Source organism: Vicugna pacos, unplaced genomic scaffold (genome assembly GCF_048564905.1).
Source record: "Vicugna pacos unplaced genomic scaffold, VicPac4 scaffold_20, whole genome shotgun sequence".
In the NCBI taxonomy this organism is placed as follows: domain Eukaryota; kingdom Metazoa; phylum Chordata; class Mammalia; order Artiodactyla; family Camelidae; genus Vicugna; species Vicugna pacos.
The window spans coordinates 27,537,242-27,681,420 of record NW_027328741.1 but is presented as its reverse complement, the minus strand read 5'-3'; the positions used below and the strand labels follow the sequence as shown (position 1 = coordinate 27,681,420).

The following is a 144,179-nucleotide window of genomic DNA, read 5'->3' as shown; positions in this document are numbered from 1 at the left end:
GTTTCCCTGCAACCCGTTCCCTTTGTGCTGGATGAACGAACGTCTCTCCACATGTTCAGTTCTGAGAGATAAGTGTGTGTGAAAGCCGTCCTTCACCTAGCTTGAAGGGAACACAAAGTTTCTTTTCAGTTGCCAACTCCACTCCATACATATATATGGGGAGGTACAAGCTCCAACTCGGTTTTACAGTGAAAACGGCAGGCACTTCAAACCGGCACTAGGAAACAGACTGAGAAACCAGAGTAAGGGTTTCTCCTGCAACCCGTTCCCTTTGTGCTGGATGAACGAACGTCTCTCCACATGCTCAGTTCTGAGAGATAAGTGTGTGTGAAAGCCGTCCTTCACCTAGCTTGAAGGGAACACAAAGTTTCTTTTCAGTTGTCAACTCAACTCCATACATATATATGGGGAGGTACAAGCTCCAACTCGGTTTTACAGTGAAAACGGCAGGCACTTCAAACCGGCACTAGGAAACAGACTGAGAAACCAGAGTAAGGGTTTCTCCTGCAACCCGTTCCCTTTGTGCTGGATGAACGAACGTCTCTCCACATGCTCAGTTCTGAGAGATAAGTGTGTGTGAAAGCCGTCCTTCACCTAGCTTGAAGGGAACACAAAGTTTCTTTTCAGTTGCCAACTCCACTCCATACATATATATGGGGAGGTACAAGCTCCAACTCGGTTTTACAGTGAAAACGGCAGGCACTTCAAACCGGCACTAGGAAACAGACTGAGAAACCAGAGTAAGGGTTTCTCCTGCAACCCGTTCCCTTTGTGCTGGATGAACGAACGTCTCTCCACATGCTCAGTTCTGAGAGATAAGTGTGTGTGAAAGCCGTCCTTCACCTAGCTTGAAGGGAACACAAAGTTTCTTTTCAGTTGCCAACTCCACTCCATACATATATATGGGGAGGTAAAAGCTCCAACTCGGTTTTACAGTGAAAACGGCAGGCACTTCAAACCGGCACTAGGAAACAGACTGAGAAACCAGAGTAAGTGTTTCACCTGCATCCATTTCCCTTTCTGCTGGATGAGCGAAAGTCTCTCCACATGCTCAGTTCTGAGAGATAAGTGTGTGTGAAAGCCGTCCTTCACCTAGCTTGAAGGGAACACAAAGTTTCTTTTCAGTTGCCAACTCCACTCCATACATATATATGGGGAGGTACAAGCTCCAACTCGGTTTTACAGTGAAAACGGCAGGCACTTCAAACCGGCACTAGGAAACAGACTGAGAAACCAGAGTAAGGGTTTCTCCTGCAACCCGTTCCCTTTGTGCTGGATGAACGAACGTCTCTCCACATGCTCAGTTCTGAGAGATAAGTGTGTGTGAAAGCCGTCCTTCACCTAGCTTGAAGGGAACACAAAGTTTCTTTTCAGTTGCCAATTCCACTCCATACATATAGATGGGGAGGTACAAGCTCCAACTCGATTTTACAGTGAAAACGGCAGGCACTTCAAACCGGCACTAGGAAACAGACTGAGAAACCAGAGTAAGGGTTTCTCCTGCAACCCGTTCCCTTTGTGGTGGATGAAAGAACGTCTCTCTACATGCTCAGTTCTGAGACATAAGTTTGTGTGAAAGCCGTCCTTCACCTAGCTTGAAGGGAACACAAAGTTTCTTTTCAGTTGCCAACTCCACTCCATACATATATATGGGGAGGTACAAGCTCCAACTCGGTTTTACAGTGAAAACGGCAGGCACTTCAAACCGGCGCTAGGAAACAGACTGAGAAACCAGAGTAAGGGTTTCTCCTGCAACCCGTTCCCTTTGTGCTGGATGAACGAACGTCTCTCCACATGCTCAGTTCTGAGAGATAAGTGTGTGTGAAAGCCGTCCTTCACCTAGCTTGAAGGGAACACAAAGTTTCTTTTCAGTTGCAAACTCCACTCCATACATATATATGGGTAGGTACAAGCTCCAATTCGGTTATAGAGTGAAAACGGCAGGCACTTCAAACCGGCACTAGGAAACAGACTGAGAAACCAGAGTAAGGGTTTCTCCTGCAACCCGTTCCCTTTGTGCTGGATGAACGAACGTCTCTCCACATGCTCAGTTCTGAGAGATAAGTGTGTGTGAAAGCCGTCCTTCACCTAGCTTGAAGGGAACACAAAGTTTCTTTTCAGTTGCAAACCCCACTCCATACATATATATGGGGAGGTACAAGCTCCAACTCGGTTTTACAGTGAAAACGGCAGGCACTTTAAACCGGCACTTGGAAACAGACTGAGAAAACAGAGTAAGGGTTTCCCCTGCAACCCGTTCCATTTGTGCTGGATGAACGAACATCTCCTCACATGCTCAGTTCTGAGAGATAAGTGTGTGTTATAGCCGTCATTCACTTAGCTTGAAGGGAACACAGAGTTCCTTTTTAGTTGCAATCTCCACTCCATACATATATATGGGGAGGTACAAGCTCCAAATCGGTTTTACAGTGAATACGGCAGGCACTTCAAACCGGCACTAGGAAACAGACTGAGAAACCAGAGTAAGGGTTTCTCCTGCAAACCGTTCCTTTGGGCTGGATGAACGAACGCCTCTCCACATGCTCAGTTCTGAGAGATAAGTGTGTGTGAAAGCCGTCCTTCACCTAGCTTGAAGGGAACACAAAGTTTCTTTTCAGTTGCCAACTCCAATCCATACATATAAATGGGGAGGTACAGGCTCCAACTCGGTTTTACAGTGAAAACGGCAGGCACTTCAAACCGGCACTAGGAAACAGACTGAGAAACCAGAGTAAGGGTTTCTCCTGCAAACCGTTCCCTTTGTGCTGGATGAACGAACGTCTCTCCACATGCTCAGTTCTGAGAGATAAGTGTGTGTGAAAGCCGTCCTTCACCTAGCTTGAAGGGAACACAAAGTTTCTTTTCAGTTGCCAACCCCACTCCATACATATATATGGGGAGGTACAAGCTCCAACTCGGTTTTACAGTGAAAACGGCAGGCACTTCAAACCGGCACTAGAAAACAGACTGAGAAACCAGAGTAAGGGTTTCTCCTGCAACCCGTTCCCTTTGTGCTGGATGAACGAACGTCTCTCCACATGCTCAGTTCTGAGAGATAAGTGTGTGTGAAAGCCGTCCTTCACCTAGCTTGAAGGGAACACAAAGTTTCTTTTCAGTTGCCAATTCCACTCCATACATATAGATGGGGAGGTACAAGCTCCAACTCGGTTTTACAGTGAAAACGGCAGGCACTTCAAACCGGCACTAGGAAACAGACTGAGAAACCAGAGTAAGGGTTTCTCCTGCAACCCGTTCCCTTTGTGGTGGATGAAAGAACGTCTCTCCACATGCTCAGTTCTGAGAAATAAGTTTGTGTGAAAGCCGTCCTTCACCTAGCTTGAAGGGAACACAAAGTTTCTTTTCAGTTGCCAACTCCACTCCATACATATATATGGGGAGGTACAAGCTCCAACTCGGTTTTACAGTGAAAACGGCAGGCACTTCAAACCGGCACTAGGAAACAGACTGAGAAACCAGAGTAAGGCTTTCTCCTGCAACCCGTTCCCTTTGTGCTGGATGAACGAACGTCTCTCCACATGCTCAGTTCTTAGAGATAAGTGTGTCTGAAAGCCGTCCTTCACCTAGCTTGAAGTGAACACAAACTTTCTTTTCAGTAGCCAACTTCTCTCCATACATATATATGGGGAGGTACAAGCTCCAACTCGGTTTTACAGTGAAAAAGGCAGGCACTTCAAACCGGCACTAGGAAACAGACTGAGAAACCAGAGTAAGGGATTCTCCTGCAACCCGTTCCCTTTGTGCTGGATGAACGAACGTCTCTCCACATGCTCAGTTCTGAGAGATAAGTGTGTGTGAAAGCCGTCCTTCACCTAGCTTGAAGGGAACACAAAGTTTCTTTTCAGTTGCCAACTCCACTCCATACATATATATGGGGAGGTACAAGCTCCAACTCGGTTTTACAGTGAAAACGGCAGGCACTTCAAACCGGCACTATTAAACAGACTGAGAAACCAGAGTAAGGGTTTCTCCTGCAACCCGTTCCCTTTGTGCTGGATGAACGAACGTCTCTCCACATGCTCAGTTCTGAGAGATAAGTGTGTGTGAAAGCCGTCCTTCACCTAGCTTGAAGGGAACACAAAGTTTCTTTTCAGTTGTCAACTCCACTCCATACATATATATGGGGAGGTACAAGCTCCAACTCGGTTTTACAGTGAAAACGGCAGGCACTTCAAACCGGCACTAGGAAACAGACTGAGAAACCAGAGTAAGGGTTTCTCCTGCAACCCGTTCCCTTTGTGCTGGATGAACGAACGTCTCTCCACATGCTCAGTTCTGAGAGATAAGTGTGTGTGAAAGCCGTCCTTCACCTAGCTTGAAGGGAACACAAAGTTTCTTTTCAGTTGCCAACTCCACTCCATACATATATATGGGGAGGTACAAGCTCCAACTCGGTTTTACAGTGAAAACGGCAGGCACTTCAAACCGGCACTAGGAAACAGACTGAGAAACCAGAGTAAGGGTTTCTCCTGCAACCCGTTCCCTTTGTGCTGGATGAATGAACGTCTCTCCACATGCTCAGTTCTGAGAGATAAGTGTGTGTGAAAGCCGTCCTTCACCTAGCTTGAAGGGAACACAAAGTTTCTTTTCAGTTGCCAACTCCACTCCATACATATATATGGGGAGGTAAAAGCTCCAACTCGGTTTTACAGTGAAAACGGCAGGCACTTCAAACCGGCACTAGGAAACAGACTGAGAAACCAGAGTAAGTGTTTCACCTGCATCCATTTCCCTTTCTGCTGGATGAGCGAAAGTCTCTCCACATGCTCAGTTCTGAGAGATAAGTGTGTGTGAAAGCCGTCCTTCACCTAGCTTGAAGGGAACACAAAGTTTCTTTTCAGTTGCCAACTCCACTCCATACATATATATGGGGAGGTACAAGCTCCAACTCGGTTTTACAGTGAAAACGGCAGGCACTTCAAACCGGCACTAGGAAACAGACTGAGAAACCAGAGTAAGGGTTTCTCCTGCAACCCGTTCCCTTTGTGCTGGATGAACGAACGTCTCTCCACATGCTCAGTTCTGAGAGATAAGTGTGTGTGAAAGCCGTCCTTCACCTAGCTTGAAGGGAACACAAAGTTTCTTTTCAGTTGCAAACTCCACTCCATACATATATATGGGTAGGTACAAGCTCCAATTCGGTTATAGAGTGAAAACGGCAGGCACTTCAAACCGGCACTAGGAAACAGACTGAGAAACCAGAGTAAGGGTTTCTCCTGCAACCCGTTCCCTTTGTGCTGGATGAACGAACGTCTCTCCACATGCTCAGTTCTGAGAGATAAGTGTGTGTGAAAGCCGTCCTTCACCTAGCTTGAAGGGAACACAAAGTTTCTTTTCAGTTGCAAACCCCACTCCATACATATATATGGGGAGGTACAAGCTCCAACTCGGTTTTACAGTGAAAACGGCAGGCACTTTAAACCGGCACTTGGAAACAGACTGAGAAAACAGAGTAAGGGTTTCCCCTGCAACCCGTTCCATTTGTGCTGGATGAACGAACATCTCCTCACATGCTCAGTTCTGAGAGATAAGTGTGTGTTAAAGCCGTCATTCACTTAGCTTGAAGGGAACACAGAGTTCCTTTTTAGTTGCAATCTCCACTCCATACATATATATGGGGAGGTACAAGCTCCAAATCGGTTTTACAGTGAATACGGCAGGCACTTCAAACCGGCACTAGGAAACAGACTGAGAAACCAGAGTAAGGGTTTCTCCTGCAAACCGTTCCTTTGGGCTGGATGAACGAACGCCTCTCCACATGCTCAGTTCTGAGAGATAAGTGTGTGTGAAAGCCGTCCTTCACCTAGCTTGAAGGGAACACAAAGTTTCTTTTCAGTTGCCAACTCCAATCCATACATATAAATGGGGAGGTACAGGCTCCAACTCGGTTTTACAGTGAAAACGGCAGGCACTTCAAACCGGCACTAGGAAACAGACTGAGAAACCAGAGTAAGGGTTTCTCCTGCAACCCGTTCCCTTTGTGCTGGATGAACGAACGTCTCTCCACATGCTCAGTTCTGAGAGATAAGTGTGTGTGAAAGCCGTCCTTCACCTAGCTTGAAGGGAACACAAAGTTTCTTTTCAGTTGCCAACTCCACTCCATACATATATATGGGGAGGTACAAGCTCCAACTCGGTTTTACAGTGAAAACGGCAGGCACTTCAAACCGGCACTAGGAAACGGACTGAGAATCCAGAGTAATGGTTTCCCCTGCAACCCGTTCCTTTTGTGCTGGATGAACGAACGTCTCCCCACATGCACAGTTCTGAGGGATAAGTGTGTGTGAAAGCCGTCCTTCACCTAGCTTGAAGGGAACACATAGTTTCTTTTCAGTTGCCAACTCCATACCATACATATATATGGGGAAGTACAAGCTCCAACTCGGTTTTACAGTGAAAACGGCAGGCACTTCAAACCGGCACTAGGAAACAGACTGAGAAACCAGAGTAAGGGTTTCTCCTGCAACCCGTTCCCTTGGTGCTGGATGAACGAACGTCTCTCCACATGCTCAGTTCTGAGAGATAACTGTGTGTGAAAGCCGTCCTTCACCTAGCTTGAAGGGAACACAAAGTTTCTTTTCAGTAGCAAACTCCACTCCATACATATATATGGGGAGGTACAAGCTCCAACTAGGTTTTAGAGTGAAAATGGCAGACACTTCAAACCGGCACTAAGAAACACACTGAGAAACCAGAGTAAGGGTTTCTCCTGCAACCCGTTCCCTTTGTGCTGGATGAACGAACGTCTCTCCACATGCTCAGTTCTGAGAGATAAGTGTGTGTGAAAGCCGTCCTTCATCAGGCTTGAAGGGAACACAAAGTTTCTTTTCAGTAGCAAACTCCACTCCATACATATATATGGGGAGGTACAAGCTCCAACTCGGTTTTACAGTGAAAACGGCAGGCACTTCAAACCGGCACTAGGAAACACACTGAGAAACCAGAGTAAGGGATTCTCCTGCAACCCGTTCCCTTTGTGCTGGATGAACGAACGTCTCTCCACATGCTCAGTTCTGAGAGATAAGTGTGTGTGAAAGCCGTCCTTCACCTAGCTTGAAGGGAACACAAAGTTTCTTTTCAGTTGCCAACTCCACTCCATACATATATATGGGGAGGTACAAGCTCCAACTCGGTTTTACAGTGAAAGCGGCAGGCACTTCAAACCGGCACTAGGAAACAGACTGAGAAACCAGAGTAAGGGTTTCTCCTGCAACCCGTTCCCTTTGTGCTGGATGAACGAACGTCTCTCCACATGCTCAGTTCTGAGAGATATGTGTGTGTGAAAGCCGTTCTTCACATAGCTTGAAGGGAACACAAAGTTTCTTTTCAGTTGCCAACTCCACTCCATACATATATATGGGGAGGTACAAGCTCCAACTCGGTTTTACAGTGAAAACGGCAGGCACTTCAAACCGGCACTAGGAAACAGACTGAGAAACCAGAGTAAGGGTTTCTCCTGCAACCCGTTCCCTTTGTGCTGGATGAACGAACGTCTCTCCACATGCTCAGTTCTTAGAGATAAGTGTGTCTGAAAGCCGTCCTTCACCTAGCTTGAAGTGAACACAAAGTTTCTTTTCAGTAGCCAACTTCTCTCCATACATATATATGGGGAGGTACAAGCTCCAACTCGGTTTTACAGTGAAAAAGGCAGGCACTTCAAACCGGCACTAGGAAACAGACTGAGAAACCAGAGTAAGGGATTCTCCTGCAACCCGTTCCCTTTGTGCTGGATGAACGAAAGTCTCTCCACATGCTCAGTTCTGAGAGATAAGTGTGTGTGAAAGCCGTCCTTCACCTAGCTTGAAGGGAACACAAAGTTTCTTTTCAGTTGCCAACTCCACTCCATACATATATATGGGGAGGTACAAGCTCCAACTCGGTTTTACAGTGAAAACGGCAGGCACTTCAAACCGGCACTAGGAAACAGACTGAGAAACCAGAGTAAGGGTTTCTCCTGCAAACCGTTCCCTTTGTGCTGGATGAACGAACGTCTCTCCACATGCTCAGTTCTGAGAGATAAGTGTGTGTGAAAGCCGTCCTTCACCTAGCTTGAAGGGAACACAAAGTTTCTTTTCAGTTGCCAACTCCACTCCATACATATATATGGGGAGGTACAAGCTCCAACTCGGTTTTACAGTGAAAACGGCAGGCACTTCAAACCGGCACTAGGAAACAGACTGAGAAACCAGAGTAAGGGTTTCTCCTGCAACCCGTTCCCTTTGTGCTGGATGAACGAACGTCTCTCCACATGCTCAGTTCTGAGAGATAAGTGTGTGTGAAAGCCGTCCTTCACCTAGCTTGAAGGGAACACAAAGTTTCTTTTCAGTTGCCAACTCCACTCCATACATATATATGGGGAGGTAAAAGCTCCAACTCGGTTTTACAGTGAAAACGGCAGGCACTTCTAACTGGCACTAGGAAACAGACTGAGAAACCAGAGTAAGTGTTTCACCTGCATCCATTTCCCTTTCTGCTGGATGAGCGAAAGTCTCTCCACATGCTCAGTTCTGAGAGATAAGTGTGTGTGAAAGCCGTCCTTCACCTAGCTTGAAGGGAACACAAAGTTTCTTTTCAGTTGCCAACTCCACTCCATACATATATATGGGGAGGTACAAGCTCCAACTCGGTTTTACAGTGAAAACGGCAGGCACTTCAAACCGGCACTAGGAAACAGACTGAGAAACCAGAGTAAGGGTTTCTCCTGCAACCCGTTCCCTTTGTGCTGGATGAACGAACGTCTCTCCACATGCTCAGTTCTGAGAGATAAGTGTGTGTGAAAGCCGTCCTTCACCTAGCTTGAAGGGAACACAAAGTTTCTTTTCAGTTGCCAACTCCACTCCATACATATATATGGGGAGGTACAAGCTCCAACTCGGTTTTACAGTGAAAACGGCAGGCACTTCAAACCGGCACTAGGAAACAGACTGAGAAACCAGAGTAAGGGTTTCTCCTGCAACCCGTTCCCTTTGTGCTGGATGAACGAACGTCTCTCCACATGCTCAGTTCTGAGAGATAAGTGTGTGTGAAAGCCGTCCTTCACCTATCTTGAAGGGAACACAAAGTTTCTTTTCAGTTGCCAACTCCACTCCATACATATATATGGGGAGGTAAAAGCTCCAACTCGGTTTTACAGTGAAAACGGCAGGCACTTCAAACCGGCACTAGGAAACAGACTGAGAAACCAGAGTAAGTGTTTCACCTGCATCCATTTCCCTTTCTGCTGGATGAGCGAAAGTCTCTCCACATGCTCAGTTCTGAGAGATAAGTGTGTGTGAAAGCCGTCCTTCACCTAGCTTGAAGGGAACACAAAGTTTCTTTTCAGTTGCCAACTCCACTCCATACATATATATGGGGAGGTACAAGCTCCAACTCGGTTTTACAGTGAAAACGGCAGGCACTTCAAACCGGCACTAGGAAACAGACTGAGAAACCAGAGTAAGGGTTTCTCCTGCAAACCGTTCCCTTTGTGCTGGATGAACGAACGTCTCTCCACATGCTCAGTTCTGAGAGATAAGTGTGTGTGAAAGCCGTCTTTAACCTAGCTTGAAGGGAACACAAAATTTCTTTTCAGTAGCCAACTCCACTCCATACATATATATGGGGAGGTACAAGCTCCAACTCGGTTTTACAGTGAAAACGGCAGGCACTTCAAACCGGCACTAGGAAACAGACTGAGAAACCAGAGTAAGGGTTTCTCCTGCAAACCGTTCCCTTTGTGCTGGATGAACGAACGTCTCTCCACATGCTCAGTTCTGAGAGATAAGTGTGTGTGAAAGCCGTCCTTCACCTAGCTTGAAGGGAACACAAAGTTTCTTTTCAGTTGCCAACTCCACTCCATACATATATATGGGGAGGTACAAGCTCCAACTCGGTTTTACAGTGAAAACGGCAGGCACTTCAAACCGGCACTAGGAAACAGACTTAGAACCCAGAGTGAGGGTTTCTCCTGCAACCCGTTCCCTTTGTGCTGAATGAAAGAACATCTCTCCACATGCTCAGTTCTGAGAGATAAGTGTGTGTGAAAGCCGTCCTTCACCTAGCTTGAAGGGAACACAAAGTTTCTTTTCAGTTGCCAACTCCACTCCATACATATATATGGGGAGGTACAAGCTCCAACTCGGGTTTACAGTGAAAACGGCAGGCACTTCAAACCGGCACAAGGAAACAGACTGAGAAACCAGAGTAAGGGTTTCTCCTGCAACCCGTTCCCTTTGTGCTGGATGAACGAACGTCTCTCCACATGCTCAGTTCTGAGAGATAAGTGTGTGTGAAAGCCGTCCTTCACCTAGCTTGAAGGGAACACAAAGTTTCTTTTCAGTTGCCAACTCCACTCCATACATATATATGGGGAGGTACAAGCTCCAACTCGGTTTTACAGTGAAAACGGCAGGCACTTCAAACCGGCACTAGGAAACAGACTGAGAAACCAGAGTAAGGGTTTCTCCTGCAACCATTTCCCTTTGTGCTGGATGAACGAAAGTCTCTCCACATGCTCAGTTCTGAGAGATAAGTGTGTGTGAAAGCCGTCCTTCACCTAGCTTGAAGGGAACACAAAGTTTCTTTTCAGTAGCCAACCCCAATCCATACATATATATGGGGAGGTACAAGCTCCAACTCGGTTTTACAGTGAAAACGGCAGGCACTTCAAACCGGCACTAGGAAACAGACTGAGAAACCAGAGTAAGGGTTTCTCCTGCAACACGTTCCCTTTGTGCTTGATGAACGAACGTCTCTCCACATGCTCAGTTCTGAGAGATAAGTGTGTGTGAAAGCCGTCCTTCACCTAGCTTGAAGGGAACACAAAGTTTCTTTTCAGTTGCCAACTCCAATCCATACATATATATGGGGAGGTACAAGCTCCAACTCGGTTTTACAGTGAAAACGGCAGGCACTTCAAACCGGCACTAGGAAACAGACTGATAAACCAGAGTAAGGGTTTCTCCTGCAACCCGTTCCCTTTGTGCTGGATGAAAGAACGTCTCTCCACATGCTCAGTTCTGAGAGATAAGTGTGTGTGAAAGCCGTCCTTCACCTAGCTTGAAGGGAACACAAAGTTTCTTTTCAGTTGCCAACTCCACTCCATACATATATATGGGGAGGTACAAGCTCCAACTCGGTTTTACAGTGAAAACGGCAGGCACTTCAAACCGGCACTAGGAAACAGCCTGAGAAACCAGAGTAAGGGTTTATCCAGCAACCCGTTCCCTTTGTGCTGGATGAACGAACGTCTATCCACATGCTCAGTTCTGAGAGATAAGTGTGTGTGAAAGCCGTTCTTCACATAGCTTGAAGGGAACACAAAGTTTCTTTTCAGTTGCCAACTCCACTCCATACATATATATGGGGAGGTACAAGCTCCAACTCGGTTTTACAGTGAAAACGGCAGGCACTTCAAACCGGCACTAGGAAACAGACTGAGAAACCAGAGTAAGGGTTTCTCCTGCAACCCGTTCCCTTTGTGCTGGATGAACGAACGTCTCTCCACATGCTCAGTTCTTAGAGATAAGTGTGTGTGAAAGCCGTCCTTCACCTAGCTTGAAGTGAACACAAAGTTTCTTTTCAGTAGCCAACTCCTCTCCATACATATATATGGGGAGTTACAAGCTCCAACTCGGTTTTACAGTGAAAACGGCAGGCACTTCAAACCGGCACTAGGAAACAGACTGAGAAACCAGAGAAAGGGATTCTCCTGCAACCCGTTCCCTTTGTGCTGGATGAACGAACGTCTCTCCACATGCTCAGTTCTGAGAGATAAGTGTGTGTGAAAGCCGTCCTTCACCTAGCTTGAAGGGAACACAAAGTTTCTTTTCAGTTGCCAACTCCACTCCTTACATATATATGGGGAGGTACAAGCTCCAACTCGGTTTTACAGTGAAAACGGCAGGCACTTCAAACCGGCACTAGGAAACAGACTGAGAAACCAGAGTAAGGGTTTCTCCTGCAACCCGTTCCCTTTGTGCTGGATGAACGAACGTCTCTCCACATGCTCAGTTCTGAGAGATAAGTGTGTGTGAAAGCCGTCCTTCACCTAGCTTGAAGGGAACACAAAGTTTCTTTTCAGTTGTCAACTCCACTCCATACATATATATGGGGAGGTACAAGCTCCAACTCGGTTTTACAGTGAAAACGGCAGGCACTTCAAACCGGCACTAGGAAACAGACTGAGAAACCAGAGTAAGGGTTTCTCCTGCAACCCGTTCCCTTTGTGCTGGATGAACGAACGTCTCTCCACATGCTCAGTTCTGAGAGATAAGTGTGTGTGAAAGCCGTCCTTCACCTAGCTTGAAGGGAACACAAAGTTTCTTTTCAGTTGCCAACTCCACTCCATACATATATATGGGGAGGTACAAGCTCCAACTCGGTTTTACAGTGAAAACGGCAGGCACTTCAAACCGGCACTAGGAAACAGACTGAGAAACCAGAGTAAGGGTTTCTCCTGCAACCCGTTCCCTTTGGGCTGGATGAACGAACGTCTCTCCACATGCTCAGTTCTGAGAGATAAGTGTGTGTGAAAGCCGTCCTTCACCTAGCTTGAAGGGAACACAAAGTTTCTTTTCAGTAGCCAACTCCACTCCATACATATATATGGGTAGGTACAATCTCCAACTCGGTTTTACAGTGAAAACGGCAGGCACTTCAAACCGGCACTAGGAAACAGACTGAGAAACCAGAGTAAGGGTTTCTCCTGCAAACCGTTCCCTTTGTGCTTGATGAACGAACGTCTCTCCACATGCTCAGTTCTGAGAGATTAGTGTGTGTGAAAGCCGTCCTTCACCTAGCTTGAAGGGAACACAAAGTTTCTTTTCAGTTGCCAACTCCAATCCATACATATATATGGGGAGGTACAAGCTCCAACTCGGTTTTACAGTGAAAACGGCAGGCACTTCAAACCGGCACTAGGAAACAGACTGAGAAACCAGAGTAAGGGTTTCTCCTGCAAACCGTTCCCTTTGTGCTGGATGAACAAACGTCTCTCCACATGCTCAGTTCTGAGAGATAAGTGTGTGTGAAAGCCGTCCTTCACCTAGCTTGAAGGGAACACAAAGTTTCTTTTCAGTTGCCAACTCCACTCCATACATATATATGGGGAGGTACAAGCTCCAACTCGGTTTTACAGTGAAAACGGCAGGCACTTCAAACCGGCACTAGGAAACAGACTGAGAAACCAGAGTAAGGGTTCCTCCTGCAACACGTTCCCTTTGTGCTGGATGAACGAACGTCTCTCCACATGCTCAGTTCTGAGAGATAAGTGTGTATGAAAGCCGAACTTCACCTAGCTTGAAGGGAACACAAAGTTTCTTTTTAGTTGCCAAATCCACTCCATACATATATATGGGGAGGTACAAGCTCCAACTCGGGTTTACAGTGAAAACGGCAGGCTCTTCCAACCGGCACTAGGAAACAGACTGAGAAACCAGAGTAAGGGTTTTCCTGCAACCCGTTCTCGTTGTGCTGGATGAACGAACGTCTCTCCACATGCTCAGTTCTGAGAGATAAGTGTGTGTGAAAGCCGTACTTCACCTAGCTTGAAGGGAACACAAAGTTTCTTTTCAGTTGCCAACTCCACTCCATACATATATATGGGGAGGTACAAGCTCCAACTCGGTTTTACAGTGAAAACGGCAGGCACTTCAAACCGGCACTAGGAAACAGACTGAGAACCCAGAGTGAGGGTTTCTCCTGCAACCCGTTCCCTTTGTGCTGAATGAAAGAACGTCTCTCCACATGCTCAGTTCTGAGAGATAAGTGTGTGTGAAAGCCGTCCTTCACCTAGCTTGAAGGGAACACAAAGTTTCTTTTCAGTTGCCAACTCCACTCCATACATATATATGGGGAGGTACAAGCTCCAACTCGGGTTTACAGTGAAAACGGCAGGCACTTCAAACCGGCACAAGGAAACAGACTGAGAAACCAGAGTAAGGGATTCTCCTGCAACCCGTTCCCTTTGTGCTGGATGAACGAACGTCTCTCCACATGCTCAGTTCTGAGAGATAAGTGTGTGTGAAAGCCGTCCTTCACCAAGCTTGAAGGGAACACAAAGTTTCTTTTCAGTTGCCAACTCCACTCCTTACATATATATGGGGAGGTACAAGCTCCAACTCGGTTTTACAGTGAAAACGGCAGGCACTTCAAACCGGCACTAGGAAACAGACTGAGAAACCAGAGTAAGGGTTTCTCCTGCAACCCGTTCCCTTTGTGCTGGATGAACGAACGTCTCTCCACATGCTCAGTTCTGAGAGATAAGTGTGTGTGAAAGCCGTCCTTCACCTAGCTTGAAGGGAACACAAAGTTTCTTTTCAGTTGCCAACTCCACTCCATACATATATATGGGGAGGTACAAGCTCCAACTCGGTTTTACAGTGAAAACGGCAGGCACTTCCAACCGGCACTAGGAAACAGACTGAGAAACCAGAGTAAGGGTTTCTCCTGCAAACCGTTCCCTTTGTGCTGGATGAACGAACGTCTCTCCACATGCTCAGTTCTGAGAGATAAGTGTGTGTGAAAGCCGTCCTTCACCTAGCTTGAAGGGAACACAAAGTTTCTTTTCAGTTGCCAACTCCACTCCATACATATATATGGGGAGGTACAAGCTCCAACTCGGTTTTACAGTGAAAACGGCAGGCACTTCAAACCGGCACTAGGAAACAGACTGAGAAACCAGAGTAAGGGTTTCTCCTGCAACCCGTTCCCTTTGTGCTGGATGAACGAACGTCTCTCCACATGCTCAGTTCTGAGAGATAAGTGTGTGTGAAAGCCGTCCTTCACCTAGCTTGAAGGGAACACAAAGTTTCTTTTCAGTAGCCAACTCCACTCCATACATATATATGGGTAGGTACAAGCTCCAACTCGGTTTTACAGTGAAAACGGCAGGCACTTCAAACCGGCACTAGGAAACAGACTGAGAAACCAGAGTAAGGGTTTCTCCTGCAAACCGTTCCCTTTGTGCTTGATGAACGAACGTCTCTCCACATGCTCAGTTCTGAGAGATAAGTGTGTGTGAAAGCCGTCCTTCACCTAGCTTGAAGGGAACACAAAGTTTCTTTTCAGTTGCCAACTCCACTCCATACATATATATGGGGAGGTACAAGCTCCAACTCGGTTTTACAGTGAAAACGGCAGGCACTTCAAACCGGCACTAGGAAACAGACTGAGAAACCAGAGTAAGGGTTTCTCCTGCAAACCGTTCCCTTTGTGCTGGATGAACAAACGTCTCTCCACATGCTCAGTTCTGAGAGATAAGTGTGTGTGAAAGCCGTCCTTCACCTAGCTTGAAGGGAACACAAAGTTTCTTTTCAGTTGCCAACTCCACTCCATACATATATATGGGGAGGTACAAGCTCCAACTCGGTTTTACAGTGAAAACGGCAGGCACTTCAAACCGGCACTAGGAAACAGACTGAGAAACCAGAGTAAGGGTTCCTCCTGCAACACGTTCCCTTTGTGCTGGATGAACGAACGTCTCTCCACATGCTCAGTTCTGAGAGATAAGTGTGTGTGAAAGCCGAACTTCACCTAGCTTGAAGGGAACACAAAGTTTCTTTTTAGTTGCCAAATCCACTCCATACATATATATGGGGAGGTACAAGCTCCAACTCGGGTTTACATTGAAAACGGCAGGCTCTTCCAACCGGCACTAGGAAACAGACTGAGAAACCAGAGTAAGGGTTTTCCTGCAACCCGTTCTCGTTGTGCTGGATGAACGAACGTCTCTCCACATGCTCAGTTCTGAGAGATAAGTGTGTGTGAAAGCCGTCCTTCACCTAGCTTGAAGGGAACACAAAGTTTCTTTTCAGTTGCCAACTCCACTCCATACATATATATGGGGAGGTACAAGCTCCAACTCGGGTTTACAGTGAAAACGGCAGGCACTTCAAACCGGCACAAGGAAACAGACTGAGAAACCAGAGTAAGGGTTTCTCCTGCAACCCGTTCCCTTTGTGCTGGATGAAAGAACGTCTCTCCACATGCTCAGTTCTGAGAGATAAGTGTGTGTGAAAGCCGTCCTTCACCTAGCTTGAAGGGAACACAAAGTTTCTTTTCAGTAGCCAACCCCACTCCATACATATATATGGGGAGGTACAAGCTCCAACTCGGTTTTACAGTGAAAACGGCAGGCACTTCAAACCGGCACTTGGAAACAGACTGAGAAACCAGAGTAAGGGTTTCTCCTGCAACACGTTCCCTTTGTGCTGGATGAACGAACGTCTCTCCACATGCTCAGTTCTGAGAGATAAGTGTGTGTGAAAGCCGTCCTTCACCTAGCTTGAAGGGAACACAAAGTTTATTTTCAGTTTCCAACTCCAATCCATACATATATATGGGGAGGTACAAGCTCCAACTCGGTTTTACAGTGAAAACGGCAGGCACTTCAAACCGGCACTAGGAAACAGACTGAGAAACCAGAGTAAAGGTTTCTCCTGCAACCCGTTCCCTTTGGGCTGGATGAACGAACGTCTCTACACATGCTCAGTTCTGACAGATAAGTGTGTGTGAAAGCCGTCCTTCACCTAGCTTGAAGGGAACACAAAGTTTCTTTTCAGTAGCCAACTCCACTCCATACATATATATGGGGAGGTACAAGCTCCAACTCGGTTTTACAGTGATAACGGCAGGCACTTCAAACCGGCACTAGGAAATAGACTGAGAAACCAGAGTAAGGGTTTCTCCTGCAACCCGTTCCCTTTGTGCTGGATGAACGAACGTCTCTCCACATGCTCAGTTCTGAGAGATAAGTGTGTGTGAAATCCGACCTTCACCTAGCTTGAAGGGAACACAAAGTTTCTTTTCAGTTGCCAACTCCACTCCATACATATATATGGGGAGGTACAAGCTCCAACTCGGTTTTATAGTGAAAACGGCAGGCACTTCAAACCGGCACTAGGAAACAGACTGAGAAACCAGAGTAAGGGTTTTTCCTGCAACCCGTTCCCTTTGTGCTGGATGAACGAACGTCTCTCCACATGCTCAGTTCTGAGAGATAAGTGTGTGTGAAAGCCGTCCTTCACCTAGCTTGAAGGGAACACAAAATTTCTTTTCAGTTGCCAACTCCACTCCATACAAATATATGGGGAGGTACAAGCTCCAAATCGGTTTTACAGTGAAAACGGCAGGCACTTCAAACCGACGCTATGAAACAGACTGAGAAACCAGAGTAAGGGTTTCCCTGCAACCCGTTCTCTTTGTGCTGGATGAACGAACGTTTCTCCACATGCTCAGTTCTGAGAGATAAGTGTGTGTGAAAGCCGTCCTTCACATAGCTTGAAGGGAACACAAAGTTTCTTTTCAGTTGCCAACTCCACTCCATACATATATATGGGGAGGTACAAGCTCCAACTCGGTTTTACAGTGAAAACGGCAGGCACTTCAAACCGGCACTAGGAAACAGACTGAGAAACCAGAGTAAGGGTTTCCCTGCAACCCGTTCCCTTTGTGCTGGATGAACGAACGTCTCTCCACATGCTCACTTCTTAGAGATAAGTGTGTGTGAAAGCCGTCCTTCACCTAGCTTGAAGGGAACACAGAGTTTCTTTTCAGTTGCAAACTCCACTCCATACATATATATGGGGAGGTACAAGCTCCAACTCGGTTTTACAGTGAAAACGGCAGGCACTTCAAACCGGCACTAGGAAACAGACTGAGAAACCAGAGTAAGGGTTTCCCTGCAACCCGTTCCCTTTGTGCTGAATGAACGAACGTCTCTCCACATGTTCAGTTCTGAGAGATAAGTGTGTGTGAAAGCCGTCCTTCACCTAGCTTGAAGGGAACACAAAGTTTCTTTTCAGTTGCCAACTCCACTCCATACATATATATGGGGATGTACAAGTTCCAAATCTGTTTTACAGTGAAAACGGCAGGCACTTCAAACCGGCACTAGGAAACAGACTGAGAAACCAGAGTAAGGGTTTCTCCTGCAAACCGTTCCCTTTGTGCTGGATGAACGAACGTCTCTCCACATGCTCAGTTCTGAGAGATAAGTGTGTGTGAAAGCCGCCCTTCACCTAGCTTGAAGGGAACACAAAGTTTCTTTTCAGTTGCCAAGTCCACTCCATACATATATATGGGGAGGTACAAGCTCCAACTCGGTTTTACAGTGAAAACGGCAGGCACTTCCAACCGGCACTAGAAAACAGACTGAGAAACCAGAGTAAGGGTTTCTCCTGCAACCCGTTCCCTTTGTGCTGGATGAACGAACGTCTCTCCACATGCTCAGTTCTGAGAGATAAGTGTGTGTGAAAGCCGTCCTTCACCTAGCTTGAAGGGAACACAAAGTTTCTTTTCAGTTGCCAACTCCACTCCATACATATAGATGGGGAGGTACAAGTTCCAACTCGATTTTACAGTGAAAACGGCAGGTACTTCAAACCGGCACTAGGAAACAGACTGAGAAACCAGAGTAAGGGTTTCTCCTGCAACCCGTTCCCTTTGTGGTGGATGAAAGAACGTCTCTCCACATGCTCACTTCTGAGAGATAAGTGTGTGTGAAAGCCGTCCTTCACCTAGCTTGAAGGGAACACAAAGTTTCTTTTCAGTTGCCAACTCCACTCCATACATATATATGGGGAGGTACAAGCTCCAACTCGGTTTTACAGTGAAAACGGCAGGCACTTCAAACCGGCGCTAGGAAACAGACTGAGAAACCAGAGTAAGGGTTTCTCCTGCAACCCGTTCCCTATGTGCTGGATGAACGAACGTCTCTCCACATGCTCAGTTCTGAGAGATAAGTGTGTGTGAAAGCCGTCCTTCACCTAGCTTGAAGGGAACACAAAGTTTCTTTTCAGTAGCAAACTCCACTCCATACATATATATGGGGAGGTGCAAGCTCCAACTAGGTTTTAGAGTGAAAAAGGCAGGCACTTCAAACCGGCACTGAGAAACAGACTGAGAAACCAGAGTAAGGGTTTCTCCTGCAACCCGTTCCCTTTGTGCTGGATGAACGAACGTCTCTCCACATGCTCAGTTCTGAGAGATAAGTGTGTGTGAAAGCCGTCCTTCACCTAGCTTGAAGGGAACACAAAGTTTCCTTTGAGTTGCAAACTCCACTCCATACATATATACGGGGAGGTATAAGCTCCAACTCGTTTTTAGAGTGAAAATGGCAGGCACTTCAAACCGGCACTAAGAAACACACTGAGAAACCAGAGTAAGGGTTTCTCCTGCAACCCGTTCCCTTTGTGCTGGATGAACGAACGTCTCTCCACATGCTCAATTCTGAGAGATAAGTGTGTGTGAAAGCCGTCCTTCATCAGGCTTGAAGGGAACACAAAGTTTCTTTTCAGTAGCAAACTCCATTCCATACATATATATGGGGAGGTACAAGCTCCAACTCGGTTTTACAGTGAAAACGGCAGGCACTTCAAACCGGCACTAGGAAACATACTGAGAAACCAGAGTAAGGGTTTCTCCTGCAACCCGTTCCCTTTGTGCTGGATGAACGAACGTTTCTCCACATGCTCAGTTCTGAGAGATAAGTGTGTGTGAAAGCCGTCCTTCACCTAGCTTGAAGGGAACACAAAGTTTCTTTTGAGTTGCAAACTCCACTCCATACATATATACGGGGAGGTATAAGCTCCAACTCGGTTTTACAGTGAAAACGGCAGGCACTTCAAACCAGCGCTAGGAAACAGACTGAGAAACCAGAGTAAGGGTTTCTCCTGCAAACCGTTCCCTTTGTGCTGGATGAACGAACGTCTCTCCACATGCTCAGTTCTGAGAGATAAGTGTGTGTGAAAGCCGCCCTTCACCTAGCTTGAAGGGAACACAAAGTTTCTTTTCAGTTGCCAAGTCCACTCCATACATATATATGGGGATGTACAAGCTCCAACTCGGTTTTACAGTGAAAACGGCAGGCACTTCAAACCGGCACTAGAAAACAGACTGAGAAACCAGAGTAAGGGTTTCTCCTGCAACCCGTTCCCTTTGTGCTGGATGAACGAACGTCTCTCCACATGCTCAGTTCTGAGAGATAAGTGTGTGTGAAAGCCGTCCTTCACCTAGCTTGAAGGGAACACAAAGTTTCTTTTCAGTTGCCAACTCCACTCCATACATATAGATGGGGAGGTACAAGCTCCAACTCGATTTTACAGTGAAAACGGCAGGCACTTCAAACCGGCACTAGGAAACAGACTGAGAAACCAGAGTAAGGGTTTCTCCTGCAAACCGTTCCCTTTGTGGTGGATGAAAGAACGTCTCTCCACATGCTCAGTTCTGAGAGATAAGTGTGTGTGAAAGCCGTACTTCACCTAGCTTGAAGGGAACACAAAGTTTCTTTTCAGTTGCCAACTCCACTCCATACATATATATGGGGAGGTACAAGCTCCAACTCGGTTTTACAGTGAAAACGGCAGGCACTTCAAACCAGCGCTAGGAAACAGACTGAGAAACCAGAGTAAGGGTTTCTCCTGCAACCCGTTCCCTTTGTGCTGGATGAACGAACGTCTCTCCACATGCTCAGTTCTGAGAGATAATTGTGTGTGAAAGCCGTCCTTCACCTAGCTTGAAGGGAACACAAAGTTTCTTTTCAGTTGCAAACTCCACTCCATACATATATATGGGTAGGTACAAGCTCCAATTAGGTTATACAGTGAAAACGGCAGGCACTTCAAACCGGCACTAGGAAACAGACTGAGAAACCAGAGTAAGGGTTTCTCCTGCAACCCGTTCCCTTTGTGCTGGATGAACGAACGTCTCTCCACATGCTCACTTCTGAGAGATAAGTGTGTGTGAAAGCCGTCCTTCACCTAGCTTGAAGGGAACACAAAGTTTCTTTTCAGTTGCAAACCCCACTCCATACATATATATGGGGAGGTACAAGCTCCAACTCGGTTTTACAGTGAAAACGGCAGGCACTTTAAACCGGCACTTGGAAACAGACTGAGAAAACAGAGTAAGGGTTTCCCCTGCAACCCGTTCTCTTTGTGCTGGATGAACGAACATCTCCCCACATGCTCAGTTCTGAGAGATAAGTGTGTGTTAAAGCCGTCATTCACTTAGCTTGAAGGGAACAAAGAGTTCCTTTTTAGTTGCAAACTCCACTCCATACATATATATGGGGAGGTACAAGCTCCAAATCGGTTTTACAGTGAAAACGGCAGGCACTTCAAACCGGCACTAGGAAACAGACTGAGAAACCAGAGTAAGGGTTTCTCCTGCAAACCGTTCCTTTGGGCTGGATGAACGAACGTTTCTCCACATGCTCAGTTCTGAGAGATAAGTGTGTGTGAATGCCGTCCTTCACCTTGCTTGAAGGGAACACAGAGTTTCTTTTCAGTTGCAAAGTCCACTACATACATATATATGGGGAGGTACAAGCTCCAACTCGGTTTTACAGTGAAAACGGCAGGCACTTCAAACCGGCACTAGGAAACAGACTGAGAGACCAGAGTAAGGGATTCTCCTGCAACGCGTTCCCTTTGTGCTGGATGAACGAACGTCTCTCCACATGATCAGTTCTGAGAGATAAGTGTGTGTGAAAGCCGTCCTTCACCTAGCTTGAAGGGAACACAAGTTTCTTTTCAGTTGTCAAGTCCACGCCATACATATATTTGGGGAGGTACAAGCTCCAACTCGGTTTTACAGTGAAAACGGCAGGCACTTCAAACCGGCACTAGGAAACAGACTGAGAAACCAGAGTAAGGGTTTCTCCTGCAACCCGTTCCTTTTGTGCTGGATGAACGAACGTCTCTCCACATGCTCAGTTCTGAGAGATAAGTGTGTGTGAAAGCCGTCCTTCACCTAGCTTGAAGGGAACACAGAGTTCCTTTTCAGTTGCAAACTCCACTCCATACATATATATGGGGAGGTACAAGCTCCAACTCGGTTTTACAGTGAAAATGGCAGGCACTTCAAACCGGCACTAGGAAACAGACTGAGAAACCAGAGTAAGGGTTTCTCCTGCAACCCATTCCCTTTGTGCTGGATGAACGAACGTCTCTACACATGCTCAGTTTTGAGAGATAAGTGTGTGTGAAAGCCGTCCTTCACCTAGCTTAAAGGGAACACAAAGTTTCTTTTCGGTTGCCAAATCCACTCCATACATATATATGGGGAGGTACAAGCTCCAACTCGGTTTTTCAGTGAAAACGGCAGGCACTTCTAACCGGCACTAGGAAAAAGACTGAGAAACCAGAGTAAGGGTTTCTCCTGCAATCCGTTCCCTTTGTGCTGGATGAACGAACGTCTCTCCACATGCTCAGTTCAGAGAGATAAGTGTGTGTGAAAGCCGTCCTTCACCTAGCTTGAAGGGAACACAAAGTTTCTTTTCAGTTGCCAACTCCACTCCATACATATATATGGGGAAGTACAAGCTCCAACTCGGTTTTACAGTGAAAACGGCAGGCACTTCAAACCGGCACAAGGAAACGGACTGAGAAACCAGAGTAAGGGTTTCTCCTGCAACCCGTTCCCTTGGTGCTGGATGAACGAACGTCTCTCCACATGCTCAGTTCTGAGAGATAAGTGTGTGTGAAAGCCGTCCTTCACCTAGCTTGAAGGGAACACAAAGTTTCTTTTCAGTAGCAAACTCCACTCCATACATATATATGGGGAGGTCCAAGCTCCAACTAGGTTTTAGAGTGAAAAAGGGAGGCACTTCAAACCGGCACTGAGAAACAGACTGAGAAACCAGAGTAAGGGTTTCTCCTGCAACCCGTTCCCTTTGTGCTGGATGAACGAACGTCTCTCCACATGCTCAGTTCTGAGAGATAAGTGTGTGTGAAAGCCGTCCTTCACCTAGCTTGAAGGGAACACAAAGTTTCCTTTGAGTTGCAAACTCCACTCCATACATATATACGGGGAGGTATAAGCTCCAACTTGGTTTTAGAGTGAAAACGGCAGGCAATTCAAACCGGCACTAAGAAACACACTGAGAAACCAGAGTAAGGGTTTCTCCTGCAACCCGTTCCCTTTGTGCTGGATGAACGAACGTCTCTCCACATGCTCAGTTCTGAGAGATAAGTGTGTGTGAAAGCCGTCCTTCATCAGGCTTGAAGGGAACACAAAGTTTCTTTTCAGTAGCAAACTCCACTCCATACATATATATGGGGAGGTACAAGCTCCAAATCGGTTTTACAGTGAAAACGGCAGGCACTTCAAACCGGCACTAGGAAACACACTGAGAAACCAGAGTAAGGCTTTCTCCTGCAACCCGTTCCCTTTGTGCTGGATGAACGAACGTTTCTCCACATGCTCAGTTCTGAGAGATAAGTGTGTGTGAAAGCCGTCCTTCACCTAGCTTGAAGGGAACACAGAGTTTCTTTTCAGTTGCAAACTCCACTCCATACATATATACGGGGAGGTATAAGCTCCAACTCGGTTTTAGAGTGAAAACGGCAGGCACTTCAAACCGGCACTAAGAAACACACTGAGAAACCAGAGTAAGGGTTTCTCCTGCAACCCGTTCCCTTTGTGCTGGATGAACGAACGTCTCTCCACATGCTCAGTTCTGAGAGATAAGTGTGTGTGAAAGCCGTCCTTCATCAGGCTTGAAGGGAACACAAAGTTTCTTTTCAGTAGCAAACTCCACTCCATACATATATATGGGGAGGTACAAGCTCCAACTCGGTTTTACAGTGAAAACGGCAGGCACTTCAAACCGACACTAGGAAACACACTGAGAAACCAGAGTAAGGCTTTCTCCTGCAACCCGTTCCCTTTGTGCTGGATGAACGAACGTCTCTCCACATGCTCAGTTTTGAGAGATAAGTGTGTGTGAAAGCCGTCCTTCACCTAGCTTGAAGGGAACACAAAGTTTCTTTTCAGTTGCCAAATCCACTCCATACATATATATGGGGAGGTACAAGCTCCAACTCGGTTTTTCAGTGAAAACGGCAGGCACTTCTAACCGGCACTAGGAAAAAGACTGAGAAACCAGAGTAAGGGTTTCTCCTGCAACCCGTTCCCTTTGTGCTGGATGAACGAACGTCTCTCCACATGCTCAGTTCAGAGAGATAAGTGTGTGTGAAAGCCGTCCTTCACCTAGCTTGAAGGGAACACAAAGTTTCTTTTCAGTTGCCAACTCCACTCCATACATATATATGGGGAGGTACAAGCTCCAACTCGGTTTTACAGTGAAAACGGCAGGCACTTCAAACCGGCGCTAGGAAACAGACTGAGAAACCAGAGTAAGGGTTTCTCCTGCAACCCGTTCCCTATGTGCTGGATGAACGAACGTCTCTCCACATGCTCAGTTCTGAGAGATAAGTGTGTGTGAAAGCCGTCCTTCACCTAGCTTGAAGGGAACACAAAGTTTCTTTTCAGTAGCAAACTCCACTCCATACATATATATGGGGAGGTACAAGCTCCAACTAGGTTTTAGAGTGAAAAAGGCAGGCACTTCAAACCGGCACTGAGAAACAGACTGAGAAACCAGAGTAAGGGTTTCTCCTGCAACCCGTTCCCTTTGTGCTGGATGAACGAACGTCTCTCCACATGCTCAGTTCTGAGAGATAAGTGTGTGTGAAAGCCGTCCTTCATCAGGCTTGAAGGGAACACAAAGTTTCTTTTCAGTAGCAAACTCCACTCCATACATATATATGGGGAGGTACAAGCTCCAACTCGGTTTTACAGTGAAAACGGCAGGCACTTCAAACCGACACTAGGAAACACACTGAGAAACCAGAGTAAGGCTTTCTCCTGCAACCCGTTCCCTTTGTGCTGGATGAACGAACGTCTCTCCACATGCTCAGTTTTGAGAGATAAGTGTGTGTGAAAGCCGTCCTTCACCTAGCTTGAAGGGAACACAAAGTTTCTTTTCAGTTGCCAAATCCACTCCATACATATATATGGGGAGGTACAAGCTCCAACTCGGTTTTTCAGTGAAAACGGCAGGCACTTCTAACCGGCACTAGGAAAAAGACTGAGAAACCAGAGTAAGGGTTTCTCCTGCAACCCGTTCCCTTTGTGCTGGATGAACGAACGTCTCTCCACATGCTCAGTTCAGAGAGATAAGTGTGTGTGAAAGCCGTCCTTCACCTAGCTTGAAGGGAACACAAAGTTTCTTTTCAGTTGCCAACTCCACTCCATACATATATATGGGGAGGTACAAGCTCCAACTCGGTTTTACAGTGAAAACGGCAGGCACTTCAAACCGGCGCTAGGAAACAGACTGAGAAACCAGAGTAAGGGTTTCTCCTGCAACCCGTTCCCTATGTGCTGGATGAACGAACGTCTCTCCACATGCTCAGTTCTGAGAGATAAGTGTGTGTGAAAGCCGTCCTTCACCTAGCTTGAAGGGAACACAAAGTTTCTTTTCAGTAGCAAACTCCACTCCATACATATATATGGGGAGGTACAAGCTCCAACTAGGTTTTAGAGTGAAAAAGGCAGGCACTTCAAACCGGCACTGAGAAACAGACTGAGAAACCAGAGTAAGGGTTTCTCCTGCAACCCGTTCCCTTTGTGCTGGATGAACGAACGTCTCTCCACATGCTCAGTTCTGAGAGATAAGTGTGTGTGAAAGCCGTCCTTCACCTAGCTTGAAGGGAACACAAAGTTTCTTTTCAGTTGCCAACTCCACTCCATACATATATATGGGGAGGTACAAGCTCCAACTCGGTTTTACAGTGAAAACGGCAGGCACTTCAAACCGGCGCTAGGAAACAGACTGAGAAACCAGAGTAAGGGTTTCTCCTGCAACCCGTTCCCTATGTGCTGGATGAACGAACGTCTCTCCACATGCTCAGTTCTGAGAGATAAGTGTGTGTGAAAGCCGTCCTTCACCTAGCTTGAAGGGAACACAAAGTTTCTTTTCAGTAGCAAACTCCACTCCATACATATATATGGGGAGGTACAAGCTCCAACTAGGTTTTAGAGTGAAAAAGGCAGGCACTTCAAACCGGCACTGAGAAACAGACTGAGAAACCAGAGTAAGGGTTTCTCCTGCAACCCGTTCCCTTTGTGCTGGATGAACGAACGTCTCTCCACATGCTCAGTTCTGAGAGATAAGTGTGTGTGAAAGCCGTCCTTCACCTAGCTTGAAGGGAACACAAAGTTTCCTTTGAGTTGCAAACTCCACTCCATACATATATACGGGGAGGTATAAGCTCCAACTCGTTTTTAGAGTGAAAATGGCAGGCACTTCAAACCGGCACTAAGAAACACACTGAGAAACCAGAGTAAGGGTTTCTCCTGCAACCCGTTCCCTTTGTGCTGGATGAACGAACGTCTCTCCACATGCTCAATTCTGAGAGATAAGTGTGTGTGAAAGCCGTCCTTCATCAGGCTTGAAGGGAACACAAAGTTTCTTTTCAGTAGCAAACTCCATTCCATACATATATATGGGGAGGTACAAGCTCCAACTCGGTTTTACAGTGAAAACGGCAGGCACTTCAAACCGGCACTAGGAAACATACTGAGAAACCAGAGTAAGGGTTTCTCCTGCAACCCGTTCCTTTTGTGCTGGATGAACGAACGTTTCTCCACATGCTCAGTTCTGAGAGATAAGTGTGTGTGAAAGCCGTCCTTCACCTAGCTTGAAGGGAACACAAAGTTTCTTTTGAGTTGCAAACTCCACTCCATACATATATACGGGGAGGTATAAGCTCCAACTCGGTTTTACAGTGAAAACGGCAGGCACTTCAAACCAGCGCTAGGAAACAGACTGAGAAACCAGAGTAAGGGTTTCTCCTGCAAACCGTTCCCTTTGTGCTGGATGAACGAACGTCTCTCCACATGCTCAGTTCTGAGAGATAAGTGTGTGTGAAAGCCGCCCTTCACCTAGCTTGAAGGGAACACAAAGTTTCTTTTCAGTTGCCAAGTCCACTCCATACATATATATGGGGATGTACAAGCTCCAACTCGGTTTTACAGTGAAAACGGCAGGCACTTCAAACCGGCACTAGAAAACAGACTGAGAAACCAGAGTAAGGGTTTCTCCTGCAACCCGTTCCCTTTGTGCTGGATGAACGAACGTCTCTCCACATGCTCAGTTCTGAGAGATAAGTGTGTGTGAAAGCCGTCCTTCACCTAGCTTGAAGGGAACACAAAGTTTCTTTTCAGTTGCCAACTCCACTCCATACATATAGATGGGGAGGTACAAGCTCCAACTCGATTTTACAGTGAAAACGGCAGGCACTTCAAACCGGCACTAGGAAACAGACTGAGAAACCAGAGTAAGGGTTTCTCCTGCAAACCGTTCCCTTTGTGGTGGATGAAAGAACGTCTCTCCACATGCTCAGTTCTGAGAGATAAGTGTGTGTGAAAGCCGTACTTCACCTAGCTTGAAGGGAACACAAAGTTTCTTTACAGTTGCCAACTCCACTCCATACATATATATGGGGAGGTACAAGCTCCAACTCGGTTTTACAGTGAAAACGGCAGGCACTTCAAACCAGCGCTAGGAAACAGACTGAGAAACCAGAGTAAGGGTTTCTCCTGCAACCCGTTCCCTTTGTGCTGGATGAACGAACGTCTCTCCACATGCTCAGTTCTGAGAGATAAGTGTGTGTGAAAGCCGTCCTTCACCTAGCTTGAAGGGAACACAAAGTTTCTTTTCAGTTGCAAACTCCACTCCATACATATATATGGGTAGGTACAAGCTCCAATTAGGTTATACAGTGAAAACGGCAGGCACTTCAAACCGGCACTAGGAAACAGACTGAGAAACCAGAGTAAGGGTTTCTCCTGCAACCCGTTCCCTTTGTGCTGGATGAACGAACGTCTCTCCACATGCTCACTTCTGAGAGATAAGTGTGTGTGAAAGCCGTCCTTCACCTAGCTTGAAGGGAACACAAAGTTTCTTTTCAGTTGCAAACCCCACTCCATACATATATATGGGGAGGTACAAGCTCCAACTCGGTTTTACAGTGAAAACGGCAGGCACTTTAAACCGGCACTTGGAAACAGACTGAGAAAACAGAGTAAGGGTTTCCCCTGCAACCCGTTCTCTTTGTGCTGGATGAACGAACATCTCCCCACATGCTCAGTTCTGAGAGATAAGTGTGTGTTAAAGCCGTCATTCACTTAGCTTGAAGGGAACAAAGAGTTCCTTTTTAGTTGCAAACTCCACTCCATACATATATATGGGGAGGTACAAGCTCCAAATCGGTTTTACAGTGAAAACGGCAGGCACTTCAAACCGGCACTAGGAAACAGACTGAGAAACCAGAGTAAGGGTTTCTCCTGCAAACCGTTCCTTTGGGCTGGATAAACGAACGTTTCTCCACATGCTCAGTTCTGAGAGATAAGTGTGTGTGAATGCCGTCCTTCACCTTGCTTGAAGGGAACACAGAGTTTCTTTTCAGTTGCAAAGTCCACTATATACATATATATGGGGAGGTACAAGCTCCAACTCGGTTTTACAGTGAAAACGGCAGGCACTTCAAACCGGCACTAGGAAACAGACTGAGAAACCAGAGTAAGGGTTTCTCCTGCAACCCGTTCCTTTTGTGCTGGATGAACGAACGTCTCTCCACATGCTCAGTTCTGAGAGATAAGTGTGTGTGAAAGCCGTCCTTCACCTAGCTTGAAGGGAACACAGAGTTCCTTTTCAGTTGCAAACTCCACTCCATACATATATATGGGGAGGTACAAGCTCCAACTCGGTTTTACAGTGAAAATGGCAGGCACTTCAAACCGGCACTAGGAAACAGACTGAGAAACCAGAGTAAGGGTTTCTCCTGCAACCCATTCCCTTTGTGCTGGATGAACGAACGTCTCTACACATGCTCAGTTTTGAGAGATAAGTGTGTGTGAAAGCCGTCCTTCACCTAGCTTGAAGGGAACACAAAGTTTCTTTTCGGTTGCCAAATCCACTCCATACATATATATGGGGAGGTACAAGCTCCAACTCGGTTTTTCAGTGAAAACGGCAGGCACTTCTAACCGGCACTAGGAAAAAGACTGAGAAACCAGAGTAAGGGTTTCTCCTGCAATCCGTTCCCTTTGTGCTGGATGAACGAACGTCTCTCCACATGCTCAGTTCAGAGAGATAAGTGTGTGTGAAAGCCGTCCTTCACCTAGCTTGAAGGGAACACAAAGTTTCTTTTCAGTTGCCAACTCCACTCCATACATATATATGGGGAAGTACAAGCTCCAACTCGGTTTTACAGTGAAAACGGCAGGCACTTCAAACCGGCACTAGGAAACGGACTGAGAAACCAGAGTAAGGGTTTCTCCTGCAACCCGTTCCCTTGGTGCTGGATGAACGAACGTCTCTCCACATGCTCAGTTCTGAGAGATAAGTGTGTGTGAAAGCCGTCCTTCACCTAGCTTGAAGGGAACACAAAGTTTCTTTTCAGTAGCAAACTCCACTCCATACATATATATGGGGAGGTCCAAGCTCCAACTAGGTTTTAGAGTGAAAAAGGGAGGCACTTCAAACCGGCACTGAGAAACAGACTGAGAAACCAGAGTAAGGGTTTCTCCTGCAACCCGTTCCCTTTGTGCTGGATGAACGAACGTCTCTCCACATGCTCAGTTCTGAGAGATAAGTGTGTGTGAAAGCCGTCCTTCACCTAGCTTGAAGGGAACACAAAGTTTCCTTTGAGTTGCAAACTCCACTCCATACATATATACGGGGAGGTATAAGCTCCAACTTGGTTTTAGAGTGAAAACGGCAGGCAATTCAAACCGGCACTAAGAAACACACTGAGAAACCAGAGTAAGGGTTTCTCCTGCAACCCGTTCCCTTTGTGCTGGATGAACGAACGTCTCTCCACATGCTCAGTTCTGAGAGATAAGTGTGTGTGAAAGCCGTCCTTCATCAGGCTTGAAGGGAACACAAAGTTTCTTTTCAGTAGCAAACTCCACTCCATACATATATATGGGGAGGTACAAGCTCCAAATCGGTTTTACAGTGAAAACGGCAGGCACTTCAAACCGGCACTAGGAAACACACTGAGAAACCAGAGTAAGGCTTTCTCCTGCAACCCGTTCCCTTTGTGCTGGATGAACGAACGTTTCTCCACATGCTCAGTTCTGAGAGATAAGTGTGTGTGAAAGCCGTCCTTCACCTAGCTTGAAGGGAACACAGAGTTTCTTTTCAGTTGCAAACTCCACTCCATACATATATACGGGGAGGTATAAGCTCCAACTCGGTTTTAGAGTGAAAACGGCAGGCACTTCAAACCGGCACTAAGAAACACACTGAGAAACCAGAGTAAGGGTTTCTCCTGCAACCCGTTCCCTTTGTGCTGGATGAACGAACGTCTCTCCACATGCTCAGTTCTGAGAGATAAGTGTGTGTGAAAGCCGTCCTTCATCAGGCTTGAAGGGAACACAAAGTTTCTTTTCAGTAGCAAACTCCACTCCATACATATATATGGGGAGGTACAAGCTCCAACTCGGTTTTACAGTGAAAACGGCAGGCACTTCAAACCGACACTAGGAAACACACTGAGAAACCAGAGTAAGGCTTTCTCCTGCAACCCGTTCCCTTTGTGCTGGATGAACGAACGTTTCTCCACATGCTCAGTTCTGAGAGATAAGTGTGTGTGAATGCCGTCCTTCACCTTGCTTGAAGGGAACACAGAGTTTCTTTTCAGTTGCAAACTCCACTACATACATATATATGGGGAGGTACAAGCTCCAACTCGGTTTTACAGTGAAAACGGCAGGCACTTCAAACCGGCACTAGGAAACAGACTGAGAGACCAGAGTAAGGGATTCTCCTGCAACGCGTTCCCTTTGTGCTGGATGAACGAACGTCTCTCCACATGATCAGTTCTGAGAGATAAGTGTGTGTGAAAGCCGTCCTTCACCTAGCTAGAAGGGAACACAAGTTTCTTTTCAGTTGTCAAGTCCACGCCATACATATATTTGGGGAGGTACAAGCTCCAACTCGGTTTTACAGTGAAAACGGCAGGCACTTCAAAACGGCACTAGGAAACAGACTGAGAAACCAGAGTAAGGGTTTCTCCTGCAACCCGTTCTTTTTGTGCTGGATGAACGAACGTCTCTCCACATGCTCAGTTCTGAGAGATAAGTGTGTGTGAAAGCCGTCCTTCACCTAGCTTGAAGGGAACACAGAGTTCCTTTTCAGTTGCAAACTCCACTCCATACATATATATGGGGAGGTACAAGCTCCAAATCGGTTTTACAGTGAAAATGGCAGGCACTTCAAACCGGCACTAGGAAACAGACTGAGAAACCAGAGTAAGGGTTTCTCCTGCAACCCGTTCCCTTTGTGCTGGATGAACGAACGTCTCTCCACATGCTCAGTTTTGAGAGATAAGTGTGTGTGAAAGCCGTCCTTCACCTAGCTTGAAGGGAACACAAAGTTTCTTTTCAGTTGCCAAATCCACTCCATACATATATATGGGGAGGTACAAGCTCCAACTCGGTTTTTCAGTGAAAACGGCAGGCACTTCTAACCGGCACTAGGAAAAAGACTGAGAAACCAGAGTAAGGGTTTCTCCTGCAACCCGTTCCCTTTGTGCTGGATGAACGAACGTCTCTCCACATGCTCAGTTCAGAGAGATAAGTGTGTGTGAAAGCCGTCCTTCACCTAGCTTGAAGGGAACACAAAGTTTCTTTTCAGTTGCCAACCCCACTCCATACATATATATGGGGAGGTACAAGCTCCAACTCGGTTTTACAGTGAAAACGGCAGGCACTTCAAACCGGCACTAGGAAACAGACTGAGAAACCAGAGTAAGGGATTCTCCTGCAACCCGTTCCCTTTGTGCTGGATGAACGAACGTCTCTCAACATGCTCAGTTCTGAGAGATAAGTGTGTGTGAAAGCCGTCCTTCACCTAGCTTGAAGGGAACACAAAGTTTCTTTTCAGTTGCCAACTCCACTCCATACATATATATGGGGAGGTACAAGCTCCGACTCGGTTTTACAGTGAAAACGGCAGGCACTTCAAACGGCGCTAGGAAACAGACTGAGAAACCAGAGTAAGGGTTTCTCCTGCAACCCGTTCCCTTTGTGCTGGATGAACGAACGTCTCTCCTCATGCTCAGTTCTGAGAGATATGTGTGTGTGAAAGCCGTCCTTCACCTAGCTTGAAGGAAACACAAAGTTACTTTTCAGTTGACAACTCCACTTCATACATATATATTGGGAGGTACAAGCTCCAACTCGGTTTTACAGTGAAAACGGCAGGCACTTCAAACCGCCGCTATGAAACAGACTGAGAAACCAGAGTAAAGGTTTCCCTGCAACCCGTTCTCTTTGTGCTGGATGAACGAACGTCTCTCCACATGCTCAGTTCTGAGAGATAAGTGTGTGTGAAAGCCGTCCTTCAACTAGCTTGAAGGGAACACAAAGTTTCTTTTCAGTTGCCAACTCCACTCCATACATATATATGGGGAGGTACAAGCTCCAACTCGGTTTTACAGTGAAAACGGCAGGCACTTCAAACCGGCAATAGGAAACAGACTGAGAAACCAGAGTAAGGGTTTCCCTGCAACCCGTTCCCTTTGGGCTGGATGAACGAACGTCTCTCCACATGCTCAGTTCTGAGAGATAAGTGTGTGTGAAAGCCGTCCTTCACCTAGCTTGAAGGGAACACAGAGTTTTTTTCAGTTGCAAACTCCACTCCATACATATATATGGGGAGCTACAAGCTCCAACTCGGTTTTACAGTGAAAACGGCAGGCACTTCAAACCGGCACTAGAAAACAGACTGAGAAACCAGAGTAAGGGTTTCTCCTGCAACCCGTTCCCTTTGTGCTGGATGAACGAACGTCTCTCCACATGCTCAGTTCTGAGAGATAAGTGTGTGTGAAAGCCGTCCTTCACCTAGCTTGAAGGGAACACAAAGTTTCTTTTCAGTTGCCAACTCCACTCCATACATATATATGGGGAGGTCCAAGTTCCAACTCGGTTTTACAGTGAAAACGGCAGGCACTTCAAACCGGCGCTAGGAAACAGACTGAGAAACCAGAGTAAGGGTTTCTCCTGCAACCCGTTCCCTTTGTGCTGGATGAACGAACGTCTCTCCACATGCTCAGTTCTGAGAGATAAGTGTGTGTGAAAGCCGTCCTTCACCTAGCTTGAAGGGAACACAAGGTTTCTTTTCAGTTGCAAACCCCACTCCATACATATATATGGGGAGGTACAAGCTCCAACTCGGTTTTACAGTGAAAACGGCAGGCACTTTAAACCGGCACTTGGAAACAGACTGAGAAAACAGAGTAAGGGTTTCCCCTGCAACCCGTTCGCTTTGTGCTGGATGAACGAACATCTCCTCACATGCTCAGTTCTGAGAGATAAGTGTGTGTTAAAGCCGTCATTCACTTAGCTTGAAGGGAACACAGAGTTCCTTATTAGTTGCAAACTCCACTCCATACATATATATGGGTAGGTACAAGCTCCAATTAGGTTATACAGTGAAAACGGCAGGCACTTCAAACCGGCACTAGGAAACAGACTGAGAAACCAGAGTAAGGGTTTCTCCTGCAACCCGTTCCCTTTGTGCTGGATGAACGAACGTCTCTCCACATGCTCAGTTCTGAGAGATAAGTGTGTGTGAAAGCCGTCCTTCACCTAGCTTGAAGGGAACACAAGGTTTCTTTTCAGTTGCAAACCCCACTCCATACATATATATGGGGAGGTACAAGCTCCAACTCGGTTTTACAGTGAAAACGGCAGGCACTTCAAACCGGCACTAGGAAACGGACTGAGAATCCAGAGTAATGGTTTCTCCTGCAACCCGTTCCCTTTGTGCTGGATGAACAAACGTCTCCCCACATGCACAGTTCTGAGGGATAAGTGTTTGTGAAAGCCGTCCTTCACCTAGCTTGAAGGGAACACAAAGTTTCTTTTCAGTTGCCAACTCCACTCCATACATATATATGGGGAAGTACAAGCTCCAACTCGGTTTTACAGTGAAAACGGCAGGCACTTCAAACCGGCACTAGGAAACGGACTGAGAAACCAGAGTAAGGGTTTCTCCTGCAAACCGTTCCCTTGGTGCTGGATGAACGAACGTCTCTCCACATGCTCAGTTCTGAGAGATAAGTGTGTGTGAAAGCCGTCCTTCACCTAGCTTGATGGGAACACAAAGTTTCTTTTCAGTAGCAAAATCCACTCCATACATATATATGGGGAGGTACAAGCTCCAACTAGGTTTTAGAGTGAAAAAGGCAGGCACTTCAAACCGGCACTGAGAAAAAGACTGAGAAACCAGAGTAAGGGTTTCTCCTGCAACCCGTTCCCTTTTTGCTGGATGAACGAACGTCTCTCCACATGCTCAGTTCAGAGAGATAAGTGTGTGTGAAAGCCGTCCTTCACCTAGCTTGAAGGGAACACAAAGTTTCTTTTCAGTTGCCAACCCCACTCCATACATATATATGGGGAGGTACAAGCTCCAACTCGGTTTTACAATGAAAACGGCAGGCACTTCAAACCGGCACTAGGAAACAGACAGAGAAACCAGAGTAAGGGATTCTCCTGCAACCCGTTCCTTTGTGCTGGATGAACGAACGTCTCTCAACATGCTCAGTTCTAAGAGATAAGTGTGTGTGAAAGCCGTCCTTCACCTAGCTTGAAGGGAACACAAAGTTTCTTTTCAGTTGCCAACTCCACTCCATACATATATATGGGGAGGTACAAGCTCCGACTCGGTTTTACAGTGAAAACGGCAGGCACTTCAAACGGCGCTAGGAAACAGACTGAGAAACCAGAGTAAGGGTTTCTCCTGCAACCCGTTCCCTTTGTGCTGGATGAACGAACGTCTCTCCTCATGCTCAGTTCTGAGAGATATGTGTGTGTGAAAGCCGTCCTTCACCTAGCTTGAAGGGAACACAAAGTTACTTTTCAGTTGACAACTCCACTTCATACATATATATTGGGAGGTACAAGCTCCAACTCGGTTTTACAGTGAAAACGGCAGGCACTTCAAACCGCCGCTATGAAACAGACTGAGAAACCAGAGTAAAGGTTTCCCTGCAACCCGTTCTCTTTGTGCTGGATGAACGAACGTCTCTCCACATGCTCAGTTCTGAGAGATAAGTGTGTGTGAAAGCCGTCCTTCAACTAGCTTGAAGGGAACACAAAGTTTCTTTTCAGTTGCCAACTCCACTCCATACATATATATGGGGAGGTACAAGCTCCAACTCGGTTTTACAGTGAAAACGGCAGGCACTTCAAACCGGCAATAGGAAACAGACTGAGAAACCAGAGTAAGGGTTTCCCTGCAACCCGTTCCCTTTGGGCTGGATGAACGAACATCTCTCCACATGCTCAGTTCTGAGAGATAAGTGTGTGTGAAAGCCGTCCTTCACCTAGCTTGAAGGGAACACAGAGTTTTTTTCAGTTGCAAACTCCACTCCATACATATATATGGGGAGCTACAAGCTCCAACTCGGTTTTACAGTGAAAACGGCAGGCACTTCAAACCGGCACTAGAAAACAGACTGAGAAACCAGAGTAAGGGTTTCTCCTGCAACCCGTTCCCTTTGTGCTGGATGAACGAACGTCTCTCCACATGCTCAGTTCTGAGAGATAAGTGTGTGTGAAAGCCGTCCTTCACCTAGCTTGAAGGGAACACAAAGTTTCTTTTCAGTTGCCAACTCCACTCCATACATATATATGGGGAGGTACAAGTTCCAACACGGTTTTACAGTGAAAACGGCAGGCACTTCAAACCGGCGCTAGGAAACAGACTGAGAAACCAGAGTAAGGGTTTCTCCTGCAACCCGTTCCCTTTGTGCTGGATGAACGAACGTCTCTCCACATGCTCAGTTCTGAGAGATAAGTGTGTGTGAAAGCCGTCCTTCACCTAGCTTGAAGGGAACACAAGGTTTCTTTTCAGTTGCAAACCCCACTCCATACATATATATGGGGAGGTACAAGCTCCAACTCGGTTTTACAGTGAAAACGGCAGGCACTTTAAACCGGCACTTGGAAACAGACTGAGAAAACAGAGTAAGGGTTTCCCCTGCAACCCGTTCGCTTTGTGCTGGATGAACGAACATCTCCTCACATGCTCAGTTCTGAGAGATAAGTGTGTGTTAAAGCCGTCATTCACTTAGCTTGAAGGGAACACAGAGTTCCTTTTTAGTTGCAAACTCCACTCCATACATATATATGGGTAGGTACAAGCTCCAATTAGGTTATACAGTGAAAACGGCAGGCACTTCAAACCGGCACTAGGAAACAGACTGAGAAACCAGAGTAAGGGTTTCTCCTGCAACCCGTTCCCTTTGTGCTGGATGAACGAACGTCTCTCCACATGCTCAGTTCTGAGAGATAAGTGTGTGTGAAAGCCGTCCTTCACCTAGCTTGAAGGGAACACAAGGTTTCTTTTCAGTTGCAAACCCCACTCCATACATATATATGGGGAGGTACAAGCTCCAACTCGGTTTTACAGTGAAAACGGCAGGCACTTTAAACCGGCACTTGGAAACAGACTGAGAAAACAGAGTAAGGGTTTCCCCTGCAACCCGTTCGCTTTGTGCTGGATGAACGAACATCTCCTCACATGCTCAGTTCTGAGAGATAAGTGTGTGTTAAAGCCGTCATTCACTTAGCTTGAAGGGAACACAGAGTTCCTTTTTAGTTGCAAACTCCACTCCATACATATATATGGGGAGGTACAAGCTCCAAATCGGTTTTACAGTGAATACGGAAGGCACTTCAAACCGGCACTAGGAAACAGACTGAGAAACCAGAGTAAGGGTTTCTCCTGCAAACCGTTCCTTTGGGCTGGATGAACGAACGCCTCTCCACATGCTCAGTTCTGAGAGATAAGTGTGTGTGAAAGCCGTCCTTCACCTAGCTTGAAGGGAACACAAAGTTTCTTTTCAGTTGCCAACTGCACTCCATACATATAAATGGGGAGGTACAGGCTCCAACTCGGTTTTACAGTGAAAACGGCAGGCACTTCAAACCGGCACTAGGAAACAGACTGAGAAACCAGAGTAAGGGTTTCTCCTGCAACCCGTTCCCTTTGTGCTGGATGAACGAACGTCTCTCCACATGCTCAGTTCTGAGAGATAAGTGTGTGTGAAAGCCGTCCTTCACCTAGCTTGAAGGGAACACAAAGTTTCTTTTCAGTTGCCAACTCCACTCCATACATATATATGGGGAGGTACAAGCTCCAACTCGGTTTTACAGTGAAAACGGCAGGCACTTCAAACCGGCACTAGGAAACGGACTGAGAATCCAGAGTAATGGTTTCTCCTGCAACCCGTTCCCTTTGTGCTGGATGAACAAACGTCTCCCCACATGCACAGTTCTGAGGGATAAGTGTGTGTGAAAGCCGTCCTTCACCTAGCTTGAAGGGAACACAAAGTTTCTTTTCAGTTGCCAACTCCACTCCATACATATATATGGGGAAGTACAAGCTCCAACTCGGTTTTACAGTGAAAACGGCAGGCACTTCAAACCGGCACTAGGAAACGGACTGAGATACCAGAGTAAGGGTTTCTCCTGCAACCCGTTCCCTTGGTGCTGGATGAACGAACGTCTCTCCACATGCTCAGTTCTGAGAGATAAGTGTGTGTGAAAGCCGTCCTTCACCTAGCTTGATGGGAACACAAAGTTTCTTTTCAGTAGCAAAATCCACTCCATACATATATATGGGGAGGTACAAGCTCCAACTAGGTTTTAGAGTGAAAAAGGCAGGCACTTCAAACCGGCACTGAGAAAAAGACTGAGAAACCAGAGTAAGGGTTTCTCCTGCAACCCGTTCCCTTTTTGCTGGATGAACGAACGTCTCTCCACATGCTCAGTTCTGAGAGATAAGTGTGTGTGAAAGCCGTCCTTCACCTAGCTTGAAGGGAACACAAAGTTTCTTTTCAGTTGCCAACTCCACTCCATACATATAGATGGGGAGGTACAAGCTCCAACTCGATTTAACAGTGAAAACGGCAGGCACTTCAAACCGGCACTATGAAACAGACTGAGAAACCAGAGTAAGGGTTTCTCCTGCAACCCGTTCCCTTTTTGGTGGATGAAAGAACGTCTCTCCACATGCTCAGTTCTGAGAGATAAGTGTGTTTGAAAGCCGTCCTTCACCTAGCTTGAAGGGAACACAAAGTTTCTTTTCAGTTGCCAACTCCACTCCATACATATATATGGGGAGGTACAAACTCCAACTCGGTTTTACAGTGAAAACGGCAGGCACTTCAAACCGGCGCTAGGAAACAAACTGAGAAACCAGAGTAAGGGTTTCTCCTGCAACCCGTTCCCTTTGTGCTGGATGAACGAACGTCTCTCCACATGCTCAGTTCTGAGAGATAAGTGTGTGTGAAAGCCGTCCTTCACCTAGCTTGAAGGGAACACAAAGTTTCTTTTCAGTTGCAAACTCCACTCCATACATATATATGGGTAGGTACAAGCTCCAATTAGGTTATACAGTGAAAACGGCAGGCACTTCAAACCGGCACTAGGAAACAGACTGAGAAACCAGAGTAAGGGTTTCTCCTGCAACCCGTTCCCTATGTGCTGGATGAACGAACGTCTCTCCACATGCTCAGTTCTGAGAGATAAGTGTGTGTGAAAGCCGTACTTCACCTAGCTTGAAGGGAACACAAAGTTTCTTTTCAGTTGCAAACCCCTCTCCATACATATATATGGGGAGGTACAAGCTCCAACTCGGTTTTACAGTGAAAACGGCATTCACTTTAAACCGGCACTTGGAAACAGACTGAGAAAACAGTGTAAGGGTTTCCCCTGCAACCCGTTCCCTTTGTGCTGGATGAACGAACATCTCCTCACATGCTCAGTTCTGAGAGATAAGTGTGTGTTAAAGCCGTCATTCACTTAGCTTGAAGGGAACACAGAGTTCCTTTTTAGTTGCAAACTCCACTCCATACATATATATGGGGAGGTACAAGCTCCAAATCGGTTTTACAGTGAAAACGGCAGGCACTTCAAACCGGCACTAGGAAACAGACTGATAAACCAGAGTAAGGGTTTCTCCTGCAAACCGTTCCTTTGGGCTGGATGAACGAACGCCTCTCCACATGCTCAGTTCTGAGAGATAAGTGTGTGTGAAAGCCGTCCTTCACCTAGCTTGAAGGGAACACAAAGTTTCTTTTCAGTTGCCAACTCCACTCCATACATATAAATGGGGAGGTACAGGCTCCAACTCGGTTTTACAGTGAAAACGGCAGGCACTTCAAACCGGCACTAGGAAACAGACTGAGAAACCAGAGTGAGGGTTTCTCCTGCAACCCGTTCCCTTTGTGCTGGATGAACGAACGTCTCTCCACATGCTCAGTTCTGAGAGATAAGTGTGTGTGAAAGCCGTCCTTCACCTAGCTTGAAGGGAACACAAAGTTTCTTTTCAGTTGCCAAATCCACTCCATACATATATATGGGGAGGTACAAGCTCCAACTCGGTTTTACAGTGAAAACGGCAGGCACTTCAAACCGGCACTAGGAAACGGACTGAGAATCCAGAGAAAGGGTTAATCCTGCAACCCGTTCCCTTTGTGCTGGATGAACGAACGTCTCCCCACATGCACAGTTCTGAGGGATAAGTGTGTGTGAAAGCCGTCCTTCACCTAGCTTGAAGGGAACACAAAGTTTCTTTTCAGTTGCCAACTCCACTCCATACATATATATGGGGAAGTACAAGTTCCAACTCGGTTTTACAGTGAAAACGGCAGGCACTTCAAACCGGCACTAGGAAACGGACTGAGAAACCAGAGTAAGGGTTTCTCCTGCAACCCGTTCCCTTGGTGCTGGATGAACGAACGTCTCTCCACATGCTCAGTTCTGAGAGATAAGTGTGTGTGAAAGCCGTCCTTCACCTAGCTTGAAGTGAACACAAAGTTTCTTTTCAGTTGCCAACTCCACTCTATACATATATATGGGGAGGTACAAGCTCCAACTAGGTTTTAGAGTGAAAAAGACAGGCACTTCAAACCGGCACTGAGAAACAGACTGAGAAACCAGAGTAAGGGTTTCTCCTGCAACCCGTTCCCTTTGTGCTGGATGAACGAACGTCTCTCCACATGCTCAGTTCTGAGAGATAAGTGTGTGTGAAAGCCGTCCTTCACCTAGCTTGAAGGGAACACAAAGTTTCCTTTGAGTTTCAAACTCCACTCCATACATATATACGGGGAGGTATAAGCTCCAACTCGGGTTTAGAGTGAAAAAGGCAGGCACTTCAAACCGGCACTAAGAAACACACTGAGAAACCAGAGTAAGGGTTTCTCCTGCAACCCGTTCCCTTTGTGCTGGATGAACGAACGTCTCTCCACATGCTCAGTTCTGAGAGATAAGTGTGTGTGAAAGCCGTCCTTCATCAGGCTTGAAGGGAACACAAAGTTTCTTTTCAGTAGCAAACTCCACTCCATACATATATATGGGGAGGTACAAGCTCCAACTCGGTTTTACAGTGAAAACGGCAGGCACTTCAAACCGGCACTAGGAAACAGACTGAGAAACCAGAGTAAGGGTTTCTCCTGCAACCCGTTCCCTTTGTGCTGGATGAACGAACGTCTCTCCACATGCTCAGTTCTGAGAGATAAGTGTGTGTGAAAGCCGTCCTTCACCTAGCTTGAAGGGAACACAAACTTTCTCTTCAGTTGCAACTCCACTCCATACATATATATGGGGAGGTACAAGCTCCAACTCGGTTTTACAGTGAAAACGGCAGGCACTTCAAACCGGCACTAGGAAACAGACTGAGAAACCAGAGTAAGGTTTTCTCCTGCAACCCGTTCCCTTTGTGCTGGATGAAAGAACGTCTCTCCACATGCTCAGTTCTGAGAGATAAGTGTGTGTGAAAGCCGTCCTTCACCTATCTTGAAGGGAACACAGAGTTCCTTTTAAGTTGCAAACTCCACTCCATACATATATATGGGGAGGTACAAGCTCCAACTCGGTTTTACAGTGAAAACGGCAGGCACTTCAAACCGGCACTAGGAAACAGACTGAGAAACCAGAGTAAGGGTTTCTCCTGCAACCAGTTCCCTTGGTGCTGGATGAACGAACGTCTCTCCACATGCTCAGTTCTGAGAGATAAGTGTGTGTGAAAGCCGTCCTTCACTTGGCTTGAAGGGAACACAGAGTTCCTTTGCAGTTGCAAACTCCACTCCATACATATATATGGGGAAGTACAAGCTCCAACTCGGTTTTACAGTGAAAACGGCAGGCACTTCAAATCGGCACTAGGAAACAGACTGAGAAACCAGAGTAAGGGTTTCTCCTGCAACCCGTTCCCTTTGTGCTGGATGAACGAACGTCTCTCCACATGCTCAGTTCTGAGAGATAAGTGTGTGTGAAAGCCGCCCTTCACCAAGCTTGAAGGGAACACAAAGTTTCTTTTCAGTTGCAAACTTCACTCCATACATATATATGGGGAGATACAAGCTCCAACTCGGTTTTACAGTGAAAACGGCAGGCACTTCAAACCGGCACTAGGAAACAGACTGAGAAACCAGAGTAAGGGTTTCTCCTGCAACACGTTCCCTTTGTGCTGGATGAACGAACGTCTCTCCACATGCTCAGTTCTGAGATAAAAGTGTGTGTGAAAGCCGTCCTTCAGCCAGCATGAAGGGAACACAAGTTTCTTTTCAGTTGCAAACTCCACTCCATACTTATATATGGGGAGGTACAAGCTCCAACTCGGTTTTACAGTGAAAACGGCAGGCACTTCAAACCGGCACTAGGAAACAGACTGAGAAACCAGAGTAAGGGTTTCTCCTGCAACCCGTTCCCTTTGTGCTGGATGAACGAACGTCTCTCCACATGCTCAGTTCTGAGAGATAAGTGTGTGTGAAAGCCGTGCTTCACCTAGCTTGAAGGGAACACAGAGTTCCTTTTCAGTTGCAAACTCCACTCCATACATATATATGGGGAGGTACAAGCTCCAACTCGGTTTTACAGTGAAAACGGCAGGCACTTCAAACCGGCACTAGGAAACAGACTGAGAAACCAGAGTAAGGGTTTCTCCTGCAACCCGTTCCCTTTGTGCTGGATGAACGAACGTCTCTCCACATGCTCAGTTCTGAGAGATAAGTGTGTGTGAAAGCCGTCCTTCACCTAGCTTGAAGGGAACACAGAGTTCCTTTTCAGTTGCAAACTCCACTCCATACATATATATTGGGAGGTACAAGCTCCAACTCGGTTTTACAGTGAAAACGGCAGGCACTTCAAACCGGCACTAGGAAACAGACTGAGAAACCAGAGTAAGGTTTTCTCCTGCAACCCGTTCCCGTTGTGCTGGATGAACGAACGTCTCTCCACATGCTCAGTTCTGAGAGATAAGTGTGTGTGAAAGCCGTCCTTCACCTAGCTTGAAGGGAACACAGAGTTCCTTTTCAGTTGCAAACTCCACTCCATACATATATATGGGGAGGTACAAGCTCCAACTCGGTTTTACAGTGAAAACGGCAGGCACTTCAAACCGGCACTAGGAAACAGACTGAGAAAACAGAGTAAGGGTTTCTCCTGCAACCCGTTCCCTTTGTGCTGGATGAACGAACGTCTCTCCACATGCTCATTTCTGAGAGATAAGTGTGTGTGAAAGCCACACTTCACCAAGCTTGAAGGGAACACAAAGTTTCTTTTCAGTTGCAAACTTCACTCCATACAAATATATGCGGAGGTACAAGCTCCACCTCGGTTTTACAGTGAAAACGGCAGGCACTTCAAACCGGCACTAGGAAACAGACTGAGAAACCAGAGTAAGGGTTTCTCCTGCAACCCGTTCCCTTTGTGCTGGATGAACGAACGTCTCTCCACATGCTCAGTTCTGAGAGATAAGTGTGTGTGAAAGCCGTCCTTCATCTAGTTTGAAGGGAACACCAAGTTTTTTTCAGTTGCAAACTCCACTTCATATATATATATGGGGAGGTACAACCTCCAAATCTGTTTTACAGTGAAAACGGCAGGCACTTCAAACCGGCACTAGGAAACAGACTGAGAAACCAGAGTAAGGGTTTCTCCTGCAACCCGTTCCCTTTGTGCTGGATGAACGAACGTCTCTCCACATGCTCAGTTCTGAGAGATAAGGGTGTGTGAAGCCGTCCTTCACCTAGCTTGAAGGGAACACAAGTTTCTTTTCAGTTGCAAACTCCACTCCATACATATATATGGGGAGGTACAAGCTCCAACTCGGTTTTACAGTAAAAACGGCAGGCACTTCAAACCGGCACTAGGAAACAGACTGAGAAACCAGAGTAATGGTTTCTCCTGCAACCCGTTCCCTTTGTGCTGGATGAACGAACGTCTCTCCACATGCTCAGTTCTGAGAGGTAAGTATGTGTGAAAGCCGCCCTTCACCTAGCTTGAAAGGAACACAGAGTTTCTTTTCAGTTGCAAACTCCACTCCATACATATATATGGGGAGGTTCAAGCTCCAACTCGGTTTTAAAGTGAAAAAGGCAGGCACTTCAAACCGGCACTAGGAAACAGACTGAGAAACCAGAGTAAGGGTTTCTCCTGCAACCCGTTCCCTTTGTGCTGGATGAACGAACGTCTCTCCACATGCTCAGTTCTGAGAGATAAGTGTGTGTGAAAGCCGTCCTTCACCTAGCTTGAAGGGAACACAGAGTTCCTTTTCAGTTGCAAACTCCACTCCATACATATATATTGGGAGGTACAAGCTCCAACTCGGTTTTACAGTGAAAACGGCAGGCACTTCAAACCGGCACTAGGAAACAGACTGAGAAACCAGAGTAAGGTTTTCTCCTGCAACCCGTTCCCGTTGTGCTGGATGAACGAACGTCTCTCCACATGCTCAGTTCTGAGAGATAAGTGTGTGTGAAAGCCGTCCTTCACCTAGCTTGAAGGGAACACAGAGTTCCTTTTCAGTTGCAAACTCCACTCCATACATATATATGGGGAGGTACAAGCTCCAACTCGGTTTTACAGTGAAAACGGCAGGCACTTCAAACCGGCACTAGGAAACAGACTGAGAAAACAGAGTAAGGGTTTCTCCTGCAACCCGTTCCCTTTGTGCTGGATGAACGAACGTCTCTCCACATGCTCATTTCTGAGAGATAAGTGTGTGTGAAAGCCACACTTCACCAAGCTTGAAGGGAACACAAAGTTTCTTTTCAGTTGCAAACTTCACTCCATACAAATATATGCGGAGGTACAAGCTCCAACTCGGTTTTACAGTGAAAACGGCAGGCACTTCAAACCGGCACTAGGAAACAGACTGAGAAACCAGAGTAAGGGTTTCTCCTGCAACCCGTTCCCTTTGTGCTGGATGAACGAACGTCTCTCCACATGCTCAGTTCTGAGAGATAAGTGTGTGTGAAAGCCGTCCTTCATCTAGTTTGAAGGGAACACCAAGTTTTTTTCAGTTGCAAACTCCACTTCATATATATATATGGGGAGGTACAACCTCCAAATCTGTTTTACAGTGAAAACGGCAGGCACTTCAAACCGGCACTAGGAAACAGACTGAGAAACCAGAGTAAGGGTTTCTCCTGCAACCCGTTCCCTTTGTGCTGGATGAACGAACGTCTCTCCACATGCTCAGTTCTGAGAGATAAGGGTGTGTGAAGCCGTCCTTCACCTAGCTTGAAGGGAACACAAGTTTCTTTTCAGTTGCAAACTCCACTCCATACATATATATGGGGAGGTACAAGCTCCAACTCGGTTTTACAGTAAAAACGGCAGGCACTTCAAACCGGCACTAGGAAACAGACTGAGAAACCAGAGTAATGGTTTCTCCTGCAACCCGTTCCCTTTGTGCTGGATGAACGAACGTCTCTCCACATGCTCAGTTCTGAGAGGTAAGTATGTGTGAAAGCCGCCCTTCACCTAGCTTGAAAGGAACACAGAGTTTCTTTTCAGTTGCAAACTCCACTCCATACATATATATGGGGAGGTTCAAGCTCCAACTCGGTTTTAAAGTGAAAAAGGCAGGCACTTCAAACCGGCACTAGGAAACAGACTGAGAAACCAGAGTAATGGTTTCTCCTGCAACCCGTTCCCTTTGTGCTGCATGAACGAACGTCTCTCCACATGCTCAGTTCTGAGAGGTAATTGTGTGTGAAAGCCGCCCTTCACCTAGCTTGAAAGGAACACAGAGTTTCTTTTCAGTTGCAGACTCCACTCCTTACATATATATGGGGAGGTAAAAGCTCCAACTCGGTTTTACAATGAAAAAGGCAGGCACTTCAAACCGGCACTAGGAAACAGACTGAGAAACCAGAGTAAGGGTTTCTCCTGCAACCCGTTCCCTTTGAGCTGGATGAATGAACGTCTCTCCACATGCTCACTTCTGAGAGATAAGTGTGTGTGAAAGCCGCCCTTCACCTAGCTTGAAGGGAACACAGAGTTCCTTTTCAGTTGCAATCTCCAATCCATACTTATATATGGGGAAGTACAAGCTCCAACTCGGTTTTACAGTGAAAACGGCAGGCACTTCAAACCGGCACTAGGAAACAGACTGAGAAACCAGAGTAAGGGTTTCTCCTGCAACCCGTTCCCTTTGTGCTGGATGAACGAACGTTTCTCCACATGCTCAGTTCTGAGAGATAAGTGTGTGTGAAAGCCGTCCTTCAACTAGCTTGAAGGGAACACAAACTTTCTTTTCAGTTGCAAACTCCACTCCATACATATATATGGGGAGGTACAAGCTCCAACTCGGTTTTACAGTAAAAACGGCAGGCACTTCAAACTGGCACTAGGAAACAGACTGAGAAACCAGAGTAAGGGTTTCTCCTGCAACCCGTTCCCTTTGTGCTGGATGAACGAACGTCTCTCCACATGCTCACTTCTGAGAGATAAGTGTGTGTGAAAGCCGTCCTTCACCTAGCTTGAAGGGAACACAAAGTTTCTTTTCAGTTGCCAACTCCACTCCATACAAATATATGGGGAGGTACAAGCTCCAACTCGTTTTTACAGTGAAAACGGCAGGCACTTCAAACCGGCACTAGGAAACAGACTGAGAAACCAGAGTAAGGTTTTCTCCTGCAACCCGTTCCCTTTGTGCTGGATGAACGAACGTCTCTCCACATGCTCATTTCTGAGAGATAAGTCTGTGTGAAAGCCGTCCTTCACCTAGCTTGAAGGGAACACAAAGTTTCTTTTCAGTTGCCAACTCCAATCCATACATATATATGGGGAGGTACAAGCTCCAACTCGGTTTTACAGTGAAAACGGCAGGCACTTCAAACCGGCACTAGGAAACAGACTGAGAAACCAGAGTAAGGGTTTCTCCTGCAACCCGTTCCCTTTGTGCTGGATGAACGAACGTCTCTCCACATGCTCAGTTCTGAGAGATAAGTGTGTGTGAAAGCCGTCCTTCACCTAGCTTGAAGGGAACACAAGTTTCTTTTTAGTTGCCAAGTCCACTCCATACATATATATGGGGAGTTACAAGCTCTAACTCGGTTTTACAGTGAAAACGGCAGGCACTTCAAACCGGCACTAGGAAACAGACTGAGAAACCAGAGTAAGGGTTTCTCCTGCACCCGTTCCCTTTGTGCTGGATGAACGAACGTCTCTCCACATGCTCAGTTCTGAGAGATAAGTGTGTGTGAAAGCCGTCCTTCAGCTAGCTTGAAGGGAACACAAGTTTCTTTTCAGTTGCAAACTCCAATCCATACATATATATGGGGAGGTACAAGCTCCAACTCGGTTTTACAGTGAAAACGGCAGGCACTTCAAACCGGCACTAGGAAACAGACTGAGAAACCAGAGTAAGGGTTTCTCCTGTAACCCGTTCCCTTTGTGCTGGATGAACGAACTTCTCTCCACATGCTCAGTTCTGAGAGATAAGTGTGTGTGAAAGCCGTCCTTCACCTAGCTTGAAGGGAACACAAAGTTTCTTTTCAGTGGCAAACTCCACTCCATACATATATATGGGGAGGTACAAGCTCCAACTCGGTTTTACAGTGAAAACGGCAGGCACTTCAAACCGGCACTAGGAAACAGACTGAGAATCCAGAGTAAGGGTTTCTCCTGCAACCCGTTCCCTTTGTGCTGGATGAACGAACGTCTCTCCACATGCTCATTTCTGAGAGATAAGTGTGTGTGAAAGCCGTCCTTCACCTAGCTTTAAGGGAACACAGAGTTCCTTTTCAGTTGCCAACTCCACTCCATACATATATATGGGGAGGTACAAGCTCCAACTCGGATTTACATTGAAAACGGCAGGCACTTCAAACCGGCACTAGCAAACAGACTGAGAAACCAGAGTAAAGGTTTTTCCTGCAACCCGTTCCCTTTGTGCTGGATGAACGAACGTCTCTCCACATGCTCAGTTCTGAGAGATAAGTGTGTGTGAAAGCCGTCCTTCACCTAGCTTGAAGGGTACACAGAGTTCCTTTTCAGTTGCAAACTCCACTCCATACATATATATGGGGAGGTACAAGCTCCAACTCGGTTTTACAGTGAAAACGGCAGGCACTTCAAACTGGCACTAGGAAAGAGCCTGAGAAAACAGAGTAAGGGTTTCTCCTGCAACCCGTTCCCTTTGTGCTGGATGAACGAAAGTCTCTCCACATGCTCAGTTCTGAGAGATAATTGTGTGTGAAAGCCGTCCTTCACCTAGCTTGAAGGGAACACAAACTTTCTTTTCAGTTGCAAACTCCACTCCATACATATATATGGGGAGGTACAAGCTCCAACTCGGTTTTACAGTAAAAACGGCAGGAACTTCCAACCGGCACTAGGAAACAGACTGAGAAACCAGAGTAAGGGTTTCTCCTGCAACCCGTTCCCTTTGTGCTGGATGAACGAACGTCTCTCCACATGCTCAGTTCTGAGAGATAAGTGTGTGTGAAAGCCGTGCTTCACCTAGCTTGAAGGGAACACAAAGTTTCTTTTCAGTTGAAAACTCCACTCCATACATATATATGGGGAGGTACAAGCTCCAACTCGGTTTTACAGTGAAAACGGCAGGCACTTCAAACCGGAACTAGGAAACAGACTGAGAAACCAGAGTAAGGGATTCTCCTGCAACCCGTTCCATTTGTGCTGGATGAAGGAACGTCTCTCCACATGCTCAGTTCTGAGAGATAAGTGTGTGTGAAAGCCGTCCTTCACCTAGCTTGAAGGGAGCCCAATGTTTCTTTTCAGTTGCAAACTCCACTCTATTCATATATATGGGGAGGTACAAGCTCCAACTCGGTTTTACAGTGAAAACGGCAGGCACTTCAAACCGGCACTAGGAAACAGACTGAGAAACCAGAGTAAGGGTTTCTCCTGCAACCCGTTCCCTTTGTGCTGGATGAACGAACGTCTCTCCACATGCTCAGTTCTGAGAGATAAGGGTGTGTGAAGCCGTCCTTCACCTAGCTTGAAGGGAACACAAGTTTCTTTTCAGTTGCAAACTCCACTCCATACATATATATGGGGAGGTACAAGCTCCAACTCGGTTTTACAGTAAAAACGGCAGGCACTTCAAACCGGCACTAGGAAACAGACTGAGAAACCAGAGTAAGGGTTTCTCCTGCAACCCGTTCCCTTTGTGCTGGATGAACGAACGTCTCTCCACATGCTCAGTTCTGAGAGGTAAGTATGTGTGAAAGCCGCCCTTCACCTAGCTTGAAAGGAACACAGAGTTTCTTTTCAGTTGCAAACTCCACTCCATACATATATATGGGGAGGTTCAAGCTCCAACTCGGTTTTAAAGTGAAAAAGGCAGGCACTTCAAACCGGAACTAGGAAACAGACTGAGAAACCAGAGTAAGGGTTTCTCCTGCAACCCGTTCCCTTTGTGCTGCATGAACGAACGTCTCTCCACATGCTCAGTTCTGAGAGGTAATTGTGTGTGAAAGCCGCCCTTCACCTAGCTTGAAAGGAACACAGAGTTTCTTTTCAGTTGCAGACTCCACTCCATACATATATATGGGGTGGTAAAAGCTCCAACTCGGTTTTACAATGAAAAAGGCAGGCACTTCAAACCGGCACTAGGAAACAGACTGAGAAACCAGAGTAAGGGTTTCTCCTGCAACCCGTTCCCTTTGTGCTGGATGAACGAACGTCTCTCCACATGCTCACTTCTGAGAGATAAGTGTGTGTGAAAGCCGCCCTTCACCTAGCTTGAAGGGAACACAGAGTTCCTTTTCAGTTGCAATCTCCAATCCATACTTATATATGGGGAAGTACAAGCTCCAACTCGGTTTTACAGTGAAAACGGCAGGCACTTCAAACCGGCACTAGGAAACAGACTGAGAAACCAGAGTAAGGGTTTCTCCTGTAACCCGTTCCCTTTGTGCTGGATGAACGAACTTCTCTCCACATGCTCAGTTCTGAGAGATAAGTGTGTGTGAAAGCCGTCCTTCACCTAGCTTGAAGGGAACACAAAGTTTCTTTTCAGTGGCAAACTCCACTCCATACATATATATGGGGAGGTACAAGCTCCAACTCGGTTTTACAGTGAAAAAGGCAGGCACTTCAAACCGGCACTAGGAAACAGACTGAGAAACCAGAGTAAGGGTTTCTCCTGCAAACCGCTCCCTTTGTGATGGATGAACGAACGTCTCTCCACATGCTCAGTTCTGAGAGATAAATGTGTGTGAAAGCCGTCCTTCACCTAGCTTGAAGGGAACACAAACTTTCTTTTCAGTTGCAAACTCCACTCCATACATATATATGGGGCGGTACAAGCTCCAACTCGGTTTACAGTGAAAACGGCAGGCACTTCAAACCAGCACTAGGAAACAGACTGAGAAACCAGAATAAGGGTTTCTCCTGCAACCCGTTCCCTTTGTGCTGGATGAAAGAACGTCTCTCCACATGCTCAGTTCTGAGAGATAAGTGTGTGTGAAAGCCGTCCTTCACCTAGATTGAAGGGAACACAAGTTTCTTTTTAGTTGCCAAGTCCACTCCATACATATATATGGGGAGGTACAAGCTCCAACTCGGTTTTACAGTGAAAATGGCAGGCACTTCCAACCGGCAATAGGAAACAGACTGAGAAACCAGAGTACGGGCTTCTCCTGCAACCCGTTCCCTTTGTGCTGGATGAAAGAACGTCTCTCCACATGCTCAGTTCTGAGCGATAAGTGTGTGTGAAAGCCGTCCTTCACCTAGCTTGAATGGAACACAGAGTTTCTTTTCAGTTGCAAACTCCAATCCATACATATATATGGGGAGGTACAAGCTCCAACTCGGTTTTACAGTGAAAACGGCAGGCACTTCTAACCGGAACTAGGAAACAGACTGAGAAACCAGAGTAAGGGTTTCTCCTGCAACCCGTTCCCTTTGTGCTGGATGAACGATCGTCTCTCCACATTCTCAGTTCTGAGAGATAAGTGTGTCTGAAAGCCGCCCTTCAACTAGCTTGAAGGGAACACAAAGTTTCTTTTCAGTTGCCAACTCCACTCCATTCATATATATGGGGAGGTACAAGCTCCAACTCGGTTTTACAGTGAAAACGGCAGGCACTTCATACCGGCACTAGGAAACAGACTGAGAAACCAGAGTAAGGGTTTCTCCTGCAACCCGTTCCCTTTGTGCTGGATGAACGAACGTCTCTCCACATGCTCAGTTCTGAGAGATAAGTGTGTGTGAAAGCCGCCCTTCACCTAGCTTGAAGGGAACACAAAGTTTCTTTTCAGTTGCAAACTCCACTCCATACATATATATGGGGAGGTACAAGCTCCAACTCGGTTTTACAGTGAAAACGGCAGGCACTTCAAACCGGCACTAGGAAACAGACTGAGAAACCAGAGTAAGGGATTCTCCTGCAACCCGTTCCCTTTGTGCTGGATGAACGAACGTCTCTCCACATGCTCAGTTCTGAGAGATAAGTGTGTGTGAAAGCCGTCCTTCACCTAGCTTGGAGGGAACACTAAGTTTCTTTTCAGTTGCAAACTCCACTCCATAAATATATATGGGGAGGTACAAGCTCCAACTCGGTTTTACAGTGAAAACGGCAGGCACTTCAAACCGGCACTAGGAAACAGACTGAGAAACCAGAGTACGGGCTTCTCCTGCAACCCGTTCCCTTTGTGCTGGATGAAAGAACGTCTCTCCACATGCTCAGTTCTGAGCGATAAGTGTGTGTGAAAGCCGTCCTTCACCTAGCTTGAATGGAACAAAGAGTTTCTTTTCAGTTGCAAACTCCAATCCATACATATATATGGGGAGGTACAAGCTCCAACTCGGTTTTACAGTGAAAACGGCAGGCACTTCAAACCGGCACTAGGAAACAGACTGAGAAACCAGAGTAAGGGTTTCTCCTGCAACCCGTTCCCTTTGTGCTGGATGAACGAACGTCTCTCCACATGCTCAGTTCTGAGAGATAAGTGTGTGTGAAAGCCGCCCTTCACCTAGCTTGAAGGTAACACCGAGTTTCTTTTCAGTTGCAAACTCCACTCCATACATATATATGGGGAGGTACAAGCTCCAACTCGGTTTTACAGTGAAAACGGCAGGCACTTCAAACCGGCACTAGGAAACAGACTGAGAAACCAGAGTAAGGGTTTCTCCTGCAACCCGTTCCCTTTGTGCTGGATGAACGAACGTCTCTCCACATGCTCAGTTCTGAGAGATAAGTGTGTGTGAAAGCCGTCCTTCACCTAGCTTGAAAGTAACACCGAGTTTTTTTTCAGTTGCAAACTCCACTCCATACATATATATGGGGAGGTACAAGCTCCAACTCGGTTTTACAGTGAAAACGGCAGGCACTTCAAACCGGCACTAGGAAACAGACTGAGAAACCAGAGTAAGGGTTTCCCCTGCAACCCGTTCCCTTTGTGCTGGATGAACGAACGTCTCTCCACATGCTCAGTTCTGAAAGATAAGTGTGTGTGAAAGCCGTCCTTCACCTAGCTTGAAGGGAACACAAAGTTTCTTTTCAGTTGCAAACTCCACTCCATACATATATATGGGGAGGAACAAGCTCCAACTCGGTTTTACAGTGAAAACGGCAGGCACTTCAAACCGGCACTAGGAAACAGACTGAGAATCCAGAGTAAGGGTTTCTCCTGCAACCCTTTCCCTTTGTGCTGGATGAACGAACGTCTCTCCACATGCTCAGTTCTGAAAGATAAGTGTGTGTGAAAGCCGCCCTTCACCTAGCTTGAAGGGAACACAAAGTTTCTTTTCAGTTGCCAACTCCACTCCATACATATATATGGGGAGGTACAAGCTCCAACTCGGTTTTACAGTGAAAGCGGCAGGCACTTCAAACCGGCACTAGGAAACAGACTGAGAAACCAGAGTAAGGGTTTCTCCTGCAACCCGTTCCCTTTGTGCTGGATGAACGAACGTCTCTCCACATGCTCAGTTCTGAGAGATAAGTGTGTGTGAAAGCCGCCCTTCACCTAGCTTGAAGGGAACACAAAGTTTCTTTTCAGTTGCCAACTCCACTCCATACATATATATGGGGAGGTACAAGCTCCAACTCGGTTTTACAGTGAAAGCGGCAGGCACTTCAAACCGGCACTAGGAAACAGACTGTGAAACCAGAGTAAGGGCTTCTCCTGCAACCCGATCCCTTTGTGCTTGATGAGCGAACGTCTCTCCACATGCTCAGTTCTGAGAGATAAGTGTGTGTGAAAGCCGTCCTTCACCTAGCTTGAAGGGAACACAGAGTTTCTTTTCAGTTGCAAACTCCACTCCATACATATATATGGGGAGGTACAAGCTCCAACTCGGTTTTACAGTGAAAACGGCAGGCACTTCAAACCGGCACTAGGAAACAGACTGAGAAACCAGAGTAAGGATTTCTCCTGCAACCCGTTCCCTTTGTGCTGGATGAACGAACGTCTCTCCACATGCTCAGTTCTGAGAGATAAGTGTGTGTGAAAGCCGTCCTTCACCTAGCTTGAAGGGAACACAGAGTTCCTTTTCAGTTGCAAAGTCCACTCCATACATATATATGGGGAGGTACAAGCTCCAACTCGGTTTTACAGTGAAAACGGCAGGCACTTCAAACCGGCACTAGGAAACAGACTGAGAAACCAGAGTAAGGGTTTTTCCTGCAACCCGTTCCCTTTGTGCTGGATGAACGAACGTCTCTCCACATGCTCAGTTCTGAGAGATATGTGTGTGTGAAAGCCGTCCTTCACCTAGCTTGAAGGGAACACAAAGTTTCTTTTCAGTTGCAAACTCCACTCCATACATATATATGGGGAGGTACAAGCTCCAACTCGGTTTCACAGTGAAAACGGCAAGCACTTCAAACCGGCACTAGGAAACAGACTGAGAAACCAGAGTAAGGGATTCTCCTGCAAACCGTTCCCTTTGTGCTGGATGAACGAACGTCTCTCCACATGCTCAGTTCTGAGAGATAAGTGTGTGTGAAAGCCGTCCTTCACCTAGCTTGAAGGGAGCACAAGGTTTCTTTTCAGTTGCAAACTCCACTCCATTCATATATATGGGGAGGTACAAGCTCCAACTCGGTTTTACAGTGAAAACGGCAGGCACTTCAAACCGGCACTAGGAAACAGACTGAGAAACCAGAGTAAGGGTTTCTCCTGCAACCCGTTCCCTTTGTGCTGGATGAACGAAAGTCTCTCCACATGCTCAGTTTTGAGAGATAAGTGTGTGTGAAAGCCGTCCTTCACCTAGCTTGAAGGGAGCACAAAGTTTCTTTTCAGTTGCAAACTCCACTCCATTCATATATATGGGGAGGTACAAGCTCCAACTCGGTTTTACAGTGAAAACGGCAGGCACTTCAAACCGGCACTAAGAAACAGACTGAGAAACCAGAGTAAGGGTTTCTCCTGCAACCCGTTCCCTTTGTGCTGGATGAACGAATGTCTCTCCACATGCTCAGTTCTGAGAGATAAGTGTGTGTGAAAGCCGTCCTTCACCTAGCTTGAAGGGAACACAGAGTTCCTTTTCAGTTGCAAAGTCCACTCCATACATATATATGGGGAGGTTCAAGCTCCAACTCGGTATTACAGTGAAAACGGCAGGCACTTCAAACCGGCACTAGGAAACAGACTGAGAAACCAGAGTAAGGGTTTCTCCTGCAACCCGTTCCCTTTGTGCTGGATGAACGAACGTCTCTCCACATGCTCAGTTCTGAGAGATAAGTGTGTGTGAAAGCCGTCCTTCATCTAGCTTGAAGGGAACACATAGTTCCTTTTCAGTTGCAAACTCCACTCCATACATATATATGGGGAGGTACAAACTCCAACTCGGGTTTACAGTGAAAACGGCAGGCACTTCAAACCGGCACTAGGAAACAGACTGAGAAACCAGAGTAAGGGTTTCTCCTGCAACCCATTCCCTTTGTGCTGGATGAACGAACGTCTCTCCACATGCTCAGTTCTGAGAGATAAGTGTGTGTGAAAGCCGTCCTTCACCTAACTTGAAGGGAACACAAAGTTTCTTTTCAGTTGCAAAGTCCACTCCATACATATATATGGGGAGGTACAAGCTCCAAGTCGGTTTTACAGTGAAAACGGCAGGCACTTCAAACCGGCACTAGGAAACAGACTGAGAAACCAGAGTAAGGGATTCTCCTGCAAACCGTTCCCTTTGTGCTGGATGAACGAACGTCTCTCCACATGCTCAATTCTGAGAGATATGTGTGTGTGAAAGCCGTCCTTCACCTAGCTTGAAGGGAGCACAAAGTTTCTTTTCAGTTGCAAACTCCACTCCATTCATATATATGGGGAGGTACAAGCTCCAACTCGGTTTTACAGTGAAAACGGCAGGCACTTTCAACCGGCACTAGGAAACAGACTGATAAACCAGAGTAAGGGTTTCTCCTGCAACCCGTTCCCTTTGTGCTGGATGAACGTACGTCTCTCCTCATGCTCAGTTCTGAGAGATTAGTATGTGTGAAAGCCGTCCTTCACCTAGCTTGAAGGGAGCACAAAGTTTCTTTTCAGTTGCAAACTCCACTCCATTCATATATATGGGGAGGTACAAGCTCCAACTCGGTTTTACAGTGAAAACGGCAGGCACTTCAAACCGGCACTAGGAAACAGACTGATAAACCAGAGTAAGGGTTTCTCCTGCAACCCGTTCCCTTTGTGCTGGATGAACGAACTTCTCTCCACATGCTCAGTTCTGAAATTTAAGTATGTGTGAATCCCGTCCTTCAACTTGCTTTTTGGGAACACAAACTTTCTTTTCAGTTTAAAGCTACACATTTGGGGTGACTTTCGTACATCTAGCACAATTGAAACTTGTTTCTGATGGAACCCTCACCCTGCTTTCTCAGACTTTTTCTTAGTGCCAATTTTAAATTCCTGCGATTTTCAATATTAAACAGAGTTGGAGCTTTTACCTCCCCTTATATATATTTGTCGTCTAGTTTCCAAATGAAAAGCATCTTTTTTCCCACAAACCTTGATGTTTTTTTTTTCACACACACTTCTCTGTAATAATTGAGCATGTTTATTGTCATTCGTCTATCTAGCATTAAGTGAATTTTTGTCAATTTTTTCACTTACTCTTGTTTCTGATTATGTTTCCAAACTGCTTAGACGTTCATGCAGTTTTCACTGTTAAATCGATTTCGAGTGATTACCTCCCAATTCATATGTATATAGTTTTTTTCCAGTAGAAAAAACTATGTGTTCACAACATGCTTTATGATTCACAGATTTCACACAAACTTTATTCTCCGAGTACAGCATGTGAGCAGACGTCCTTTCATCTAACCTAAAGTGACTGGGTTGCAGTTGATTCACTTACTCTCGTTTCTCAGTATGTTTTTTGTGTCAATTTGAAGTTCATGCAATTTTCACTGTAAAACAGGGTTGAGCTATTTCCCCCATATATATGTATGTAGATTGTTTTCCCAGTGAATTAAACTCTGTGTTCCCTTCAAGCTAGTTTATTGATGGCTTCCACACAGTCTGAACTCTCAGTACTGAGCAAATGGAGTTACGTTTGTTCATATAGGATAAAAAGAATTGGTACCACTAGAAACTCATACTCTGTTGTCGCAGTATATTTAATATGTTTGGTTTGAAATTCATGATGTTTTCACTGTATAACCTAGTTGAAAACTGTACCTGCCAATGTATATTTATGTAGTGTGTTCCTCACTGTAAACAAACTATTTGATCCCGAGAAGATTTGTGATTTTCGGCTTTCAAGCACATTCAATTTTTGAAACTGAGTATATGAGGTGGGATTCGTTCATCTAAACTAAACAGAATGGATTCCTGTAAATACACTTACTGTGGGCTCTGAATATGTTTCCTAATTCCGGTTTGAAATTGATGCATTTTTCACTTTAAAACCAATTTGGAGCTAGTACCATCCCGTATATATATATATACAGTGTAGTTTCCTGCCTAATAAAACTTTGTTTTCCCAAAAAACTAGCTAATTGATGACTTTTACACTGACCTAAATCTCAGAATTAACATGTGGAGAGATATTCGTTCATCTAACCTTAAGGGAATGTCTTGCAGTAGAAACGCTAACTTGGTTTCTCAGTATGTTTCCTAGTGCCGGTTTTAATTTCATGCAGTTTTCACTGTAAAACCGAGTTGGAAATATTACCTTCCCATATGTATTTATATAGTGTAGTTTTCCAGTGTAAAGAAAGTGTGTGTTCCAAACAAGCTAGTTGGTTGACGGCTTTCACACACACTTAACTCTCAGAATTGAGCATGAGGTGTGAATTTTTTCATCTAACATGAAGGGAATGTGTTGCAGTTGAAACATTTACTCTGGCTTCTCAGTATGTTTCCTATTGCCGTTTTGAAGTTCATACACTTTTCACTTTAGACACGAGTTGGAGCTTGTATCTCCCTATATATATATAGAGAGAGATTAGTTTCCCACTGGATAGAATCTGAGTGTTCCCAAGTTGCTTGATGATTGACGGCTTTCACACACAATTAATTCTCAGAATTGAGCATGTAGAGAGACGTTCATTCTTTTAGCAAAAAGATAATGGTTTGCAGTAGAAAGAATTACCCTGGTTTCTCAGGATGTTTCCTAGTGTCCTTTTAAAGTTCATATATTTTTCAGTGTAAACCCGAGTTGGAGGTAGTACGCCAATATATATGTATATATGTAGTGTCGTTCTTCACTCTTTAGAAACTATGTTTTCCCTTCAAGCTAAGTGATGTTTTACATTTGCACACATTCATCCCTCATAACTGAGCATGTGTAGACGCTTTCGTTCAATTACGATAAAGGGAATTCTTTGCAATTGAAACACTTACACGGGTTTCTCAGTCTGTTTCCTCATGCCGGTTTGAAGTTCATGCAGTTTTCACTGTAAAACCGTGTTGGGGCTAGTACCTCCCCATATAAAATCATGTCATGTATTTTCCCCATGAAAAAGATTGTGTTTCCCCAACAAGCTAGGTGTTTGACGGCTTTCACACTCACTTACTCTCAGAATTGAGCAAGTTAAGATACGTTCTTTCACCTTGCATAAAGAGAAGAGGTAGCACTTGAAATATTTACTCTGTTTTCTCAGTATGTTTCCTAGTGGCGGTTTGAAATTCATGCAGTTTTCAGTGTAAAAACGACTTGGAGCTATTACCTTCCAATATAGATATATGTAGTGTATTTCCCCACTCAAAGGAAACTATGTTTTCCCTACAAGCTAAGTTATAGTTTACATTCACCCTTATTCAACACTCAGAACTGAGCATGTGGAGAGGTATTCTTTCAACTAGCTTAAAGGGAATGATTTGCAGTAGAAACACTTACTTTGTTTTCTCAGTATGTTTCCTAATTCGAGTTTGCAGTTCATGCAGTTTTAACTGTAAAACCAATTTGGAACTAGTACCTCCCCATATATAGGTATTTAGTGTTGTTTCCCACTGAAAAGAATTTGTGTATTCCCAAAAGTTAGCTTCCTAACGGGTCTCACACTCATTTAACTCTCAGAATTGAGCATGTGTAGAGACGTTCATTCATATAGCATAAAGGGGATAGTTAGTAATAGAAACACTTACTCTGGTTTCTTAGTATATTAACTAGTGCTGGTCTGAACTTCATGCATTTTGCACTTTTGAACCGACTTGGAACTAGTACCTCCTCATTTATATGTATGTAGTGTATTTCCCCAATCAAAAGTAACTGTGTGTTCCCTACAAGCTAAGTGATAGATGGCTTTCGCACAGAGTCTGCTCTCAGAACTGAGCATGGGGTGAAGCGTTAGTTCATCTAGGATGAAGGGAATGGGTTGCAGTTGAACCACTTATCTGGATTCTCAGTTGTTTCCTAGTGCCAGTTTGAAGTTCATTCAGTTTTCATTGTAAAATCGACTTCGGGCTAGTACCTCCCCGTATATATGTATGTAGTTAGTTCGGCACTCAAAAGACACTGTGTTCCCTACAAGCTAAGTGATAGATGGTATTCGCTAGCATTAAACTCAAAACAGAGCATGTGGACAGGCTATCGTTCATCTAGTATAAAGGGAATGGGTTGCACTAGAAATAATTACTCTTGTTTCTTAGTATGTTTCCTAGTGTCGGTAAATTTGCTGCAGGTTTCACGGTGAAACACTTGGACCTAGTACCTCTCCATATATATGAATATATTGTAGTTTTCCACTCAAAAGAATATGTTTGTTTCCAACAAGCTAGGTGACTGTCGGCTTTCACACACACTTAACTCTCAGAATTGAGCATGTGGAGTCTGGTTCGTTCATCTAGCATAAAGGGAATGGGTAGCATAAGAAACACTTACTCTGATTTCTCAGTATGTTTCCTATTGCCGGTTTGAAGTTCATGCAGTTTTCACTGTAAAATCGACTTGGAGCTAGTACCTCCCCATATATATATGTAGTGTAGTTCCCCAGTCAAAAGAAACTGTGTGTTCCCTACAAGACTAGTGATAGATGATTTTGCACACATTCAACCCTCAGAACTGAGCCTGTGGAGAGACGTTCGTTCATCTATGATGAAGGGAATGATTTGCCGTAGAAGCACTTACTGTGGTTTCTCAGTATATTTCCTCGTGCCGGTTTGAATTTCATGCATTTTTAACTGTAAAACAGAGTTGGAGCTAGTACCTCCCCATATATATTTATATAGTGTCATTCCCAACTCAAAAGAAACTGTGTGTTCCCAAAAAGTTAGGTGATTGACGGCATTCACGCACACTTAAGTCTCAGAATAGAGCATTTTAAGATACGTTCATTCATCTACCATAAAGGGAATGGGTTGCATTTGAAAGACTTACTCTGGTTTCTCAGTTTCGTTCCTAGTGCTGGTTTGAATTTCATGCAGTTTTCACTGTAAAGTTGACTTGGAAATATTACCTCCCATATATATGTGTATATTGTTTTTCTCCACTCAAAAGGATCTGTGTGTTCCCTACAAGCTAACCGATACATGGCTTTTGAACACATTCATCTCTCAGAACTGAGCATGGAGAGAGGCGTTCATTCATCTAGGATGAGGGCAATGGGTTGCAGTAGAATCACTTAGTCTGGTTTCTCATTATTTTTCCTAGGTCCAGTTTGAATTTCATGCAATTTCCACTGTAAAACCAAGTTGGTGCTAGTATCTCACCATATAGATATTGTGTAGTTTCCAATAGAAAAGAAACTGTGTTTTCCCAACAAGCTAGTTGTTTGATGGCTTCCACACACATTCAACTCTCAGAATTGAACATGTGTAGAGGCATTCGTTCATGTAGCATAAATGGATTTTGTAACTTTAGAAACACTGCGATTTGTACGTATGTTTTCTAGTGCTGGTTTGAAGTTCATGCATTTTTCAGTGTAAAATCGTGTTGGAGCTACTAGCTATCCATATATATATATATATATATATATATATATATATATATATATATATATATATATTTAGTTTAGTTCCACAGTCTAAAGAAACTGTGTGTTCACAACAAGATAGGTCATTGACCGATTACACGCACATTCAACTCTCAGAATTGAGCATGTGGAGACACGTTCGTTAATGTCGCATAAAGGGATTGAGGAGCCATAGAAACACTTAATGTGATTTCTCAGTATGCTTCTTAGTGTGAGTTTCAAGTTCATGCACTTTTCTCTGTTAAACCGAGTTGGAGCTAGTACCTCCCCATATATATTTATGTCGTGTATTTTCCCACTGAAAAGAAACTGTGTGTTCCCAACTAGCTAGGTGATTGACGGCTTTCACACACACTCAGCTGTCAGAATTGAGCATGTGGAGAGGCGTTCGTTCATCTAGCATAAATGGAATTTGAAAGCGATTATAATGACCTATGTTGGTATTAAAACAGTAAAGGGAGGATTAATTTAGAGCCTGTATAGTTATGATCAGCATACATGACAGAATTTCATTTTCAGCATAAATTTCTTTTTTTAACGTTCAGAAATCTTAATTCTTTCCTGTAACTGGATATAGATAGTGAATGTTTTAAAGTCTTTGAGCAACTGCTTTAAACTAGAATTGTTACTTTGCTTCTGGTCTTTAACCTAAGGGAATATCCAGAATTCCAGTGGCAGTTCAAAGCAAGGGCCTGAAACTTGCCTATTACTTGTTTTAAGTACAGTAAGAATAACTGTATACTAGGGTACTGTGGATAACTGAAGGGCTGCTTGGATATGTTATATGTAAGTTATATTTTCAAAAATTATTAATATCATGAAAATCAATCAACCTTGGTGATCTATTTGGTATAATTTAATCTTTAATAATGTAAATTTTGATAGCCCTTTTATTTATGTAACTTATGAAAAATAAGTTGGCTTTATATAACTACTTTTTAAATAAATGATTAAATTTTGGGTTTTTTATCATTTGCTTATTAAAAATAGGATATTAATTACACAATATGTATTTTCCTTCAAGTTCATACATTTTTCCCAAAACTATCTTGACTTGTTTAGATAAGTTAACCCATAGTCTGATTTATTTTAAACACTCAGAATGTTCTTATGTATGTTGCTTTATTAGAGAGCAAGAATTCCTTATTATTTTTAATAAAATATACTTGCAGGAAACTATACTGGGATTCTTTCATTCACAGAGTCAAGCAATGATTCCTGTTTTGTTAGATCAGGTGTCTAGGTCTCTCAACTTCCAAAAGATTACATGGACAAAGTTAAAAACGCCATTAATGATCTACTAAGAAAGTTTATTGTGTTCCTTGATTAAAAGTATAAATATGGGTCAGCCTTAAATTCGGATGTAAAACTGTTATGAATTACATGAGTCTTCTCCAAAATTCTTTTTTTAAACATTTTTTATTGATTTATAATCATTTTACAATGTTGTGTCTAATTCCAGTGTTCAGCACAATTTTTCAGTCATTCATGGACAATAACACACTCATTATCACATTTTTTCTCTGTGAGTTATCATAACATTTTGTGTATATTTCCCTGAAAAATTCTTTAATTTGGGCTTTAAACCCTCCAGTAAAATACTGGTTTGAAGGAAGAAGAAAGTTGAGAAATGATTCAATCCAAATTCTATGGGAATAAACAAAGCTAAATGTTTCAGTCATTATTTGAAGCAGAACAGATATGTTTTCTGCACCATATGATTTTAATATTATTCATCTGAACATACGGTCTAGACACCATGAGACCACAAGCCAACAAACAAGATGTCAGGTAAAGCAAGAAAAACAACTGAGGGGATTTTCTACTGCAAAATTTCCCCTAACTCGAACTGTAATAGAGAACAAATCTGACGCCACATTGGATCTGTTCCTTTAGTTTGAAGCACTGTGCCCTGTTTTCCAGGCTTAATCTTGCTGGCTCTGCACCTTTTGTAAAACAACGTTGCCTTTAGCCTAATACCTACAGGAAAGCCTATTCTTGGGGCTCTGACCTTTAATGATGTTAGCACTTCTGCACTTATGCAGGGATGGCAAGTTGCAAAATAGAGAATAACCTTTGTTTTGTTGGAGATTTACAGGGACACCACAGCCTGACACACATGGATGACTGCAAGAACAAAGAATGCCTGCAGCAAGAAGTTTGCACAGCCAACCACACTCCCTCCCCTTTTTAGCTTAAAAGGGGCCTGAATTCTGACTTGGGCAAGATGATTCTCCAGGACATTAGTCCCCCATCTTCTTGGTCTGCCAGCTTTCTGAATAAAGTTACTATACCTTGCTCCAAAACCTTGTCTCCTGATTTATTTTTTTATCGCTGTTGTGTAGCGAGCAGAACAAGTTTGGCCTCGGTAACAGAACCAGCTTTGTCATTTCGTCTGATGTGAAATCTCTCTGGGTGTACACGTGCTTGCCTGGTGGTGGTGGTGGTAGTAGGCAAAAATATTTCACTTCTCCTGATTTCAATAGGCTAAAATTTCCTGCTATTTAAGTCAACTCTAGACTTTTACAGAATCACCTGCAGATGTGCTTCTGGAAGCTAGAAAAATTCCAACAATGAAAATAATTGTATTGTCTCCAGACAAGATACTTTTCCTCAAAACTGAGTAGCTGTGAGACACAATTCAGGAGTACAGATAGATGCAGTGTGCTTCATTTCCCATGTTGTTCCAACACAATTTTCCAGTTATATCAAAGTAAATTAAAATCAGTCTTCAATAGCAGATGCTCTGGCATGATACAACAATGTCAATTCCACATATTGAGCCAGAGCAGCTTTAGAGTAAATAATTTTATACCAAATCCTGCTTGATGTCCTGTCTTCTCCCTGGTGGCTAATTCCTTCTTCTGTCTTCCTAAAAGTTCTCCTGTTATGGGAAGTTAGCCTTTACTGTGCACATTCAATTGAGAAGACACAAATTAAATATAGGAGGGGATGACATGCATATTTAATTCTTACTTATACATAAATACAAACACACAGGACCTGTGTCTTGGAAGACGTCACTTCCTAATATGGGCAAGAGGATGGTCTATCGTTCAATCAATGATCTAAAAGCAGTTTTCTAGGATATAATAAAGCAATGCCTGAGTTATAAGACAGAACAACCCCTGGATATGAAACAGTGGCACCAATCAGTGGGGGCACATGTGTGCACACACACGCCCATGCACACAGAGCAGCCTTGGAGACACTCCATCTGTGCTGATGGAGCAAAGTCATGCTGGGGAGATGAGGAAAAAGTGCCTAATACAATCAAACCAGGACACCTGAGGAATGGGTCATAGGAGTCAATTAAATTTTCTGGTTAGCTGAAGGTCAAACAAAAACACTTTTAGTTTCAAACGTCATTATTAAAAATGTTGTTAAAGCACAGGAGCCTGTTTTCCTGCCTTGCTTAGTGTCATATGCCATATTAAACATGACAGATTCATGCTTCTCTGACTGTGGAATGGGAAAGGCCTTGCTGTCCTATTCTGAATATTAGTCTATGTTTTGCAGCACAGTGGATACTGAAAATGGGGCAATTTGAGTGAATGGGAATGGACATAACCTAGCAGTCATTGACTGTGTGTGATCTGCCAACTTTCTCCAAAAAGAAGGGGTAGCAAGCAAATCAGATTAATTCAGGGATCTTGGGGTGGGGAGTCGGGTGGGCTGACAGCTGGGTGGTCTCATGTAGCTGTTTTACTGTGTAAAATAGTGACTATGAGCCACAGTGACACATTGTCAAATTCTTGTGCCTGTAGCTGTGATACCTGGCCAAGTCTGTGCAGCCAATTTTATCGATGGTGCATAATGAAAATAACTAACCTTCCCTGAGGACCATCTTATGTGAAATCCATTCATTGTCTCACTGAATTCCCTAAGCACACTTTTTGGTACATAACAGTCTTAAAATATGAAGCAGGGATAAAATGAAGCTCTGAAGTGTTGAAGCCTTGCCCGAAATCATGCAGTTGGGAAGACGCGGTGCTGGGAGCTAAGCTCGAGCCAGACTACAGAACCTGAAGGGCCCAGCAAGTCCCCTCACCCAGGAACCTGGCCCACAGCCACTGCCAGGTCCTGTTCTGTTTCTATGAGTGCTCATGGGAAAGTGCCAGGGACTTAGCGTAAATATGACTTGATTAAGAAATTCAAACTGGGATAGCCTTTTGTTTGGGACTGCAACCTGGGAGTGAAACTGGCAGTGAAGTAAGGGAGGAAACAGCCCTGGTTGTAAGAACATTTCTAGGGAAGAAGGCTCCCTGATGGGCTGGCATGGGAATCGCTGTGGTTGTGAGCCCCCTGTTGCCCTGTGGGGGTGTGGGCAGGGAAGGAGAGAGACTGTTCAAACTGGTCATAGTCACTACAGTTTGTAAACAGCTGAGTTCTGTTCCCTCACAGCTCAGACACATGCAGGACATGAGGCTGCTTAGCTAATGACCAACAGTGGGTAGCAAAGGCCAAGAGTGGGGTGGGGAGGAGAGATGGGACCACCTTCTAGAAGAACCTCTGCCCCAGGGGTCCAGGAATGTAATGAATGATTGGGGATTCACAAAGGGTTTATATGACCTCATCAGGTAGTTCCTACTTTAAGCTGAGAGTCTGGAATATATGGTAAAATACGGTGGAATGACTGCTCTTATTTTAGGTTCTGCAAAAACTTAAACAGATGGATTTCTATCTCCATTATACAAGCACTGCTGGGTAACCTTTAGAGCCATGTGAGGATCAAACGAGTGAGTACTTATTAATACTATTACCATGCTTCTACTGAATTAACACTTCTGCAACAGTATAATGGCCACGCTTCTTAACAACTGCCTCTGTAAGAGCTCTTGTAAGTCATAAATAATAATTATAAAGAAAATATATTAAAATAATAACAATTACAGTTACAACAAATATGTTGTTTATAGCGATGTCAGTGTTAGCATCTGCCTCTCATATTAAACAATGCCCAACACTGGATTCCTTAGGAAGTAATGCCAATGCATGTTTGGACTTTTCAAAGTCTTCAGCCCATGAAGACTTTTTACTCACATTGGTCCACCACAGCCAGAATTGCTGTTCCTTGCATGGTGGGCTGCCATGCTGCGATGTCCTGGGCTTTTTCTGGTACCATGCGTCTATACAGGGTGGTCAAGTTTCCACATACCCACTCTGATTTGCAATATATTGTTCTCCAGAGCCAACAGATTGGCCACTGGAAAGAGGCCACAGATAAGGTGGTGAACCCAAACTGAATACCTGTTGAAGGAATGGACACACAACATGGAGTGGTGGATGGATGGAAGGACAGCATCAATTCCTTTACTCCTGTAAAGAGAGAGGGGCAAATGGTGAACTAAATCCCAAAGAGAAAAGACATTCATGGTAATAATAATGTTCAACAGTGAAAGAATCCAAACAAAAGGCAAATATAAAATCTCTCGGAAGAAGACACATTACAACCTGTTTCTTTCACGTATATACCCTTAGTAGGAATAACATACTTAAAAATCTTCAACCAATCATAGTTATTTTCTGGTAACAAACTTGGGAATCTTGAAGCATATTATTCACTCTCAGTGTTGAAATAATACAATCTTGGAAGATGATTTGTCATTGAGGATTAAGAAAAAGAATATTGTGGTTGTATATAAGAATTTAAAAAGGAATATGGAATGTACTTTTGGGAAAGCTCTGCATAGAGAATGTAGGAGGAAATGCACTGAAAATAGGCAAGTGAGCAAGCTCCCTTGAGTCTGGGAAGGTGAGTGCAGCACATTCAGAGAGTCTATGAAGTTATTACAAGTCACAGAAAGGTATGCAATTAAAGTGTCTTCCTAAGCAAAATATCCTTCTTCAGGAATTTTTATCTTGATATTTCTATGGTCTGTGTGGTCACAGGAAGTCAAAGTTATGGTGGTGGCTTAGAAGTTCTTTTCTCTCTGTCTGTAATTTACAGGGCATTGCTACAGATGGGGCAGCAGAGATCTGCAGTAAGCTGTTCCATGGGGTGGGGGAGCAGTTAGAAATGATAAGGCCAGAGATCTAAAAGACTTTTAGACCCTAACTGGCAGACTTTTAAGTAAACTACCACAGGTATGTAACTAAGACAGTGGATGAAAGGCAAGTTTGTAGTCCCTTTAGTGTTACTGCTCAGTCAAGGGATAGGGACCACTCTGGCCAGGAACGGCAAGACCGTGGATTGGGTGGATGAGTAGGAGGAGCTGACATTTGCTTCTGACCTGAGAGGCAGGGGTGTGTTGCCGAAAAACCGACAGTGCTGGAAAGAAGCCTCATGTCCCCAGCCTAAAAGGAGATGTCATATTCAGGGAAGTCACAGAGAAAGAACCAGAGTTAGTGATGCCACAGGGTCAGCAGCGTGGCAGCAGTGATGTCAGTATCTGTTTCCATAACCCACCTAACCCTACATGAACAAGTCTGCCTACAGGGGGCGGGTAAGTATCAGAAAAATGTGGAGTAGGTGCAGCCACTGGCAAATTGGCAAGTGGACATCTTAATGAAATGCACTGCTCACAGTCACCATATTGGAAAGAGGGCCCCACACTGTCAGATCCCTTTCTAATTCAAGAGAAACTAGAAATTAAGACTTCATTAGCAATCATCCCTGTTCAAACCCAGAAAAGATATCATTTATAATGACAACCAAGGCACAGACTATTCAGAAATAAATTAATGAAAAATGTTAAAATGATACTGATAAATGACTTAAAAAAGAAAAAAAATGATGATTGAATGAACAATAGAATGCACCATCCTCTTCAGTTGGCAGACTCAAATTTGGGGGACATAGAACATTTTTTCTCCAAAATAAATTTAGTATCTGAATGCAAATTTACTTAATAAACCCGAATGGGTTTAAGAAAAATTTCTGAAAGGTGATCCTAAATTACTTCCAGAAATATACACAAATATACAAATAAAATAATGAGGAGGGATGTTTGAATTTGTAATATTAGGCACACTCTGGAAAAGGATAAAATAGGACCAACTGTAGGAGATATTAATCTATGGTCATGGAAACAGTATAGAAATAGTGCACTGAGAGTATGAGTGAAATAGAATACATTTCAAGAATAGATGTGGATATTTAAGAGATTTTAGTAATATTATAAAACTGACACTTAAAATCAGTGGATTCAGGTACTGGTGTAATTAACTAAATCATTAGAAGGCCTGGTACATTGTCCTCACTTTTGACATTAAAATAAATTCCAGAAAATTTTTTAATTAAAAATAAAACACTAGAAGTAACCCAACATGATTTAATCTGTTCAGATAGTCAAGCGAGAAGAACTTTCTAAAAAGCTTTTGGAACAAATACCAACAAGAGCAAAGGCCTAGCAACACAGCAAGGCCAGAAACGCCCCCTGTAAAACAAAACTGACCCTCGCCCAACCCTCTCTCACTGCCCTGTATTGCTCTCTGATACTTTCTATACTTTCTTCTTCCCTTTAAAGTCCAGTATCTTGGAGAAGTGCCTGCGCTGATGACTCCTCCAGGGCTCAGAGCCCTGCATCCCCCACGGCCCTCACCGCGGCACTGAGAAAGGAGTTGCACTGCCTGTGGCTGCGTGTTTCAAACCAGTGGGCATTTTCAGCTCCTGTTTATTTGATTACCAGGTAGCTTTTGCCATGGACAAATATTTTCCTCTCAGTGGAATGTTTTCCCCCCTTAATTTTTGTTTTAATTAAATAAATATTAAAAGCCCAGGCAGAAAAGTGTGTGTGCACATATGCACACACACAGATACACACAGATCTGTTTTTTAAAAGCTACCTAAGTGTAGTCCTCCTCCGCCTTTTCCTCAGTTTAGACAATTAGAGGTGGGCTTTAGCCCTTGCTTTTATGCCCCACACAACCCCCTTTCTCACTACGCTCCTTTTATTCAGTGTTCAAATCCCTCTTAAGCCAGGTTACAGCCTTCTCTGTGTTGCCTCAACTCGTTTTCTCTCAACTGCACTGCTATTCTTCTTTCTCTTGGTGGACCTCTCTTCTCCCATTTGCCATGTACATGGCCCTTTTCCCCAAGGCCTCGTCTTCAGTCCTCCACCTGGCAGGACTGAATCGCCCCCACAGCCTCACCCACAGCTCCTCTGAGCTCCTGACTGGTGAAACCAGCTTAACAATGGACATCACCCCTTAGATGTCCCATAGACACTTCACACTCAAAATGTCACACACAGAACCATCTCCTCGAAACCAGCTCCTCCCCTTACACTCCCCCTGCAGATCTGCTCTCTGGATGGGTCACTGAAAGTCAACTCAGCAGCTCTGCTGCCCGCCGCCCCGGTCCTGCAGTCCCCACTGCAGCAGTCACCACTTATGCCGCCCATGTCTCTCTCCTTCTGCCCACGGCCTCTCTGCAGGCATGTGCCAATTGTTGTCTGGGTTACCTGGGTTGGTCCCCGAAATATCCTTTCCCCCAAAATATGGGCCTCCCCCCAAAAATAGTATCTTCCATTCTGCTGCCAGAATAACCAGATATTCTGCAACATAAACATTATGCAATTCTCTTACAAATATTCCAATATATCCCTGCTTCCTTAAGGATATATTGAAGTCTAAGCACACAAGGCCCATCGTGACAGAGGCCTTGTGCACCTGATATTCCCACCTATGGATCCTTTGTTCTAGCTCTACTTGTTGTTCTTCAGTCTGGCCAAGCCACTTCATGCTGTGTACACATATATGTCTCTACCTCTCTGCATGAAGTGTCCACTCCCTCTACCACAAAATTGAGAGCTAACTTCCTTTCACCTTTCAAGATTCAGTTCAAATATTTCCAGCTCTAGGAAGTCCAATTTGTGTTCACCTGCTTAGCAATCCATTAACTACTTGCCATGCCTCGCCTGGCCTGGGAAGTGCAGACACCAAGTCTTACCTGTCTTGGTCTCCCCAGCAGTTGATGCAGTGTTTGGCATAGCAGTACTCAATGTTTGTTGGTTGGATAAATGAATGAATCAGTAAAGAGATGAGAGGTCTAAAATCGCCCCCAGTTACTCAGCTGCCATTTTGGAAAGTTTATTCTGCGGAGTTAAGGAAATGTCAGTGCAGGTGGTGGGCAGTCAGAACAGAGGTGAGGGCGTGGGGGAGACAGGCCTGTTCCTGGAGAGCGCAGGAGAGGAGTGGGTGGGAGAGCACTGGAGAGATAGGGAAAGGAGGGGGCGGGTGCAAGGAGATGTTGAAGAACAACTGATATTAAATGCAGTAAATTAAATGGAGAACATAATATATGAAGGGAAGATCAAGTTAACACAGCAAGGGTGGAAAAGGCAGTACCAGAGATGCAGAGCTCTCACTTCATCCCTCACAGCATTCCACTTATGGCACCCGCCCTCTGGGAAGGCAGCGTCAAATTCTTGAGAGACTGGTGTTTGTGCTGTGGGTGCTCTAAGTACAAAACGGTATCTTATGGCTTCCAGATTTTAAGACTGATAGATTATTTCTCTTATGTCCCATGTCTGAGTTCTCAGGCAGCAGGATCATTCACTGGTGGGGGGAGAGATATTGTGGTTAGCAACTCAGGGTTACTCTAATAATCTCAAAGGACAGTGGGGAATTCACGAAAACAAATAGAAGAGAAATTTCACTCAGAAAAAACCATTTGCCATATAGAACCTTGTGGGGGCATTGGGGGCAATGTTACCGCCACCTCATCTAATAGTTGTATGTGAGTGTGTTGAAACTCCAAGCTCAAGTCACTTAAACACGTAGGAGAACCAGGGTCCAGGCTGTGGTGCTCCAGACATGGACGGGAAGATGAAAAGTCTGACTACTGCCTCCGACAGGATCACTACAGTCGGGGAGCACAATGGACATGGACACGATCATGCACCATCAAGACAAGAATCAAGTACAATTCATGCCTAGACAGGAGAGCAGATAATCTCTAAAAAGTGGAGGGGTCCCTGTCAAGGCTTGGCAAGAGTCCTTCCAGGCAGAAAAGCAGAGAAAGGTAATTCAGGCGAAGGAGACTAGGGTTGGTGGCTGCGTGCAAGGCCTAACGAAGCACGGGTGGAGGGCTCCAGGGTCATCTATCAGTAGCTGTTCCCCTTCAGCAGCTAAGAGGCATAACTAAAAGGCAGGTGGGGTGTCATTAATGATCATGGGGAAAACTGGGAGGAGGAAACTGAGGTCAGGAGATCACCACCAAAGGCAATTTATTTTAGAGGAACAAAAATAATTCAAAAAGCACTTGGAAATTCTATCTCCCATGAATGAAAAGAACACAAAATAAGTTTCACTCCAGCATTGAATACAGAATAACAGACTTCCTACTCTCAGAAATGGATTGAATTTTCTAATTCGTCAGGGATTATTTAGATAATAGGAAAACGAATAAATCTGAAAAATCTCTCTAGAATAGCTGTTACTCCATCCTGTTATGTAGGGTAGAGTTAGGCTGAATTATTTAATTGGTATTTTAATGAAACTATAAAGTTCTAAAAGCCCTATCAATTTCTCCCAAAAGCGTACAATTTTTCCTTTCATGACATTTATTTGACTTAATTAGAACAATAACTTTTTTCCAAGGCTTTTTTTGTGTGTGTTAAAATACCTAATGATATGCTGCCCCCAGAATGTTGTTGTTATTATTAATGCTGATAATACCCCCAATAAGACATATTTACCATTATGACTCATTTTGGAATAACAGGTCATTGGCTTAAAGTCCTTTTGAAAATAAGAAGAATAAACGAACATAATTTCTACACCAGGGACAGCAGCTGCACCCTTCATGGAACCTGGTCACTAAACACAGCAAAATCAAAGATGAAACTCAAATCAGACACCAGGCCACAAAGCATAGCTGACTGAAGATGCCACAATATGACCTTTCATTCACCGAGGGAACCAGATGCATTTCTATGTATAATGTATATTTTTAAAAGCAATTATTTTATATATAGAATGTAATTTAGGAAAAAGAAAACTCCATCTGTAGACTTATAAACAGGAAGCACAAAGGGTGCCTTTGCAGACAAGAACCTGCATGCATAAATGCAAAGCCTATTGACAAAAATCCTTTCCTGTCTCCTAAGTTTAAAAAAAAACTACTTCAAGGCAGTGGTGAGCTGAAAGGTTTCAGATACAAAACGTGCACATCAACAGCCTTCTAGTAGATAAAAGTGCACCATGCATAATAGAAAAGATAACGTTTCCTATGGAAATCTATTTTGAGATGCAACAATTTAAAGGCAACTGAGAGCTCAAAACCAAGTTCAACCAAGAGGAACAGAGCCCAAGCAAATGTACGGAAATGGATAAAGACATTGTAGAAGGAGGGGATCTGTATTCTACCGATACTCCAGATCAGCAAATTCATCCTGAATTCAAGCCAGTGATGTGTCATGAGGTCACTCAAGGAATCAGGCAGAAACCATCAGCCAGAAGAAATAGGAACAATATCAAAGGCAGGTGTGAGATGTGGAAGGGGTGACCCGGTGCACCTTGCTGCAATGAGGCAGGATGCGCTTGCGGGCTTTCTGTACAGGCTGACTGGCTCACATGACTCTGTTTAGAAGGATATCAGCCAACAGCTGTGCCACACGGGCTACAGCCTGAGCTGAGTCACATCTAGTAACGGTTCTGAGTTCATCCTTAGACGACATGACCAGAAGGATCTGAGAATCAATGGTGGAGACATATCTGAATAAGTATTCCATTTCATTCCTTGGCAGTAAATCTTCAGCTTTGTACAACATAAATATTGACAAAGATATACACAGGCACCCTATTTGAAAGCCTGACTGCATAATTGCATCTAATGGAAAAAAGGGGGCTCCGTTTCGGTATGCTAGGACATTGTTTGGCTTGGTAACCAATGCTTCTGAGACCCAAAGCATACTCTAGTATAACCGACAGCACAGAAATCTCCACTGATGACTTACTCATTTCAGGGTATTCATAAAATAACCCCAGTTTGCTCATGGGATACAGATGGTTTTCCCGTTCCCATCGTGGGTTGGTCTGTTCTGCTCCCGAAACTGTGGCATCATTAGATTCATGATCCAGCTGTCAAGCAGATCAAATTATAAGGCAGGATATTATCAGACCAAGGTCATAAAAGTATTACTGATATCTCAAGCTGAACACATCATCTTCCCAAGAATTTAATTTCTTGTTTTCAGGATAAATTTCTTTTTATTGCTGCCTCCCTACCCTCAAATATTGTGAAAACTAGTCCTGACTACGTGCCTTGGGTTTACCAAAATTGTAACGACTACTACTACTTTATCTCCTACCTCCTTTTCAGGTGGGCATTTTAGCTTTTAGAAGATGCCTTCCCTCATTTGTCTTTTTTACCCCCACTTTTCTGCTATTATCCACCATGGCCTTTCCAGTCTGAAAATCGTCAGAGAAAATAAGTAAAAGAAAGAAATACAGGTTCTGTGAGCTGGTGATAAGTGCTGTGGAGGAAAATAAAGGAGAGTGAAGAATGTGTGCTAGGGAGGAGTGGGGATGGGGCAGTGACCTTTGAATAAGGCAAAGACGGGAGCAAAGGGGTTTGCAGAGAATGGGCAGAGGAAACAGTGATCACAGGCCTGGAGGTCCCTCACGCTGGACAGACAGCATGGAGACTGGTGTGGGCCACAGTGAATAGGAAATAAGTGGTGGTTTTGGGGGTGGAGCCTTAGAGGCTGCCGTGAGGATGTGGGCATTTTTCCCTTTGAAGGAATTGCGGAGCCCTGGAGGGTCACCGAGCAAAAAAGTGATACTCTAATTTGGATAGAACAGGTCCAAGACCCTAATATAAGCTGAACAAATCAAGGGCCAAAGAAGTGACATGCCACCTCAAATTCAGTGCAGAGCTTGAAAGAAACACAGCCTCGACTCGCAGCCCAATGCTCTGCCCCCTTCTGGATGCTGTCCCACAGAGCTGTCTCTAACGTTATGTTTTTTCCTCACTCAGAGGCTTGTGGGCCAACTGAATGCTTCCCCCTTTTTCAAATGGCAATTTGTCCTGAAAGGAAATCAGAGTTGGCAGTGAAACAAGGCATGGACCTGTAGCCTACAGAGCTGTTGTCTCTGAAAGCAACAGGTGGCACGTGGTTTACTCGTGGAGTTCAGCAGAAGAGACAGAGCAACAACAGACAACTTAGCATCTGGCTGAGCTTCGGCTGACTGCACTGCACGTTTGGATGGATTTCAAATTTGGACAGTGAGGCGGCTTCACACGAAAGGCAGGTATATACATCATACATGCCCACACGTCTGTATGCATACACACGTAGACACACACAGAGCATATGATGTGACTTGTAAAGAGCTGCCTCTGCTTGGTTTCCCACGGCCTCTAATTTCAGCATTAACCTTTCATTGGCCATGCTCCCAGGTCTGCTACGAGATTTCTTTGCAATGGAACATGCCCTTCGCTTCACAATCTTTCCCCACTTCTTTCAATGACATTAGGGGAAGAGCAGGGAGCCCTGGGAAATGCTGGGGATATGGACTCGAGATACCGCTGAATCTGAATCCACACTTCATGGCTTATTTGTTATTTAACTTTATTTACATTCAAAATGCAATTGTTGCAGATCTCAGAAGATGATTTACACTCACTGCTATGGCAGAATGTTGCGGTTAGTAGACTCACCACTGGATCCTCTTATTCAACACGTTCTTCCAATATTTCAGATATTACTGTATCACAAATGCCCATTTCTATATTTTGATATCTGTTTTTCAGTATAATTATCTTCCTTCTTTATTCTCTAAATCTTATGGTTTTAAAACATTTTTCTGAGAAGTGTTCCACAGGCACTTTACATATGATAATTTGATAAAGAGATCCTGGAGATCAAAACCACATTTAAATCCTGAGATAAACTCAACTGTGTCATATACATGGCTAGGTTTAGTCTGCTTACTTTGTTACTTTGTTTAGTAATTTTTGTTTCAAACAACAAGATCCTTCTGTATAGCACAGGGATCTACACTCAATAACTTTTAATAGCCTTTAGTGGAAAAGTATATGACAAGGAATATATATATATATATAGTCCAAGAATTAAACAAGAATTAACACAATATTGTAAACCAACTATAGTTTCAACAAAAAAAGTTGAAATAAAATTGAGAGATGAAACTTCCACTGCCCAGGCTGCTATGAGGATGAAAAAATTCAAAGCAGGCCAGGTATTAGCAACCCCCCTGACACAGCAAAACCCCATGTGGGGTCTTCCTTTTGAGCAGCACAGGCTAACCGGCTGTGGTCACCTGTAAATAAGGTTGAAGTCACTTAGACCCTTGGCTTGGGATCACCGTGGCCACAGGGGTTGGGGTCACTGTAGCACCTATGAAAATGACGGGGCCAGCCTGCTGCTGAAGCCACTCCCCAGGCTGCAGCCCAGAGCGCTGCAGGCAGGTCTGTGGTCCGGCCGGGGGCGCACAGCTCCACAGCCCCTCGGAGCCCTGCAGTGCGGGTGGCGCTGGGACCGCACTCGTCCATCACCCTCCCTGGCACCCAGACTCGGGATTCTCCTGGGGGAATTTTTCTCTGCCTCATACTTCCTGTCTCAGCCACTTGTGGAATCCGGTCCATGCCCCAGGGAAGAAGGGCTTTTACCCTCTGGGACCCAAATCCATCACGGTTTGGATCCAGAATGAAACTTCCATGTTAACTCACCTGGCGCTCCCTTCTTGTGCTGAACTGCCCTCCCCCGTCGATGGCATTAGGTCATATTAGAAGTCCCGACTTGCTTGTCCTTAGCTAAGACTCTGAGCCTCTTGCTCAGTGTTCCTGAGTGGAATCACTCATCTGTGGCAGAAAAGCTTGGGCTGTCGTCTACCCATCATTGTCCACGGTCTTTTGGGCTTTCTGTTGGTTTAAGGTTCTCGTGCAGGGATATCAATTTGCACATGAGAAGCAACTGTAGACATTTTAAAAAATACAGACACTGGATCCTCCCCCCTCTCCTGCCAAGGCTGGAAGCTTTCTCCCTCTAGCAGGGGTTACACAATCATTTGCTTGGGAATTGACCACACATATTGGCATAATCATAGTATATTGCCCTTTACTCTGTGCTTGCCACGTGGCATTTTCTACTTCATGTTGTCTTTGTAACTTCATTATCACATTTAATCCCTGCATTATAGATTATCACCATTTCTGTTGAGGACACTCCTACTTGCTAATCTTGAATACAAGTATCTTTGATTCTCTTAAACTATTTCATTCCTGAGTTTCCTGTTCCTGAATTTAAAGAGTGAATTATGGACGCATGTATTTAAGATTCTCTTATTATATGTATCTGACTCATCCTCTAACCAAATCATATCTGGAGAAGAGAAATTTTCTCTTTTAAACATTTGCTTTTTCTTATTATATAGTAGTGCATACACACAGTGGAAAATGTAGAAACATATAAAGTAAGAAAATTACAGCCATACATTATCTAAACACCAAAGGACTATGCTATGTCATTTTGGGCATTTAACTATTTTTCTTTATATTTTATCATAAAATTTCCCTAGGAAAGTTGCTTAACCCTGGAATTGTACTAGCCTTTTGTCCAGTACAGAATAACATTCCCAGAAATGACCCCAACATCAAAATAGTATGTGAGGCTGGGAAGGCCACAGGGCACTCAGCTTATTGTCTGAGTCCTACAAAGAATGCTGTTAATTCACTGATGTTACGCATTCGATGCCTGTGAGTCATTCACTCACTCAGCTGGCTCGGACTGAGACCTACTTTATACCAGGTGCCGATCCAAGTGCTGGGGAGACCCCAGAGGGAGCCTGGATCACGGCATCACTGTCCTTAATTTGCTCCCAGAATCCTACTCAAGAACCCTACATGGGATAGGGGGGGGGCGGAGGCAGGTGAGATATGGTGAAATTCATTTCATTATGTTCCTTTAGACATATTTAAAAAGCATGAAAATAGTCGCTAATTTTGGTAAGTTTTCTTTTCCTTTCCTATGTATTTTTGAGGATGGGTATAGTTTTGGTGCAGCAAGAGTAATTGATAGATCTTTGGTATGTTAGGATTTTATATGAAAAATTAAGAAGGAAACTGCACTTATACAAAGAGAAGAGGCAGTGAGGAAAAAACAAGCCACCCTCGAACTTGGCTACAATTCAGAATTCCTGGTTTTCAAAAAAGGGAAACATAATTCAAAATAAATTCCCTAAATATTTTAGCCCATAGTAGAAATACATGGAGGCAAAGTTCAGCTCACTGGAACCTAGAACAATGTGCTTACTTAAGCGAAGGTATAAACAGACCACAGATACTATAATGCATCCTGTATTTTAAACTAGTTCATGTGAGCAAGTTACATTTCACATAAATTGCTAAGTAACAGTTTTGGAAATATATCCTTCTTGATTGGTAAAAATAGCTCACGGATTACCAGATTCAACAAAATTTAGTATTAAATAATTTACTTATTTCCTTCAGGAAATTCTTTTGAGTAATCTGAGTTAAGTGTTTCCTCTATCTGATCTATTACTTTTCACAGAGAAAAGTAGTATTATTTGCACATGACCTACTTTTACTCCTCTGGAAATATCTGACTGTGAGCTCAGGTTAAGGGTTGTCTACTGCACAGTAGGGAAAAAAAGTTTCATTTCACAGCGGAGATCAGAATCATTTTTTTGAGGGGCGTGGTGAGCTGGGGGACAAGGGAAATGCCTTTGTTTCGAGACAGACCCCAGGAATCCACACTGAAGCTGAAAGATGAAGCCCTTGTGAAGAAATGTGGAAGGACACACTGACACGAAAATGTGTTCACTCTGCAAAAACAGAAAGAAAGAAAGAAAAAATAATTTAATTGCCCTATAAAGAGAATGGACAGAAACTTCGTAATAAGGGAGAGAGAAGGAAGGTTAAGAAAGGGAGGAGAAACAATGAAAGGAAACTTGGATGCGGTGGGCAGAATACCAGGTTTCTGGAGCCTACAATGAAGGATGATAAGAAAAAAAGTACAGTTTAAAAAAAGTTACAAAGTTTAAAATAGTTTAAAAATTAAAAAACAAAGTTAAAAAAATAAAATTTTATAGTGGCATGGAAGATTTTAAAATGATGGAGGTTTTTTATTTCAAAATTCAAGTTGTTTGAGTTTCTCCCCCATGCTACAAACAACAATAACACCTGCTTGTGTAAGTGGTTTTGGGGGACACCACAGAGAGGGACGAGCTCTGCAGTTAGGTTGGCCAGGAGCATAATGCTGGTGTGGAAGGCAAGACAGAAGAGAGATCAACAGTTTCATGAAAACAGATACTCAAAGCCAGAAATTATCTTAAAAAGGTTAGTGTGGTAGGCAGAAAAATGTTCCCCGCCAATATGTCTATGTCCTCATCCACAGAACATAGGAAGAGGTCAGATTCCCTGGCAAAGGGGCCTATGGTTGCAGATGTGGTTAAGGTTGCTAACCAGTCGACTCTAAGAGAGACCAGCTGGATTATAGATTTGGGCTCAGTGTAATCACCAGGGTCGTTAAAGGAGGAAGAAGGAGGCAGAAGAGGGGAGAGAGGAGAGGAGATCTGACCACAGGTTCAGAGTCAGAGGCACACAACCATGCTGACCTTGAGACAGAGAAAAGAGGTCACAGGCCAAGAGACGCAGGTGGCCTCTGGAAGACAGAAAAGTCAAAGATACAGTTTCCCCTGAGGCCTTCAGAAACAGCCGTGTCAACACGTTGACTTCAGCAGGCTTCTGCGTTCAAGAACCCTACATGGTTAAATTTGTGTTGTTTAGTGGAGACTTTTTTTTTTTCTTCCTACTACCATGATGTTTGGGGATACTAGTTACAACAGCAACAGAAAGCGAATACAGTAAGCTCCTTGAAATGTTCAGAAATTGCAGATAACACCGGACTGTCCACTTTGATGTGGGATTGGGCTTATGTGAAAATCAAAAGGACAGTGTGACCTTTGCTAACATCTGCTTTTCTCATTTTTAGGAAGAGAACAGTAAGTCAAAACCTCTGTTGTTATTATTTTAGACAGTGTCTCTTAAAACATTATGTAACCCTATGCCTTAGGACCCTAAGAGAGTCTCTGTTCTTAGAAGAACCTGGATTCAGAGAGATAGGGTCTTACATCTGAGTCCCACAGTGGTCTCTTATTGGCAATGAGAGCTTGGGCAAATCAGTTACCCTCTTTAAGCCACAGGATCTTCATTTGCAAAAGGAAGATAAGAATAAGGATTGTTTGGGTGATTAAATTGTACACACACACGCATGCACACATACATATATGTACAACATTTAATACAGTGACTAGCACATACTAGGCACTCAACAAATTCCTGTTATGGATTTTTAAATGCATATATAAAAGGAGGAGAAATTTGCAGGAAGTTGTAGGAAAACTTAGTTCATGGCCCCAAAAAGGGCTCTGATCAGTCAGTCCCCAGTGCTTTGCTAATAAGCAGAGACTATAGCACTTGAGGATTTATGTTAAACACAAAAAGGAAGGTATTTAAACATAATTATTAAACAGCAGGTACATTTATAATGTTGGCTGGATCATCTTATCTGGAGAGCTTTAATAAGCAGAGAGTCTCCCCTGTTCTAGAGATGGCCACGCAGGAAAATGACGTGGGTGGGTGGGCCGTTCTCACCCCAAGATCACATGACTGAGTACTCACGGAAGTAACACCTCTTGTATGTTATTCCAGATGGACTGTCCTCCCATGATTATTGTCAGCTGTGTCATCAGTTCAAGGAGACAGCCACTTGAGTCACACTGCAATATTAGAAAGAAAATCTCATTTAAATTTTGGATAGCTCTAACATGAAATAAAGTCATTATTTTATGCCTAAAATATCTAAGGAACATAGAGTAAAGACACTCTTCATTGGGCAACTAAGAGAAAACCTGAAACAGGTTAGACTGTCAGAACACAAAGCTGTATTCACACCTCTCCATTTCTGTATTTTTACAGCCAATACACCAGATCTCACAGATAAGTCACAAATCTGCCCTTAAAGAATGTGTTGTAGAAACACGAGGAGTAGTAGTTGACAAAGTGGAACAAGAACACCTTCATGGCTGGGTTGTTCTCATAGTCAGTCTGGTCCTTGGGAGCTCTGCAGCTAGAATAAAGAAAAGTTAAGTCTGCAAAATTGTGAACGGCTTTGAGACCCTAATCAAAGCCACGGACACATGAGTTAACACGCTAAATATGTATATATATATACACACACAATTCACACTGTTTTCATATCAGCTCTTTTGAATTTCTTAACATATCCACTATGTTAATTCCAACTGTACACACTGTTGTAAGAGTTTCTCCCACTAAGAACGAAATATCCCACAAGGCAAAAAAAAAAGTCACACGTTCCTTAAAATTTATAAGCACAAAAGTATCTAATGGGCAAGAAATTTCCTTTGTCAGGTGTAATTTGAAAGAAAGCTACTTCTAAACATCCTGCTAAATAATATTCTCTTGTCTCCCTGAACGGCAGTAAGGTAGGACTATTGAAGAAGACAAACAAAACACGGGGCAACTTGCTAGAAGCATTTGGGGAACATAAAACGGGTCATCCTTCTAGTTCAGAATTTGAATTGGTCTTAGTATTTTCAGAAGATGACAACTGAGCAGACCACTGGGAGAACCACCCAGCCACATGCAACGTGTGGGAAGCACTTAACTTAGGCCGCTAAGCCGCTGGGTGGGATACAAGCCAGAGAGAAGAAACATTTATTATATAAGTCGCAGCTGATGAGAATAGAGCTACACTAACGGGAACAGCATGGGGGGAAGACATATAACAGTGTGATTACTTGTCCTCTCCGTAACGCACAAGCAATTCTGCCACTGGAACCACGACCCTCTTCCACTTATTTGCAATACAGAGACTATTTACTTTCAACAATAGGGTACATTATCTAATGTAATTGAAATTATTATTAAGCACTGACATATTTACACAGAGTTTGGACATTCTAAAGCTTCCTTTGTCCCTTTTACTAATGCAAAAATGGAGCTAATTCACTTCTCACATAGGCTAGAGAAAATACGTTTACACTTGAAGTTAACTAAAGACTGTAATGTACTGCAATTGAAGTCCTTAAAAGATAGTCTCTGTTTTGACCTGGTTCTAAAACTAGTGTAGAAATTATCTCAGCTGCAGGAGGACCTTACCAGAGTCAGTCATCATGATTGCCACTTTCTCATATATGGCGTTCAGGGTCACCATGATGATAAAACTGATGAGGGAAGCAGTGATGGGCGTGGCCCACCTGCACAGTCAGGTACTTTTGGATTGGGTCTGTTCCATTCAGGTTCTTGGGAAGTTTTGCAGAAAATACAATGAACACTGAAAGTCCTTAGACAATGATCCCAATAACTGAAGCAATGGTCAAAAGGACCTGACAACCCAAAAACCCAGCAGCATAAGACTCACTAATGATCGTATTTTTACACAGAAAACTTGCCCCCAACCCAGCTTAAACAGAAAACATGCATGTGTTGTAAACCTCACATAAACGTGAGAAGTGATATAAATCGCACGTAAATGCCATGAGACGTGAATATCAGGCATGTTAAATTTTAGGGGAGGAGGAATGAAAGATGTCAAAAAGAATGAGTGCATCCAGTAATGTAACATGCTGACAGCAGGAGCAGCTGTGTGCAGGGCATAGGGAATATATGGGAACTCCACTTTCTGTGAATTTTTCTGTAAACCTAAAACTGCACTAAAGAAGGAAGCCTGTTAAGTATATTTTAATGGGTGAAAATGGGGTAACTGGTGGCATGATCTTTTGGAGGGAAGTCTGTGATAGCAGAACCAATGAAAGTATCCCTTCTACATCTGTAGAATTACTTAGGTTATGAACTAGTTGTAACCCATGAAGGGGATATGCTTCCTTTCAAGGGAGAACCTATCACTGATTCAGGGGTCAGCAGGTGCTAGCTATCGTCTTCATTCTGAATAAAACCAGTGAAGCTGTGGACATGCCCTGAGGGAAACAGTGGAAGTGACAGCAGGTCTCTGCTGATGAAAGCTTCACATGCTTTTCATACTCCTTGAGATCTTAAAATGGCAGGTATTCCTACTCCCTGCATTTACATAAGTTTCATGTCCCTGATCCCCTGTAGTTCTGACTGTGTGGACCCAAGGGCAGCGGGGGTGTCTGAAGCATAATTTGCACGTGGCTGATAGGGTTTCAGTTCCTCACTTGGCAGGTTTTTTCCTGCCCATTGAAGAATGCACATTAAAGATCCCATTTTTAAACTGTTTTCCTTCCATCTACCTTCTTGGTCATAGTCCAGAAGCATGTACTCAGTGTCCCTGGCTGCTCCTGATGACTGCCCCAGACAGAAAGCTACAAAGAATGTGAATTTCAGGACTAAGTGAACCACATCATGTTATTTACAGTAACAGCGGGTGGCTGGCTTGCACCTGCAGGGGAGAGCAGAGGGAGTGTTTACAAGCCCCCCCTGGAGCCACACTCCTGCATCTGGATCCCAGCTCCGATGCTAGCTGTGGGGCCTTGTGGAAATTTCTTAACCTCTAGGGGCTTCAATCTCCTCACCCATATAATGGGAGGATAATAATAGCAATTTATAGGACCATTGTGATGAGTCAATTAGTTACTAATTGTGAAAACAATTGGAACATTAACCGCAGGTATGTGAAAAACTCTACCTATGTATTAGCTATGAATATGGTGACCAAAGTCTTTTTTTAATTATTATTATTTTTTTTTTACATTTTTTATTGATTCATAATCATTTTACAGTGTTGTGTCAAATTCCAGTTTTCAGCACAATTTTTCAGTCATTCATGGACATATACACACTCATTGTCACATTTTTTTCTCTGTGATTTATCATAACATTTTGTGTATATTTCCCTGTGCTATACAATGTTATCTTGTTTATCTATTCTACAATTTTGAAATCCCAGTCTATCCCTTCCCACCCTCTACCCCCCCCGTAACCACATGTCTGTATTCTCTGTCCATGAGTCTATTTCTGTCCTGTATTTATGCTTTGTTTTTGTTTGTTTTTGTTTTTTAGATTCCACATATGAGCAATCTCATATGGTATTTTTCTTTCTCTTTCTGGCTTACTTCACTTAGAATGACATTCTCTAGGATCATCCATGTTGCTGCAAATGGCATTATGTTGTCGGTTTTTATGGCTGAGTAGTATTCCATTGTATAAATATACCACATCTTCTTTATCCAGTCACCAGTTGATGGACCAAAGTCTTAAAAAGGCGTTTTTCTTAGTTTTTAAGCCATCAGTTTGTAGAGAAAGCATTTTAATTTCTCCTCTACTCTCTTTCATCATCCTTTCCTTCACAGTTAAGTCTTCATGCTTGTGAAAGGAATAACTTTTTGGTGTGTGTGTGATTAAATGTGAAAATTAGTTAAGGCTGAGAAAAATGTATTATAGAAGGTATATTAAGCCTTCCTCTCTTGTACAGCACATATAGGCCATTTAAATAGTATGCATTTTTTAAAAGTCTGCATAATAATTTTTTAATTATGTATTAAGTAAACATAAAAGTTAAGAATCCTTAAATGCTTACTATTGCTTCAGCACACATCTATTTTTCAAAATCCTCACAATTACCCTGTGGGGAAGGTAATATTATATCTCTTTTACAGATGAGGAAATAGAGCCACGTGGAAATGATGCAATTTGCCCCAAATGAAGCAACTTTTATGTGAAAGTACTGAAATACTCAAAGAGCCCAAAGACACACTAACTGTATAGCACTGTCTCCTACATGGTCTGTAAAATCAATTCTAATTCATTTCAGAACTTTTACAAACTTGAAACATTTCCATTTTTCTTCCAAGCACTTAATGGGTTCAATATTTCTTAAGAAACAGGAAAGCTTTCCATTCTCCTTCCTTAAGTTTCTTATTTATCATCTTTTCTGATCATAAATTTAACATTTGCTCATTAAAGAAAATTTGAAAGCACTCAGTAATGGACAGAACTTCTGTCCTGTATCTGTCCCCAGTCTTAGAAGAGGACCCAGAACTTGCTTTAGGATAAGTAACCTCCCTTTCGTTTTTAGTCCTATGATTTAACCTCGATTGACCCACTCTTTCTGAAGCACCAGAAGTAGATCTCAGTTGGTTTAAGACAAATAATACCCCTCATTGTATTGGCCTCGCACATGATTGGAGAATTGGCAAATAACCCAGGAAGAGCCACTATTATGTGAGGAGATATGTGCTGGTGCCCATGTGAATCATAAGCTTCCTCTATCAAGAGAGAAAGGGGCCAAAAGGGACCTGTCTTGGTTTGGATGGATGATCTGGGATGCTGCATGCCTAGAAGCATCATGCTGAGACATCTTTGGACACAGAATGAAGACAGGACAAAAGCAGCCCTTGACATCATCTGGGCTAGAGTATCTCTCCTTGACTGAAGCCAGACCTCAGACTGGAGGTTTTCATTTACAGGAACCAATAAATCCCATGCATCCCCATTTTTTGGTTGTTATTTAAACACATTGGAGATTGATTTTGTCACCTGCAATCAAAAGACCCCAACTCTGAAAATGAATAAAAAATAAAATAAGAATAATTGCTTCGACCTTTAGACATAATTCCTTCAGAACGGTGCATTGTTTGTATATTACAAATCATTTTATATATTAATTTTATCCTCAAATCTATCATAACACTTTGACATGTCATAAAATATTTTCATGGACACACTTTTTCATGACTGCATACTATTCTACTTTGGGAAGGGTTGGAAGAATATTTTGGCTGAGATTTTACATATATATTTATACACATACATATAAAAGTATGTCTGTGACTTGCATCCATACTGACTTTTCCCTGCCATTTTGAAATAATTCCTGATTAAAAGTTTTTCAAAGCTGAATTAGTGGATTAAAACATATGAGTATTTTTGACTCTTGATATCAACTGCTAGACTGCTTTCTAAGAAGGCTTGAGGAGTACACCAGAATTTAACACAGCATTGTAAATCAACCATACTTCACAAAAATTATCCAGTAACTAGGCATGGTATTGGTGATCACTGGCATTTCATCCTCATAAACAGAGCTGTGTCACTTGAGAGGTGGAAAACTATTTCATTTTGATGTGCACTGAGTGAATTACCATTGAAGTGTGACATCTATTTTTTCCTTTGTGAATGTGTGTTCATCTTTTCGGCCTTCTGCGCTCCTGAGATTTTTTGATGTTACCTTTGAAGTGATCTGAACTCTCTATGTATTGAAGGAATTAGCCCCTGGTCGGATTTGTAAACAAATAACATCCTCTGGTTTTTTTGTTTAAAATTAGGATGCTTCTGATGCATGGAAATCTTTGTATACTTTCCTCTGAAACTTACTGTTCATCTAGAGGCTGTATACTCATCCATATTTATTTCTAGTTTTTTTTTCTAATTGTGTTACTTTTTAAGTGTTTCTGGAATTTATCACAATATATGGTTCACTGTATGATTTCAATCTTTTCTTTTCCCCCCAAGTAGCTAACAAGTGTTCTATTCACTGAATAACCTTTATTTATCTCCCTGACTTGTAATGCCTTCCATCTCTTATATTAAATTATTATTGATATCAGAGCCCATATCTGGACTTCCTGCCCTATTTTCTAATCTGGCTATTCTTGAACAAGTAAAACTCTCATTATCTTATTAATTATTATATTACTAATATTATTTTATTCACAATAAACCCAAAAGAATTTTATAATTTCTGATACTTTGGAGATATGATCTTTTAATCTAGAATCATGTGATTAAAGCACCTTTTATACCTTTCAGTAGTTTTTACTTTTATTTTTTGATAGTTCCTACTATCCTTTTGTTAGGCTATTTTTGGATATTTTACCTTGGCTGTTACACTTGGAAAATTTTAGAAATCTTAATGCCTCCAACTGGTCTCTTAATCAGACCCTGGAGAATCCTAAACCACTGATCTGATTTGAACAAATGAGGTGAAAAGAATTGGGTGAAGCACTGTGAGCAGAAGAGACTGTGGAACCTCCAGAGTGGCACCCTGCATTGGCTCAGATGTTCTCTGGAAAAAGTTTTCTCTATGAGACTACATAGTTCCCAGCTTGACTTTCAGTTTTCTCAGCATTTCACATTAGATTTTAAAAGTCTGTGGCAGGTTCTTACCCAGAAATAGAGCACTTGCACAAAGGGTTATATGTATACACTTTCCCCAGGTGGTAAAGGGAACACGCTCTTCTTCCTAATTAAAAAAACAAGTTTAGTCAATCAAGGGATTACACCAATGAAATGATATTTTTCCTAACTGGTCACTAAATCCTAAACATAATATAAAAAAATAATAATTTTCAGACATAGCCTCATTGTTTGTAAATGCATGGGTTTTTTTCTGTTTTTTTTTTCTTTTTCTTTTCTGTTAACGATGTCAAACGCACAACAAAATATGTACAGTGTTCGTTTTAATACTATTTTTTGAAAATTCACATGTGAACGGTAAACTGTTTCCCTGCCATGGTCTGAACACCTGACCAGGCCAAGCTTTAAACTCTATTCCTTAGCTTGCCTTTGATTTCAGAAGTGACGGTAGTTACAGCTTAGAGTCTGTGCAGGACAGAAAATATCACAGCTGTCTGCAGCTAACTGGTCTCTACTGTGTGTTTCTTGGTTGAACTTTATGTGTTAATTAGCTACAACTATGAAGTTTAAGAATTTCCATTTTAGAGTTTATATTTAGAATTTTTTAAGAGATGAAATCAGTAAGACTCAAGATTTACCTGGATTATAAAACCAGATATAGTATAATAATAGCTGTAACTAAGTACATGGCCCTTCCTCTCTGCCAGGAGGCCTTCCAAGTAGATTCTGTACATTACTTCGACCCGTCTTTACCACTGTCATGAAGAAGCAACTCTCTTATTCTTATTTTATAGGAAACAATGGCACAGAGAAGTTAAGTTGTCCAAGATCACTCAGGAAGTAAGCTGCTGTGTTCAAATATGAATTTAGGCAACTTCATTCGCAAGATCTCACTACCACGACGCTGGCCTCTCTAAACAATGGAGCATGCTTTCGCAAGTAAAGTAAAATACTTCAAATAAAAAACTAAAAAAAAAATAAGGCAATTTTTTAAATAAGGAAGAATGATAAAGTTAAATGAGTCTTCATCTTCAATTTTTCAACAAGCATGTTTCAATGAAAATTTAAACTTATTAGTTGGCAATTTTAAATTTAAACTTGGCAGTTTAAATGACCAAAAAACTTTTCTTCAGTATTTTTTGTATGCTGCCAATATGATAAGTTTTTGTTTTTCAGGACTCAAAAGCATTATGAACATCTAATTTTGTCTTAGTTTCAGCTTTCATCTCTGAATGTACAGTCTTTCACCAACATACGCTTTTACCCACATCTTCAGTTGTAAACAATGGGAACTATTCATAATGGGGATTATTAGAAGCTTATTACATTGTAAAAGACCAATGTCACTTTCTATTGGTAGCTGAACCTCATTTTTTTTCATTTATAAAAAGAGGAGTTTGACCTACTCCCTCCATATCTTTTCAGTGCCAACATTCTGTAGATCTGTGATTCAATTTATTAAATCAATATTTGGAGACATTTTCAGATGATCCTAGTAAAAGCATTTTTTTCCCAAGAGTTATTCATGCTCACAACCTACTGTCCTGTTGCTGCTGACTGCAAGCACCATCAGCTCTAAATTATCTCAGCTGATGGAAGAGGCAATAATACAGATGACTCAATAATCATCTTTTCATAGCTCTGGAATGTTGATACAAAGATATATAGTTTTATTTTTTTTAATTTTGCAGCAGGAGTGGCAGCAATAAATTTACATTTCCAATTATGTAAAATGCCTAGCTCAAACACTGCTCAAATACTGATGGCACCTCAACAAATGTTTCCCTGCTTCTTCTACCCTTTCTCTGACTTTAGGATGAGAGTCATGCTTCTTTGTGCACATCCCAATAGGAAGGGGGAGCAGTGACCGGGACTTAGTTCAAGACAAAGGGGCACCTAGTCTACGATGAAAAGGAGGCCGCAATAATGAAGGTGCATGTGAAAAAATGGGAGTCAACTATAAAAACCAATTTGTCTTTCCTTCTACATCTGTGTCATTGCAGCTAATTTATATTTTGCATTTTTTTATTGGTGTTATGAAAGGATACAGATCAATGCCTCTTTTCATATACACTTATACCAGTCTTTTTCTTTTCCCCTTTTTTCTGTTATTATGAAGGAAGGACCTCACTTCTCTTCTGTGTCCACCATTCCAGGCAGTGCTCCTTCAACTTGGCTGCACATTAGAATAACCAGAGGAGCTTTAAAAACTTCCCTATGCCAGAATGCACCCCAGGCCACTGAGTACCATCAGAGTTTGCAGTGATGGAATCCAGGCACCAACATTTTTTAAGGTCCCCTGGTGATTCCAACATGCAGCCAAGGCTGACAAGTCCAGAAGTAAACACACTAAAGTGCATCTAAACAGCACCCGCTTTTCCTGGGTAATCTCATCTATCTCCACGTGGGGACAACGTGCCTCCTATTCTGGCCAGACTTGTTCTTCCTGCTCAACCGTGTCCCATTTGTACTCAAGCACTGCCTGGCGCCACTTCCAGAACTCCAGAAGTAAGGTGACTAACAGAGAGAGAGAACAGCAGAATGTGGATCTTCAGTGATGACTGATGCTTCAGAAATCTGTACTTAATATTTATTACACTTAACACTTTGGTAAATGGTTAATAAAATCACATTTTATTTATAGGCGATACTAAAGAGAAAAATGAGTTAATACCTTTTTTTTAAGAAAAAAGAAAATGAAGATAATTTATTGAACTTTTGGAAACAGACAAGCTCTCTAGCTCAAGGGAAAGGTATTAACGTGATGGTCAGAGGCAGGTGACTGTCTGATGCTAAAGTACCTGCTTCCAGCATATTATGCCCACTAAAAACACAAATATCGGGGGGAAGGGTGGGTATATCTCAGTGGTAAAGCACGTGCTAAGCATGCACAAGGTCCTGGGTTCAAGTCCCATTACCTCCATTAAAAAAATTAAAAAAAAGCACAAGTAACTGTCACAATTTAAAAGCAATGCACGGTGCACCCTCCAAGCCTTCTCCTCACATCACTCTGTCTCTTCTGTCCAAAGGATCTGAGGGTGGGGAAGGGGATGAGAATACTTTAGTAGCCCCTGCATTTCTATTTTCCACCACCCCAGTCACACAAACTTAAAATAATATTCTTAAATATGGAAAACTGCCATTTTCCTCAATCATCGGTAATTTTTAGAAATCATCATTCTGTTTTAAGACTCGTAATTTTAAATAGTAGACAAAAACAACATGAAATGTTAATTGAAAATGTGGCTTCAGGGTGAATCCCCTAAGCCCTTCTTCCCACCAGACTGTTACCCCTAGGCCCCAACTCTAGAGAAATTGCAGAATAACCACTGTGTCCTCCACCATTGTACCTGAGTCTCTACAATGCTCTGAGAATAAAGAGGAAAAAGACACAGTCCCTGCTTCTGGGAGCTCCTAGGTGCACAGGACTCATTGTGAAATGATGGCTGAGGAGGCGTGTTAAGAGGGCTTGGATAACAGTCAGCAGAGGGTGCTCGGGGCAGGGAGCCGGAACTGTAGCCAAGGCTCTCCCAGAGGAGAGAACCACTGTGGTGAGCTCTGAGATGCCCTAGAATTGATCAGGTGAACTTATAATGTTAAGGCCATTTCTCCCTGGGGAGCTGCACATGCAAAGGAGGGAGGCCAAAGAGAGCCAGGTCCCTTCCAGGAACTGCAAATAGTCTAGAAGCGAGCACAGGGTGTGGGAGGCAGGTGAGGCAACCAGGTGGAGAGATCACAGGGGCACATCACAAAGGGCTCTGTGTGCCTCCAAGGTAGAGGAGACATGCAAAGTGATCTAGAAAGAGACAAGATAGAGGCAGGGAGGACTATTGGCAGGTTCATGTGAAGGCCTGCTGAGGCCCTGCCAGGAGGAGAGAGAAGAAAACATTTCAGCAGGTGGACGGATTGGCCACAGGTGTGATGGAAGGGCAGGAAGGGGACAAAGATGCCGACCAGCTTTCTGGCTTTGGCAGTGTCTAATTTATAATGCCATTCCCTGAAATAAGAAAGGCAGGAACCTCCTAGAGGAAAACATAGGCAAAACATTATCTGACATACATTTCAAAAATTTTCTCCTAGAAGAAATAAAAGCAAGAAAAAACAAATGGGACCTAATGAAACTTACAAGCTTCTGCAGAGCAAAGGAAACCAGAAATAAAACAAGAAGAAAACCTACGGAATGGGAGAAAATTTTTGCAAGTGAAACAGACAAAGGCTTGATCTCCAAAATATATAAGCAGCTCATACGACTCAATAAGAAAAAAATAAACAACCCAATCCAAAAATGAGCAGAAGACCTAAACAAGCAACTCTCCAAGGAAGACATACAAATGATCAAAAAGCACATGAAAAAATGCTCAATATCACTAATTATCAGAGAAATGCAAATCAAAACTACAATGAGGTATCACCTCACACCAGTCAGAATGGCCGTCATTCAAAAATCCAAAAATGACAAATGCTGGAGAGACTGTGGAGAAAGGGGAACCCTCCTACACTGCTGGTGGGAATGCAGTTTGGTGCAGCCACTATGGAAAACAGTGTGGAGATTCCTCAAAAGACTAGGAATAGACTTAACATATGACCCAGGAATCCCACTCCTGGGCTTGTACCCAGAAGGAAATCTACTTCAGGATGACACCTGCACCCCAATGTTCATAGCAGCACTGTTTACAATAGCCAAAACATGGAAACAGCCTAAATGTCCATCAACAGGTGACTGGATAAAGAAGACGTGGTATATTTATACAATGGAATACTGCTCAGCCATAAAAACTAACAACATAATGCCATTTGCAGCAACATGGATGCTCCTGGAGAATGTCATTCTAAGTGAAGTAAGCCAGAAAGAGAAAGAAAAATACCATACGAGATCACTCATATGTGGAATCTAAAAAACAAAAACAAACAAAAACAAAGCATAAATACAGGACAGAAATAGACTCATGGACAGAGAATACAAACTTGTGGTTACCAGGGGGGTAGAGGGTGGGAAGGGATAGACTGGGATTTCAAAATTGTAGAATAGATAAACAAGATTACACTGTATAGCACAGGGAAATATACACAAAATGTTATGATAAATCACAGAGAAATAAATGTGACAATGAGTGTGTATATGTCCATGAATGACTAAAAAATTGTGCTGAACACTGGAATTTGACACAACCTTGTAAAATGATTATAAATGAATAAAAAATGTTAAAAAAAAAGAAGGGCAGGAAGAGGGGCAAGTCATGAGAGGAGACAACTGATTCAGTTCTGGCTGGGTGCCTGTGGGCTCCAGGAGAGATGTGCAGTAGGCAAATAAAAGTCTAGAAATCGGGAGAAAGTTCTAGGCTGAGCCAAGTAGTTTTCCTGTTTCAAGAGGCTAATTGGTGTGAGTGGACAAGCTCACAAGAGGTGTATAGGGATAGCTCTCACCCTCCTGCATATGGGATGCATTTGGGAGCCTTTAAAAAATAGTGCACCACAGCCTGGAGTGGGGCCTTTTGTACTGTTTATTACTTTTTAAATACTTCTTTTATTTTTGTGGGGAGTATTGAGCTTTATTTATTTTAATGGAGGTACTGGGAATTGAACCCAGGACCTCTTGCATGCTAAGCACGTGCTCAACCACTAAGCCATACCCTTCCCACCTTTTTTTGTTTTTAGACGTTAGCTCTACCCAGCAGTCAGGGTTGAGAATCAACCTGCAGAGAGCAGAGAGCCTTGGGGTTAGAGAACAAGGAGAAGCTGCCCAGAGCCCTGTAGACCCCACCAGGGGCAGCCGGAGACGCAGGGAGCCTCGGAAGGGCTATGAGGAATGTGAACTCAACACTCCCCAATGGCAAAGACGTCAAACATGTTTCAAGCACCCACTTCCCAGCAGTGTTTGTTCTGACTTTACTAGTATTCCAGTAATACTGAGTGAGAATAGAAATTATCTGGACACAGGGATCAAATTCAAATGCTGATTATGACCATTCTTAGTTGCATGATTACTGATTAAAAATTACTCGTCTGCCACGTGTAAAACGGGGGACCTAGCACAGTGCTCGTGGGCTGCTGTGAGCGTAATGAAATGACATCTATAAAGGCGCTCCTGACTCTCAGAGGTAATTGCTACTATTGTCCCCATTTGGGACACCAAGAAACAGAGGCACAGAAAGCTTCAAACATTTGCCCAAGATGAGGGTTGAGGTCAGGAATCAAGCCAATGACTTCTTGGATCCAGAGCCCAGGATCTTCTTACGAACAACACGGCACTGCCCAGGCTCCCTGCTTCAAAACCAGCCTCCCTTTGGCTCAGTTCCATGGCACCTGCACTGCACAGATGTCCTCACTGCCTGCCTGCCCTCCCGGTGTCTGACCCCAGCACTCCTCCCTCTGTCCCACACAGCGCTTCCTTGGGCACACCATCGCTCATGAGGCCATTGCTGTGGCTACTCGTATGTTTACATGGAAACGCAGGTGGCAGCCCAGCTTTTTGCTATACATGCTGCTGTCAGTGGAGGCAAAGAGCTCACAGTTGGTGGGGGAGGCCACTTGTGGTCTCCTCCTTGGCTGGAGAGCTGGATGAAATCCAGTTTTCCTTTGCAACTTAGACATCCAGCATGAGAGATATGTAAGGCCATCTGGCCTCTCAACATAGAAATGATGCCCCCGCAGTCGTTCTTAACATTGTAATCTCCAGGCTCCACCAGGGAGCAGAGGCCATGGCCTGTTGTCCACCAAGTTTTGTTTCCTTGCACAACAGCTACAATGGGGTGAGTTAACACCGGACCAGAAAATCTACAAACCCTCGTGTACTATTTCCTGACACTTGCAGGTCACCAAAATACCCCAGATCCTCCAAGTAAACAACTAGTAAGAGGAACTGAGCTGGCTCGTCTGTCAGACCCCTGATGGCAGGACTGATTTGGCCTCTCCTGCTCTCGGGATGATCCGTTCTCCTTCTGTGTGCCCTTCCCCGAGTGAAAGGGACTGTTCTTTGTTTATGGGCTAGGGAGTATTTATGGCTGTCTGACCAGAACCTTCAAAAGTAGAGCTCTTGGTGAGAGTGGAAGCATGGCACCCACGTCTCATGAGCTCAGCTACTCAACAGCCTCATCTAGCCAAGACTGTGGCCAACACCAGGGGTCCATGCTGTTGAGTGTTGGGTCTGGAGAGCAATGCCTTCGCCACTGAGAAGCTGCCCCACCACTTGTGACCTTGTCCCCATCGAGGGGGAGGTGACGCATCCATGGGATGAAAGCCACGAGGGCACTAGGTGACTGTGGACCAAGCTGTGACTGGCTGGTCCTGCCCCCCCATGTGACCCATGTTATCCTCAAGTGCAGAAAATCCCCAAAAAGACCCCTGCTTGAGTGAATGGGTCACCTATAAGCCAACTGTTCTTGAGCCGCCTAAGAAGCAACACAGTATATACAGTGAGCCACCCACTCACTGAAGTCCCCAAGGCTCACAGCTCCCTAATGTGACACCAGGTAATCCCAGCAAACAGAAGACCCTTACTTTATAATTGACTTGAGAATTCTACTACCAACACTGCCTTCCACCTTCCACTTATGAAGTTCTTTCCACTCTATCCCCTGCTCTGCAATTGTGCAATCAGTCCAGAGCTCCTTCATGAGACAGGAGGGAAGGGGGAAGGGCACTGCCATTAAAAGAATGGCACAGCCATTAGCACCGAGATGGTGGAAAAGTCAACTCCCAGTAGATCTTGAGCTTCAATACACACTCACTGAAATACAGCAGGATGCTATATGGCACTCCCACAGGTGCCAGGACAGGTTCAAGGCTGACCATGAAAGGTCAAAGGGTGAGTGGTGGCCCAATTTCTGGTAATCGCAACACCTTCCCCAAAGCGGTTGGAATATTCCTCCCACTTATTAGCATATGAAGATACTGAGGGCATAAAAACTAACAACCACACCTCGTGGCTGCTCTCTCTGCTGAGGGAGACAGCCCACACTCTGTCTGTGGAGTGTGTATCTACTTTTCCTTTAAACTGGAGCACCCAACCCTCACGCCTCATGGCCTTTCTGTTGCCTTCTGAAACAGCCCACTCTGTCTGTGGAGTATATATCTCTCTGAATAAATCTACATTTACTGAATTGTGGCTCTCTCTTGGATTCGTTCCTGTGCAAACCAAGGACCCACACATCACGAGGTGCATCTCAGGGACCCAAATAAGACCTGGGATACGGCCATCCTCTCCCCCACATTTTCCTGTATCATATATTCCTTCCCAAAGGATCTCACCTTGTGCACTCCAAAGTAGACGGCACTCATGTGTCCTGACGTGGATCTGCTTCTGCGTTTATCATTTCTTATGTCCACTAGAACGTCATCTTCATGAGGACAGGGATTTGGTTCTGTTCACAATGGAAGCACCAGCACATGACAGGTGCAGAAGAAGTATTAGCTGAATGAATGAGCTGTGGGAAGTCCTGGGAATTCAACCTGGAACTCCTAGCCACTTGGGCCCCAGCTCACTCCAGTTGCTCCCTCCTACTCATGGCTGACCTCTTGCCACCACTCTCTGCTCTGCCATCACCTGAGCCTGGATGAGCTGAGGTGAGCACACACCACGGAGAGCATGGTGAATGGTTCACGTCGTTGCAACACACTGGCCCTCTGACTGCCAGGGGTTACTTAGGATGGACAAACTGAAGGGAGCACCATGTGCACCGCCCTAACCTACAACTCACTTGAAGCACCAGGAATGCACACATGGGAAGCACAGGCCCTTTCCAACCTAAGGAGAGGGACTATGGGTGAGAAGAGGGTCTCTGTCAACTAACAGTCTCTTTACAAGCCCAGTCTTAGAAAAGCTCTTTAAAGACACTTTTGGTATCTTCCTTGTGTTTCGGTAATCCCTCTAGATTTTGTCATTTTAATCTATGCATCAGAAATACAGATGCTCTTGAAATCTCTATTGATTTTCAATGAAGAAAATCCTCAATTTCCTTCTCTGCTAGGAAAATTACTGCACTTTATATAAAAAAGGCAGCTTCCTTTCATGAGTTTCTATCTTCAAACACCTAATTTCACAAGAATCAGTGAAGCAGGACATGAAAATCTCGCTGTGCTTTATCACCTACTGGTGGGCAGGAATGAAATGAATGAGTACTGATCTCATGAGATGGGAAGGCTGGGGCTGTCTTATTCCTGCTACAGATGGAAGGGTCCATATCTGTGAAGGGGAGGAAGGACCAAGGATGAGAAACCAACATTTTCTAACCCATTTCTCTTTTTCAGAGTCTCAGACAAAACACTGTGATTTTATAAACAAAACAAGAACATCTGCACCCTTTTAAAAGCACGCTACAACTTTACTACTACACACGGCACTCTGTCATTGACCTAAAGGCGAATGACAGCCAAGAAATTTGCGGGGATCTTATTCTGTGCTCATCCCTTTTGGTCTTTGGAACCTCAGGATGTTTGCCTCCTCTCCCTGAGTGTCGTTTTTCTCATCCTTCAAATGGGAGTGTAACAGTCATTCATTTGCTCAGTGTCCATTCGACAACAGGAGACGGCTTATGAAAACAATAATAAAAAAAGCAAAACAGCATTTCTGATCTGTGCTTCTTCCTCCTCCTCCCTGAACATGAACTTACAGGCTAAAATGGCATCTTTCACTAAATCCCGAACGTAAGGAGCAGTTCTGATAAGGAAGTCACAGGACTGCAGGTGTAACCGAGACATGACCCAGTGAAAAAGAAAGAGTTGCCAGCAAATCCTCAAAACCCGTAAGGGTGCAAACCCTGGGAGTTACAGCCATGGGTGGGAGTTCCTTAGTTCCCCATTTCACAAAGCCGAGAACTTTGCAGGGCCCATGAAAGACACAGATAGCCCAGTAAAACCACACCATGTTTTGGAGTACACCGGGGCCACATTGCTGCTGACCTGCACTGCTGTGTGTCCCAGAGCAAGAGCCCTCGGCGGGGGTGACTGTGTTTGAGGCTGGACAAGAACTTCCTCTTCTGTCTCTTTTGCTCTCTCTCTTCCTGCAATAAAACAACTGGTAGGACTCTGGTGGGGAGCACTGCACCCAAATTCTCTGGGAAACCACACACCAGGCAGCTCTAGCTGATCTGAGAGAGGACACGTCAATGAACATATATACACCAAAGTCAGGCAGAAGGCTGCCTGTGGCCTTGGGAATCCAAACTAGCTTGTCCTGTTAATCAGGATATTACACATCTAAAGAAAGTGTGCACCAGATGAAGACGATGCCTTAGACAGCGTCGGTGGTTATGTCCAGCAGTGTCTAAGGACAAGTCATGCTCTGGTAGATGGGAGCATTTTGGTTGCTTTAAGAGTTTGCTACTGAAGGGCTGGGACATTTCATTGGGACTTGAAACTCCAGACCTCTTTACTCACAAAGGCAGACAAGTTAGGTGAGCCAGGTCAGCCTTTATTCCAACTTCCTAACCAAAAGGCTATGAGGTCGAAAATATATTTCTCAGACTCTTCCGCAACAAGGATTCCAGATGTGGCTTTAAAAATTCCCATCAGAGACTGAGATTTGCAAATATTAACTACTATATATAAAAATAGCTAAAAAAACTAAATTTCTTCTGTATAGCACAGGGAACAATATTTAATATCTTATAATAAACTTTAGTAAAAAAATATGAAAAGGAATTCATACATATATATGTGAATATGAAAGACTGGAACATTGTGCTGTACATCAGAATTTGACACATTGTAACTGACTATACTTCAATTAAAAAAATATATATATATATATATATATATATAATGCCCATCAGCAGCATCTGAGTGTCACTGAAAGAAGAAACCCAGATGAATGGACGCTGAGGTGGTTGGATGAGCTACGTTATTTTGCTGGGGTGGATGCAGCCCGCATGGCAGAGATCTAGAAGGAATGCTCACAACAGCCACTCACTGATCTGAAAGTGAGTTAGGTTAACAGCTTTCTGAAATCCTCACTGCCCCTCCTGATGAGCCAAGTGTCTGGCGTTTCTCTGGAAATCACTAGGCGCAGTCTGGAACTCAAAGGTAAAAATTAAAAACTGCAGTCAGGTAGCAAAGAGACTGGCAGGACGCGTTGGACAAAAGTAGGTCAGAATCAACAAGGAATGGGGAGGGGATAGAATGTGTGTTGAGGACCCTGAATTCAGGGGTGGATTGTCTATGTTGAGGACTCTGAGTCAGTATGAGTAGATGGATTTGTGTGGACTATGGACTAAAATGGTGGCCATTGTTCAGATAAGTGTGATTTGGAGTATATTTATTTGAGGAGGGTTTTTTTTTTTCCCCTTCAACATTGATCATTTCTAGGGAGCAGAATAATACTCTGCCACACAACATCTAAGTGCAAAAGAGATGCTATGGGATGATGGTGGTATGAAAAATTTCAGTACTGCAATTTCAAGCTTTCCTTAATGAGGTGCACAGCAGTAGGTACTTAAAATAAAATAAGGTACTTATATTAAAGACATCATCATATGTACATATCCTTTAAGATACACATATGGTGCTATAAGTGGGCCTGAAATGTGTTCTGCATTCTAAAATCCGATGAAATAAAATCAGTAGTTCAATATGCCTGTCGGCTCTAAAAACATGATGTAGCTCATGATCACAGAAAGCAAGATCAGCTAGGGAATTTGAGATTTGTCGTTTCCAGTGTCAAAGTTAATATTTTTTGCTTTACTTAAAAAGCATTTTTTTAATTAGGTCTGTCAGCATCCATTGGTATACGGGGTTCAGTAGATGTGTTCAGATATTCCAGACAGTGAATCAGAGCAAAGACTGAGGTTTAGACAGTAGTTAAATGCCTCACCCGTGTGATCAGCATCCACAAACTGCTTTACTGAAAATCCTTAAAAGTGAGAACTTCATTAAAGCAACGATAAGTGAGGGGAAAAAATAGCTACAGACTAGTGGAAGTTTTATAACGTGTAAAAATGACAAAAGGCTATTCATGAGCATATTTTTAAAAACCCCTACACTTTAATAAGAAAAACAACAATCTGACAACAGGTTGTACACTGCTGTAGGAGAATCCATGCAGATGGACTCTTATGTGAATGGGGCTGGAGCTGTAGAATTAGTTAGTCTTGCAAGTAACTCAGTTAAACACAAATGCAAATGGGATACACTTCTAGAATATCTGAGGAAATATCTTGGAAAACTTACTCCTCTATGAAGCAATGACAATGACAAAATTTGTCAAAATTAACCTCTGTAGAACTCTGGAAATTAAACCAAGACTTCCAGCAATCCGGGGAGTCTTTATTTGAGAAAGAAAAACAGCTAAATCTCCATAAAGATAGTGAGTTTTGAGGCATTGTAACTTGATCTACCCCATCCCTGTATCCTCACCTAAATGGTGGCCTTTATAAGCAATAGTCTCACAATCAAGGTAGGGGCAGAAGTGATTTAAAGTTACCCAAAAAATCCGCCCCCAGAGAGCTGTCACTATGTGACCTGTCACAAACTCATGCTGTGCAAACAGCCTGTCCCCAGAGTGTGTGTGGGAAAAAATCAGCAGTGAGTATCTAACATTACAACTGCCTGAGGCAGTGGGACCAGTAGAGGCTAACTAGGTGCTGACTAGGAAACTTAGAAGGCAAAATTGAGTAATGAGAAATTCTGGGGGTGAAGGTAGGGTTAAAAAGCTCCAAAAAATTCTGAGAATTGTAGAAGGCAATATACATGTGTGGCACATGGCAAGGAAAGATCTGAGAAAATCCTAAGCCTTCAACACTGGCTGAACTTGAGGTTCTGCATAAGCAAGAACTAAAGGCTACGGAAGAGCTGCTGACTGCATGCTGGTGCTGAGGGCATCCCTCAGCATGCGGACACACAGCCACCTGGCAACAGCTCAAACGATTGGCTCCAGGCATTGAAAGAAATCACTGTCCAATTATTACTACAGTGATGACAACTAGGCTTTCTTCACACACACTGATCTCATGGTCATGCATGATAAAGAAAACAGACTTTAAAGAATTTGTTCAGGAAAGTAACTAAATAAATAGCTGCAGCAGCAATGACAATGGAAGCAACAATAAACCCTTGAGATGGGGAAAATCTGGCTTTCAGATCTGCCACATTGTAATATTTTAAATGTCCAGTTTTCAACAGAAAATTAGAAGATGTACAAAGAAACAGAAATGTTTGGTCATAACAGATGGGGAAAAAGTAGTCAATAGAAACTCCCTGAGGTAGCCCAGACACTGGACTTACTAGACAAAGATATAAATAAGCAATTACACACATGTTCAAAATACTAACAGAAACCATGCCTAAAGGATTAAATTATGTGCACATCTCATTGTACAGAGAATATCAATAAATAAAATTTATAATAAAAACCAACTAGAAATTCTAGAGATACAAATATGACTAAAATAAAAACTTCAATAAGAGGTTTCTCTGTAGATATGAACTTGTTGGAGAAAAAGTCAGTTAAATTAAAACTACTGAAATTATCCAGTCTGTGGAACAGAAAGAAAAAGGAATAAAAAAAAAATAGAGCACTGTGTCAGAGATAGGTGGGACACCATCAACAATATCAATACACACATAATGGGAGCGCCAGAAGGAGGGAGAGAAAAAAAAGGGGCAGAAAGAATATATAAAGAAATAATGGCTGAAAACTTCCCAAATTTGATGACAGCATTAATTTGTACATCCCAGCAGTTCAACAAACTCCAAGTGCTATAAACGTAGAGACATCTAAAATAGGCACATCAGACTCAGTGTGTCAAAAGACAAGAATAAAGTATCTTGACAGCTGAAAGAGAAAAGTGGTTCAACATATAGAAAGGCTCCTCAGTAAGACAGTTGATTTCTCATCAAAAACCATGGAGACCAGAAGGCAGTGGATGGTATCGTCAAAGAGATAAAAGGAAAAGACTGTCACCAAGTATTTTATAGCCAGCAAAATGATTCTTTAAAAAAAATTAAAGGAGAAATTAAGACACTCCTACAAAAACAAAATCTGAAAGAATTCATTGCTAGCAGGCCTGCCCTACAAGAAATACTAAGGATAGTCCAGCAGGTGTAAATGAAAGGACACTTGCCTGAAAAATAAAGAGCACTACTACATGAGTAAAAAAATAAAACAGTATAAATCGAGTATTACATGTAAATGTTTTGTTCTATTTGATGTAAAGGACAACTGCATAAAACAATACTTATGAAACTGTGTAGATGAGCTTATAAATGCATAAAGGTGCAATTTGTATGACAGTGACAGCATGAGGAGGGGGAGGGAAAAGACTGATACCAAAGCAAAGTTTTTGTGTACTGTTGAAATTAAGTTGGTATTCATGTCAACTAGATTGCTTTAAAACAAGATGTAAATTATAATCTCCAGGGCAATGGAAGAGAAGGAGGAGGAGGAAGAGGAGGAGGAGAAGAAAAAGATAAAATAAACAAATTAAAATGACACACTTGAAAATGCTTACTTTGTACAAAAATGTGTAGTAATAGAGGAATGGGAAAAAAAGACATATAGAAAGTAGACAGCAGTTGTAACTTCAATCTGATAAGAAATTACATTAATGTAAATGAATTAAACATTCTAATCAAAATACTAAAGGCAGAAATAAATGGAATAGACAATAGATGAACAATAGAGAATAATCAACAAAAGGAATAGTTGGTTCTTTGAAAAGATCAATAAAATTGACAAATTTTATCTAGTACTGAAAAAAAAAAAGAGAGAAGATTCAAATTACTAAAATGAGAAATGAAAGGAAGGATGTCACTACTGCCCTTACAAAAATAACAAGGAATGTAAGGGAATACCATGGATAATTATATAGCCAATACATGAGATAATGTAGATGAAATGGATAAATTCCTAGAAGGACATAAATGACTGAAGCTAATTCAAGGAGAAATAGAAAACTCAAATAATCCTACAGTAAGTAGTAACTGAAATAGCAATCCAAAACTTTCACACAAAGAAATGCTAGGACCGTATGGCTTTGTTGGTGAATTCCATCAACTACTTAAAGAAAAAACAAAAACAAAAACAAAAACAAACAAAAAATGCTTCACAAATTCGTCTGAAAATAAAAAGGTGGGCACACTTCCCAATTCATTCAATGAGACTAGTACCACACTGATACGAAAACCAGACAAAGGGATCACAAGAAAACTAAAGACTATCTCTTATGAGTATAAATGCAAAAAATCCTCAACAGAATACAAGCAAATCCAAAACAGTAACATATAAAATAGACCACCATTAAGTGGGATGTATCCAGGTATGCAAAGGCAGTACAACATACAAAAGTCAATTCATGTAATACACCATATTAATAGAATAATGGATAAAAACTAGGAATAGAACTTCCTCAACTTGACAGAGAACATCTATGAAAAACCTGAAGCAAAGATCATACATAATGCAGAAACACTGAATTATTCCCTCCCAAAATCAACATTGTACTAGAGGTTCTAGTCAAATCAATCAGACAAAGAAAATAAAGCCTCTAGATTAGAAAGAAAGAAATAAAACTGTTTTGATTCCAGATGACATGATATTATATATTGAAATCACAAGGAATCCACAAAGGAAAAATAGAAAAGAAAAGAAAAATCCTCTTAGAATTAATAACCCAGTCTGACCAAAATTGTAAGACACAGATGAATATATGAAAAGTAATTACATTTCTATTCAACAGCAGTGAATAATCTAAAAATAAAATGAAGGAAACCTTTTCATTTACAATAGCATCAAAAAGAATAAAATAATTAGTAATATTAAGAAAAAAATATGTGGAATACTGAGAAAAATATCTGAAACTTGTATATTGAAAACTAAAATACTACTGATAGAAGTTAAAAATGACCTAAAATAAATGGAAAGCTCTTCTGTGTTCATGGATCAGAAGCCTTATTATTGTTAGGATGGCCATTGTCCTCAAAATGACCTATACATTCAATGCAGCTCTGGCTTTTTGGCAGAAATGAACAAGCTGTTCCTAAAACTAATATGTAAATGCAAGATACCCAAAACAGTCAAAACAATCTTGAAAAATAACAAAGTTTTGAAGTTTCCAAATTCAAAACTCACTAACAAAACTGTGATCCACACAGTGTGGTACTTGCAGAAAGGACAGAAAAATAGATTGAGAGAAAAGAACTAAGAGACCATAAACAAAGTCTTACATGCAGCCATTTAATTTTTGACAAAGGTGCCATGACAATCCAATGGGGAAAAATAATCTTTACAGAAATGATGCTGGGACACCTGTACATACACCTGGAAAGAAAGAAAACTGAACTTTTATCTTAACACCATTTATGGAAATTAACTCAAAATGAATCACAGACCTGAAACTATAAAACATTTAGAAAATGAACAATGAGGAAATCTTCAGGACTTTGGATTACAAATACTTGTAATATATGACACCAAAAGCACAAACAACAAAAGAAAAAAATCAAGTAAACTGGACTTCAGTGAAATTAAAAACTTCTGTGCTTCAAAGGACTTCATCAAGAAAGTAAGAAGACAATCCACAGGATGGATGAAAATATTTCCAAAATTTTCCCTGATAAGGGACTTTTATCCAGAATAGACAAAGAAGACTTAAAACATGACAATACAAAGACAAATGTAATTAAAATGGGCAAAGAATTTGAATATATGTTTCTCCAAAGAAGACATACGAATGGGAACTAAGCACATAAAAAGATGTTCAACATCAGTAGGCATTAGGGAAACAGAAATCAAAATCACAATGACATACCACTTCATACCAACTAGGATGACAAATATATATGATATATGATATATAAATATGAATCTATAAACCCAGTAATAAAAAGTGTAGATGAGGATTTGGAGAAACTGGACTCCTCATACATTACTTCTGGACATATACAATGCTTCAGTCACTTTAAAAGCTATATTAGCAATTCCTCAAAATGTTAAAAGCAGAATACATCCCAGCAATTCCATTTTTTGATATATCCTGAAGAGAAGTGAAAATATGTGTTCACACAAAAACTTGTCCATGAGCATTTACAGCAGAATTATTCATCATCAACTGATGGATGGATAAGCAATGTGGTGTATTTATAACTACGGCATATTATTTGAATACAAAAAGGAATTTGGGTATTGATATATGCTACACTATGGATGAGCCTTGACAACGTCACACTAAATGAAAGACGATAATCAAAAAAGGCAGCATACTGTATGGTTCTACTTATATGAAATGCCTAGAACAGGCAAACCTGTAGAGGCAGAAAGTAGAGTGGTGGCTGTTGAGGGCTAAGGGAAAGGAAGGTTAGGGACTGACTTACTAAAGGGTACTGGTTCCTTTTGGGGGTGATGGCTACACAACCCTGAAATGTACATAAAACCCTAATGCACACTTTCAAAGGCTGCATTTTACGGTATGTGAATTATATCTCCATAAACCTGTTATTCTTGAAGCTGAGCCCACCTATGGAGCAACTGACACAGCACTGACTGTGGCATCCGAACGGGGAGTGACCCACCCGCCCACCGCGAAGGAGAGCAGCACCTGACCCAGTGTTGGAGGGGTGCAGTCTTCTTGCCAATGGACACTGTGAGCAGCACAGATGAGGGGGCCAACAGAGCAAGCTGAGTTCATGAAACAGGGAGAAGACACAAAGACCTCTCAATAAAACCATTAAGAGCGTTCAATCTCTAGGAGAACACATCTTTGTTTTTAAAATCTTTTTATACCTGTTTTATTTTCTATTAGCTTTTTAATCTTTACTTTTTAAACAGTTCTATATGTTTACAATTCTCATTTCATTTTTAATTCTCTTGGATTTGATCTGTTATTGATTATTCACAGGTTTTAAATATTGTGTTTTGAGTTTTTTCTTCTTTGCATTAAGGTTTTAAAAAGACATCTCAACTCGATTCCTATTCTTCTTCAACTTGCTCTTCTATTATTGATTATACACTGTTTTCAAACCTTCTTTTCCTCCATTCTTTTAAAATTCTATTTCTCTCTTTCATTTTTAAGTTTTATTCCAGCATAGGCCTTAGATAGATAAAGAAATAAACCCCTTTAAGGGCCACAATAGATAACTGATACTCCTTAAGCCACAGTGCCAGAGAGATATGAGCAGTTGAAGAAGCAGAGAAAGTATTCCCAATTAAAAGAGAAAGAGAAATCCCCTGAAAGAATGATCAATGAAATAGATATTAATGGCCTATTAGATCAAGATTTCTAAAAAGAAGTGATCGAATTACTGAAGGAACTAAAAGAGATAGTATTTAGAGACATAAAATATGTCAAAAACAAAATAGTAGCTATAAAGAAGAGCCAAGTAGAATTGGTAAATTCATTGGCTGAAATGAGATCTGACCTAAAGGCAGTACAACTCAGGCTAGATAATGCAAAGGAACGAATAAGTGACCTAGAAGACAGGACAACAGAAAGCACACAATCAGAATAGTTGAGAGAAAAAAATAAAAAACAATGAAAACAATATATGGAACCTATGGGATAATATAAAGCATGCCAATCTATGCATCATAAGAGTTCCAGAAGGGGAAGAAAGAACAAAGGGGATGGAGAAGGTATTTAAAGAAATCATAACTGAAAAATTCCCAAACATAAAGAAAGAATCAGACACCCAAGTACAGGAGGCTCAGAGGTTCCCAAACAGGAAAAGCCTAAAGAGACACACACCAAGACATAACAAAATCAAGATGGCCAGACTGAAGGATAAAGAAATGATCCTAAAGGCAGCAAGAGAAAAACAAAGAGTGAGTTACAAGAGATGGCTCTCAGCTGATTTCTCTACAGAAACACTGTAGGCCAGAAGGGAGTGGAAAGATATATACAAAGTCCTGAATGAAAAAACAGATGCAGCCTAGGATACTTTCTGCAGCAAGGCTATCCTTTAGAACAGAGGGAGAGGTAATGAATTTCACAGAGAAGAAAAACTAAAAGACTTTAGCAACACTAAACCCATGCTAAAAGAAATATTGTAAGGTACACTCTAAATAAAAAAGAAGCAGGATGATACAGAAATGAGAGCTCATAACTGGAAAGGTGATAACTACCATGAATTACAAATAGAATGAACATGAAATTGTAAAAGAAGACATCTAAATCATTGAGTGGGAGAGGGAAGCAAGAAAATATAGAGTATTTTTTCTTTCTTCTTTTTTCTTAAATTTTTCGTTCTAGGTAGGATGGGTTAGAGATTGCATTACTATCTGTTTAGTACACACAGTTACAGTAATTGCTTAACAGACTTACAAAAAAGTGTAACTACAAGCCAAAAACTTACAAGTGAGTAACAAAAACTAAATACAATCCAAGATAACAGAAAGGAAAATTACCATACCACAAAAGGAAGAAGAAAGGAACAAAGAAGAAATATGAAATCAACTGCAAATAAAAGTTCAAATAGCAATAAACACTCATTTATCATTAATTACTCTAAATGATAATGGACTAAATGCTCCAGTCAAAAGACAGAGTGGCAGACTGGATAATAAAGCAAAAAACTTCAATAAACTGCATACAAGAGACACATTTTAGGGAGAAGGAAACATATAGATTGAGAGTGAATGGACGGAAAAGGATATTCCATGCAAATGGAAACTCCAAAAAAGCAGGTATAGCAGTTCTGATTTCAGACAAAATAGACTTTAGAACAAGGGCCATAAAGAAAGATAAATAAAGGCATTTTATAATGATTAAAGGAGCAATACAAGATGAGGATATTACAATCATTAATATATATGCATCCAACATGAGCACCTAAGTACATAAAACAACTACTAACAGAGATAAACGGGGAAATTGATGGGAATACAATCATTGTCAGAAGTTTTAACACCACATTAACATCACTAGACAGATCTTCCACACAAAAAATAAATAAGGCAACAGAGAAATTAAATGATACAATAGAAAAATTAGATTTAGTGGATATTTTCAGAGCATTACAACCCCCCAAAATAGGATATACATTCTTTTCAAGTGTGCGTGGAACATTTTCTAGGATTCATCATGTACTTGGTCACAAAAGAAGCCTCAAAAATTTTAAGAAGATAGAAATTATCTCAAGTATCCTTACTGACCACAATGCCATTGAAACTAGAAATCTCTTCAGAGAAACAAAGCATAAAAAAAAAGGAAAGCATAGAGATTAAACAACATGCTATTAAAAAAAAATGGGTCAATGATGAAATCAAAGTTGAAATTAAGGAATACATTGAGACAAATGAAAATGAAAACAACCACAAAAAACTTATGGGACAAAGCAAAAGCAGTGCTAAGAGGAAAGTTTAGGGCGATACAGGCCTTCCTCAAAAATGAAGAACAATTTCAAAAAAACAATCTAACCCACCAGTTAAAAGAACTAGATACTGAAGAGTAAAAACACCCAAAAAGTCAGCAGAAGGAAGGAAATAATTAAGATCTGGGAGGAAATAAATAAAATAGAGATTAAAGAAATAGAGAAAATAATCAATCAAACCAAAAGCAATTTTTTGAAAGAGTAAATAAAATCGAGAACCTCTGGCCAAACTCACAAAGAAGAAAAAAGAGAGAGCACAAATTTGCAAAATAAGAAAGGAAAATGGAGAAATTACAACAAATAACATAGAAATATAGACTATCATATGAGAATATCCTGAAAAACTACATAAAAAAAGGGATAACCTAGAGGAGATGGACAAGTTTCTGGAAACATACAGTCCACTAAAACTGAATCAAGAAGAAACTGACCACTTGTACAAAATGATCACTAGGAATGAAATCGAATTAACAATAAAAAAAATCCCTACAAATAAAATCCAGAACTGGACAGCTTCACCAGGGAATTCTACCACACATACAAAGAAGTACTCATACCAGGCCTTCTCAAACTCTTCCAGAAGATTGAAAAGAAGGAATATTCCCAAATTCATTCTATGAAGCCACAATCACCCTGATACCAAAACCAGGCAAAGACACCACCAAAAAAGAGAATTACAGAACAATATCACTGATGAACACAGATGCAAAAAAAGTCCTTACCAAAATACTAGCAAATAGAATTCTACAGCACATAAAAAAGATTATACAACATGCTCAATTGGGGTTCATCTCAGGGACACAAGGGTGGTTCAACATATGCAAATCAATCAATGTAATACTTCACATCAACAAGAGAAAGGACTAAAACCACATGATCATCTCAATAGATGCATAAAAGCTTTTGATAAAATTCAACACCCATTTATGATACAAATTCTCACCAAAGTGGGTATTGAGGGAACATAACTCAACATCATGAAAGCTATATATGACAAACCTACAGCCAGCATAGCACTGAACGGTGAAAACCTCAAAAGCTTCTCACTAAATTCTGGGACAAGACAAGGATGCCACTATCACCACTCTTATTCAACATAGACTTGGAAGTCCTGACCATAGCAATCAGGCAAGTAAGAGAAGTAAAAGGGGTCTAAATTGGAAAAGAAGAGGTAAAAGTGTCACTACATGCAGATAACATGACACTATATATAGAAAACCCTAAAAGGTCCACACCAAAACTACTAGAGCTGATCGAAGAATTTAGCAAGGTAGCAGGTTACAAGATTAATGTTCAAAAATCAGTTGCATTTCTTTACACTAATGATGAATCAACAGAAAAAGGAAGTAAAGAAATAAAACACTTTAAAATAGCACCCAAAGTAATAAAATTTCTAGGAATAAATCTAACCACAGAGGTGAGAGAATTTTACACAGAAAACTATAAACCATTGGCGAAGGTAATTGAAGAAGACTTTAAAAAATGGAAAGGTATCCCAAGCTCTTGGATTGCAAGAATCAATATTGTTAAAATGGTCACACTGCCCAGGGCAATATACAGATTTAATGCAATCCCTGTAAAATTACCCAAGACATATTTCATAGAACTAGAACAAATCACAATAAAATTTATATGGAACCATCAAAGACATAGAAATTCCAGGGTATTACTGAAGAAAAAAAAGAAAGAGCCTGGAGGAATGACTCTCCCAGACTTCAGACAATACTATAGAGTTACAGTCATCAAGACAGCATGGTATTGGTACAAAAACATACATATAGACCAATGGAACAGAATAGAGAGCCCAGAAATGAACCCAGAAACTTTTGGTCAACTAATCTTCGACAAAGGAGGCAAGAATATACAATGGAATAAAGACAGTCTCTTCAGCAAGATAAACATAAGACAAGATACAATAAACCTCCTAGAAGAAAATACAGGCAAAATATCTGACATACATCTCAGAAATGTTCCCTTAGGGCAGTCTACCCAAGCAATAGAAATAAAAGCAAGAATAAACAAATGGGACCTAAAGAAACTTACAAGATTCTGCACAGCAAAGGACACCATATGTAAAAAAAAAGACAACCTACAGAATGGGAGAATATTTTTGCAAATGAAACTGACAAAGGCTTGATCTCCAGAATATATAAGCAGCTCAAATGACTTAATAAGAGACAACCAAATAACCTAAACCAAAAATGGGCAGAAGACCTAAACAAGCAATTCTCCAAGGAAGACATACAAATGATCAATGGGCACATGAAAAAATGCTCAATGTCACTAATTATCAGAGAAATGCAAATCAAAACTACAATGAGGTATCACCTCAAACCAGTCATAATGGCCATCATTCAAAAATCCACAAATGACAAATGCTAGAGAGGCTGTGGAGAAAGGGGAACCTCCTACACTTCTGGTGGGAATGCAGTGTGGTGCAGCCACTGTGGAAAACAGTATTGAGTTCCCTCAAATGTCTAGGAATAGACTTGCCATATGACCCAGGAATCCTGCTCCTGGGCATGTATCCTGAAGGAACCCTACTTCAGGATGACACCTGCATCCCAATGTTCATAGCAGCACTATTTACAGTAGCCAAGACATGGATACAGCCTAAATGTCCATCAGCAGATGACTGGCTAAAGAAGTGGTATATTTATACAATGGAATACTACTCGGCCATAAAAACTGACAATTTAGGGCCATTTGCAGCAACATGGATGCTCCTGGAGAATGTCATTCTAAGTTAAGTAAGAACGGTAACAAGGAATAAAGACAATTACCCACAGGTACAGTTATTTTGATTAAAATATCCACACAGAAAGCAAGTCACCCCCACGACTGCTGCCAGGAGGAGCATCTGAGTGTAATAGCCCAGCCAAGCAAAGTAGATTCTGAACTTCTCTCCTTAGAATTTCCTGCAGAAAGACAGAAGGAAGTTTCAGAAGACACAAATAATCACTCTGTAGCTTCATCCTCATGTTAATTTATTTTTTTCTTTTTTGGGGGGCATAACTAGGTTTATTTATTTGTTTTTAAATGGAGGCATTGGGGATTGAACCCAGGACTTCATGCATGCTAGACATGCACTCTACCACTGAGCTATACCCTCCCTCCATCATATTAATTTCTGATTCTAAATCAAGGGGGCTTTAAGTTTAATCCTCCGACTCAATTCACTCTTAAAACATATGCGTTTTCATAGCAGCCCCCAAATTCTACCGTGAAATAAGAAGTGTTTTATGTATCATAGAAGTACAGATCACTGGCTCACCTGCTGAAGAGAGATAAATGAGAACAGAGCAAAGGAGAGGACGAGGCTGACTCCAGAGCAGATGCAGGGGATCATCACCACTCACTGGACAGTCTGGCACATTCAACAAATCCCCCCAAAAATCATTCTTAACAGGCTTGACACAAGTGGACATCAACAAGTGGCTCAGTCATCTGCTCCTGCCTTATCTCGGGAATGTCCCTGGAGCAAATACATCGTAAACCACAGATAATAAGGAAATGGCTGATAATGATAACAACTGGGAGTGCAATGTCTGTCTGACAAAATATTTATAAAACTCATTGTGGGAATGGGAGAGGGCAGGAGGGATGTGACTGAGGAAGGCACTGCCCTGTATTCTTTGTATCTAGCACGTCTGTTGTTCCTAGGTTTTAAAACCTCTTCTCAGTTAACCTGGAGTAGATGGAACAGGCCAGGGAGGCAAGATTAGAAGAAAGGAGGCAGGGCATTAAGTGGTGCCAGGCTGATCCTAAAAGGGAGACCGACACAGACAGGCAGACACAGAGAGTTTAGGGATGAGGTGGAACAATGAGACGGCGGCTCAGGTGTGTCTTGCTGTTGCTGAACCTTCCCTCAACTGGCTCACTGATGACTTGGCAGTGCTGGGTAAAACCTGTGGATTTCCTCAGCTCTGAGTTCTCTCTGAGGCTTCCGGCTCAGTCTGGAGCTGAGATGAGTTCCGTGGGCTTAGCCTAGGGGGGACTCAGCTCCGAGAATAGCCTGGAATCCTGGAAAACTTCACGCAGGAACCCCGGAGGCTGGACCAGCACTCACAGGGCTGCTGTGAGACCAGCTCCATAGTCAGAGCCCTGGGCATGGACCATTCCATGGGGAAAAGGGCTGAGCCCGATGCCAAATCAGATAGGAGCGAAAAAGTGTGTTCATTCTCATGTGACTGGGCTTTGTGGCCTGGCTCACGGGTGGCAGGCTCAGGATGGTGTCTGGCAGAGAATACCCTGGCAATGGGTTTGAGATGTCTTGGACTCTTTCTTGTTAAGCTTTTTGTAATACATTCTTATCAACTATCCATCCTGAAAATGCCAAATTCAAAACTGAAAGAATGTTAGAAGTTGCCTGCTCTAACTGCCCAATGGTAAACACACCCTGCTACAGTTAGAGAGCTGGTCAGGCAGCCTCTGCCTGGATATTTACAGTGACGGGGAGTTCATTACTTCCAAAGGTTACAAGTCGGCAGGAAGGTCAGTCAGAATTTTTGAACCTTAAACAGATATCTGCCTCCTAGTCCTTGCTGAAAGGCAAGGAATAATGAGGATCCCTTCAAATGTAGTTTTGCCTGATTGTTATCTCTCTCTGTCAAAAGCACCCCAATTTTTTTTTCAAAATTCAGCTTTGATTTCTTTTTATCAAAGTAATGCCATACATTTAATAAAGAGTCAAACAGTTCTCAAACACCGATTGTAAAAAGGAGCAGTTCCCATCAACCGCCCCATTTCCTGGCCAGAAACAACCACGTTCAGCTCCTACTGCTGACTCTTGGAATACTTACTCCCTTTCTCTGACTAATATCCTTGTAACACAGCCTACTGACTTTTTCAGCTTTATGTATCACCTATTTAACTTTCTATTTTGGAAAATGAGGATTCAGCTCTCTTTCAAACCCCATCTCATCTACACACCCAGACCTTCATTCTTCCAACCTTTTGATACAATTACATTATAATTTTCATCAGCTCAGTATCCTTGATTTACATTATTATTACTCTGTACAGACAATTCAAAGCTGTAGCAATTTGTGCTAGTCTTACCTTTTCTTCCCTACTTCGTTTTCCTGGAGTTAATAATTGTCTTGGTTCTTCATAGCTTAGATTTCTGTGCATTTAATAATTCAACCTCAGACCTTCTCTTAACGAACAACTTTCACAATACTTTCCAATACATTGTCTACAAATTTCATCTCCTTGAATAAATCTCTTCAGATCTCCTTCCACATGGATTAACGACATACTAGTCTTGTCACAGAGGTCATGGGGCCACTAGTGGGAAGTAACATGGGAATACATGGACCAGGATCAGGGAAAAGATCAACATAATTGCCTTAGCAATACATACTTAAAATAGTAGGAAAATTGTTTTCTTTACAAACACAAACACACACACAAACCCCAAAAGCCCATAAAGAATGATTAAAGAGTGGTCAAACCCATTGCCCTGCCTTCAAATTCTGTATAACATAAAACAAAAATAACAGAAGGAAGATATCATATAAATATGAATCTCAAGGGGGATTGGGTACACTCAGTGGCAGAGTGTGTGCTTAGCATGCTTAAGGTCCTAGATTCAATCTTCAGTACCTCCATTAGAAAAAAAAATTAAAAAGAAAAAAAAATTATCAATTTTAAATATTTACATATTAACAAATATCCTCCTTTAAAACTGTGTTCTAAAGGATAACCCGGGTTAAGGAGAAAGTACCTCTCCATGACTGTGATCCTGCTGATAATTGAGGGAGGAAATTAGAGTATGACCACATGAAATAAAATTCCTTATGAAATAATGATCCCGGGTGACAATCATTATTGGCTGCTGTCATCACAAAAAAGAGAGTCAAATGTAATATTATGTACCTTATGACAGGAGTACAAAACTTCACATAACAATTATTTTTGCACAAAGTTGAACCTCAATCAGATCAAGCTTTTAGGGGAGGATTAAATCACTTAGCTAAAGCCAATACATAGGATGGAGAAACAAGTCTAACACCATAGGGGAGAATGAAATCAGCCAAACAGGAAATAGAGAAACCCCTCAGCAATTTCAAGGAAAATGAGAAACAGGAAAATTATAGATTAGAACGCACTTGAGAGATATGCTAGCTGCAATGTCTGAATCTTGTCTGGATCTTGATTTCAACCCCAAAACTACTTAAAAGTGTATTTTTGTGACAAGCAGGGAATTATTTTGTAACCCTAAAAAAAAGGAATATTCCAATTTTATTTGAAAGAGACCTTGTCATTTCACTAATGAAAGGTTAAGCTATGTAGGATTGTCTTCAAAATGACCCCATAGTGGGGGAGGGGAGGAGATGGAGATGAAAGATGCAACAACAGTGACTCTGAGTATATAATTCTGGAGCTGGGTGACTGATAACACCCAGGCAGGCTGGCTGTACTGTTCTCTCTATTTCTGTACATGTTTGAATCTTTCCATAAAATGTGAAACAACAAATAGACTTCAGTGTTTTAAAACCCTCACTTTGAAGGTTAAGAGGTTTGCCCAAGTAGGTGGGCACCTGCATGGGGCACTGAGATAAGAAAGAACAGACACCTGGCTCCAGACCGACCTGGGGCTACCTTGACCCTCCTCTTCTCCTAACCATCCACAGCCAGCCCATAACTGCATCCCGTCAGCCCCACTCCCCAAATGCATTCCTCATTGGCTCCCACCATCTCTCAACTGGCCCAATCCAAGAGCCTCCTACCTGGCCTCCCTGCTTCCTGGGTCCCTGCCATACATTCTCCACATTATCTTTGCAAAATGTGAGTGAGAGAAAATTACTTAAGTGCTTAAGCTATCATGACTGCTTCTCACTGTGCTTAGAGTCTACACTCCTTTCCGTGCTCCTGATGCCCTTCTAAACCTCGCGTCTCATCACTCTCACCAGCGCTGGCTCCAGTGTCTCCACAAACCTGCTGAGCACATTTGTGCCTCGGGGCCAATGGACAAGCTGCCTCTATTCCATGGGTGACTTTTCCCAGATCTTCAAATTCCAGCCTCCTTATCGCCATCTCAGCTCACATGTAACCTACTCAAAGATAGCTTTCTTAACTCACTTCCCCCCAAGTCTCCCATCTCAACACTGTGTTATTTCTTCATTTCAATCTGACATTGTTTCCTTATTTGCACGATTATTTTTGTTTTCTCGGTTGTCCTTGGCCTCCATCCCCCCAGCAGCCTTGCCCAAACAGCATAAGCCCCCGGGGAGCAGCCGGCGCTGGTGCTCTGAGAAGACACATGCTGAGCGCGACATTACAATCACGTGGTGTAGTGAAACGGTGTCGAACAGCAGATACAGAAAAGCAGTGAGAATTTCTCTCTTATTTTATAATTTAAATGAAATATAACATTTACTCCTATGTAATGAAGAATTTGGTAGGTCTTTGTTCCCAGTTCCTAGGCAGCAACCGCTAAAGCCTCGAAATTTCCCAAGATAAGAGTGTCTTTGCTATTCATGGTGGAACCTTGGATGGCTTGTGTTCATGAGATGACTCAGGATGGGGACTGGCCAGCCAGAGACACCAACCATGTGATTAGAGGAGTGGGGCTTTGAGCTTTGTGACAAGTGAGTGGCCACCAGGAGAGGAAGGGGCTCAAAATTTAGGGCTAAGGAAAGGTTTGACTTACAGTTAGGGTTTGGGTTAGCCATGTCGGTAGTGACCCAATAAATCATGGTTTTGTAATAAAGCCTGCAGTAAAAACTTGGGGCAACGAAGCTCAGAGCTCCTGTGAGCTTCCTGGTTGGTAACACTCTTGGAGGACTGTCACACTCAGATGCCATGAGGACAACCCTGAGCCCTTCCCACTGGGGTGCTCTCCACAACAGCTCACCTGATGAGACCTAAGGGCTGCTGCTTGTCTGTGCTTCGAGGAGGAGCCCATTCCCTGTACAGAAGGCCCTGATCACTGGGGCAGCTGAGGTCCTCTGACGGAGGCTGAAGTGGCACTGGGAATCAGAAGCAAACAGGTGAGCGTCACTGTCACAAAATGTTCACATGTTCTGTTGATAAAATTTGGTGCTAACACTTCATGGTCATTTGTAAATAAGGGGCCCTCACTTGCCAGGAGGGATGGAGGTACCATATAATTTTTCATAATTCTCACCCAGGATTAATATTAACCCCTTGAGGGTCATTTGCAAACGTGGGTGGAAAGGAACGCTTGGATGTCACAGTCCTGGGACCACCGTGGGTACCTGGTGAGAGCCTTGCAGATGCTTAATGTTCTACAACCGGGCCAGTGTTCCACAGCAAAAATCTAGTCCACCCATGTGCCCAAACTGCTGCAGTGGAGGGACACCTGATGGTCCAGCCCCCTCTTTGGACACCCGGAGGAACTTGGACCCTGACAGGTTAGGGGCAGGGTCAATTCTAAAACCCAGGCATTTTTGTCCCCACAATTCAGTAGTTATTCGGTGACAGCACATGGAATATAAACAACAAAGTAACTTGACATGATGTTATATATTTAGCTTACTCAAGAAACAAAGTTTAAATCCAGTCATTCTCCTTCCCACCTGACCTACTTTCCTTTGTCTTGTACTAGCACCAGATTATTACCCACCCAGCCTTAACAAGGGTCCTGACTCCACTTACCTCCCTCCCAAACACCACATGAGATGATTCCTCAGCCTGGATGTGGGACCAGCAATTACAAGAAGCTTTAGTGGAAAAGAACTGGTTATGCACAGATACCAACTAAACACTGTAGTTTCCTGGTGTCCCACAATAGTAATCATGACAGCTGTTTGCAAGTGTCCCCAAAGTTCATTTAAGACTCTCACTGCTAATTTTGCTGGGACATAAATATGAAACATGTGGACTGCTGGGCTGGACTGCTAAGCTGGGTCTCTAATCCAGGAAGCTCAGTGTCTGCTCCCTGCACCCAGCTCCCTGTTCTGTTCATGCATATGCGTCAAGAAGCTGTTTAGTGTCCATTTTAATATCTTAAACAGTGCATTTCAATATTGTCTTCATCCACAAATACGTGTACCACATAGTAGTAATGATCAATCTTAGTATTTGCTTTCTTTGGTCTTAGAGAGTCAGATAAATGGATAGCAAAGATAACAAAGTCATAGAGGGCTATAATATAGTATTTCCTTTATTTCAATGACAGGATTTATTTAAAGAGCTTAGATATAACATCCTTGCATTTATGGCATCATTAAGCGTCTGAAGCTGTTACATTATAAAAACTTCATTTCTAGCGAGATGTTATCAGTTAGAGAAGAGCTCCTAAATTTGAGGGGTTGCTGTCATCTCAGACAGAGTCCCTAAAAAATGTCAGCAATCTGCAGTATTGCCATCATGACAAGAACCCAGACAGATGAAATTTGGAAAGCCCTGTGGCTTTCTAGTGTACAGACATAAAATGGTATTTCAGAGGGAAAAGCCTGAATTACAGAAAGTGATAAATGAAATGGTCTAACATGCATTTCCCTTTCAAAGAACTAATATGTCTTTTGTCGATAATAACATCTGTCAGTAATTATGAAAAGAGCTGACAGATGCATAGTACTTAATATAAGCCAGGGCAGTTGTATCACTGACACAGATTCATTAATCCCCATAGCATCTCTACGAGGTGGGTACTACAATTATCCCCATTTTATTGGTGAGGAACTTGATAGACACAGAGGGTAAATGACATTTACAAGGTCGACAGCGAGAAACCAACACAGGTGTTCCAGCTTGAGTCTACGCTCTTGGCCACTTCTCTTTTTTTTTTTTTTTTTGGTGGTGGGGAGATAATAAGGTAATTCTGGTGGGGGGTGGGGAGGTAATTAGGGTTATATGTCTATTTTAGAGGACGTGATGGGGGCTGAACCCAGGACCTTATGCTTGCTAAGCATGTGCCCCATCACTTGAGCTGTGCCCTCCCCTCTAGAGTCTATGCTCTTAGCTGCTAATCCTCACTGTCCCACATGGTAACTGTGGGGGAAGTACAGTTCATTCATTCACTCGTTAAACTCAGCCTTCCCGGTGCCTGAGATTCAGCAGTGAACAAGACAACATGTTTCCTGCCTTAAATGAGCTTGTCGCCTCCTGATATATTATCTTCATTTTACCCAGGAAGAAACAAGGTCAAGAAGATTAGCCTTTTCCTGTTAACACCGGAGGATACATGAGGTGCTTTATTTCAATTCTGCCATTTGACTTACACCATGGGGAGGGAAAGCTGCCTTGCAAATCCTGGAGCTCACAAACCTGTTAATCCTGAATTTTTTTTAACACTGTCCCTTACTTGATACTTGATCTGAGAAAGGATGAAGTAAACCTAAAAATGTTCTAAGAGAGCTTGTGGCTTATACAAGGTAACTAACCAGCCACTGTTTACTATCCTAACAGGAATCTGTAGGCATATTTCTTTTCTTTCTCTTTTTTCCTTTTTATGGGCAGCTTTTAAAAACCAAATCAAACCAACCAAACCAAATCACTGATAATTCAACAGCAGGTTCTAAATCACCCCCAAGACAGCAGCTAAACTCGGTTTAGACTTACAATGCGGTTTCTGGTGGTTGGATTGAAGAATGTATCTCTATCCTGAATATAAAAGTCTTTCATGGAGCTCTTCTCAAATAGGGCAATGAAAAACTCTTGTTCCGGTTGTTGATACTTTCATCCACTTGGAGGACTTTCATCAAACAGCGGAAGTTATCAAAGGCTGAGGACCGGTTTTTCAAATCATTGGGCTTCAGAGGCAATATTATGTGCAGTATCTCAGTGTATGTACAGAACACCTCCCACAGGGGGTGTACTTTTGCAAATACAAGCTTGTCATCCAAAACCTATATTGGGAGAATGAAAACACAAACCAGGAAAATATTTTCACATTTTTAGTATACAGATTTTTCCTACGTTGCTGGTAGTTAAAGCACTTGTGCAAACACACACATATGTCACACTGGTAAAAGTGAAGATATAATAAAAATAGATTTGCAATACATCATACATTTTTGCCTTAAAGATAATTTCTTTGTTGAAATTACTGAAAAGTTTTTTAAATTCCTTACAGTTCCTTCATAAAATAACCAATGTTTTAGATAAAGAAAAGCAAACTTGTTAATTTTTAGTCCAAATTAGTAACTAAAAATAGAAACACCAAAATATTCTTTGCAGTGGTATTGTAATGACAATTTTTTAAATTTCTGAAACCTAGAACTATTTACATATCTGTTCAATATATTGTTAAACAGCCATTAAAAGGGATTTAAAAGATTTATATTTATTGATATGGAATATATAATAAAAGGAGAAAACAAAAAAATGTGAAATAATAATTTTCCTTTTTGGAAGGGAAAAATATCTTCATTTGAACAAAAAAAAGTTTAGAAGGATTTTATGATCCTTTATATATAATTAAGGTACAGATGGTTTTTAATTCCACTGTTCTTTCACTTTCAATTTTGGGGGTAACTTTTTATAATAAAAAAATCTTTAAAAAGGTTCTTGCATAAATACATTAATAGATATATTTATGACTATATTCTCTGGCTATTAAAAAAGATCTCCTAGCTGTGGATCTGAAACTTACATTCCATAATGCAGATTCTGACTGACTCGCCTCCCAGCCCACAGCAAAGGCACGGCTAGTGTGACATGTTTCAAATACCATTCCAAGGAACATGCAGGCTCCCAGCCAATGGCTGCAAGGGGACTGACACTGATCTGGTTGCTCCCAGCTGCAGACCATCACAGATGAGGTTAGATCCACAGGCTCATATTTTCTCTGTCAAAAGAAATCAGAAAGTGTTAGGCTTTTACTTACACCAGGGAACAAGAATTTGTTTTTTTATGCAAAAAAATAACAACAAACCAATTTGAACCTGATGAAAAGACATTTACTCAAAACAGCACAGTAGCAATGAAGGTGCTCTGGCAGACAGGGACTTGTTGGATTCCTGTGAGTGCTGGACTCCTCACATGGAATTTCCTTGGCACTCCAGAAGGCCTGTGGTTATCCTCATGGGTTTGTGGCCATAAGTGGCGCACAAAAGTCTCTGGCTTTGCCACAGTTTCAAAGCCTTTTTGGCTTATGAAAGGTTTTGCCCTCAAATGGAGTTTTCTTGAGTCCAGTCACTGATGTCATTTACCAGAGTTACAGTCCAGATCTGATATTCTAGACTCTTAATATCTTGCAGACATTCAAATGGTTCAGGTTTGGATGTGTATTCACCTCTGCAGGCCTGGACCAAATCCGATAAAGACACCCAGACAAGTTCAGCAAAATACAAAGAAATTTTTCTCTCTGCAAGACTGAAATGTCTGTGAAGCTATAAAAACATCTGCACCTACAAAAATAGGGAACCAACTCATCAATAACATATCTATCCATAATGCATGGACATTCAAAATAAATACTGTATTTACTCCTATTAAATTCTATCTTGCTTTTGCCAAACTGTGTCCTAAACTGAAAGGAAAGTAGGTAAATGTAGAGAATTTTTTACCTTTTAAGAGAAAAAGGAACCCTCCTACTCGGTTGGTGGGAATGTAAATTGGTGCAGCCTCTATGGAGGACAGAAAAGAGGTTCCATAAAAAAATGAAAATAGACTTCCGTGTGATCCAGCAATCCCATTCATGGATATATGTTTGGAGAAAAATTTAATTCAAAAAGACACATGCACCCCAATGTTCACAGCAGCACAATTTAAAATAGCCAAGACACTGAAACAACCCAAATGTTCACTGACAGATGACTGGATAAAGAAGTTGTGGTATATTATATATATATATATATGTATATATACATGTATGCATATATATACACACGCATATATACACATGAACACACACACAAATGGAATACTGTTCAGCCACTAAAAAATAAAATAATGACATTTGCAATAACATGGATGGACCTACAGGGTATTATGCTAAGTGAAATAAGTCAGAGAAAGAAAAACAAATATTCTATGTATTAACTTATATGTATATCTAAAAAATAAAACAAATTAATGACTATAATAAAACAGAAATAGACTCACAGGTACACAGAACAGACTGGTGGTTACCAATGGGGAGAAGGAGAAGAGGGGAGGCAGGAAGGGGTTAGGGGATTGAGAGGTAAAAAGTACTAAGTATAAAATGGATAGGTTACAGGGCTGTATCATACAGCACAGGGAAATATAGCCATTATTTTATGGTGACTTTAAATGGAATATAATCTATAAAAATGTTGAGCCTCTGTTTTGTACACCTGAAACTAATATGATGCAAATCAACTACTCAATTACAAAATTTTTAATCAAAGTATTCTTTTCATATTATTTGCAATAAGTTAGAAGCCAGCACTGTCAATAGAAACATAGTGCAAGTCACAATTTTCCAGTAATCCCATTTAGAAAATAAAAAGGAACAAGTGAAATTAATTCCAGTAATAATTACATTTATCCCAAAATATCCAATATACTATCATTTCAAAAGTGTGATTGACACTTTTAAAACTTACTAATAATATTTTACATTATTTTTGTTGTACAAAGTCTTGAAAATCTATTATGTATTTTCCACTTATAGAACATCTCAATTCACAATAGCCACATGTGGCTGGTGGCTACCATACTACACAGACCAGATTACACCATTCACACTTCTGATAAATTAACTGCTCTTACTTATTTAAAAAACTTGCAGAAATTCCCTCTATCAAACAAAGCAACCTTGACAGGTGGGGATTATTTTCATTATAAAGTGAAAAATAAAGGTAAGAGAGCCATGCTTACATGTATGTTAAGGTAACAATACCTTCTTAATTCATTCAGGACTTTACAATCTTTCTTCATATGCCAAGGATTCACTGTCACTGCGCAATGTTTTTCACTACTATCATCTTTGTGATTGAGAGGCTTCTGATGACCCTGCTTTGTGCTTCTGTACATAAAGTAACAAAACAGAGAAAAAGACCTTATTAAAGATAATTTAGGGGGGAGGGTATAGCTCAAGTGAAAGATCATGTTCTTAGCATGCACAAGGGCCTGGGTTCAATCTCCAGTAATTCTTCTAAAAATAAAATAAATAAATAAAAACCTAATTACCACCCCCCAGCAAAAAATTAATTTATTACTTTAATTAAAAGTTTAAAAAAGATAATTTAGTGCAGGCTTATCAGGCTACAAGAGCTACAATGAATGCCCCCACCCATTAATTTAGAAGAAGTCTCACAGTATTTCTCAACATAAAGGCTAAAATATAATTGAGAACACTTCCTGATGGTCAGCATCATTTTAACAAAAATGTAGATAATTACGTCCCTGTTGTCAAATTTCTGTCAGAGTTGGGCATGGAACATTTAGTTAGTAAAAGTGATTTTGCAGCTCTCTTTGAAAGAAATGCTGAGAAATGATCTTTTCTGTTGGAAATTAGCCTGCTTTTAAATTCTTCAGTAGGCATAAGTGTTTACAAACCAGGCAGGAACTGGATTATATTTTACATATACTTTAGAAACTGATTTGAATTTTGCCCTCTACCTGCAAGGCTATTTCTTAGGTAATAACATAAGCAGGCCACTATACTAAATTTTGTTTCCCTGTTTGCTTAATCCTCACAACAACTCTGTAAGCTGCTATTATTACCCCCATATAACAGATAAAGAGCTTGAGGCAGAAAATAATTTGGGTAACTTGGTAAATGGTGGAGCTGGGTAAGACTGCAGCCAGTCTGACACTCAGGTCCATTCTTCTCACCAATGTCTGATACTGCTACCTACATTCAGCAATGACCGCTAATTTCATATTTAAGTGTGTCATTTCTAAAAGTGCAAAGCTATATTAGTACTGCTGTGTAAATTATCCGTTTGAGATGTGATTGCCAAAAAAAAAAAAAAAGAAATAAAATCAGGGTGCCACTGAGGGGGGGCAAACTGCATATGGACGGACACAAGGGGACTTTGTGAGGACAAAGTTGCACAAATCTAGAAATAGCTAAAATGGCTGACTTGTACAATTATAATGTGTGAATTTTATGGCCTGTAAATTACACCTTAATACAGATATTAAATTAAGAAACTGGGATACAAAATTAAGACTAAAACACATATATAAATCACACAAAGAACAACAGGCAAATATCATTATTTACTGCACCATTGTCCTTGATGCAGCTTCCTATCCTCACCCATTCCTGAAAGGATGATTCATTTTTAAAATAGTCTTTTAATTTATTCAGCAAATAATTTTTGATTGCCTACTATGTACCCAGGACTAGTCTAGGCAGTTGGAATAGATAAATAAACAATACAAAAGTCCTGTCCTCACGGAGCTTTGTTGGAGTCTAGCTGGGATGGGGTGGAGATGACAATTCACACAACAGAGCAGCAGAGGAGGTGGCATGTTAGGAAAGAGGAACCATGGAAAAATCAAAAAAGGGCAAGGTAAAGAGAGTTTAGGGTATGGGATGAGGGTGATGTTGTATTAAATACCAGAGCAGGCCACACTGAGGACTGAGGTTAGAACTAAGACTTGGAGGTGAGAAGTCCCAGGTGGACGGACTAACCATCACCGAGGCCAGCGTGCACTTCGCATGTTCCAGAATGGGGGCACGGCTGGAGCTGCGGAGAAGGGTCAGTGCAGATCCTGTATGGCCTTGGAGGACGTTGTAAGGACTGTGGCTTTTACCCAGAGTGAAATGGGGAGGCACTGCAGAAGGACGACACAATCTAACTTAGGTTTTCGAGGCTCACTTGACTGCCAGGTGAGAATAGTCGAAACGGGTCAGAGATGAAAGGAGGGAAGCCTCTGAGAAGGGCTGTGCAGGAGGAGAGGACAGTGGCTCAGGGTAGGGAAGCAGCAGTGGAGGCAGGAACCATGGTGAGAAGTGGCTGGGTTCTGGATATGTTTTAAAGGCAGTGTTAAACCAGATCTATTGACAGAATTCATGTGGTATGTCAGTGAAAGTCAGAATAACTCCAAGTTTTTTGACCCAAGCAGCTGGATGGATTAAATTTCCACTAACTGAATGGGGGAGGTTGCAGGAAGAACCAGTTTGGGGTGTAGGAGAACAAAGAGCTCAGTTTTTACACATGTTGCTTTTAAGATATCAGAGTTTCAAGTGAAGATGTCAAATCAGCAGAAGATTGTAAGAGTCCAGAGTTGGAGAGAAAAATTCTAGCAGGAGACAGAAATGTGGGAATCATGGGTCACACAGGTGGCACAGGAAGACATGAAACCCAGGTAGTCAAACATTAAGATAACCTGGCATTAACCATAGAAGTTGTCCTTGAGGGCCTGCCTACTAGGTGTGGATATCAGTCCTATTTCCTGACCACTCGAGTTTTAAAAAGCAACTTACAAATTAATTCGTGCAAGACACTGCCTCCAGTGGGTGGGTCCAGAGCTGGAGTGGGAGAATTGGATGGTGCACACTACTCCCTACAGTAGAATGTGTGTGTGCGTGTGTGTGTGTACACATGTGTGTGTGCGCAGGGGGATGAGATACACCTGGCTTAAGAAAAAGAGCTAGTAAGTCTAGAAGCTGAAAGATGAAAGAACATCCAGATATGGTAGAGGGAACAGGGGAAACACTGTGTACTGTAAGACATATCCCCATAATGCCATTTCCCACCATCCTTTCATCAGGAACACAGTTGGAAAGGGGGGAATTATGTAGATACGTGTGATGTACACAAACTTTCTGAGTATGTAACACAGAATATCTACATATGTAGCAAGTTAGTGATATTTATATATGCTTCAAGTTTAAAAACAAGTTCACAACAGAGGGAAAATAAAATACTGAGGAGTGGTAGAAGTATCATAGAAGGCCTTTCAATGCTCAGAATGGAAGCAAAAGCAGCTTCACCCAACAAAGAACGTCAATAAGAGTCAAGAATGTTTATATTTGCTTAAGAAATTGAGAGTTACAACTTCCTGCTTTAAAGAATTAACATAAGACAGATACCACACTATAAGCAACGCCTATACTGGAGCTTTCTTAAAGCTATTTTAGTTCCTGCTTGTTCTGATGTACTCCAGACACTCTGCAAAGAAAACCTTCTATTCAAAGGCTTAAAGGAATAAAATAAGAAATAACACTGCATTCTTTTCAGTGGTCTCTGTACTGAAAGTCACTTGCAAATACAGCACCCTGCCACAGGTCCACATTTTTAACAATAAAGACCTTTGCGCAATTTTTCAATTGCTATGTGACTTTGGGTCAGTCTCTCACTCAGAAGCAGAATGGAGTACCAGAAAATGACACATCAGGTCTAAAACTACAGATGTGGGAGATGAACCTACACCAGGAAACAGCTAAGTGGGAGGGTAAGGTTTACCTTTGAAGTTACCGTAAGTGCAGTTACACCTGCTCCCTGCTTCCCCTGTGAAGTGAAGAGCTAGTCTTTTCCAGAAAAGCTCTCATTCTGAGAACTGTCTTCTTTAAAATATTCGGAGATTCTCTTTTAAGGTTCTTGCACTTTTAAGCCTTTCCCCAACTCTACATCCTATAACAAGTGTAAAAATTATCCTATAGCCTATTGTTACAGAACATACTCTACAAAAGCTGAGGTTTCCCAGGGTTTGGATCCCAGAACTCTGCTACCAGATAATCCTAAAGCTTTCCTTCCATGACAGACTCTTCCGCCAATTCCCAGCTGTGGGCAAATTCGGCTTCTCAGATCAGGTAACTTTCTAACTCTGCCTACGAACACTCTGCTGCCAGTAAAGGAACTCTCAGACAGAAAGCACACAATGCCCCTAGTGAGGGTTGCCTCCTTCAATCAATCAAGATGCCATCACCAAGCAAATATTTAAACCTACTGCAAAACCTCTAAAGACATCTTACAAACAATATAGTTTGTATAGATGCATACTATTTGCTCTGGAATAGTGATTTCCAATGGAAGGAACAAAGGACCACATGACCCAAGCAATTTTTTAAAACTGCACATAACCATCCCTCTTCACGTGAGGATTCAGGCAAGACGGTCTTACAGGCCTAGGTGTAACAGAATGACAGCACCTCTAGGAGTAGGTTGAAAAGCAGCGAGGTAGACTTCTAGTGAAAGGGGGTGATGTAATAGGCCCCATCGCCCACTTACCTACCAGCACAGGACAGTCATCTCAGATGGAGAACAAACACTTTGGGAAACAGAGGTTGTTTATATTTTTATGGTATTCTGGTGGAAATAATGCCCTGAGTCATGTGAAGTTGTGGCTGCAAAATTGAACAGGGGACTGGACATTTTCACATTCAGGACAAAAATAGCCCCTGGATAGCCACCATATCTGCTCTCCCCTTTGCCTGTTCACCCCAAAAGCTGCAGGACTCTCCTGCTTGCAATGACACCCACCACTTCTCACAAATTCTTGCCAAGTTCACATCAGCAGCTGGTGGTGTCAAAGTCACCATTTGTACTGCTATGAAGTCCCTCCATTTCTTTATATCCCTTCTATTTTCTCTGTTGTCTTCCTAGCTACACTTGCATTCACAAGATAGTTACCGCACTAACATTGCCTCTGTAATCAGTCCAGGATATAGGAAGTAGAGATTCAACTGTAACCAGTCCCAGAATACTTGTCATGCCACACTAGTGTCCCAAAAAATACTCTGGCATCCCTCATCTCACTCAAAGAACCACTGCATTACTTAGAGGTTGTAAAATTAGAGGGCTTTCTCTACTGGGAAACACTGTGGCTTGTGGTAGAGTTGTGATTTCAGTTTTTGCAACTACTTACAGGCAAAAAGACATGGCCCGCAAATTTTCTTCAAGCGTTTGGTATTTAAACTTTCATTAGATACAGAGCCGGTGGACTAACCGTAATCTATGAACATATGGTCATATTATCAAATAATGTTCATGTCTACCTTACAGACATGTAAGAACTTGGATTACACCTGCAAGCCTCTAGGACTTTAGAATTAGATGTGAAACATCCTGTGAGATAAAAAACCTCCTATCCAGTCACAGAACACAATTATAGACAACATGACACTAATGTCAATGAATACATTAGTATAGTCCATGTATGGTTAATTACATCTCCAATTTCTCAGAGCTGGAAAGGAGATGTCTAGAAAAGCTGGAAAAGCCCAATTACCAAAACAGCTCAAAAGTTAATGCAGACTCCTGCACCTCCCAGAGCAGAGGGCGGAGGGGGCATTGCCCAACACTCTGTCCTCCCCCAGGATGTGGCATGTGGGGAAGCAGGCAGGAATGGGTGGCTGGGACTCGGAGGTGGAGAGGTGATGAAAGCAAGAGTGGAACTGCTCTGGTCCTAGAACAACAGAGCTGTAAAATGCTCGGCTTCAGTTCAACCAACTCCCTCTCCCACTTTCCCTCCCACCTACGTGACAAACAGAGCACAGCCAGGCACTTTCTGCCCATGACGGTGACTACTAGTAGGAAAGGGACCAGGATAAAAGCATGTCCTATAAAAGATCAGTCTGATTTTAAGGCTATGTTATAAACAATGAACAGCACTGTCAGAGTGGGACACTTGTGTGGCGCTCAAGTAGGGAGGAGGAGGTTGAGGATCCATTTCCAGCACTTCCATGTCTTTTATCACTCCTATTTCTGACCTTTCCTTTGCCACTTTTTGAAGCACTGCCATCACTGGCAGGTAAAGGGGCAGCAATGTGACTTGGCCGTTTGGCTGATGGGGCTACATTTCCCAGCAGTGGAATGAAAAGGCACTGGAAGAGGATCAGCTGGAAGATGTGAACTGCGGTCCTGGCCTGTGCCAAACACTAACCAGGTGACCCTGGGTTAGGCTCTTAGTCTCTCTGGGCTTCCGGCTGTTTACTTATAAAAGAAGGTTTTGTCATTGCACAAATATATCCAATATGAAATGTAACATGAAAGTCAAACATAATGACATCTCACCTGCTTGCTTCAGGGAACTGTACAAGCACTGAACACTATGTGAATGTAAACACAGTCTTAAGAAAACTATTGAGGTAAAGCACTAAACTGAACATGGAGATAAAGTTTTATGGATTTTCTTGGCTTTCTTTTTTAATTGCAACACTGAATTAATAGTTATTAGCTATAATCCACACCACCACCACTGCGAATAAATAAAGAAGGTAAGCACTGCCTGGATGCCTGTTATTGCCCGATGCTAAGCAGGGTGAGGGGTATAAAGGAGGCTGAACAAGTGAGTCTTCTCCAGTTACCAGCTAAGTGAGGAGACACATTGGAAACCACCCAGGAATGGTACCAAGTCAGTACTCAAATCCAAGATTACAGACTACTGATCATAAACAGTACAGGAATACAAAGAGGAGCTAGAAGTATTTGGAATAAATAGGGAAGACTCTATGAAGGGGATGGGGCTCCAACTAGTTCTCAGGGCAATTCTAAGCTGTTTTAACTGAGGACTGGATAGGAAAAGGCTGGTGACTCCTGGTTTTTAATAAGGCACAGGTTACCCTAGGAGGCTAAGTTACATAATGATTGGAACAAATAAGGTAAGTCCAAAATGATGAAGGGTCGAGACTCCCTGGCTGAGATCTGGTTGTGTTAAGTCTTTGACTTGACTGTAGATGTGGGAGCACCAAAACTGTAGGTTGACTGAAAGGGGGGGAGAGAATATCCAAGAATTCAGCAGAAGGAAAAATTCATGTATCAGGGATGAAAGCTCTTCATCAGAGTATCAGCAATCAGAATAGACACTTGAAACCAAAAACATACAGTTCAAGAAGCTGACAAAATGTGGAGGGTGGTGAGAGAAAGATAAATCAAAGACCACTCCAAGCCTTTGTGTATTCAAGACCGAAAGAATGATTATCCCACTGAATAAGTGGAGACGCTGCAAGAAAAAAGATTATGAAATCAGCTTTAGACATGTTGAATCTGACGTATGAGCTAAGAGTAGGTTTTCTCTAAGAAGCTCAAAATTCAAAACTGAAGCACAGATGTTGAGTACAGGCTTAAGATGCAGATGGACAAGACATGATAAATCTCCTAAAAGAAAACATAGGCAAAACATTATCTGACATAAATCTTAGCAACATTCTCCTAGGGTAATCTACCCAGGCAATGGAAATAAGAGAAAAAATAAACAAAAGGGACATAATTAAACTCATAAATTTCTTCACAGCAAAGACAACCATAAGTAAAACAAAAGGAAATAACAACCTACGAATGGGAGAAAATATTTGCAAATGATACGACTAACAGAGGCTTAATTTTCAGAATACATATAACAGCTCATACAACTAAATAACAAAAAAACAAACAACTCAATCTTAAAATAGGCAGAAGACCTAAACAAGCATTTCTCCAATGAAGACACAAATGGCCAATAGGCACATGAAAGAATGCTCGATATCACTAATAAACTGAGAAATTCAAATCAAAACTATAATTAAGTATCAGCTCCCATCATTCAGAATGGCCATCGCTCAAAAGTTCATGAATGATAAATGCTAGAGAGGCTGTAGAGTGAAGGGTACCCTCTTACACTGCTGGTGGGAATCTAGTTTGGTGTAGTCATTATGGAAAGCATGGAAATCCCTGAAAAAACTAAAAGTAGACTTACCCTATGACCCAGCAATCCCACATCTGGGTATATAACTGGAAAGAACTCCAATGTGAAAAGATACCTGCACACCAGTATTCACAGCACCACTGTATACAAGAGCCGAGACATGGAGGAAAGCTAAATGTAGCAACAGATGACTGGATAAAGAAGTTGTGGCATATTTATACACTGGAATACTACTCTACCATGAATAGGACAAAATAAAACCATTTGCAGCAACATGGATGGAGCTAGAGATCGTCATTCTAAGTGAAAGCAGCCAGAAACAGAAAAATACCAAATGATACCACTCATATGTGCAATGTAAAAAAAGAGAGAAAAAGACACTGTGAACTCATCTACAGAACAGAAACAGACTTGCAGACTTAGTAAACAATCAAGGTTACCAGGGAAAGGGGATAGGAAGGGATAAATTTGGGAGTTCGAGATTTACAAATGTCAGCCACTATATATAAAAAGAGACTTTAAATTAAGTTTCTTCTATATAGCACAGAAACCTATGTTCATTATCTAGCAATAACCTATAATGAAAAAGCTGATACAGCCACCAACTGAGGAAGCAGGAGAAGAAAGGAGAGTTAGTTATGCTGGGCTAGAGCCCACTTCTAAAATCCTTGTCAGCCACTGAGGCTGCCCCGAGTACACTGAGCTTTCCTCCCACGGACAGGCTGACATGACATGCGTCCTGCAAACCTGGGGCAGCAGAGGCCGTCCCCAGGTCTGGCCCTAGGGGAGATGGGAGCAAGTCCACCTGCTCCCCTTGGGGCAGCACCCCTCCCTGCAGCCCCCGCCACCTGACTGCACCACGCCTGCATCTCAGGAAACCACTGACTTGAAAACAACTGATCCACGAACCTGGGGCAGCGGCAGGGAGATGGGCAGCGACCTGGCAAGCTGGTAGACTTGCCCCCATCTCCCCCATGGCCTGTCCAGGGCTCGGCCTCTGCTGCTCCAGGCACGGTCCGCAGGTCAGCCTGCTCTCGGGAGGAGGGCACGGTGTGGTTGAAGGCAGTGGCGGGTTATGGGGTCTGCCCATGGGAGCCCTTGGATTTGCTTCAAACTCCCCAGCGCATGGCCTGAGCTTGGCCTCTGCTGCCTCAGGTTCGTGGAACTCAGGTTACAGGTCAGCCTGCTCCTGGAAGGCGGGTGCTGTGCTGTCAGGGAAAGGCGGCAGCTGCGATGGCGGGATTGGGGCTGCCCTGTGAGAGCGCGGGGGTTGCAACAATTTCCCGCTGCTGCTGCAGCCATCCCAGCACACTCATCGCACCGAGCCCATCTCCCAGGAGCAGACTGACCTGTAACCTGAGTCCCACTAACCTGGGTCTTTAGAGGCCGCCCCCAAGGTCAGGCCGCAGGTAAGATGGGAGCAAATCCATGGGCTCTCATGGGGCAGTCCCCATTCCATCCGAGGCCCCGCGACCGCACCGCACCCACCTGCAAGGAGCAGGCCATCATCTGAGGGCCAGTCGGAGATGCTCTGGAACCGTCCGGCGCCCTCCCAACTCCTGGGGCTGTACCTGCTCTCCTAAACCCGTGTATAAGCGGCGGCAAAACCACGGTGTTCAGGAACTACTAATACCGGGGTTACCACGAACCACAGCGGCGGCTGGGACCCGCCTCAGGGTCCTAACGGGACGCGCGGCCGGGACCTCACCTCCGCACCCCTCCCTGGGCGCCTCCTCAGCTGCACAGCCCAGGCGTCACCCGCCGGCTCCCCGAGCAGCGCGCCCCCACCAGCGCCCTCTTAACTGTCCGGCAGCGGCAGCCGAGCCGCGGGCAAGCGGAGGCCCAGGCCCCAGGCCGTGTTCCTCTTCCAGGAGCTGGTCCAGGAGCAACCGGCTGCCGCCAGCTTCCACGCGTTCTGGGTGGGTTCCGGCGTCCGCGCGTCTGTCCGTCTGCGCGTGCGTGCCCCTCCTCCTCCCGCCCGCAGCGCAAACTGCTCGGGTGGGTCTCCTGCTTTACCGGCCCTGGCCGCTGGGGCCGGGAGGAGCCAGGTGGGGCCCCTCCTGCTTGTCCCGCCGGGTCTCCATCCCCAGAGCCTTCACCCAGCCACCGACTGGGTCCTGGCATTGAACTAGAACCACGACTGCCCTAGGCCAGGCCTCACCCACCCAGCCCCACTTTCCCTGCTCAACTTCCCCTCCCTGTTACTACCCTCCCACCACTGGCCAGGCCCAGTCTCCCACCAGACCTTGAAGACAGGGCTCCTTCTCCTCACACCATGGTCCCTGCCCTGACACTCCATCCTGCTAGGTCCTAACCTATGGCCCCTACACCCACAAGCTTACCCCTCATGCCTCAGCACAGGACACCCAACATCCTGAAATTATCCCCCTCACCTCTCAGCCAGGTCATTTCCACTCTGATCGGGCCCCACACCTCTCAACCTGTACCCCCACACCATGGGATCCCCTTAAATCTGAGTGCACCCCTACCCTGAGCTCACTCACTCACCCTTCACCCTGTGGTTGGGGTGGGGAAATCCGTGCTCCAGTAATGATGACTACTGCCACCAGTGGGGGATCGAGCCTAGTGTGCACCTTCAGAGTTAATGTCTGAGGCTACAGGGTGAGGCAGGCTGGGATGAAGGTGGTTCCAATTCCTGCCTTGGCACCCTGATCCCCGCAGCCTGTGCCTGAACTGACCTGATGGGTCAGGTTGATCCCAGACTGCCAGCCACTGGCCTTGGGCTTTCGGTGGTTGATGGTCCTGATGGTGATCTGGACTCCTAGGGCGGAGGCACTGGGCACGCGGACCTTTGGGGTGGGGGAGTTCAGAGTATGCACTTAATCCCAGGGTTAGACATCAGATGGTGGGCTGTGTGCATGGGGCTTTGTGCATGGCATGGACTCAGCACAGGTGGGTGCAGGGAACTTGTTCATTCACACCAGGCCAGAGGGAAGAGGGAAGGGAGCTTTTAAAGTGTCAAAGTGAGGAAGCCAAAGCTTTAGAGCAAAGTAGGAAGGTGCACTGGCCAGGCCACCATGGATCTCGCCGCAACGCTTGTCCCTTGCATCAGGGGAGACTGGCAGTTGACTGGCCAATGAGACATCCCCTGCTGTGGTATAGTTTACAGGCAATTGAAGGGATTTTGAAAGGTAATTTTAATCCAATAATTTTCAGTTTCTCTGTGGTAGATTAGGTCCAAAATCATGGTGAATCTGGCAGGGATCCTGCCTGAAATCCAGCCTGGGACAGTGGAGGACCCACCCAGGAATCATCCACTTAGCTCTCACCAAAAGTCACTGTAATAGAGAAGAACAAATCTGACTCCATATTGGATCTGTTCCTTTTCCTTTAACCCTCTGCCGTGTTTTCTAGGCTTAGACTTGCAAGCTCTGCACTTTTTGTAAAACAGTGTTGCCTTTAGCCTGAAATAAACAGGAGAGCCTATTCTCAAAAGTCTGAGCTTTAAGGATATTAACACTTTGCACTCCTATAAAGATAACAAGTTGCAGAATAGAAAAAGTTTGTTTTGTTGCAGGTTTTGCAGGAACACCATGATCTGACCCACGTGGACAGCTGCAAAGGATTCCAAGAACAAAGAATTCCTACACCAAGAAGTTTGCAACAACCAACCACAGCCCCTCCCCTTTTTAGTAGAAAAGGAGCCTGAAGTTGACATGGGGAAGATGGTTCTCCAAGATATTAGTCCGCCATTATCTTGGTTTACAGCTGTTTACGTAGACCAGGTCATAGTGCCTCTGTAAATCCTCTAACAAAACAAAAGTAGTTTTCTATTCTACAACCTGTTGTCTTTATATAAGTGCAAAAGTGTTAATATCCTTAAAAAATCAAAGCCTTGAAAGTAGGCTCTTCTGTATATTTAAGGCTAAAGGCAACATTGTTTTACAAAAGGTGCAGAGCTAGTAAAACTAAGCCTAGAAAAGAGGGCAAAGGGTTAAAGCCAAAAGGACAGATCTTCTATGGAGTCAGATTTTTTCTTTTCTATTATACTATATTCTATTTTTGTTTTAAGTATATAAGAATAAAGTTTAGCCTTTTCCCATTTTAAATTGTGCAATTTTAAGGAGCATTAATTGCATTCACAGTGCTGTGAGACCAGCACCACTTGTTTCAGACTATTTCCTTCCTCAAAGTAAAAGCTTGTATACAAAGAGCACCCCACGTCCTACCTCCCCTAGCCCATGACAAGCCCTAATCCCCTTTCTCTCTCTATGTCTTTACGTATCCTGGAGGTTCCCTATCAGTGAAATCGTATAAAAGGTGGCTTTTTTTTGGTTTGTCTGCCCACATATCTTAAGTAGGGACGGGTGAATTATTTTTTTGTTTTGTTTTCACGTGAATTAGCATTTTTGTATTTTGAGAGGAAAGTCCAGATGGATTAAAGATGAGACGTACCAAATGAAGCCCTTTTAGTAACTCTGTGTATAATCTCGGGGTAGGCACTGCTGTTCTAACTGTGAAACCAGAGCCAGAAGGGAGATGCTTAGCTCTTCTTGTGGCAAAATAAATCCAAACAAAAGCAGAAAACAAAGGCCAAGAAAGACAGCTGGAAAGACAAACCACAGCCTGGAAAAACCTTTCCTCATGACCCAAGATCGGAAAAAAGCTTCACATCCCTGTGGTCCAAAAAGCTCTTGAAGCCCAGTGTTCTGAAAAGAAACAAAACACACAGAGTCAGTTCCAACGAGAGGCAGTGCAGGTGGGCGGTTTGTACTGGAGATGCTTGACCTCTCAGGTGAGGACACAGGCAGACAGACAGACTGCAGAGACAGCATTGGCCACCATCACCCTGGCAGGTCTTTAGCCCGGTGACAACCAGCCCTGGTGACAACGTGAGCAGGCAGAGGCCCCAGGAGGTACCCTGGAAGGAAGAGCAAATGGACGCTCCTCTCCGGCAGAACAAGGTGTAGGATGCATCAAAGTGCCACAGGTGCATCCCTTCCCTAGCAGTGCTGAGCCTTAGAGAAGATCCCACCAAAGTGCTTGCACAATTTTCAAAGATAATGTTTCTTCAGTAACATGAATTCAAAATAATCAATATGTCGTCAAGGGATTTTCAGAAGTGACCTGCCCTGGACCCGTACAATACACACACATAAATACACACATATACACATAAATATATACACACATACATACAGGAAAAGAGACAGACAGACTGAAACACAGAGAAGCAGGGGGAGACAGAGAAACAGAGAGAGAGACAACTCAGAGAGGCACTGAGAGACAGAGACAGAGAGAAGGAACACTGGAGCTGGTAATGAGTGGAACTCACATACATTTTCACAAGTCAGTCTATGTGTCAGAACCTGGTCCCAAAGTCGATCCACCCTCCAGGGGAGGGTGTGGGGATCCCACAAGGGTGTGGGAACAGAAGGCAAAAAATAGGAAGCCATTGTGGGGCAGCCCACCACAGAGGCCGAGATGGGACACTGGGCCTGTATGTCAACATGACAGAATGACCTAAGAGGTTGTATGCCAGAGCGGAAGATGTCAGAGTTGTATTTAATTTCAGTCTCACGACTGGGAGCGGGGAAGCAAGCAGCAAGGAAAGTGACTTTCTCCAGACCCCAGGGCAGGCCCCGGCCTGTGTGGGGTGTGCTTTGCACTCTGCCAGCCCTCTATGGGGTCCTTCCTTTGCTGAGTCTGTGCACGATCTCCCTGTGATGCCAGCCCGTGGGGGTGACAGATGCAATAGATGTTTCTAGGTCTAGAGACAGGATGGCTTCTCTAGGAAGCAGGGGCCAGAATGATCCCCACTGTGCTGATGGGGGATTGGGGAGACCCTGAGAGGCACATGGCTTGTCCAGGATGATAACACTGCTGAGTAGGGGGAGCCAGGTCTGAACCCAGCTGTGTTTTCAGAGCTGCGGCACTGGTTGCATCCAGGCCTCCCCAGGGCTATGGAGGGGCTGAGTTGGTGTCACTGTGTGTGGACATGGCATGGAGTGAGAAATGAGAGATTGGAAGCCCAGAAAGACCCTTGAGGAGCTTTGTGTCAGGAGGAAGCTTGGAGAAGTGGTCCCCAGGAAGTGACCTCACTTCCCTGGCAATAGAGCCCAACAGAACTTGGAACCGAAGTCACCAGGCACCCACTCTGTAGAGAAGTCCCTACTCAGCTCACCTGGTTGGAGACAGAGGCATGTTCTGCTGCATTCCATTATCTTGAGGCCGCAGGCCCCGGAAAGCCCGCAGCGAGGGTCTCTACCAACGCTGCTGGCACTGGGTCAGGTCTCACCCAAGGCACCTCTGGCCTTTTGGCCAGAGAGACCCAAAGGTAACCCAGGGAGGCCCAGGGCAGGCCCCTCCAGGCTGGGCCACCACTCAGATCCCATCCAGGTAGCCACACGGCCCCATCCTGCCTGGTGGAGGTGGAGCAGTCATGTTGGGGATGGGTATCTGCCTCAAGAAAGAGCAGGACAGAGGCCTGGGGGCCCGGTCACGTAGACAGCCCAGGACAAAGCTGGCTGGCTGGGATGTGGAGAGCCGGGGAAGGGTCCTGCCGCCCGAGGTGGAGCCCATGCTCTCTGGGTATGTATTTTCCCTCCCGGATGTCTGAGCTGAACAAGGTTCTGGTCTGATCTAGCAGCAGAGGGTAGAGTCTACAGAATCAGGAGTGTTCCTGGCCGGGAAGGACTCTGAGACTTCCATGCTGGGTCAGCTGCTGGTCACTATCATTGCAGAGCCAGATACCACATATTGAAAAGAAGCTGATGAATAAGAAAACCAACGCCCCCTCCCCAAGTGAAGGGCTGGTGTGTCACTCTTCTGAGGGCTAGCGCAGACTCCTGGTGGGTCTGGATATGGAGGGGTCCCCACCACCATGGCCCACAAATCAGTGGGGCAGGCCTCTGACCCAGACATCACCCAGGGCTCTCCAATGGACCTACCCGGGGCTGACGGGTAGCTCAGCACACCCTGGTCTGACCTGGAGCACCGTGCCCACCTCGCTGCAAGTCAGGTGGAGGACCAGGAGCCCCCGAAGCAGAGACCAAAGGTCAGAAAGGCAGGGCTGGTGTATGTGTGTAGGTGAGGGTGGGGCAAGGGCTGGGCCACACAGGGAGGTGTCCCTAGAGGCTACTGTTGGGACCAGAAAAAAGAATGGCCTCAGACCACCTGTCTGGAAAAATTCAGTCACAGAACACATCCTGTGGGCACTTTCTGGGTGGGAGCTGTCTGGAAAGCTCTGGGAAGATTTCTGTCCTTGTAGAGGCACATGGAAAGGGAGGCAGGTGTGTAAAATTTTCCTCTCTCACAGCATGAGGTATTCCACAAGAATTAAAACTCTCTCCACTTGCAATAGTTACAGAGGAGGCAGGGGCAGGGGAAGATGTCAGAGGCCAGAAAAAGGATGATCTGGATCCAGCAGGAGACACCGAGCTCCCTCCTGCCTTTCCTGCAGCTACTCCTGAACCTTAATCTGCAGCTGAACTGCTGGGTAACGGAGAACCAGTTCAGGAAACACCACCACCTGGGGCAGAGCCCCTTCTGCACCCACCCACACCTTCTTCTCCAAAATGATCTCCAAAATCCCATCATCAGTCCCTTCCCCCTCTCAAACTTCACGTCACTTCCGCTGGAGATGTTTTTGTTTCATTTTCTTTAGTTTCCTTTGCTTGTTTCACATGATTTATGACATCCTTTATTTTTCTTTTCAGAGTTTCATGTAATAAAATATAGACTTTTCCCCTTTTAAATTGTGCAATTCAGGAGCATTAGGGACATTCACAATGTTGTGCGACCATCACTACCATCTAGTTTCACACTATTTCTTTCCTCAAAGTGAAACCTTAGATCCAGAGCACACACTACCCTTCCTCCTCACCCAGCCCCTGACAAACCCAAGTCCTCTTTCTCTTTGCGTGTCTTTAACTCTACTGGTTGTTCCATGCCAATGAAATTTTAAAAAAGGGTTTTTTCCTCCCTGCCCACATGTTTTAAGCTGGGGCTGAGGACTTCTGTTTGTTTTCACTTGAAACAGCATTTTTATTATTTTCAAGGGTTATCCAGGGGGATTAAAGATGTGATGCACAAAATGAAGCCCTTTTAGTAACTCTGTGCATAATCTCATGGTAGACACTGCTGTTCCCCCTGTGACATCACAGCCAGAAGACACAAGGGAGATGCTTAGCTCTTCCTGTGGCAAAAACAAAACCAAACGAATCAAAAAAATTAGTAAAAACCCAGAAAAATTGCTTGAAAGACAAACACAACCTGGAAAATGCATTCCTCATAACGCAATGTTGGAGAAATTTTTCCCATCCCTGTAGTCCAAAATCCTTTCGAAACCCAGTGTTCTAAACAGTAACAGAACAGGCATGGGCAGTTCCAATGAGAGGCAATACAGGTGGCCAGTGTGTGTTAGAGATGCTTGACCTCTCTGGTGAGAACAGAGGCAGACGGAAACACTGCAGAGACAGCACCGGTCACCATCACACTGGCGGTTTTTAGTCAGGTGACAACCAGCCCTGATGACAATGTAAGCAGGCAGAGGCTCCAGCAGATCCCCTGGAGGGAAGAATGAAGGGACGCTCCTCTTCAGGAGAACAGGGTGCAGGACGCATCAAAGGGCCACAGATGCATCTTTTCCCCAGAAGTTCTGATCCGTACAGTTCACCCCACTAAAGCCCTTACACACCTATTCAAAGATGCCTTTTCAAGGCTGTTCATCACAGCACTGGTTGAAACAGTCGGAATTAAAGCAACACTAATGTTGATGGAGAGGGGATGGGGTCCATTCGTTCTGGTTCATGTGGATGAAAGAATGCTGTGCAGTTGGAAAAATGGGTGCTTGGTCTCAACACAATATCAAGGGAGGCCTCAGGGTGGAAGTATGCAGACCCACTCTCTGCATCCAGGGTCCCATCTGAACCACCACATATGTGTGAAATCAATATAGATGGAAATTGATCTGATTGTGAGTGTGTGAGAGACAGAGATGGAGAGAGACATACTGAGAGACACAGAGACTGAGACATAAGCACCAAATCATTCATGACAGTCACCGCTGTCGGTGGGAATTACAAATCTCTCCTCTTTTAGGCAATATTTCAATTTTTTGTACTGTGTCTGTATTACTCTACTAATTCTAAAAGGATTAAAATCCTATGCTAATGTGACCCATTCATTACTCATCTATGGAGTAATTAAAGTACATTAATCCTATTTTTAAAAGAATTTAAAGCCTTCTCAGGACTCAGTTCCTTGTCAGCTCCGTGGCAGCAGAGGTTCTCCAGGAGGTCGTGTCTCTTCTGAATCAGCATCCAATAGAGGTGAGGAAGAAGTACCCGACTTGGACACTGAAGACTACAATAGATGAGAGTCTGTTGAGAGAAATTAAGACCTACATTCACAGAGAATAATCCCATATTCATGGGGCAGAAGGCTTCATTCTACTAAGATGACAATAGTCCACGAATAGATCTAAGGCTTCAAAGAATGCCTACCCAAATCCCAGGTCGTGTTTTGCAGGAATTGACAATCAATCTAAAATTCACGTGGAAAATCCAGGGGGTCAGAATACATGAGTGAATCTTGAAAAAGAAGAACAAAGTTCGAGGAATGGAAAGTCAGATGGAACCCACGGCTAATACAAATCCTCTTTAAGCTGAAGATAACTGAGATTCAAAAGATGTAGAAGAAAACCTGTCATGGAAGACAATTCTCTCCTCTCCCTTTGCCCTAATAAGTTAGTTTGATAACAAAGCCTTTAACTTTCACCATTTAACATGGTAGGAAATTTTCTGGTTGACTCCTGCGTGTGTATAAATAAACCGTTTCTCTCCTTCATCTCCTCCAGAAGTGGGCTCTTTGGGAGGGACTCTGGATGATGGGGACTTGCTCTTTTCTCACCTTCTTTAGTGACATCTTTTGTCCATGGTGAAGTTCTTAAAAAAAAGAAAAGTCTCATTAATTTTGGGTCAGATTTGGAACATATATACCTTTGGAGACCCCCTGGAGGAACAAGGGGGTTCAATACTGCTGGGAGAATTCACTTGTCAAAATGCCTAACAAGACGCTATTTGCAAGGTTTTTTTTTTAAAGATTCTTACCCTAAAACAAATCCCCTATCTAAACCTTTTGGATGATCAAATAGAAAGAAAAAAGGAGAATCATGTCTGGCCTAAGAACACTTGCTTAACAAAACGGAAGGACAGAGTCAGTTTCAGAGCAAAAATTAAAATGCATTTATACTATCAACCCTCTCACCCTTTTGTACACTGTCCTCATGTAATCTGCCAGAAGGCCCTTTGCACGGAACTCGTGCTCATTTTCAGAGCTCGGCCAAGAGAGTGGTTGGTCCCCAGGGCCTGAGAGGGGCTATTTGTGAAATCTTCTCTGCTGAGACCCAGCGGACTGAAGGTAACTGTCTTCTCTGAGGGAGAGATAGCACACCGAGCCTCTGTGGAGGCATCTCTGAGGTCATCCCAAAGGCACACAGCTCTAAATCTGGACACGGGAATTTTTGATTGGCATCTTAGTTGGAAATCTCCTCCTGGATAGAAAGAAGCATTCAAGACGTTGCAATTGGATGGGCAGGTCGACCTCTCCAATTAGTCGATGAGGAGGACACGCAATTCTCTGCAGAAGTAGGAACACCCATCCCTGCTCGGCTGACGTCATGTACAGAGAAACAGACGCGACTCTAGGGGGAATTCAAAACCCACCAACCCTTCTTACCGACGTCAACGTCCCCACTTTATTCTCCTGTCAGGTCTCTGCACAAAAACTGTGGCTCATCCCCAAATATCACATACCCATCACCCTGTACCACTCTGTGTCTGTGTCCAACTCGAGCACTAAGGCCTGTGACCGTTACTGTCAAATCGTGTCCCCATTTCAGCCCGTCTCCCGCCATCATCCCAGCCCAACCTCGGTGTCTCTCTCCAGGTCAGCAGCACTCTTCCCACTGGCTTCCCATCAGCTTACCCTTCCTTGCATCCATTGCTTATTCCCCATACGTTACCCACAACGGTCTTATTAAAGTATGAGTCAGATCAAGTTTTTCCACTTTGCAAAATACTTTCGTGATTTTCCATTATATTCAGAAGGATATCCAGATTCCCTATCAAGGCCCTATGTGATCTGGGCCCTCACCCATCTCTGCAGCCTCAGCTCTCACCGTTCTGCTCCAGCCCATCTTCACCGCCCCGATGGTCCCCACCAGGACAGCTGTGTTTGTAACTCCAAGTCTCGTACTTAAACTTCTTCCAGCCTGGGAGGCTTTTCTTGTCTGTTACCTACGTGGCTTATTCTTTTGCTTTATTCAAGATTTTGTTCAAATTATTTACCCTCAGAGAGGACTTATCTGACCAGGTTATTTAAAATAGCACGCACATATTTCCTATTCAAACATTTTCTCTCCTAATATGCTTTATGTTTCTTTGTGGCAATTATTAGTACCTGGCAGTACATCATATATTTATTTGCTTACTGGTTTACTGTCTGTCTTTCTTACTAGACCTATATTCATGGAACCACAAATAATTGTTTTAACCAGTAACTTTGAAACCACCTTTAAATGAATTCTTTTATAAGATGAGAATTTCAGAGGCTTCCACTGGTTGCTTAGGGGAAAAAAGAAAAAGGATTCAGGTTGAACTAATTTATTAAGGACCTGGGAGTTGGTTATTTATTTTATACATAGTAGTGTGTACCTGTTAATCCCAAACTCCTAATCTAGCAAAAGACCTAGCTGACTACTATTTTTAAAAGACTTTTTTTCTTTTTAAACTGGGGTTGTTTGAGATCTCTTTTCTTCTTTGTTATTTTTCTTTTTTTTAAAGACTTTTTCTTATTTTTTTTAACATTGAGGTACCGCAAATTGAATCCAGCACGTACTCTACCCCTTGAAATATACCATTCCCTCCAAAGACAATTATTTTTATACTTTGGCAATACCATATTGAATTAAGACTTTTGTTCCATTTTCCCTTCATAGAGTTTATAACTGAGGGAGAGAGTCAGAGGAAATCCTGGGCCATCCCTTCCTTCTCAGCAGGGTACTACACAGCAGAGAAGCGTGGCTGTCTCCAGGCCCAGCTCACCTTTCTGCTCTGAGGGCCGACTCAGACCACTTCTCTTAAAAGCAGCGTGTTAGAAGCAGCAGAAAGCCAACTAGCGAGCAACAATAACAAAACTGACCCACCTGCAGTTGGACAATATCTGCCCTGAAACAAAACTCTTAAATCTCTTCTTCCTATTAGTGGATGGTTTTCTAAAATATTCCCAAGGAGATGAATCTCACTGCATTTTTCTGGATTTCTTAGGCCTTCTATGACTTTAACTGCAGGCTTGATTTTCTGCACAACATCTGCAGGGAAGCCAGGCAGAAAACGTGAACAGACCCTGCAGGCCACGGCTGAGGCCTCCGTTCAAAGCATCCTTGTTGTGCAGAGCCTACGTTCATGGGACCAGTTTCATAACTGCTGTAATTAGTTCTTATCCAAGTGTCCCACCGGAAATGTTTCTAGATAGAAGGTGGCCTGACACAGATGAGCAGTGAGGATGTGGGATGTAGATGGCAGACAGACTGGAAGGAGAAAAGGGAAATGTTTCTTCAGGCTTCAGTTTGGAAGATTTCTGATTTTTATATGGACATTAAACTTGGTCAGGCTGAAGCACCGTTTGCTCTAAGACGGGGTGATGTACAGGTATCCCTACAACTTCTAAATAATATGTTGAAGCTGGGCGTGACAGCCTAGGGGACAGACAGCTTTGAGTGACACATCCGTTCCAGGATGCCTATGATCTCGGGCTCACAAAGAGGAAAAGAATGCACATATTTTGCCTCTGTAGTTCTATGTGAAATTATTTTGACCCTTGCCGGATGGTGTAAGATCAGAGAGCATGTAGTCTTTCTTACGTCGCAAAGACAATTCTTCTTGATGAGTCAGCAGACTGTTTCCGATGGCCCGGGGTCTGTGCCAGACATTAGCTGTCTAGACAAATACCACACAGCCCCCCATCCCTCAAGGAGATCACAGTGTGTTGTGGAAGATACAAATTTAAATAGATTTTCAAAACAATGAGGTAAGAGTCACTTTGCATCATATATACTATATGTTCAGAGGGGCTCTTGCACTGCCTGGGGCTGTGTTCTAGAAGGTAGGGAAGGTGTCAGAGAGGAAATGCTTTCTGCACTGACATCTGACGGATTCCAGCAAATCTCTAGACCAGGAGAGTGCGTGGTGGGGACGGGATTCTCAGCAGCTTGCGTGTCTTGTTCAGACCCCTGGTCATGTCTAAGAGCACTTTGCACTTAGGGAAGGAAGGTCAGTGAGGCTAGAGGCTGTGGGGAACTAGCGGAAGCTGAGGCTGAAAAAAAGCAGCAACTAGGTGATGAGAAGGTGTGACGTTAAATCAAGGAGCATGGACATCCTCACACACGCAGCGTGGAATTCCTTGCGGTTTTAAGGAGGAGAGTGACACAGATTAGTCATTAAAAGTGAGCAAAGTGGATTGTTAACTCTAAAGTACTGCACTGGGGAGACTAGAAAGGGGTGGGAATTAATGCAGTGGGGAGCAAGGAGCAGGGACTTAGTTGGGGGACATTAAGGAATAGAATTGTAGTACTGATGGGGTGAGGGAGTGGAAAAGTAAAGGAAAACTCCCAGATGTTTGGCACAGAAAAGGGATGGGATAGTGATGCCATTGTTTGAAAAAGTAAAACTAGTTCTGAGCGAGTGTAAATCCAGACAAACAGAGCTTGAGATTTTTATGGGCTAATCAAATGGGAATGTCTACTTGTCAATTAGAAGTATATTTCTGGGACTGAACTGAGATGTCCATGCTGGAAAAGATTTGACAGTTAATCAGTGGATAGAGAGCAGTTGAAGCCACGGGAATAAATGCCACCCACTGACAGTTTACCAAAAAAAGGGAAGGAGGGCACTTCTGGTTCAGAAAATATGGCAGACCAGAATCTTGAAGACCCACTCACTTAAGACACATAAAAACGTAGGACAAAATGCCACCGTTTTCCTGTTTTTTTTTAAGGGCACCTTTATTGTGGTATAATTCATGTACAATAAAATACACATATATCACATGTACTATTTGATGAATTTGATAAATATCTACACCCAGAAAACCATCACCATGATCAAGATAGCTAACATTTCCATAACTCCACAAGAGGGGCACTTTTCGAATCCCCATATTTATCCCTTCCCATCCCATTCTATCCCTGTGAACCGTAAGTTTGTTTCTCTATGTCTGTGGGTCTGTTTCTCTTCTGTATTTAAGTTCATTTGTGTCTTTTTTGGATTCCACATGTAAGTGATATCATATGGCATTTTTCTCTTTTTCTGGCTTACTTCACTTAGAATGACTATCTCTACGTCCATCCATGTTGCTGCAAATGACATTATTTGTTTTTTCATGGCTGAGTAGTATTCCATTGTATAAATATACTACTATTTCTTTATCCAGTCACCTGTCGATGGACATTTGGGTTGTTGCCATGTCCTGGCTATTATAAATACTGCTGCTGTGAGCACTGAGGTGCATGTGACTTTTTGAATTAGAGTTTTCTTCTGACATATGCCCAGGAGTGTGAAGGCTGGATCATGAGTTAAGTCCATTTTCAGCTTTTAAAGGAACCTCCACACTGTCTTCTCTAGTGACAATGCAGCCCATCTTGTGAAAGCAGAACCATGCTCAGAAAGTAACGGGTATTTTTAAGGGCCAGACATGAAGTGCAGTGAGTGTGGCCTGTTCAAGAATCAGAGGGCAGTCTGCCAGGGCTGGAGGAGAGTGACAAGGGAAGTGTAGTACAGGTTGGAGTCTGACCACGTGGGGACATGGCAGGCTGGGATAAGGAGCCTGGACTTCCAGTCATCCCTTGGTAACAATGGGGCACTGGTTCCAGGACTCACCCTGAAGTCAACATCCATGGATGCTGACGCCTCTTGTATAAAATGACATAGGACTTGCATGGGACTCATGTACATCCTCCCATCTACTTTTTTTTATATATACAAACTTTTTTTAATTGAGTTATAGTCATTTTACAAAGTTGTATCAAATTCCAGCATACAGCACAAGTTTTCAGTTATACATGAATATACACATATATTTGTTTTCACTTTCTCTTTCACTGTGTCCTCCTGTGTACTTTAAATTATCTCTAGATTACTCATGGTATCTAATAAAACATGAATGCTATGTAAGTTGTTGCCAATGTATGGCAAATTCAAGTGTTGCTTTTTGAAACTTTCTGTTTTTTCAAGAATATTTTCAATCCACTGTTAGTTGAATCTGCTGGAAAGGGAGCCCCTAGATACGGAGAATCCCCAAGCTCCTCCTTCCCACATCCTAAATTTTCACTGCAAGCACTGAAGGGGTCCAAACATAGAAGAGACCCATCTACCTGCTGGAAACCCTGAGGAATTCCGTCAGCGTATGTAGCGCAGGAGAGAAGGCTTAGGGCCAACTAGTGGGAAAGGAGGGCCTGCCTGGAGAGGATGGAGGAAGGACAGTAGTGGAAGCCATCACGTACTCTTACTGGAACTAGCTGATAGCAGTGAGGGACGCCAAGGAACTGGGTACACGTCACGTGTGGGGCGATCCTGGCCACCAGGTGCAGGGTTCACATAGCTGGGACCCAGTTTGCAAGATCAAAATAACATGGAGGGAGGGGGGCTGCCTCAGTCCCAGGATCGTGACAACGGCCACAGCGCTGTGACCCCAGCTAATGCGGTTCCCCTAGTAAGCCAGAAAAAGGAAACTCTGAGCCAAGATATTGCAGATTCCACCGCAGCCACGCAGATAACTAGATCTCTAACCTGACAAAATGTAACCACCAGAAACAGGAATCTTTCCTTTTCTCTTCCTTTGGAACTTTGGACAGGGAGTCACACATCTTTGACGGGAACCACCATAAACCAATAGAGAGCTCACTTTTTCAGGAATAAGCATGGAGAAAAAGAGTGGGGTGATGGTTTAAAGCAGAAGTCAAAGTTGAAGCCCATCTGAGAAATGGTAAAAACATGCTTCTCAGTGAATTTGAGTTATGGCAAAAAGAAGGAGGAAGGTTAAGGAAATCTCTATTAATATCCATTCACCATAAAAGACTAGCCAGCCATAAAAAGACAGCACCTTAAATTAATTTTTTTGTGTGTGTGATGAAAAACACTGCCTTAATTTAAAACAAGGCTTGGGCCATCAACAACACTCTGAGAGTTGTTGATGAGGAGAACATAAATCTGCATATAGATATGTAAGTGTTCCAAGTCCACCGCTCAAAAACAATTAGTCAATCATGTGTCCAGTTGATTGGGAAATCCCAATAAGTAAATAACTCAAAAGTGGGAAAGACATGGGATTAAATAGTGGTAGTGAGCAATGAAATCCAAGATGTATATACCTATATTTTCTTTGTTAATGTAACAAACTTAAAGTAACGGTCTAAAAAGTAGTAACTGGAGCACACAAACACACAGACATACACACACACAATTTGGAACAGCAGAGAGGTAAAATATGCTAAATTTATCATTATTGAGGAACAGGATCTAATAGATTATTTCATTTTTGAGACTCTTATAGGAATACTGGTCCAATTGCATAAAAATTTATGAACTTAGAGATGATTTATAAAGATTTAGAGAGAATTTTCTTTAAGAGGCAATATAGCTTCCAAATCACTGAAGAGAAAATTAACAATAAAAAAATTAATTAATCTAGGTAATATGGAGTAACACTGACCATATTTACCACCCTAAAATAAACCACAAAATGGATAAAATATATGAAGCAATGATTTTAAGACACGTGGAAACGATCATCCACTAGGACCTTGCCTTGCCACCTCGATACCAAGGCTCCTAGGCCTCCTACTGCCATCACAAATGATGTCCACCAGGAGGCGACATTTCCTTCCTCTGCTCCTACTGCAGAGCCAGTCCTGAGCAGTCCTTTTCCAGGTGTTGGCAGGCAGCTCCCAGAAGTGCTCTCGTGGGCCTTGGTCCATTTTGGCCACCAGCAAAGGGATCAAGGATGAGCAGTGAGCCTCCTTCCTCATCCAAGACCTAGGAAACTATCTGACTTCTGAGCAGCCCTTCACTCTTGTCTGCTGTCTGGTACTCTCCACCCGGCTTCCCGAGTCCCCGGCACGGGCAGCCTGCACGCTGGCCACAGCCCATCAGAATCTGTTCCCCCGCCAAGAGGCCACGCATGATCATGAGCAGGGCTCCAGGCCTCTGGAGCAGCGCGGCTTGGACTGGGTCCTGGCCCTGGGCGCGCGAGCTCCATGCCCTTGGTTGAGTCAGTCAACATCTCTAAGCTACAGTTTCCTCATCAGTAAAATGAGGACATAATCAATATGGAAAAAAAACAGAATCTGAGGGGGACTAAATTTCTGGTGATTGAAAATTATTTTAATTTTGATTTATACAGCAAAGGACATCATACAATTTTTACTACTTCGTATTTCTAAAGGACAGCTTCTACTATTAAAAGTAATGCATGCACGTACACACAAACACACGTGCAGACACACTGGCTCTGGTCCAAATACATCCCCACGGGCACACACACATGGAGTCGTGTACCACCCACACACTCATAACATACACACAACCACACCCATCCTCAGGCGCACACACACACATAACATACAGAACCACATATATCCCCAGGTGCACGTGAGCACAGACACACACAAAGTCATGTACCACACACGTTCCCAGGTGCGCGCGTGCACACACACACGTCTTACACACTTTGGCGTTATTCTAAATCAATTTACAATTGAGGGTCACAGTGTCCATTGTTTTATCCACTCAGAAGATCCTGACTTTGGAGCGTGAAGCAGGAGCCCTCCTCTCTGGA

General features: G+C 43.3%; 2 long non-coding RNA genes across 2 annotated transcripts; both read right to left on the bottom strand.

Annotated features, from left to right (window-relative positions):
- Positions 1 to 78,023: 78,023 nt before the first annotated feature.
- LOC140694169 (uncharacterized) lies at positions 78,024 to 108,339 on the bottom strand. The gene is made up of 3 exons (XR_012069921.1): positions 108,136 to 108,339; positions 107,645 to 107,779; positions 78,024 to 78,205 (listed from the first exon to the last, which is right to left on the bottom strand). It is a non-coding gene; the product is annotated as an uncharacterized lncRNA (long non-coding RNA).
- A 7,189-nt stretch (positions 108,340 to 115,528) lies between these two features.
- Positions 115,529 to 128,222, bottom strand: LOC140694168 (uncharacterized). Its single transcript, XR_012069920.1, has 5 exons — positions 128,032 to 128,222; positions 118,620 to 118,767; positions 117,344 to 117,403; positions 116,428 to 116,622; positions 115,529 to 115,681 (listed from the first exon to the last, which is right to left on the bottom strand). It is a non-coding gene; the product is annotated as an uncharacterized lncRNA (long non-coding RNA).
- Positions 128,223 to 144,179: the final 15,957 nt, after the last annotated feature.